This window comes from Pinus tabuliformis, chromosome 7 (assembly GCF_031772625.1).
Source record: "Pinus tabuliformis cultivar Carrire ecotype Pingquan chromosome 7, CPIR1, whole genome shotgun sequence".
In the NCBI taxonomy this organism is placed as follows: domain Eukaryota; kingdom Viridiplantae; phylum Streptophyta; class Pinopsida; order Pinales; family Pinaceae; genus Pinus; species Pinus tabuliformis.
The window spans coordinates 1,357,552,349-1,357,687,633 of record NC_142293.1 but is presented as its reverse complement, the minus strand read 5'-3'; the positions used below and the strand labels follow the sequence as shown (position 1 = coordinate 1,357,687,633).

The 135,285-nt window shown below is 36.6% G+C and overlaps 3 protein-coding genes across 5 annotated transcripts; 2 read left to right on the top strand and 1 right to left on the bottom strand.

The window, feature by feature from the left end:
• Positions 1-33,674: 33,674 nt before the first annotated feature.
• LOC149252605 (metal tolerance protein 4-like) lies at positions 33,675-102,607 on the bottom strand. 3 transcript variants are annotated; one of them, XM_089459748.1, is made up of 8 exons: positions 102,404-102,607; positions 101,544-102,142; positions 39,086-39,279; positions 37,214-37,412; positions 36,446-36,624; positions 36,182-36,332; positions 35,603-35,736; positions 33,675-34,113 (listed from the first exon to the last, which is right to left on the bottom strand). In XM_089459748.1, the coding sequence occupies exons 2-8, from the start codon at positions 101,722-101,724 to the stop codon at positions 33,934-33,936; spliced, it is 1,218 nt and encodes a 405-aa protein (XP_089315874.1). In that variant the 5' UTR covers positions 101,725-102,142; positions 102,404-102,607; the 3' UTR covers positions 33,675-33,933. The 3 variants fall into 3 exon arrangements, with proteins under 3 accessions (XP_089315874.1, XP_089315875.1, XP_089315876.1); XM_089459749.1 differs by having other exon boundaries at positions 102,423-102,607; XM_089459750.1 differs by lacking the exons at positions 101,544-102,142; positions 102,404-102,607 and adding an exon at positions 41,338-41,769.
• Positions 102,608-132,607: 30,000 nt separating this feature from the next.
• LOC149252604 (uncharacterized) lies at positions 132,608-133,321 on the top strand. Its single transcript, XM_089454205.1, has 2 exons — positions 132,608-132,747; positions 132,922-133,321. The coding sequence occupies exons 1-2, from the start codon at positions 132,677-132,679 to the stop codon at positions 133,319-133,321; spliced, it is 471 nt and encodes a 156-aa protein (XP_089310331.1). The 5' UTR covers positions 132,608-132,676.
• Positions 133,322-133,554: 233 nt separating this feature from the next.
• On the top strand, positions 133,555-135,141 carry LOC149252603 (protein DETOXIFICATION 41-like). The gene is made up of 5 exons (XM_089454204.1): positions 133,555-134,000; positions 134,117-134,203; positions 134,341-134,397; positions 134,663-134,901; positions 135,011-135,141. Exons 1-5 carry the CDS (start codon positions 133,555-133,557, stop codon positions 135,139-135,141), a joined length of 960 nt encoding a protein of 319 aa, XP_089310330.1.
• Positions 135,142-135,285: the final 144 nt, after the last annotated feature.

Sequence of the window (135,285 nt, the reverse complement as noted above, 5' to 3'; positions counted from 1 at the left end):
AGAGGAGACTATAGAGCATCTTCTCAACAACTGTATTTTCACCGACAGGATATGGGATTTTTTTACAAACATCTTCAAATAGTCTGATAGAGACAAAGAAAGTATTGCCAACACTCTAAACAATTGGAGGAATAATTTTTCTGATAATGAAGTTCTCAACTCTGCTTGGAATCTCCTGTCGAGTTTCATTATATGGAATGTGTGGAAAGAAAGGAACAAAAGAATATTCAAAGAGGTAAAGACTGCCTCACTTAGCCTGGTGGAGCTAATCGGTAAACAACTTAAGGAGACAGTGGGCACCATAGTTAGGAATCTCCCCAAAAATCCTCCCTCAGTAGAAGAGTTAAGAATCCTCCAGCTGTTAGACATACAAGGGCTTACTCCTCAAGGTCTAGACAGGAAAGCCAGCATGAGAGATAAGGTGGAGGAATTTTGACATCCTCCCCCTGAAGGTTTTTTAAAGTACAACATTGATGGAGCTTCCAAAGGCAACCCGGGGGAGGCTAGTTTTGGGGGAGTTCTAAGGGATGATACAGGTAGCATAATCTCCCTCTTCCATGGTCACTTAGGAAAAGCCACTAACAACATGGCAGAACTAATGGCTTTGGAACAATGCTTAGAATTTTTTATACAGAGCACTTGCCAAAATGTCATAATAGAAGCGGATTCAGAGTTAGTCATAAACGCATCCAAGAGAATTAGTAATGGAACAGGGCTGGAAAAGGTCACAAAACACTAGAGGTTAACTCGGGTTCTTCATAGAATTCAAGTGCATCTACAGGAACTTCGTACTCTCAGATTTATTCATGTGAGGAGAAAGGCCAACAAATTGGCAGACATTCTAGCCAACCAAGGTGTCAGCTGCAAGGACAGTGCAATCTTAAGGAGGTGGAATACAATGGCGCAGAGCAACCTGAAAATACTCTGCCATAACCAGGCGGAGGACAAAGAAGAGTATAGAAGCAAAATGATAGAACCCAACTAGTTTTGGTCAGTAATCAGAGGGCTACACCAGGTGGGACAAAAAGGTACATAATGGAAGGTAATCCAAGGTTAGCAGTAATGTGGACCAAGATCAGGACTATTCTCAGTGTCGGGTGACAGAGTTTCCCGGACTAAAGAAAGCAGCAACTAAAACTTCCGCATCATCCTAATTTTTTCAGTGACGGAAGTCAAAACCGCCTCTGGGCGGTTTCGAAGCGATCGCACCACTTTCATGTTAAAAGTGGTTTCAATTTTTTGGCAGCGATGCCATAGAGAGCATGACATGTGGTGGAGGGCCCGATCCAAAAACCACTCTCCCCGTGCCTTAAAGGTCGATAACTTCGAGCGAACGATTTTCTGTTCAGCCGTCCGATGGCGCAAGGTAAATCAACGCTCAAGATTCATCGAGAAGTTTGGTGGGGCCCGAGGGTTTATCGGCTTACCTCTCTTTGGTACGAAAGTTAGCTCGTCTGTTAGATCAAAGAATGATCGAAAGGCAGTGTTTGATTGGTGAGCAGGGTTTTGTTTTTGAGGTGGTGCATGGGGAGGGCTCTTAGCACCTGAGATGCTCGATGCTTTTTAGTGGTTGGATGCAAAAAAGGGTTGGGAAGGTAATTTAGTGAATCGGAGGGTTAGGCCTTAGATTTGCACTTTTCTTTGGCCTGTGCCCATTAAAGTGGAGGAGTTTGTTCATATTGTAAATTTTATTTGATTAATGATAAGAAGACACGTCTCTTGCTTTAGCAAAAAAAAAGAAAGCCTCGTGGTGACAAATGTGTCTGGTGGATCCATCTAGGATTCACAAGTGTGCTTCAATGTCTTAGATTGGTCATTGATGAGTAGTCATACATGTCGGTGTGCTTCAATGTCTTATATTGGTCATTGATGAGTAGTCATACATGTCATCAGTAGGGCTTCAGTATGACTTGTATGGGCATGTATCTTTGTTTTCAATTATTAATATAAATATAAGGCTTCATTTTCATATCCCTTTTGTGTTTGGTGTTTTTGATTGCAAACATTTTAATTACAACACTAAAGTTTGCCAGATGTATTAAATAAATTTATGTTTGGGATCTTACAGTGGTGTCAAAGTTGGTTTCCTTGCCAGCTTGAGGGTTTATTACAGATCAACTTTGGGAAAGATCGAGGGTCTAAAAGAAACTAGTATTCAATGATCATCCATAATCACCCTATCAAGAATCTCAATAGTTTTGGTGGCTCTTTGGAGCTACTCTAATTGACTTATCATTGTTAAATTTCCAGTTGTCTTTAGTGCCATTTTTTGGAATCTTTTCTGGTGGATTTTTCGAATCAAATTTCTCTAAAATCTGGTTGGAATTCATTAAAATCACAAATTTGATGGTTAATCCCTACACAATAGAAGTGCCCTAAGGGTTTTTTAGGGTGTTGAATCCATATATACACTCAAAAAACTAGTTTAAATGACACAAATCAATATTTCACCACAATTTTTCCGCCAGATTCTTTCACAAGAAACTCCAAAAAGTGACACTAAAGACAACTCTATTAAATTTTATTCTCGAGTTCAAGACGCCATTGTGATTACCATTTTTGCAAGTAATTTTGAAGATCATGTTATAGTCACTTCACTCTAAGCCCAACTGACCTTCACTCGATGAGTTTCAAGCTGAGTTCTCTTCCTATAGTTTATAAATAGAAAAGAATATTTTTTGGGTGCTCTCCTCGTGTCCTGGCTACTCTCAAATTCTCTATGTGCCATAATTGCATCTCAATATCTATGTGTGCTTGATCACTCTTCTCAATCCCGCAATGGGGTTGCTATGTTCCTTTTTGAATTTCAGTACTCAATCCATTATGTAACCCCTTACCAGAAGCAAGGTTTTGATGGGTGTCATTTTTCTACCCTAGTTCTTAAGACATGGATGACACCAAAATAATTGAAATCCAAGAGAACATGTTGATGGTCAAGGGTTGGATTCTCACCTAGGATATGATTAACCCATTGATCCATGTGTTAAAGTACTTATGATAACAGGTTCGAGTCATGTTCGAGTAGAGTAGCTACCAACCCTAACACATAATTTTTGTGTTTCCTTATGTTGATAACATGCATCAGGGTAATGAATTCTAACCTATCTTCTAAGTGTGGAAGTGGTTACAACCGAGTGGCTATATATTAGTGAGAGCTCTAAGAAATAGGACTAAGCTTCATGCTTTTAAGATGTACTCAGAAAGATTTACCTATATTTATCAATCTGAAATGACATAATCATGAAATGGTGAAAAAATGTTATATCATTTCTTATGATATTGAAAGTTGTTTCCAATGCTGAATATAGTCTATACTTGAAGTGTTAGGGATAACCAAGTTGTTTGAAACAGAACGCATAGAAAGAATCTGATGCAATCAAACTTAAGTATCGATATAACTTGAAAATCTAGCCAAATAACTTGTGAGATTATATGTTTTTGTTCAAGAAAAAAGCAAAGATCAATGTTATTACAGAGATATTTCTCAACTCAAATCTTATTGAATATGAATTCTCTCATTTTTATAATTGACATGGTGTGGACTGGAAACTTGAGAACTATCTTGAATAATTCAATAATATTAAGAGAACATTGATTTTCAATTATCTATGGGGATGGCATTTCTAAAGGAGATCCCATTGGAGAAGCTAAGGATGAGTCAGGCTCAGAGGTGAAATAGAAGATGAGAGTATTACTAGTAAGCCTACATCTACCAAAGAATTTTTCATTTGGAAGAATAAAGACAAGAAAGCATATTTTCTCATTATAGTTTACGGTTCTTTAAAGAAGCTGAAATATTTGTATGTCTCATATAAAACTTAGATTCATACAACTACTAGTAAAATCTTCAAACTCAAGTTGAATGATGAATATCCCATGGCTTTAGCATCAGAGATCAAATCCATCATGTATGACATAGATTCCACTAGAGTAAAGATATATCTTCCTCTCACAACCTTCATGAGGGCTCTTTGCCCTATATACTCTCACTATCTTGAGTTGTTGCAAGCTAGTGCTTAGATGAAGTTCATTACATTTGACTCTTTGGTGTAGAAAGTTGCAAATTGTGAGAAAGCATTTGAAAGAGGAAGACAAAAGCTCCACCCCCTAAAGAAACCATATCTTATGCTTAGAATTAGAAATAAAATAATTAACTACGTGATTCTTCTAGAGGAGAAAGCAGTAAAAGAGGATGTGGAGAAAAGAACTTCAAATGCATGAGAGCTAAACACAACTGAAGCAACAGACCAAATCTCCATTTTGTTTGTTGTGGTGTAAATGGACATGATTCAAGCACATGCAAATTCCCATGGGAGATGATCAAAGAAAAATAACAATAGAAAGAAGATGAAGGCAAAAATTCAAATCTCGCAAAAAGTAATGCATCTAAATCTGTTAATTGTGTTGTTGCTCACTGCAATATTGGAGTAAATGAAGATTTATTTAATTTTTCATGTGCTTCTTGGAGAGATGCTTGGCTTCTTGACACAAGTGCAACATGCCACATGACTTTTCCATAGATAATTCTTTGAAATATTCAATGAAAATATAGATGGCATACTGTATTTTACAAACAAATCTAGTCCCAAACCTTTGAGAATTGGCACAATCAAACTCAAGTTGCCTCAATTCCTATATTTTCTTCTGCATGATGTTCTCTATCTTCCTGAGTTCTAGAGGAACTTGTTGTCTCTTGTGCACATTTTATAGGAAGGTCATTTCATTCACATCTTTGACGGAAAACTTGAACTAAGGAGGGAGGGTAGAAATGTGAATTTGGGTTACACTTTTGTGAGAATTGGCAACAGAAATTTTGTCATTGAACTTTTTCGACCGAAATATTCCATTTTCAACCGAATTAGGCAATTTTTTTGGTCGAAGTATTTTTTTTTTGATCAAGCAATTAAACATAACTTTCGACTGAAAATATGAACGTTCAAGTTAATGGCAACCTACAATGGATTTTTCGTCGGTTGGGGGGGAATCCAACCACTCGATTTTTCCGACTAGAAAAAGTTTTATATATATCTGGGTTGTGAGTGCATTGAAAATTTGTGCTCTGTTTTTTCTATTGAACGTTGTTTGTGCACTATGATGTGGTAAAGGGAGAAGATTGGATCCTACATTTCAAGTCACTTTGATGTTTATTAGGTCGGGTTGATGTTAATTTGTTGGAATTGTTTTGTTGGCAGATTGGTTAGATTGTTTTGGTTTTGTAGGTCTCTTGAGCTAGAGAAGTTCGACGCTCGAGGATAATAGTGCTAGAGGAGTTCATCTCTAGACGAGTTCAACGCTAGTTGGAGGAATTTTTTGGGCGCTAGAGGAATTCAGTAAGTGTAGTTTCAACCTGTTGTTTTGGAATTTGCAAATAAGCATAGACATCACTCTCTTATGAGAGATAAATTATTACCACTCTGGCAATTTTGTATTGGACCATATTTTATAACTGGATTCATCATTTTCATAATAAGGACTTTGGACTTTAATAGTAACAGAGAAAACTAAGAAAGGACTTTAATAATAACAGAGAAGATCGAGAAAAAAACCATGTTTTATAATTGTATTCATCAAGAATTCATTTATTCCTATGTCATTTGATAATACTAAATAGTGGACCCAAGAAGGACCAAGAGCACACTTATGCACTTTATAGAGGACAAAAAGAATTTTAAATACTTATTATTGCATGTTGTGATCCTTTCATAATAATGAAATTTTGTAATTATAACAACAAAGTACATCCTTTGGACATTATTATTTTCTGATCTAGGAGGAATTTGATATGATTTTGGATGATAGTGCGTAATAAGCACAAAAGACGTAGATGAAATTCCTTTATATAAAGCTCAACGCTGACTTGTTTTTTGGTTTTTATTTTTTATATTATGGAAACATTGCATGTCCATTTATCTCAAACACCCTGTGGTTGCCTTGAGTTCTTTTATGATGTTACCACCTTCATTAAATTTTAGACTCGCTCCATTCCAAAAGACTTCACAAATTTTGGGAATATTTTTTAACACCTCACAGATAATCTCTGGTTAATGCAAGCAAATGAGCTTTTGAGGTGGTTTTCGTTACACTTCAAAGTCATGCTCGGTTATTCAGAGCCTCGGGAAAAACAATAAAATTGAAAAAAATATATTTATAAAAAAAAGTCTTACTATTTTTTTTTTAAATTATTACTATATTTTTTAGTGAATGTTTTTCTCTATTATTTTTCTTATAATTGATTTTAAAATGTTTTTTATGTCAAGTTTATTTCATTCTTATAATTAAATGATAAAACATTGTATCTTTTATTTTTTCCTTCTTTTCTTGCCATAATTTTATGTTGTTTAACATTTTATATCTTTGGCTTATCATTTTTAAAGAAATGGAATTGTTCTTTTTTTTAGTAATGCTTTAAATCTGAATTTTTATTTTCTACTATCAATATAACTTTTTTATTCATTGGAATTGTAGTCTTCACTTTTTTTATTTTAAATATTACATGTAAACTGGGGTTACAATGAATTACACATCATATACTATTAATAATATTATTCTTACATGTCATTTGTTAATTTCATATGAAATAGTGAAAGAATTACATGTCTCCCGCATATTAAAAAGTGAATTAAAATTATTTTATTTTCAATATGTTATCTCTTTCTATAAAATTTTGATATACAATTAAAGTACAAATTGAAAAACTTGATCTATAATTACATTGATTATTTTGTTATTAGTATTTTTTAAAATTTTAATGTAAATATTGTTTTATTAATTTTAAATGTAACATTATATAATAGCATCTTCATCATACTTAGACAAATTTACCTTACCACATGCTCTCGTGACTACCGAGAGAGTGAGAATCTTGGAATACTTTCCCATCTTATACCATTTGATGGCATTAGGCTACAATGAACTCATTCTATCTCTAGTTACAACAAGCAAATGAGCTTCTAAGGTGGCCTGCCTTACTTTCCCATCTTATACCATTTGATGGCATTAGGCTACAATCATTCTATCTCTGGTTACAGGAAGTAAATGAGCTTCTAAGGTGGCCTACCTTACAATTCAAAGTGATATTGTGGTTATTCAGAGCCTTGAGAAAAACATTCAAATTGAAAAAATTTATTTATAAAAAGAAAAAATATTATTAATTTTTCTTGTTAATTTTTTAAATATCTATTACTATATCTTTTTAATGAATGTTTTTCCCTCTCATTTTTCTTATAATTGATTTTAAAACGTTTTTTCATGTCAAGTTTATTTCATTCTTATAGTTAAATGATAAAGTGTTTTATCTTTCAATTTTGTTCTTTTCTTGCAATAGCTTTCTATTGTTTAATATTTTATACTTTTGGCCTATCTCTTCTAAAGAGATGGAATTGTTCCTTTTTACAGTAATGCTTTATCTGAATTTTCATTTTCTATTATCAATGTAACTTTTTATCCAATGGAATTGTAGTCTCCACCAATTCTTCAATAAGTGTAAGAATATAATGTTTGTTTACATAGAGTTTGATATACATTTTCCTAGTCAATTTTACATTCAATTTCTAATCTATGGATTTTTTTTTTTCAGAGGGAAAATCAACATATGGCCGAGGCCAGCCAGCAGATTTTTTACAACATATGGCCGAAGCCAGCAGATTTTTACAACATATGGCCGAAGCCAGCAGAATTTCAGAATTTTTACGGCATAGCCGATACAAATCGTTCATAAGGCAAGCCAGCACCAAAGCGCGGGGTCCAAACATCGCTGCAGGATTCGATCCCGGCTGGGGGGTGCGAACAATGAAAAATACTCATCTATAAACAAATTGTTGCAAGTTAAGCGTAGCACAATGAATGGTTAGTTTTTCTCCATAGCAAGTGAAATGTTGCTTATTGAATTGTTAGTTCTATTTGGTGGAATAGGGAAACATTTGTAGATTTTATTATGCAAATGTCTCTCAATTATGATATACCCTGATTTTCCAAATAGAAACCTTCACTCGCTTTATAATTGTTTTGGCAAAGGATACATCTAATATAACTAAAGATCATTGACTAGTGAGGCAAAGGCCATGTTAGATGTTATTTTGGAAAATTGTTATTTATATGGTTGGAATAATGAAATATTTGTTGATTTTATTTTGTAACTGTCTTTTCATTCCGGTATAACTTGATTGTTTAAATAGAAAATTTACACTTGTTTTATGACTATTTAGGAGAGTAATTATTTATGGGAAGAAATATATTATTATAAATAAGAGCATTTATAAGTAAGAAGAATGTTTTATTTTTGTTTGTTTGTTTCATTTTCTTTTTCTTTTGAAAGATTAGACATATTATATGATTGCAAAAAGCGCATTTACAATATTGATAATTTGTGAAAATGGATAATTTGAAATCAATTTAGATAACTCAATTCAAATTACACATTTTCTCAATAAATTTCCCAAGTCCAAGGAGTGTGGGGAGCATTGGTGTTGGGGACATGTCTTTCTGGAAAACTATCCAATAAATTAGGACTAGCAATAATACTTAATCACTATTTTCCCAACATAATTATAGGACTATGATATGAGCTTTAGCATATTTAGTTAACATTAAATTCATCAAGATTCACATAAACCTTAAGACCAGTTCCTCTTAATCAAGGATTTATTGACTTTGTCTTAAATCTTCAGTTAAGTTTAATCCAATTCTTAGCAAGTGCTTCCTTTGATCAGAAGCCAAATACTTACAAATTCAACAAGGGAGAGGCTAGACATACAGTCAACAATACCATCTTTAAGCTTGAAACACTTCTTCCCTTGACAACCTCAAATGTGTTAAATACTTTCCTACGGTCTACCTTTGATACACAAGCCTAGGGAAAATGATGGATATATACAAAGGTGAAATGTTGCAGTATCTAAGATGCTAAAATTTTGTAACAGAATTAGGGGTGATCACAGAAACACTTAAGATGAGATGCCAACAAAACTAGCTACTCAGTTAGTACTTATTTTAAAAAGGAGATGAGTAAGTAGTGTTAAATCTACCAAAACTTATAATACTTATAACAATTATAATCTTATAATACTTATTTACAACTTTGAACTCAGTGAACCAAATAAAAACCACGTATAAACTAGTTGATGGGAACCAAAAACTACCAATTTCAAGTGCTATATTGCTTTTCCCTTGGCCATTTATTTTGCATATTCAAACACCTAAGTAATCCAATTTGAATAATAGATATGATTCCAACTATAATTAAAAATAAAATGAGAAATATTCCAACAGGAAGACTAGCAACTACCTTTTGTTGTCATCTTTACCTAACCATGCTCTGAGATTGATGCAAAACCAATTTTCAACTTCACCTAGGAATCATCTTGGACTTGAATTACTTGCATTAACTATAATGGAATGAATATTCTAAAATACTGGGAAAGAAGTTCGTACTTTGCATGGTTATAAAAAACAAAACAAAATAAAATTTGAACTTTACAATACTAAAAAATGATAAGACTGATCTCTCCACTTGAAACAAACAATCGGCAATAATGTTGCCAAAAAGAAGTAAAATTGGAATCCTCCCCACTTGTCATGTTAACCATCAGCACAGTACTTAGAATGTATTCCATGATAGAATTTGATTTTAGATATTTTTCATCATTATGCCTTAAAGTTATTGGTCAAACTTTTTATGGCCAAGGCATTTGCGAAAAAGAAATATATTATTCATTTTATTGAATTTGTTTTTTACAGGGATTAGAAAACCCATTAAACATGGTTGAAAAATGGACATTATGCATTGAAGTTTCTTATTATCTCAACCCATGACAAGCAATGATTGCATATGTACTATACAATATTGTGACGAAAAAAATCCTCCAAAGGAAAATGGATGTACGTGGAAGGACAACAATCAATGAAGCATATTATATTACATTGATAGAAGTCTTAGGAAGAACTAGGGAGTATTGATCCAATGGAATTAGTTTTCACCAATTCTGAACTTGTGTGCAACCATATGGTGTGTACCAAGTCAAAAAGGAGAAGTTAAAACAATTGCATAGAGAAGCACAAACTATTGCTAGTCAATTTCAATCACTTAGCATAATTCATTGTGCAAATGTTAATGGGATGTCTAATGATCTATTATATGGGACACTGTCATTTCAAGATTTATGTGTGAAAGATAAATTGGTGTCAATAACCACTCCATCAAAATTTATTGGTGGACATTTTAATATATCTCTGATATTTGTGTTTTTTTAGTTATAAATGTGGTGTCTTTAATGGCCATGTGTTTCTTTCAATACTACACTAAGTGTTCCCCCATTGTGTAATCACATCTTGGTGAATTATCGAGGTGACAAGTTTCATAAAATTTTGTATTTAACTCTCAAGATGTGCACTTTAGCATTTGTGTTTTTAGTCTTGAGTATATTTGGAATGAAAAATTTACACCAAATAATTTTGAAAAAACTTTTAGATAGTTACATTTATTTGTCTTATTAATTTTTTGAATTCTTGATCTTCTTAAATTGTGATTTTAAAGATTTCATGCATGAGGTAAATTGGGTTATTTTATATATATATATATATATATATATATGGATTGAGGGTCTAGATCATCACATGAGAAGTCACCACCTAATTGTTCGAGGCATAAACAAGATAGAGCATCAATTGAGTCTTGAGCATCGACTAGAGGTGATTTTCTATGCATGCCGCTGAGATTTGTCGTGGATTGAGGGGAGTATCAGATGAATCAGGGGATGGTCAACATTTGTTACATCATCATCGTGGCATATATATTTTTATGTGCAAACTTAAATGATATTCGTAGAATCATACGTACATACATATTGAATTTATTTTTTCCAATTTAGATTTATTAATCTATAATAAATTCCATCCTTTTTAGGAGCATCTCTCACTAGGTCAATGAGAGTATCAGCTCAATCAATGGAGGACCATTAATGTTGACATCATCGTGGTATGAAATATGTGTGTGTGTGTGTGTGCATTTACTTAAATGATAAATTGTTAGAATCATATGTATATACATATTGAATATCTTTTTTTCAATTTAATTTAATCAATTTATAATTTCTATTTTTTTTAGAAGGATCTCTCACTAGGTCGTCGCATGAGGGTTCTCTACATTCTCCCTGAGTTCAAAAAGGTCAATAAACTCATGTACTTGGGCCTGATAGTAGTCAACCATATTCGCGTGGTTGTGAATCTCAATTGGATCATGATCCTCAATTTGGTAAATTATATAATTTTAATTTTTTATGTTAAAACAAATTTGACTGTAAATAAATTGTATGTACATATACATGTATGTTTATTTTGCATGCATATAAATACATAGAAAAATTTTAATGTTTATGTAATTATATTGAAGCGGGGGGTGAAAAAGTTGACCAAAGTCAACGTAGGCGAAGGAGGGTGATTCAAGAAGAAAACCATACGCCAATTACCACCTATCCGTCTAAAATTCCTGATCAGCTTCCTTGGGAAAGAAATATCCAATAGTGTACGTTACAGAGGTGCATAGTTCATTATTCAAAATTGAAGAATAATCTTGGGAGGTTGGATCTCCCTACAAAGAGTCGGCAAAGCTTAGAACTAGTTTTGCACTCTCTAAGTACATTTCTTGATATTTACAGGAACCTCGGGCCAACAATTGATGGCTTTATAGATATGATGAGGCATAGAAAGGAAACAGTGATGGGTCCCGATAAATGGCTCGAGGTAAATAGGAGGGTTACAAAAGCACATGCCAAATCTATGTTTAGTTTCAAAGAAGGGTTGAAAAGAAAGATGTTAAAGGTGAAATATTTCAAGCACCTTGAAATAGTCCACCATTTGTATGATAGGTTCCTTGCAATGTATGGAAAGCTACCATGGAATGACGAGGTTCCAAATTATTTTCCTTGATTATTTTATGAAGTCTTTTTTGGGTATGAAACCTGATTATACTGACCTTCATTCAAATTTTATGGTACTAGGAAAGGTTGAACATATGAACGTAAGGGTGCATTAAGGGATAATGAATTGCCTCATCCTCTTCCCTCTTCGGTACCTCAACCTCCACGTCTGGTAACTTTGTGGTTGAAGATGGATGCCACTTCTTAGATTGGTCAAGAATCAAGGGATGTCATTATAGACAACATATAGCCTACAATGACTAGAATTGATGTTGGTCTAAATCGAAAAAGAGCACAAGCTGATGCACGTGCTAATTTTGTATTTAAATCAGATGTGGAAATAGATAATATGAATATTGAAGAGGTTAGAGAATATCCAAAGGCTTGTCATGATGGTAGGCAAGGCCAAATTGGCCATGAGGAAGAAGGCATGGAATCGGTATGTGTTAATATTTAGGGTTTATATTTTAATGTAATGTAATGTATGTGTTAATGTTGCTTCACACACATTTTATAATTTTTTTCAAATAGAAGTTAACACGAATGTAACATATGTTCGCCATTTGCAGTTAAGTCATTTGTTAAACGAAAATTTTGATAATATATGTTTCCAGGTTCGGATTCAAATGAAAATATGTTGTGAGATGTCAGTTTTTTCTAAGAACATGTTCATACTATTAATTTACTTTTATCATATCGGTATTGTGAAGACATTTTTGTAAAAGAAATGATTACATAATTAAATGTTAACAGATCTCCATTCCATTCAGAATTTTCAACAGATCCCGACTCTCTTCCTCCCTATTAGAAGATGTGTCAGATATTGGCTTGTCACAAATATTGAATATTTCAATTTTATTTTGTTATAAATTGAAGCAAGTTTCGTTAAAAAATGAGATTTATCTTACAATTTTAAAGTTTTCAAATTCTATGTTTGTGGAGACAGTTTCCCTTCTCCAGGGACGTTGGCGATGGAGTCATCTATGGGGATAGGATCATCTAGACAATTTGAAAAAGTTGTTAAAAAAATTATATTACGAGTCCATGCATTTTCGTGTGCTAATATATTTTTTTAATATATACATGTACATTTGTTGTACAGTGCATCCATGAGAGTGAAATTCCAATGGAACACCATGAGGTATTGCATGGAATTTGAAACCTGAGTTAGCTATGGGGATTGGATAGTCTAGACAATTTGAAAAAGTTGTTACAATTTTTTTAATATTTCGAGTTCATGCATTTTTATGTGCAATTTTGAATTTTTAATATATACATGTACATGTGTTGTACAAGGCTTCCACGAGAGCATAATGGAGGGGGAACACCACGAGGTATTGCATGGAATTTGAAACCTTTTATAATTTTGTTTTGATGGTAAAATTTTCATTTAAATTTTAATACATTAAAATTTAATTTAAAAGTACGCAATCTTATGTATATATGCATATTACACATGTTATGCAGCGCACCCATGAGGATGAGGATGATGATAGGACGAGGATGATTATAGATCGTAGATTGTAGTGAGATTCTCTTTTATGCATATGTTTATTTGATAGTCTTTTCATTTTATTTACTTTTATTATGATATAAATTTTCGACATAGTTTAAGTAAATCTCTTTATTATGAATTGATCTCTTTGATGCATATTTTTATTTGGCAGTGTTTTTATTATATTCACTTTTATCATGATATAAATTTTGGACATATTTTAAATAGAAATTTTTATTATGAATTGATCTTTAATATGAAAATTTTGAAGCTTATACATTTTTCATGATGATTCTTATAATGTTAGTAGAAGATAATATGGATTTGGGTTGATTCTTAGGTTTTGTGAAGTTGTTTTTTCAAGTTGTTTAATTAATAGTACAATTGCAAATTATAAAACATGTTACATTTTGCATTCATGAATCTTATCATGGTGTAGATGTCTAAAACAATCATAACTTAAAATTTCATTATAAAACATAGTATATATTTTGCATTCACGAATAGACCATCATCTTGTATAGAAGTGCTACTATGAATGTGGGTTAATACTTAACTTTTAATATAAAATTGTTCAAAGCAAACATACTATAAAATTGCATTATAAAACATGGTATGTTTTGCATGATGCATGGTTTGATGCTTAAAAGTTTTACATTTAAGTTCATGAACATAAAGCTATGAAAGTAAATTTGCATTTAGTTTGTACTTTGTATGGCTCACATATGTAGAGTTTTAGAACCCAACTTTTCACACACTTTGTCATAGTTATAGTTTCCCCATACCAACTTTTCAAGTGATGTATGTTTCAAGTTAAATGATAAGTAGAACGCATCAAGTTAAAATGTGGATAAGTAGAATGCATCAAAATTGTGAACAAATATAGTCACACATAAGTCACATTTTGGATGCCATTAGTACCCACTAAAGTTCTCATGGATCAACCTTTTCTTGGTTGTTCTAGTTAACTTCCAACTCTTTGTTTGTTGTAAGGTTTCAAGTTATTGTTTGTGAGTTTAATCAACAATCAGCATTATAAAACATGGTACATTTTGCATGATGCATGGTTTGATGCTTAAAGGTTTTACAAGTTCATGAATATGAAGCAATGAAAGTGAATTTGCATTTTGTTGGTACTTCGTATGGCTCACATATGTAGAGTTTTAGAACCCAACTTTTGATACCCTTTGCAATAGCTACAGTTTCCCCATACCAATTTTTCAAGTGATGTGTGTTTCAAGTTAAATGATAAGTAGAATGCATCAAGTTAAAATGTGGATAAGTAGAATGCATCAAAATTGTGAACAACTGTAGTCACATTTTGGATGTCATTATTACCCACCAAAGTTCTCATGGTTCAAGCTTTGCTTGGTTGTTCTAGTTAAATTCCAACTCTTTGTTTGATGTAAGGTTTCAAGTTATAGTTTGTGATTTTAATCAACAATTATCATTATAAAATATGGTACATTTTTCATGATACATAGTTTGATGTTTAAAGGTTTTACATGTAAGTTCATGAATGAAACAATGAAAGTAAATTTGCATTTAATTGGTACTTTTTATGGCTCACATATTGATCCAAATTTAAAAATGAACGCAAAAAATTACAGATATAACCATAAATACAAATATGCAGCAGAAATAACACTTCATTTCATTAATATCGAATACTGAAATATGATTGCAAACATAATGGAAATAAGACTAGCTTGAGCGATGGTAGCTTATCTTTGAGAAGAGATGTGGCAGCTACATTCCTCTGCATTGTTTACATTGAGGCTCCAAGGCCTATTTATTATTGAGAAATAACAGAAAACCCTAAACATCCAGAAATCTAACCCTAGGAGATGAAGCGTAAAAATTGTGGGCCCCGTTTGGGTAAATTGGTACATCAATTTCCCGGGGTCGTAACTTTGGCATAAGATCTATGTTTGGCTATCATAATACCTCGTTTTGAAGATCTCAAAGAGTAGGACGAAAATAAATAAATAAATAGTGACTTCTTTGGGACTATTTTTATCTTTCCATTTTCCCTAAAAAAAAACATTTAGGGCCTCAAAAAGGCTCCGAAAGTTCCGGACCCGAAAAACAGCCAAAAATAGTAAATTGTGCTACAATTAAGGAAACTGAAAAATTGAAAGAGACAGTGTTGGGGGTCTAAGCGGAATAAGAGGGTGGCCACCAAAATCCACCTGGATCAGACCTCCCCCTTTAGGAAGAAATGGTCCCCATTGCCTTGAGTGCCTCCATTAGATGGGGAAACTTCTGCTGAACTTGGTCCTTGGTGAGCCATTTGCATTGGTGCAAGAGTTGACCAGCTTTGACAACCCGATATAGTTCGATCTTTTGTTGGTGAGTGTTCTTGATGTATGTGTCCATAATACAGTCAATTGTGGCATGTTCCATGCAGTTTGGGTTTAACTCTGTTCGTGTGAGATGTTCTGCAATGTCTGATGTGTCCAATAATGGTGGGAAGTATGGTCGAAGGTGGTCCACATTGAACACTACGTGTAGGCCAAGGAATGGGGTAATGTTGAGCTCAAAATAATTGTCTCCCACAGCCTTGGTAATGGTGTAAGGACCATATCGGAGTGGTATGAGATTTCAATGGGCTCTGGTAAGGCGTTCTTTCTGCAAATGCAACCAGACTTTGTCGGCCACCTGAAACTTGTGTGGCACCCGATGTTGATCATGTCGCTACTTTTACTTGGCATTTGACTTCTCCAGGATGTCATGAACCTGCTAGCGGATGTGTTGGATGCGTTCAATAAATATGGTCACTTTATCAGCCTCGGATAGTACACATGTGTATTTTGTTTGCATAGTAGCATGAGGCATGGCAACATCAATTAGACAGAAAGGTTGAAATCCTAGACCCACTTGAAAGGGACTATGACCAGACGAGCTATGGAGAGCTCTATTATAATTGTGTTGCACATATGGAAGACTCTCATCCCAGGTTCAAGGATGCTTGGAGTTGTACATGCGGAATATGCGCACTATCATCTTATTGACAAACTTTTTCTGGTCATCAATCTAGGGATGGAAGGCAGTTAATTTGGTGAGCTTGGTGTCCAATAGTTTCCAGAAGCTTGAAAATAATGTGCTCAGGAACCTATTATCCCAATCTGATATAATGGTCTATGGGATCCCAAAATGTACCCATGCTCGTTCAAAGAATAGTTTGGTAGTGTCCTCTGTTGTGATACTCTTCTTGCAGGCCACCAATATAGCCATCTTAGAAAAAATTTCCACAACCACAACTACACAGTCATTACCATGCTTGGTAGAATGGAAGCCAGACATAGAGTCCATGGATATGGATTCCCACGGCTAGCTGGGAGTAGGTAGAAGAGTGTACAGGCCTTGCTTCTTGCTGGTTGGCTTGGCGATGGCAAAGGTAGTGCAAGATTTGATATATTTCCCATCATCCAGTCAGAGTTTGGGCCAATAAAAGTACTTTTGTAGTACAGCCACATTTTTCTCCACACCAAAGTGTCATGCGACCCGATTGTAGTGCGCCTCCCAAATCATCTTGGCATGCTCGCTTGAAGGAACACAAAGGTGGCCCAGGTAGCATAATAATGCGTCCTGGAGGTGAAAATAAGTAACTTGCTTTCCAGCTACTAGCATCTTGTATGTTGAGGCGAACTCTGGATCATTTTTGTATAGTTGTGGCCATCTAGAGATCTCGTGACCATAAGAGTTGAGAACAGTAGTCATTGTTGCAACTGGGTGCCGGCTGAGACATTCTACAACATGGTTGGTGCTACCCTTTTTGTACTTAATGTTCAAGTGGAATTGTTGCAGATATGTAGACCACTTATGATGGTGATCGTTCTGCAACTTCCCTTGTGTCCATATAAACTGAAGAGATCAATGATTGGTGTTGATGACTGTCACCTTCCCCAGAATGTAGTGCTTCCATTGTCGGAAAGCCTGCACAATGGAATACATTTCTTTATCATAGGTGGGGTACTTCTGAATTGTATCAGAAAGTGTCTCACTATGATAGGCCACTAGATGTCCGTGTTGGGTGAGGACTGCACCAATAGCATAGTTTGAGGCATTTGTCTCGATTTCAAATGGCTGCTACAAGTATGGCAGTGTGAGTACCGGTGTAGAGAAGAGGTGATGCTTCAACTCAACGAATACCTTCTGTTGGGACTCGGACCAAGAAAACTTTGCTTTCACCCCACCCTTACTAATCTGACTCAAAGGCCAAGTGACATGGGAGAATCCCATCATGAACCTTCGATAGAAATTTGCAAGGCCCAAAAAGTTATGAAGCTCCATTAAAGTGGTTGAGGCTGGCCAATCCCGAATGACTTGGATCTTGGTCGGGTCCACATGTATGCCACGCTCATCTATGATGTAACCCAAGTATTGGACCTACCTCAGGCCAAAGGTGTATTTCTCCAAGTTGGCACACAGTTTGTGTTGCCAAAGTGTTTGAAGGACCTGTCGAATGTGTTGCAAGTGTTCTTCCCAACTCTTGCTGAAGAAGAGGATGTCATCCAGATAAACCACCATGAACGAATTTGTGAAGGGCCGCAAGATGTCATTCATTAGCCTCATAAAAGTAGCAGGGGAATTTGTCAACCCGAAGGGCATAACCAACCATTCAAAAAGGCCTTCCTTGTATTTAAAGGCAGCCTTCCATAGATTTATGGCCTCTAGTGGAACCTGGTGATAACTAGACTTCATATCGATCTTACTGAAATACTTGTTTCCCTTGAGTTGGTCCAGTAGGTCATCAATATGTGGGATTGGATACCTATTCCTGACAGTGATTTTTTTTAGTGCCTGATAATCAATAAAGAGCCTCCAAGTCCCATCCTTCTTATTTACAAGTACAATTGGGCTCCCACAAGGCGAGGAACTTGGTCAGATGTTCCCTTTTTTCAGTAACTCCTAGATTTGTTTCTTTATCTCTTCATTTTCCATAATGGAGCAGAAATATATCGGCCCATTGGGTAGAGGTGCTCTGGGAGTCAGATTGATTGAATGTTTTACCTGACAATGAAAGGGTACCCCTGTGGGTGAGGATAAGATATCCCTGTATTCTTCCATGACTGTATCCACCTACTTATGATGCTTGTAGGAACCTTTCTCAAGGGCCATGGATGTGGCTACAACCTTCCCCTTACTTTGAGATCGAATCAAAAAAAAAAATCCCAGTCTGGGAGATGACCTTACTGCATTGTTTAGCAGAGATCAAAGAGATGGCGATAGGTGGGGCTACCTATGATATCCAATATAACTTAGTACCCAAAGAAATAATAACAGAGTGAGGTCTAGACTCATATACAACATGTCTCTTCCATAAGTATGCTTTTCCTAATAACACATCACAAAATTCGAGAGGAGCAACATCACATAGTACCTCATTTGTGAAGGTCTTGATGTTGTAGGGAAGGCGGCACTGCTAGCTGACGTGGAGATCTCGTCCTTGGTGAAGCCACCCGATGGTATATGGTTACGGATGTGTTGTAGTCGGTAGGCCCAACTACTTCACAACCTCTACTGAAATGAGGTTATTTTGGCTCCCATTGTCGACAATGAACTGCAGCGGAGAACACTTCACTCACATCTGTGAGTGAAATAGGCGCTTCCTCTCTTCTGGATCTTGGTGGTGGCCACAGTGGCACTGGGCTCTGCATCAATAATTTTCTTCCCTTTTTCATTCCCCTGGTCGGGTTCTGACTCACAGTCAAAACATGCGTCGGACTCAAAATCCTTCACCTCGGCCACTAGTGACTGCTTGGCCCGACACTCACATGTGTTGTGAGTGGAGCTCTTATGGAAATCACACCATTTTCCCATGTCCTTCTTTGTCTTTGTTGTGTTGTTCTTTGCTTGTGGCTTCGGCAAGTTCTCCTGGGTCACCCTCCCTTGGCCTTGCCCTTTGCTCTACGGTTTGGGGACACCTTTCCCTTGCTTCAGACTTGCAAATCCAAAGTCTCGCTTTTCCTATTTAATCTTCTGCTTGATCTTGACAACGTATCAGTGCGTTGTTTTGAGCGAGGAGATGTCCAAGAACTCCATATCATCCTAAATGTACCTTTGTAGGCAACCACGGTACTTTAGTACCAAGTGCTTCTCAGAATCCTTGATACCCAACTTCATCTGAAGGGTATGAAAAACATTGGGGCATGTCTTGGTCCCTTCCTGTCGTAGTGTGGTCCACTTTATGTATTTATCCTCATAGCTCCCGACCAGGTATCATTGTTCCTTGATGGCATCCCGAAACGAATCCCAAGTGTGTGCGACCGAAAATAGTGAGGGTGTACTTTCATCCTTCTACTCATAGTAGGTTTCCCACCAGTCCTTGACGTGGGAGTGTTATGTGGAATTTTGCATCTATGGATAAACACAATTTCCCTAGGTGGGTAGCTACACCTAGAACAACAGATTTAAAGAGTTTAACCTTTTCCTATAGAAGATAAATAAGACAAGGGACCTACTTGTTATCTTTCACTTTCCCTTTGTCTCCTTTGTATGGCTCCCGTCACTCCTTCTCGAACTTAATCCACTTGACAAGTACCTGTAATCATAAACAGAGGACAAAAGACCAATCAAAGCAAGAGATATATCGACTATAAGTAAATGGAATCGAAAGCATTTACACATATAATCATCGTACATAAAGACAAGAATATGGGAAAAGGTGTAAACATCTTTATTAAGTAGAAGGAAGAGTTACAACCATGAAGTTTGATCCAATGTCACTCCTCCAGCTTGAGTTCCATCCAACATCACATCAAAAGCGCAACACTCTGGCAGCATAACAATACTTGCTATAATCTCAAACCTCAAACCAATAGTATCTCCTTACAATTCATCAAAATCCAGCCCCTCCAGCCCTTGATCACTATGATGAGTGCTCAATTTACAGGGAAATGGAGGTGGTTCTGTCATAAATTGGGCATTGAATGGCTTTCCAATTTGGGAGTTAGTTTCCATGGAGGAAGGGATGAGAGGATAGGAGGTTATTTGATTCATTCCCTATCCAATTTCGAGCTCATAGCAGAGGATAAGAGGTGGGAATCTTCTAGAATGATCTATAATGAAAGAATATTCCCATAAACCTATGAAGATTTCGCTCAATCTCGCTCAGTGTAGGTCAAAGTGGGCTTAGGTGCTCTGCAAAGTAGGCTTGAATGGGCCTAAGTGCTCTGCAGTGCAGTTACCCCTGACCAAGGTTGCGTTGGTCCCTCAAGGAGTCATTTCAGGATGTCTTCAGGCCAGGAAACTCTTAGGAATGATGGCATTCAATGTGATGACTTGTCTAGGGAATTTAGCCACTGAATTAGGGTTTAATGAGCCCTAATAGTACTAATCTGAATGTTGGGAGTGATGTGCCCAAATAGACCTGTAGTAGGGGGTTACTTTGAGAAAAGAAAAAGTATTATTTTCTCGACTAGAAAAATCATGAACATAAAAAATATCCTTCTAGAAGATTTAACCATTTATCTACAGCGTCTACATCTATATGACCCTCAAATATGGGAATGTCAAAGTTAACTTGTACCTTAAAGGGTGTGGCGCTTCTAGAGTAGTTGTTTGGAAGTAGATGTGTCGCCCTTGGGTAGTCGTTGAAGGATATGGGCATACTTGTCCATAATCGCATTCCTCTGTCACTCGAGGAATTCTTCGAGCAAGATTTTGAAAGGATCTCCTGCCTCCTCTTCTTTCTTTTCTCCCCCCATGGGAGGCCGTCGGGATTTGTGAGGTTGATCTTGCAAAGGTTCGACCAGTTCAAGCCCTAACTCCTTATATCCTGACCTTGTTGGGGACATGCAAAGAAAAAAAGAGAAAGAGCAGAATGCTCTGATACCACTGATCTGAATTTAAATAGGAACACAAAAAATTATATATATAACCATAAATACAAAGATGCAATGGAAATAACACTTCATTTCATTATCAAATATTGAAATATGCTCACAAACAGAATGGAAATAAGACTAGCTCGAGTGATGGTAGCTTATCTCTGAGAAGAGAAGTGGCGGCTACATGCCTCTAAACTATGTTACAATGGGGCTCCAAGGCCTGTTTATTATGAGAAACAATGGAAAACCCTAAAATCTAGAAACCTAACCCTAGGAGATGAAGCACCAAAATTGTGGCCCTTGTTTGGGTAAATTGGTACATCAATTTCCTGGGGTCGTAAATTTGGCATATGATATCCATTTAGCTATCATAATACCTTGTTTCTAATATCTCTAAAAGTAGGTCAAAAATAAACAAGAGACATTAATAGGGACTTTTTTTATCTCTCTATTTTCCCTAAAAACATCATGTAGGCCCTCAAGACGGCTCTGGAAGTTCAGGACCCGAAAAACTGCCAAAAATAGTAAATTATGCTACAATTAAGGAAACTGGAAAACTGAAATAGATAGTGTTAGGGGTCCAAGTGAAATAGGAGGGTGGCCACCAATATCCACTTGGATCACATGTGTAGAGTTTTAGAACCCAACTTTTGATACCCTTTGTAATAGTTATAATTTCCCCATACCAACTTTTCAAGTGATATCTGTTTCAAGTTAAATGATAAGTAGAATGCATATAAGTAGACTACATTATTTATGGTACATATATATGATATATGTGTTTTGAACAAAAGGACATTCCATTAAGCTTGTTAAATACATACATTCTAAAGTTAAAGTACCTTCTTTGTCTTCTTTGCCTTAAAGTCTCTTACTATTATATTTTTCATGAAACTTGGGAAAACTTAGAGATTAAAAATTAAAAATTTCAATGTTGAATCAATTGAAGTTGCATTAATCTCAATGTGGGCCTAACTTTTGTCTTAATAAATAAAAATTTTGAATATTAAATACTATGTGTGGAGCATGCATTGCTAGTTTTAATAGGTTCATATAATGGATAGTATGTAATGCACATATTGACATTCTCTAGTTTTTAAATTTTGATTTTTTTCTTAATTGAACTTCTACTAACTTTATGTGTGTTGCACACACCAAGCGATTGTATTGACAACTTATGGCATTGGGTTGATAGTCTTGAAAGTAAACATGACTTTTGGTTTGATGAATATCTTGGAAAAAATATCCTTTAGATATAATAGACCTTCTTTCATATATAAAATTGTTGTCATCATAGTCCTCCAATAACTTCATATTTGAGTTTATAGAAATATTTTTGGAAAAATCACATCAGAAAATCTTTGTCAACGCGTTTTGAACCAATGAGTATCATTCAGCGTCAGGACAAGTTGAAAAAATCAGATCATGGCTACATGTTAAATAGGATGGCAGATCTTCCAATGGTTAGGTTTGACTGGAAAAACGGCTATATTATACTCGATTGGACCAAGGCCATAATTGATTAAGAAACAGCTAGATTTGGTTGGTTAAAATTATTTAATTATAATATTATTATCAATGTATTAGTGTAAAAATATTAATATTTTATAATGCCATTTAATACTTTTTTTGGTTTTTCTATTGAGTTGTATAAAAATTGAGTCATATGTTATATATTAAAAGTATGGATATAATATTATCCTTAAAATTAATAATACTAAATATTATTAAATTATTATCATAACATTTTAATAGTGGTAATATTTTTATCATTAAGGTTTTGGGAAACTTTTTAATATAAATTTATTAGCCAAAACCTACTGCTTAAATCTAAATAATAATCTTATAATGGGTAATATTAACCCATTTAGTTAGTTATAACAAGGGCAATCTTAATTATAATAATGTCATTAATGTATAATATTAATATTTTATAATGTTATTTAATATGAGTCAATATTAATAGTATTGCTTTAATATTATCCTTAAAAATAATAATACTAAATATTATTAAATTATTATAAACTTACTATTTTAAATCTAAATAATAATCTTATAATAGGCAATCTTAATTATAATAATATTATCAATGTATAGTATTAATATTTTATAATGTTATTTAATACGAGCCAATATTAATAGTATTGCTTTAATATTATCCTTAAAAATAATAAGACTAAATATTATTAAATTATTATAATATTATAATAATATGTGACATTTTCTATGTTGTTAATGGGTGCAACTACAGCAAAAACATCTCTTACACAATTAAAAAAAGTGTAAATTCATATCATAATTAACAAGAAAATAGTTATCAACGTGTACTTGATTTTATTAGATTTAGATCTATATTTTAACTATTATCTATACTTCTACACAATGATTTTAAAAACATAATATATATATCCTTTGAAAGCAATTGAAATGTTACCTTCTCTAACAAGATCATAAACTCTATCACCTTCAGATGACAGTATAGTCTCCTCTGATTCCATCTCTTCGAAGCTTGCAAGCAACATTTTCCCCTTTGTCTTAAGTTTTGTATGTTGCCAAGCTTTCACATACATATTGTTTTCACAAACATCATTGAATTGTGTGTCCTCTATGCAAACAGGACAAAAACAATATTCTTTTTTGTTATCAAATGCAAACATATTTTGGTACTCTTGTTTTAATTGAATGCAATTTTCGAGTCTTTTTTACTGTGCTAGCTTCATATGGAATCGATTTATCTACATATTGGACTCCAATATGCCAAAAGAACTTGTAGTAAATTCAAACAATAATTTAAAAATGTTATTTAAAATACAATTTATATATCAAAGATAATCATCTATCAGTTATTTAAACTATAATTTTTAAATTTTTAAAATCTAAAAAAAAATTAATAATAATAATAATAATCATATATTAAAAATATATACAAGTTACCTTCTCCAACGCACTTTTGAATAGCCATATCAACCTCAAAATGAGGACAACACTCAGTTGGTTGGTCACTTAATCGTCATCCACCAAAATTAGTGGTGCATCCTGGACCGACAGGCTACTTTTAGAAGGAACCAAAGGCTTCTTCAGGCCTGCATGGAAAGTTTTGAGACTCGCTCCCATAAAATGTTTCTAAAGTAGTAGAGGTCAATCTTGCTCCTCCTCTTTAGTTACACATATGATTACTGAATACTTATACTTTTTGGGTAAATTTTGCTCATGGAGGGCTATGGATGCAATGAGGCACTATTTTGTAAAGTTCCTCTCTTTTGTTTTGTTTGTACCTAAAGGACAACAAATTCGGTCGGAGTAAGGCTAATTTTTCATTCTCTCGGAACTCCTCACGATGTAATATTCTTATGATATAATGAAAAAAGGTTGACTTACAATATATATATATATATATATATATATATACATGTGTACCTCCCTTGATGGGTTAGTCTCATGGCTTAGTGCAACAATGCACCATTTAACAACTTGATCAGTTAAGACAAGTTAGATTGCAGAGTGGTCATTTTGATATCTTTGAAGAGCTTGTTTTATACATGCCCCTGCACTATCATGTTCTCATTTTCCATGACCGGTCTCAAAGAAATTCCAACAATGTTTAATGTTGGTTTTCATATGAAGGCGACACAACCAAAAAAATGATCATGAAAATTTGAATTGACTTGTGCATCCATCTGACCATATCCATTGTTCATTGAATTTTGTTCCACGACCTTTCAATGAATCATAAATCTTATCAAAGCAATGTTGTACCAAATGTGTATCATGTGTAAGATCATTAATAGTATAAAAATGATATCCGTTAATAACATGTTGATTCTCACCGGTGCTTTCTATATGATAAACATTCAATTCAATGTGTCTATATAGAACATGGACAAGCATAGAGACTTGGTCAGAATAATAATATTCACTTTGTATTTCATTTTGTGCAACAAATGTGTAATTTTATGCAAAATCAACTATCGACAAAATGGTCCCATGAAAAAAAAATAACAGGATTTTTTGAATTGCAAGTCTTTCCATCGAACTCTATGAGAATTCTTGGTGTATTTATAAATTTGTCTCAAACTTCTTCAAAAACTTTATCACAGAAATTTCTTCTTCTTGTAAATCAATCCTTCTAGCACTTGTACTACCACTTGCACCAACACTTGTACTACCACTTGCACCAATCAATGTATGGATATATTTATATCTCTTCCATTCCACTCTTATGTTGAACATTGATTGATCATTCATATTAATAGGATATATATTGTGAAACAAAGTCAAATTTCCACAATGATCAGATTTTTTTACCACCAACACATTTCTTTTGGTAAAATAATTCATGATTTTCTCTTTCACATAAAATTTGGGATATGAAATCATGGATAGTGGAAGGAGGAGGTCAATGTCTCAAAAATGTGTTACCAAAATTAAGGAAGGTGTCATAATATAATTGAAATTCCACATGATAATGACAACAAAAAGTTTACATATAGTGATAGGCTTAACAGGCCATGGTTTTTGTTGCACAAAAGTACTAATTGAGACATTAATTCCACGATTCTCTTTTTTGAACTTATTGAACAACTCTATCTAAGTGGTGTCCAATTATATATGTTTTGCATGTTCTTCATATTTATTTCTTGCTATTATTCGCCACGTCGCATCCCTTTCTTTTGGTGAAACACATTAATTTTTCACCCAATATTCATATATCCTTTTTTTAACATTTTCTCCAATTCTGTCAGGTTTGTATGGTTTCCTACAAATAATTGTCCAACAAGCAAGCTCATCATTTGCATCTATTTACAATCAAAATTTCCTATTCTTGTGCAATTTTTTTCGTGAGGTCCCTAATGCTTTTGTCATAGCTTTTATCAAACGATTTTCTTTAACGGTTGATGAAACCATTTTTGTTTGTATTGCTCTATGTGCATCTAGATCACTTTTCCTTCTAGATCTTCCAATTGATTTTAGAGCACTACTTATATTTTGAATCACATTTTCCTTCACCTTTTTATCTTTTGTTGATTTTCAAATGCCCAATAGTGTTATATCTTCTTTTAATTTCTTCGATGTTAAGAGACCTCTCAAAATTTGAGCTTGAATTGTCACATTTTAATCTTTGAATAACTTATCAATAATGAGCTTAACAAAATACCATATAACATAGTCAGCTTTTTCATCTCCATCTGTGTCAGTGCCGACATTTTCTAACACCTCATCATCGATATGTTGAGAAATCTAGGGCATCAATAGTTAGGTGATTTCTCTTTTATTAGTAACTTCTTATGAGTGATTTTCATTTCTTTAGATTATGATATTCTTCTTACTTAGGTTATTACTATTCTTTTTCATCAAACAACTACCAATGCATAAACAAGATAGACAAGAGACACAAAATGTAGGCTATGAGCCAGGGCCAAAACCTCTCACTCTTTGAGGGGAAAACCCGCACGAAATTATTCTTATAGATATTCCAATTGACGAATACTAAGACCAAGACCCTTGAATTTTTTTGCACTCCAAGACCAAGACACAAGTTCTCTTGAAATTCAACCTTCTTCTCGACTCCTCTTCCACCTCAAGCTTCTTAGCATCGAGACATTATCACCACCGTGAGCTTATCACTGTCTTCACATCAAGATATCCTTTACTGTGAGACCTCCTCGTTGTCATATTACTGAGACCTTACTTTTTTTATGGCACCGAATCCTTTTCCACATGATAACATTGATTCCTCTGTGGTGCACCGAGACTTCTTCTTGATCTAGCACTGAGACCTTTTTCCTGAGATAACACTGATATATTTCCTTTAAGATAGCACCAAGACCTTTACTGAGATTCCACCGAGATTGCATCACTGTGGTGAGACTTCATTATTGTGTGTACACTACAAACACTTGTTGTAGTAGCATTGAAGATAAGATCACCTATCCAAGTTCCCTTTCTGAAATGCTTGTCATTGTAACTGTGATCTGAATTACAAAGGTAAACTAAACTCCTTGACTCTTTATCGAACAGTAGTCTCCTTACCGAACCATGTTTCTCTTCTTCTCTGAAATAGTCATCTGAATCTTAGAGCTAATTCGAACTTTTGTCTCTGTGGAATAGGTCAAGGTGCTTATTTATAGTAGCCTCCTATGAATATAAGTTTCACGACCTTATGAAGGGATGTGTCTCTAATTAGGTGAGCCAACATGAGTCTTCTACTTCATTTTGAGGCCGAGTTTGAAGACAACTTGTACTTGTATTTGGAGGGCTTCTAGACAATTCTATAGACATATACATTTTTAATATGCCCAAGAAGGGTTCTTCATACATGAAATTGACTCTTTTGACATTAATGGAAAATCCTAAAGGCTCTCAATGGGAGCCATCTAAAACTTAAATATCTTGCCCATGAAACCCATGAAGCAAGCATTACAATAATAATTTTATTTTTCTCCAATCATAATTACATGTCATTATGAAGACTGAACCTAGTTACACTTTTCAACGTTCCATCTTAACTAGGGAGGTATTCATAATGGCACTTGTTCATTCTCAATCTTAAGAATTTATCATAAGAAGAATCAAATTGGTAACCCATTTGTATAGCATCATATCAACCAGCATTGTCACATAGCAAGGGCTTGACTAACAACTCTATCTCTCCACAAGATCTGAGCTCAATGCTGGCGAGACCAATGATTTATAGACACCCTTATCATTGTCTCTCCTAGAACATACTCCACCTAGGTTCTTAGGGTGTGTTCCACAAAGACTATTCCTATCTTGGATTCCCAGTCCTCAAACAATATGGTCCTCTATGACTACTCTTATCTTGGGTGCCCTATTTCATCCTCAAAGAGCATCGAATGCCATCTGTTTACCCAATCCTCCATTTTGTCTTCCCAAGTAAAGACCAGAATGATGTGTCTATCTTGTTAGAAAATTATATGTTACAGAGCAATGGAACACATAAATTATATCGCAGAAATATAAACACAGAAAAAACATAAAAACAAGAGAGACACAAATATACGTTGTTCACCCAATTTGGGTTACGTCCATGGAGAAGCAGCCAGTCCTTCCTTTTATATTATCCAGCAAAATGAAGAGATACAACCTACAGCAGATCCTTTGTAATTCCCTCTTCTCTCTCACACTATCTCCTCTCCCTTTCTCGCTCAGAACACAGATCTACATAGCCTCAATACAATTCCCTCATATATAGCGAGGGGTTTCCTTCTAGGGCAAAAAACCCTAAATTAAACATAACTTCTATCGTCAGATTTCTGCCTAATGAACAGACCAGATTGATTACAAATTACAACATTTTACAAGGCAATTTTACATCTATTTTTAGCTTCGGGGGCGTTGCCCCCGATCCCCCACCCTGGCGATGCACATTTACGAGCGGCGTTTCCGCCACATTATGAAATGGGGTCCAATGCAGTGATACCTCTTAATAAAGAAGATAATCAGTCTCCACACCCAAAAATCTACTGCTTCGAGACTGATTATGGCAACTCCACCGCCACTTCATTTGTTGGACAATGACTTCACTTTGGACCTAATTGTTTCTCATCTTCATCATCATACTTGAAGACCAATTGAAATTGAGCAGAATCTCAGTTTCTCCCTGGCTACAACTTTTGTTAATATATTTGTAGGATTCTTGGTAGTGTGTATCTTTTCCAGCTTCAACTATCCATCTTCCAACACTGACAGGGTTTATTTTAAAAGAAATGTTTTCCTACTATTCATATGAAACCGTTGCTAATTTGTTATGAAACCAAAGCTTGTGGTTATAATGTGACAATCCAATTCATTTTCCCTTATCTAATTAGAAGCACTCTCATGTGGCTACTAGGAAAGTTATCTTAAATGAATCCATTGAAAAAATGGTGATACCTAAATCCCCCACTCAATCCTTGTCCTAAAAAAATGCATTTTATTAAACCCTTGAAGATAACTTTTGGTAGTAATTCCATGCAAAGCTATTTTTTCTCACCACTGGGTGTTTTTTGTTAGACTAATTGAGAATTTGTTTTATGAGACTCGTGAAATAAGACCCATATTATTTTATCAAAAGTGACGGATTGAAACTCTAAATTTTCTTCTCAATTTCTAATTTAAATAAGTGGAAATTGTTGGTGGGATGAGAACTCTACAAAGAAAATATTCAACACTTAAAAACATGAGAAATCAACTACATGAATAAGCTAGAAGTTGATGTTTAATGGTCGCTAATTTGGTGAAATTCAACCTTATGATTATAATGTGAAAACCCAAAAAAAATTCCATCATCTACTTGGAACCCCCTCAAGCATGGTTGCTAGGAAAGTTATGCCAAAAGAAAACAATCCGAAAATTCTATTTATTTCCTTTCTAATATATAGATGATAGTGTGTCTTTATCTCAAACTTGCAGAGTTAAACTTGTTGGGTCTTAATAGCTTTGTTATTCTCAATTGTTAACAAATATAACTCACAAGTTCTTAATGGTCATTGGCCCAAGAAACAAATCAAGTGGAGGGCAACTCAAAATCCTAGTTCAAATTCATATCACAATGTTAAGTTTATATATTTTGTCATGAAAGCAAAGTCCACTATGATTATCTTGTTAGGATATTTAGACACTTAGGAGTTGGTGAAGCTCAACTCAGTGTAATGTGTCTATTAGGTAAAGTCTTTTTCTTTAGTGTGCATCAGTTGCATTGTAACATAACAATCACAATATGTCCTATACAGAGTAATATGACATCTCATATTCTCCTCCATACTAATAGCTATTGATGTATGGTTTAACACTTGATTGGTCCATGATCTCTATTTAAAGAACATGGAGGTTCATGGTTGATGATCAATTGTGAGAACCCTCTTATGTAATTATTTTTCATTAATAAAATTGTCTCAGGTGGCCGCATTGGCTAGGGTTGTGGATTGTTTCCTTCTTATAGAATATTAACCACCAAAAATTATTGGCTATAGGATCGTTGATCTAGTTGTGTGAGTGGTGATTGAAGGTGTTCAACCTATATGGAATATTCTATTTTCCTAAACTTGGTAGCATAGCCCATTTGAAGAGTTGTTTCTATTGTTGATCAAGATCTTGAACTGCATTTCAAGATATACTATTTCTATTCATTTTTGGCCTAAACAAATTATTCCATTATGTCTGGAGCATTTTTTCATTTAAAAATTCATTTCATTTCATCTGAAAATAAGTCCATATTTCCAAGATATAACACTTTTCATCAAATACAAAGGTATAAATTCTAAATACACCGTTTTCAAAAAATTACACAATTCATATTTCAGCTTTATGTTTTTATTCCTAGTTTGTCACCCATTTGAGTCTGCGTTTATTATTTACCCTATACTCCATGTGATCTCGAAAAATTAGAAACAAACAGGAAAGTTTTTTTTATCTACATAAGCTCTTTGTTGTGTGCCTTGTACCATCTTGGTAAATTAGAAACTAAGAGGAAACTTGCATTTTTGTGTAAGTTAAAGGAGATCTATGCTCAATTGTTGTTGATTTTTGAATTATTTTTTTCAAAATTTTGTTTATATTTGGATTAATATTTTTTTTTGTAAGCATGCACTTCTAGGGAAAGCTGCAACAACAACACCCCCACCCTCATTAACTATTATTGTTATTTGTTTGCATAAGTCACTTGGTTGAAAGTTATTTTATTTACTAAGAGGTCTTAAGTTCAAATCAAATATCTTTTTAAGCTACTTTTGGAAAATTTTCATGCAAACTTAAGTTACTTCATAATTTTATTGTGAAGTGTATTTCACTTGTATTATAAAAGTAAATCACCATAAAATAACTTTGATATTTTTATTTTTATTTTTGCATGTAATGTTCATTTATAAAATAACTTTATTGTAAAAGTGATTATTGTATGTAAAGTAACTTATTTGTAAAAGTGAGCTTATAGACAAACCTAGTGAGGGAAAATAACATTTATCTTCAATATATCCATCACCATGTTAGTTTATACATGTCACGTGGCTCTTTGTTGCCATAAATGTATTTTCTTTAAAAAGGGCATAACTTTCACCATGTTAGTTTATACATGCCACATCTGAAGTCCTTTTTCAGTGTCATTTTTTTAAAATCCTATTTTTTCAAGAGTCTTCCATCCAAATAGTGTTCTAGGTTTTGAAGCCATATTATATGCATCTTTTAATATGGTCACGCCAAGTGAACTTTTACTTACTAGTACCAACTACCTTTCATGGAAAACCCACATGGAGAATGTACTAAGAATGAAAATTATATTGGATCACCTTGCTAAAAAAAGGCCTAGTGATGTTGATAAGAGAGCCAAATTGTATAATAAGAATGACAAAGCACATGGACTCAATTTCTCCTTATTTGTATTTTCACATTCAAGGAATCGATGACTCCTTGAACCTAATGTGATTAGATATCATTGGCTTGAAAATAAGATCATGACTTTAAGTCCTAATGATTTCTCTTGCATTGAAAATTATTCATCTGAATTCAAGACACTTAAATATTGTCAAGTTTATCTTAATGATGAATGTTGCATAGATATCATTATTTCCAAACTTGGTGCTACATATTCCAATTTTGTATCTACACTTTATGCCCCTAGAGAAGCTCTATGGGATGCATATCAAAAACCTTTTCTTGATTCTTTTTTTGAATATCTAATTAAAGAGATTCATATAGGAGTGATCATCATTGCAGATACATCTAATAAGGGGTCATCTGGGGTCTAAACATTTTAAAAGACAGAGGCCTTGGATTGGAAGAAGTAATGAAGCACAACATTAATATATATTCTTATTATACCACTTCCTCTCATGGAAATGCATTGTCTTCTTCTAGTTTCTCCTTCAATGCAACGTCTACTTCTTCCAATGAGCAGCTTATTGATTTTAGAGCATCTTATCATATGACTAAGGATAAAGTCATTTCTTCTACTCTTAATGTTTGTAACACCAAAGAAATATTTGTTGGTGATAATAGATCTCTTAGTGTTATAGGGTCTGGAATGGTTCAAGTAGATAATGGTCAATTCAATGATGTGTTATGTGTTTCAACTCTTTCCTGCAACCTTATATTAATATATCAAATCACTCATTTAGGTGAAGGTAAAACATAAGAGTTTTCAATAACAAAGTTGTAATTAAGGATTTGAAAGATCATAAGCATGTCTTTGCCACTGGAATAGTTGATGATATTCCCAAGTTGTACAAGTTTGATTACTTTGGGTCATCACCTTTTCCCTCCATTTTATTGCCCACAATGATAACTTGGGCAAACTTTGACATGAGTGATTTGGTCATCTAAACTATTGTTCATTACATCAATTCTGTAATAAAAATATTGTGATTGGTCTTCCCTCATTTCTTGTAAAGATGGTGTTTGTGCTAATTGTCTTCTCAGTAAACATCATCAGGACAATTTTGGAAAACATGCCTCTTAGCCCCTTTGCAACTTTTTCATAATGATTTGTGTGGTTCTCTTTCTTCTACTTCTTTCTATGGGTTCAAGTACTTTTTAACTTTCATTGATGACTTCTACAAACACACTTATATTTACTTCTTAAAACTTAAGAGTGGAGTTTTTGACTTGTTCTTGACCTACAAGGCCCTTGTAGAAAAACAATATGAACATCAACTGCAAAGTTAAGAACATATAATATAAGTGAATATGTCAACAAATAATTAACAACTTACGACATGTACATTAGAGGGAATGGTTAATTTTATGGTTCAATCTAAGAGATTAAGTCTTCATTATTGGATGGGAGTAACTTATTTGTAAATGCCCAAACTTTGGGCCTCATATGGCAGATAACTAAAGCATATTTGGAACCTTGAAAAATAGTCCAAAATGACGAGTAATAGATGAAACCTATTTCATTTCACTTTCATAATTATCAAGCATTTTCGCTGGTTTTTCAAGTGTTGAAAATAATTGGAAATCAAAATGGACTCAACCAAATTTTCGATTATAAAGTTGGAATTGCAGTCTCTTTTTCTCAAAGAATTGCCACCTTGTCAACCATCTCTTTACTGTGAGTATGGCATGAAAAGTTTTAGCATTCTAAAAAATAGTTCAATTATTTAAGGCCAAGGAGAATGCTAGTTCATTAGCATTATATTTTTCTTACTGCCGAAGTCACACCTTGAAAATCTTGTCCCGGAAAATGTGTTTAATATCAAAGAAGGAAATTTTGAATTGCATTTGCAAGCAAGCATATAAACGATGAAATGTTTTAGGTCTGTACCAAGCTGTCAAGAAACTCCAAATATGAGATTTAAACACTGAAAAATGGAGGCTATTCAACAGGAAATGTTTAAGCCTGTGACAAAATTGATGGATTTGTTAGAAGGTACAGATCAGTGCATGGCCTTTAAAACCAAGGAATTTTGCATCAAGTGGATTGACAGTACATTCGAATAAAAAGTAATTTAGCTTCTAATATGATTATTTAGTACAAATAAATTAGTTACCAATTACAAACAATTAAGAGATATTCTTTAATCACATCGACCTGGAAACATGTAGATAATTTCTTTAATAAAGGCAGTAATCCATTACATGCTCATATAACATAAAGCCGTTGCCTGCTCATAGGACATGTTATACCTTTGGCCTGCAAAAGAATATCACTTCTGTGCCAGAGGACATGAAAGCAATACTCAACTCAATTATATATTTAAGGGTCACTGGGTGGTAACTTGGTCAGTACAGAGTGCTCTGGCTTATGATCACACTCGAAATCAAGATGAACAAATGCACGCTCAACTTCCGGAAGTTTCTCAATCTTAATTTGCAACGTCTCTCCTATTGTGTGAGCGACTTTCAAAGGCAAATCCTCTGGTAACTCTATATCAACCTGTTCCAAAAAAATATCATATCACATCATACATTGCAGACAATTCCTTTCAGAAAATACATTCAAACTTTCTGAGATGTCAGATGAGACCCGAACTGGTGCCAAAGATTTTCCTTCAGACATCTTTGAATTATTTTATTATGACAGCAAGCAGTCTCCATACAGAACTTGTTATGCGCAAGCAAGACATTACACTCGAAGCAAACGAGTTAAAAGAAAAACAAAAATATAAAGCGCTCTGAAGGTCAGCATCCCACGTAATTGCAGATGCAAAACAGTGGAATATGGTACAAAACTCAAGCATACTAGTACGAAATAGTACAGTTGACTTAAAACAGGGGATTTGACTCGCAATGTTTTAAAACTCCGACTCCGACTCCGACTCGGCCGAGGGTCGACTCCGACTCCGATTCCGACTCGGCCGGCTCGATTTCAATGACTCGGTCATTGTAAAAAATACATTAAATATTTATTTTTTATAAAAACACATAATTTTAAAGATTTTCATTCATGTTTCCAAACACACAACATTAGAATATAGATAGAAGACAACATATGATCAAAGTAGGCTCATGAATATATCCATTATATCAAAATGGCACCCAATGCATTGTCCAATACATACACGATGATGATATAGAGATCAAAACAAAAACACATAACCAAGGAGGCTATAAATGGCCTCTACAACAAAAGTCTGTGACCAGTACTACTGGCTACTGCTAGAGTTGCCAACATCATCTAGCTCAGTGTTACTCGGAAGTTGGGAGCAGGAGCGAAAGTGGGGAGCGAGAGAAAAAACGGGAGCGGGAAAGACATTTTCAGAAGCTCCTGGTTTGAGAGCGAATCCCAGAGGAGTTCGACAACCAATGTCACTAACATCAAGGTACATAGAGGGATTGGTGCTCTTGATTAAATACGAGTTCCATACCCTAATACATGACAAAATTCAATGGAAACATTGCAATCCTGAAATCCTGAAAAACTGATAAGTCTGCTGGATTTTGAATGAAATCTAAAATTCTACTTTCTCCATATGAAATCCAATGAGGCCGAAACCACTCTCAAACATCCTGAGTCATTTCATGGTAATGTTAAAAATTTAAGTAAACGGATGAAAATGAAGATTAAGGAGAATGTCACTTTTACTAATTCATAAAACACATTGGAGTTCAAACCAATCAGCAAACACTTCAAAATTTCATTAAAAAAATGTCAAATCGCTGTGTTGATGGGGTTATAGGCCGCTGGTTATGACTCGGCCGAGTCAATACAGAAACGGCCGAGTTGGCCGAGTCAGCCATGACTCGGCCAAGTCATATGACTCGGCCGAGTCATGGCTGACTCGGCCTACTGAACCGTTTCCTCCACCGAGTCACATTTCTGGGCAATGAAACGGATCAACTCGGCCGTTTCCGTTTCGAATCGGCCGAATTTTAAAACTATGGATTTGAGTATCAGCTTATCAGTGAAGAATTCCTGCGCATACCTCTACAAAGTATAAGACACCAAAAGTGTACGACCGGACTGTATCTACGCGCTGAATTAAAGGATCATGCTTTATAACCAAGTAAGTCAACTTTTGTAACATTTCAGGAGGTGCTGTTTGTCCAACCAGGGATGCTGCAAATAAAAACAGAACAAATTGAATTAATGGAGTAGCACTTTAATAGATTATCTCACAAAATAACTGCAATGTTAACATTATAAACGTACATGCATTTAGCATATAGAAATAAATATTTAAGTTGTCGTGTTCCTTACTTTTTAGAACACGTAAGGAAAACTGCAACTTTTAAGGTAGTAGGCTTTGATTTTTAAAATGCAAAATATCTCAACCTTTATTAAAGGCATAAAAGCTAACGATTGGCAATGCAATGTGGCATTATGACATTTTGTGAATTGATCCGGCCATGTGTAGGTCAGAAATGAATACACAGTTGAACTCTGAAAGTTAAAATAGAAATGAAATTCCACAATATCAAATGGTTCCGTCCTTAATATTGGAGCAGAAACACTTATTTTTGTACAAGAACATATTTCATCACTGCAAGTTTTTGGTGATCACCTGCATTTTCAAAAACAGTTGTAGACCAATTAATTATAGTATAAAGAGCCAGAGCAATTGCACCAGCCGGGTCAATCCACCAGAAGAATTTGTCGCCAAGAACAGCTGCAGCTAAACCAACTACATTGGTGACAACATCAAAATAGTGATCCTGCATAGCAAATGCCAGAAGGGAGCTTAATGTCGGCTTGCAACAAATAAGACTACAGAAAACAGTATTCCTATTAAAGAAATTACTATGCACAAGCAGGAAGAACCCAAAACCTTTGCATAAGCTCGGACTATCTCACTTCTAGAGGTTCTACAGTACAACCAAAGAGCTAATTTTACTCCAGTTGCGGACAACATAATGCTATATAGCCACTCTAACTGTAAGTTTGACATCTTGGTAGAACCTTTATCTTCAATCAACTGCCTAACAGCTACAATCAGCACCTGGAATCCTGTGCGTAAAATATTTATCCAAAGTCAGTCAAAAAGAAATGAAACGTAGAGGGAAACCCAACACACATGTAGCAAGAGATTTTTGAAGACCAACACAATACAAAATCTATAAGATTTAAAAGCATGCTGGTATTTTAAGACATTCCAATAGTTGACTAATCATGATTGACCGCCATAATTCAAAAGGATGTCACTCAAAGACCTTGTTAACGGTGCAAGAATCACACCCACATGAACACTATGAAGGTGGCTCTAGAAGGGTCAAAATTGTAACTCTAGTTAAGAGTTGAAGGAGTCAAAATAAACCCTAGTTGGCTATCACACGCTCTCATAACCAAGATATGTTATAATTGGGCCACCGGGAGGAAAAGGGGTTCCATTCTATTTGCTTGCATTTTGTTCCAAAGTAGAGAAAAGTAGTTGAGTGTGGATAGAGGGGGTTTTTGTTCTGTATCAATCACATCGCTTTGTCAGAGTTCATTATTCATTAATCTATCAGTCACATCGCTTTGTCAGAGTTCATTGATGAATTATTAAACTTTTCTACAGGAAATTACAGTCAAATCAAATGGTACACGGCAAACTCACCTAGAGTTGCCATTATGGCAGCAAATATAATAATGCCAACAGGCTGTACCCGTAGTTTCCCAATTGGATACTTGTAGATGTTTATATTCTTCATTGACAGGTGAGTGAACCAGAGAATCCCTCCTGCCATCAGATCTAACAAGGAGTCCAGTGTTGATGCTGCAATAGCTATGGATCCACTCTCAACCGTTGCATAGATCTGCAAAACATTGAAACGCTTTTGTAAGTCCTAGAATTAGCTTACACTTGAAAAACATTGCTCTCCAGTTTTCTGGGAATCAGCATAATTTTAGAAACTAGAAAAAGTTATATTACTAATCAAGATGCTTATCTTAGAAAGCACAGTCTATTAAATTGTTCAAAATCCAGGCTTCTGAATCCTACTTTCTTTCTAGGAATTGAACTAAGATGTGGTCTGCATTCTGATATACTAGATTTAAGGGCTTGTGTTTATGCTAATTTGATAACAACCCACTTGAAATCTACCAACATTTTCTCCCTCTGCACAAATATTGCATCCAATTGACAATTCATAAGTTATCTATTAGACATAGGTTATCTATAATGCACTGAACGCTATGGATAATATGCATATTTGTAACTTTGAATAAGGTAATAGCCTGGTGTTCCTTCCAAGTTCCAACATAGTATTCTTTCCGAATCTGTAAACAGGTGCTCCTAAACATCCAGAACGGAATTAGTTTGGAAGCCTTCCGACATTCAAGTAACTATGACCTCAGTGTAGATCTAAAGGGAAAACTAATGAAAATGGGATTATTCACTGCCTGCATCCCTTTACCGTTACAGTCCTGCCAATAAATGATTAGCTGCTTCACAGGAAATGTACTTTGGATCATAAAGAATGCATTGCTATGGTTTCAATTCGTGGCATATTCATCTGTCACCACAATTAACGTTACGGTGCAATAAGAGGGCTAACAGCAGCCAGAAAGGATGCAAAATGGCAGCCAAAGAATAGAAGATTAGAAAGGATTGAACATATATAAGGTTAGCTATGCAAGCCATATCAGAAAGAAGCAGTCAAAAGTGGCTATGGACGTTCAGCAATATTTCACATTTGCTTCAATGGTATTGACTTTATAATGTCAAATAAACACCCAATCAAATAAGGAAACTCAAGATACAATGGTAACAAATGGCAAATATCTGGTTACCAAAAGTCCCCAATTCATTTGATTTAAAGTTTAAAGTTTAAACATTCTCCAGCTGTGATGTATATGTCAATGCCTTTTAAGGACAAAATATGATGCAAAGAAGTGGCTGAGAACTGTATAAATCTGACAACAGTGATGAATGTTTCTATATACCTTACTTTTTAGACCAGAATTTCATGCCTCTTCGTATACGAAGTGCCTGCTAGAGCCCACCATGAAAGCAATTTAAGCAAAAGTTATGTTTTGTGTCCTAGTAGTTAAGAAAAGCTAATGCTTCGAAGGTTGCTACAATACAAAAGGATTCACTTAAATCCATTATAGAGGTCATTTTATGTTTGCTGATAACGAACCCCATCTAATGTTACATAAGGTAGGCATGTTCAAACTCCATGCGAGTAAGGGTCCCCTCTTCTCAATATTATGGTAGAATAAGAAAATGTTGAATAGAGAATTCATGAATTTCTTATCTAGTCCTAAACAAGGAATTAGAAAGTGCCTTTGTGTGCCTTTAGAAGCATCAAATGTATCAAACGTCATTTTCTGTTCATTAAAAATTGCACAGAACAACACTTGAATTTAATACAACACTTCCACATAGCCACAATTTTTTCAAAACAAAAGCCGTAATATAATTGCTAGGGGCAACCCAACACATTAGATTCATAACTTTATTAATGATAACGTTGTAATACATCACCTTCAAAGCCAACAAAAGTACATTGGAAAAATTGGATACATTCACTGCGATATTCACTGCAGATTCATGTTGTAATTCCTGATCATGTTGTTCCTCAAGCAATTCCTCAAGCGGGTCTTCATTATTACACAATTTATCAACCTCCTCAAACGATTCCAAAGTCGCAACCTGCTTCTCATAGTATTCTTTCTCCCCTACGCAAACAATCAAACAACAGTACAAAGCATTAAAAACCACAGTACAAAGCATGAAAATAAAAACAGTTCCTTAAGAGGCTTAAAAATTGAATACTAAAAAGTGGCAAGGTTGTAGGACAAAAATTTTGATCACCATAATATGCTTCAAGGCATTTAATTATGGTAAGTTCCTAAAGACTCTAATATGTAAATATCTTCTAAGTTCTAACATATGAAGGTTTTCCATATATGCAATGGTTATCAAGTAATTACCGCCATCACAATGGCAATCATATATACCATCCATAAAAGCCTCCCAAATCTAATATTTTTATATTTTTAGAAATATATTAATGCAAAGCCTAATTCACAAGCCCAACAAAAATATTTTGGTTACTTTGTAGCAATCAGGAGAATTTTCGTAACAAATTGCATCTAACAACAAAAATAGCATTAAATATGAAGCTACCAATCTACTTCTTAGCAAGTTAGCACACAAGAGAATGATAAAGAGAGTATCAATGAAGAGAACCATATATTCATACCTTCTTGAGAAAGCACATACAACAAAATGATTTTTAAAACAAAAGAAATGTGATAGTTAGCATCTAGCACACAGCAAAAATATTCTTAAAACTAAGCAAATGTGGTATTCATCATCTGCCACCAAGAAGGTAGAGTGGTCACTAGTTTTTATTAACACTTTCCACAAATTTTGGGCACTTCTCGAAACCAAGCAAGCAAAACATTCTACCCCATACACGTTGAAATAGTTGTAGAAGAATTATGATAGTTGTAGATGACCCTTTGCTAACATATAAGGCTTCTTCTGACATTATATATTTTCCTAGATTTGTGTCATAAGGGGCAACTCTAATAATCATTTATTTAGATCCTCGCTGACGTTCTATCTTTCTTTCCTTTCAACAATTTTATTTTCGCTTGTGCTACAGGACCTATAACACCTCTTCCCACCCCATTGCGATCAACTCCCATAGTCGAATCAACTCACTAATGAAAGACACAATGCTAAAGATTTAGTAAAAATATAACAATTTTATTATGTTTTTTTTCATAAAATCTGTCACAAAAGCAATATTCTAAAAAATGTATCAGAAAATACAACTTAAGTGGTAGTTATTAGCGGTCCAAGTGATTTCCAAGCACGTCAACACCCCGCTTCCTACTAATTCAGTCCATCGGCATGCAAGTAACTCAGCACTACTCTGACAACTATCAAAATTTATACAATTTTCTACATTACTTTTGTTGCAGCTACATTTCGTTTATCGCAATCAGTGGAATCGCTAGTTCTTTACACCTCTTCCACTTGCTCCGCTGGTTTTCTACCTATCCTGTTTGCTTTTCAGCCCAAAGATGCGAGTATGAGGATCATGTTCCAACCACTCGTGATCAAACAACAATAAACCCTACAACAAGCCCTTCAACAATACCCACTGCAAAAACAACACTGTCCACCTATAGCCATCCACATTGGCCAAAAGTGTTTCAAACCGAACAAAAACGCATACGGACCACTAAATTTCAGACTATAATCTAATCTCAATATCAACCTATGATGAATGGGCATAACCCAAAGGGCTTCCAAACACACTGGAATGTAAACCCAGCCTTATCGTGATATCCTATGACAAAGGAATGTGGCTAGCCTCCTCCTTTTTTTCAGAACGAAAAAAGCAACATTTGTATTCATAATACAATAAAAGCATACATAAATAGAACAATGTTCAAGCGGTACATTGCCAAAGTCATAAGGCAGCATCAGGCTATGTAATAGCATCCTCCTTTTTTACCAACACAGAATCTTTACCAAAAAAATCCAATATCCTAAATCGATAATAGCATAAGCCTAACTTTTCAGATCCAGACCACAAATCAGAGCGGCTAATGTGATTCTTTATTAAAGCATGATTAAATTCGCATTGTGATATTCTTTAAGATAAAATGGCGAAACACCACGTAAGACTCAAATAAGCATAAACGCAGTTTAACAGCAAATTCCAGTACCAAACCCAAAAATAAACACAGGCAGCCACTGAAAGAAATTGTAATTACCTCTGGTTAGTCGTTGGAACGGAGGCACATCGACTTCATCGTACTTCGATATGTAAAGTCCCGGCAATTGTTTCAAAAGATAATCACGCCTACTCCAGAAAGTGCTCTTATTGTCAGGACTACCTCCGGACTCTATGTCTATCACGTCTTCTATCAGAGGACGAGTAGTGGAGTCCTCCATTTCTCAGTTTCTTCACTCCACGAAACAACAATGGGCATGGAATCTTATATAGCAAGCACTTATCTACAATTCTGTAATGAAGATCCCGGCCACCTCTGGTTTTTGTGTTTGGCGGGATATTCGCTAAATTTTTCTGGAGTTCGATGATCATTCGGTTCCTGTGCCTCACAGATAAGGTGCGAAGACGTTGTTACCACAGGCGAAGGCCAGGTTACTTTTGATTTTCTATCCTCCATTTTTGTGTCTTCGGATAAGTTTTCGCATTTATATGATTGAACTTTGGAAGCCGACCGCACGTCATGATTTATCACATTACTTTGATTTGAAATTAAGTTAATGGTCATTGAGAACTTTATTGCTTTCGGACATCTATTTAAAACTAAATTATAATAAAATTGGAATATAAATTAAAATTAAAATTTCATTTATATATATATATATATATTTTCAGTTTCTTTATTTTAAATATAATATTTAAAATAAATTTTAAAACATAAAACTAAATTTCCCTTTACTTCGAAAATGATATCCAAAATAAACCCTATAATTTTCAAAACACAAAAGTAATCAATAACATAACATTAATCTTTTTTAACTTAAACACTACTTAAAAAATAAAAATATTAAAAAAATCTTAACACTCCACGACATAAATTCCCCTCATAAGTATAATCATCCGTATGATTATTAAATATGTTCCTTTGCTCCGATTAGTGTGGTTCAACTAAAAGGAGTATGTTTTGTTTTTTATATATTGGTTTTGGGTTTATGCCAAATATTTAGAGACAAGAAATCAAGTTTGAGCTTCGCATACAATCAATTTTTTTTAAGTTGTTTTGTATTAGTTCACATTAACATAACATATCAAGTACTACATAATTCTACCATACATCTAAACATAACATATCAAGTACATAATTCTACCATAGCGATGGAAAATTAGGTATTTTTTACCCCCCACTTATAGAATAATTTGTTTAAAATCTCAAAAATATTAATCACTAAAGTATTTATTGCACAATTTCAAAATACAAAAATACTAGCAATCATTACAAAATCTAAGTATCAGAAGATGTAACTAAAGTGGGATCCTAAGCACTAGATCCTGAAAGAGCTTACGAAACCATGATATATATGTCTTTCGATACAAGCTAGACGAGCATCCATTCTCTCAAGAGAGACTTGTTGATTTCTTCGAATCCGCTGCATGTCTGCAAGGCTTGCAAATACATTATAATTCTCAATGTAATTCACATTGAAAACCCTACTGGGACGAAGCGAGGACATTTTTTGGAAGCAACAAAAGCGTTTAATATATATATATAATCTAAAATACCAAATTAGTTGTAGAAGATATGAAAACATGCATATTTGTACATAAATCAAGATAGATATGACATCCATTGTACATCAATGATTAAATATTCGAGCATCAACCATCTAGAATTTAGATTCCTCTCCTCTTGTCTAGTCTTTACCTCTACTTCGGTTCTCTAGGGATATTAATCAACATTGCTCAATTTTGATCAAACAGCCTAATCCAAGCCTTATAGTATGGCAGAGAAAGCTTAACATGCTTGATCAATGATTTTGACTTGAGCGAAGGGTTGATTTTTTGTTAAGGCCATGACAAAGGAGTTCAACAATCAACACCACCAACATTGGGTACATATAGGGCTTGGTGTTCTTGTTTAAATGCCAATCACATACCCTCATACATGATATAATCTCATGAAATGCCACAATTCCATTGATCTTGAAACCCTGAAAGTTGTTAAGTCAGTGGAATTTTGAATGGGATATAAAATTCTTTTTTCTCCATATCAAGTTTGGTGAGGTTGGAACCACTCTCAAACATCGTAAGTCATTCCATGGTAATGTTAAAAATTTAAGTAAAAAGATGAAAATGAAAGATGGAGCATCTAGGAAGCATCAAGCATATTTTCCCTAACTCACTTAAACCCCACCTAAACCCAATTCAAGTCCAAAAAAGAAGCCAAGTCCACAAAATTATCTGCATCTCCCGAATCTAGTCGTGACCACGCAAGATCCGTGTCAGAACCACAAATCAAGCCAATGGAACCGTCATGCTTCTGTTTTTCCAAGAATTGCAAAAATTTAGCAGAACCGCTATTCTTCGAAAGAATCGATGGCATATCCCTTCGGGACACAAATTTGCCTCTTGATCTATGAGGGAGGCGGATCCTACAACACTAGCTGAAACCACTTTCAAATATCCTAAAATATTTAATAGTATATTAAAAATTTAAGTAAAATGTTGATATTCTCCTTTATCCTACCTTTTCTGTTGATAAAAAAAAAATAAAGGAGAATATCCACATTTTACTTTAAGAGTTCAATATTACCATTAGTTTCCATGGTTACAAAGCCCTCAAACCTTATCTCAGGGGGCGGATCCTACAACACTAGCTGAAATCACTTTCAAATATCTTAAAATATTTAATGGTAATATTAAAAATTTAAGTAAAATGTTGATATTCTCCTTTATCCTACCTTTTCTGTAGATAACAAAAAAAAGAGGAGAATATCCACATTTTACTTTAAGAATTCAATATTACCATTAGTTTACATGGTGACAAAGCCCTCAAACCTTTATCTCCCATCTTTATCCAATGTAAAGGAATATTGGACAAAAAAATGTTGCCAGGGGACAGGGGTGTAAGGACATGGGAAAACATTTCCCCATATACCCCCACTCTTGGAGCATGGAAACATGAGGTGCAGTAATAATAAGTATATATTTGAATTATATATATATATATAATTTTAGACTCGAGGTTCGAGGATAGTTTATCGAACACGTTTTTTTTCAAAAAAATAATAATATATATATATATATATATATATATAGACTCGAGGTTCGAGGATAGTTTATCGAACACGTTTTTTTTCAAAAAAAAATAATAATTATATATATATATATATAGAGGTTCAAAGATAGTCTATGGTCTCATATATAAAATTAAGGTTAGATGTTATTTGAAGATACATAACCCAATTGTTGTAGCTTTAGTGACAACTATACGAGATATTCGCCTTCTTGTGACTACTGTCTAAGTTAAAAACACCTCTTGGTCCTAAAGTATGACCTTAAAATGTTAAAATTCCATCTTCCTTAAACGTAACGAAACAAATTAAAGACGCAAAACTCAAATGCATCTCACACAAATGGAACTCTACCCTCTTATGAAACAACAACAAATTATTTCAAATAACCAAGTTTTTTCCATGTAACCAAGCATCCCACCCTCCAACCCATAGGCAAAGCGTAAAATATTCTTTAGGGTTGAAGGTTATTTTCAAATAACCAATTTTTTTCCATGTAACCAAGCATCCCACCCTCCAACCCATGGGAAAAGTGTAAAATATTCTTTAGGGTTGAAGGTTATTCAACAACAAGGCTTGAACCATTACAACAATATACTCAATATGAACTCAACTATCACTTACAAGAATTAAAGCTAAATGAAAAATATAATAATCACTTCTCTCCATTCCCCGAAATAAACTCATTTAACATGTAACCAAATGTTATCTATATATAATAACCAAAATTATTCAATGATAAAACTTGAACCTAGCAACAATATATATAAACTCAACCAATCACTTACAAAAATTAACCCTAAATAAAAAATAATAATAACTTCACCCCATTCCTCGAAATAAACGCAAGTAACCAAATATATTTATATCGAATGTTCTTTATCGCTCATTAGAATCAATAAAATTTAATCGTATTATGAAAACTTTATTCTGCCATACATTATAAATCGTATTATGAAAACTTCAATCTACCTTACATTATTAGAAATCACTTAAATTTTCAAGTCAAATTAAATCTTATCCCTACTTCTATTGACTTTATAGTATTGGAAGTCCTTGCATTTTTCAAAAAATGAAAAGGTTCTTAATTATGATAAAATACGTCATTTTTAAATAGCTATAATTATGTTTTTGAAATATAGTTTCTTGAGGACGAAAAAGCATGATTGTATTTATATAAGAAATATAAATAAAGCATATATGTAACATTCAGATGAGATAATATATGTCTCATATAGATCTAGCGAAGCAAAATCAAGGAGGAAAAACCAAAAAAGGCAAGATATTGCCGAGAAACCAGCACAAAAAAACCATACTGTCAACCAACATCAAAATCTTCAAAAGATATAGGATAGGCGTAGCTGGAGAATCCTGCAGCCACAGAAACGAAGAACAGCATCATATGAAAACACAGCAAACTGATAGGAAAATATGACCAAAATGGAAATCGGGAGACCAGAGTAACTGCAAAGAAGAGTTAAAAGTCGGGAGGAAAAAAATCCTGAATGGAGAAGATTTTCCCTTCATGAGCAACCTGCAAATACCAGAAACCTGGAACCGCCTGAAGGCCCTTTTTAGATAAAACATCTGCCTGCTGATTGAGTGCCCTATTGATATGATGAATAGAGTCTCCCTCCGTTCTATTCCACAAGAACCTGATCCTGTCTAACCAACCTACAAGCTGAGGTTTGAGAATGTTATTCTTTCCAAGGACATAATCCACCATAACCTTTGAATCTCCAAAAATGGAGACATCCTGAAGATTTAGAAAGAGACAGAAGTTTAGAAGGCCAGCTAGGGCCATCGCCTCAACTTTACTGTTGGAGCCCCTCCCCCCATTCCAGTGAATGAAAAAATGACTATTTTCATTTGCCAAAATGTGAACTCCACAGCCACATGACCCATTCTGTTCAGCTCCATCGAAGAATGCCCTTGGCAGAGATGAAAGCTTCTGTGGGAGCTCAATACAATCCTGATTCAACTGCTTGGTAGGTCTCTACGGGATTGTTTCATAGAGAGAAATAATGTTGGAGAAAATTTCCAGAAAAGGGGATAAATTTCCATTGAAAATAAAATTGTTGCGCCACTTCCAGATGCTCCAAAAAGTGATAATGAAAACTGATCTCCATGACTCCTTTTGATTACTGCACCATAGAAACGCTTCGATAATTGAAGCGTGGGACATATGCTGGATTCCATAGCAGTCCTCCAATGATTTCCAAAGTTGCTGAGATTTATTGCAATTTAGAAAAAGGTGATAGTTGTTTTCCTCTGCTGACCTGCAAATAGGACAAAGGCCAGGACCCTGCCATCCTCGCTTCCTTAAGTTCTCCCAAGAAAGATTTCTATTATGGAAAGACAACCATGAGAAAAAGATCATTTTTGAAGGGCAACCAGATTTCCAAAAGATGAGTGGGAATGAAGGGCTGAGAGGAGACTGCTTTAGGCCACTCAAATTCTGGTAAACGTCTTTTACACGAATGGAGGTCATCCCTTTCGAATTTCTCCACATGAGACAGTCATATTCCGCCGAGCGAAAGATGCCACAATTTCTGAGTCGAGTCCTGATATGGTCCCATTGAAGAGCAATATCAACCGGCATCCCCAGACTTCCCGCTTCCTTCCAGAGAGGGATCGGACCCTGCCAACCTGCGATTAGGCTGTCCCAATAGAAAATACCTTTCCTGTGAAGGAAAATCAATAAAGGTTCAGGTACATCGATCACCTCAGCGCCACTCATAAATTGATCTTTCCCAATGAGGATCTTTTTGCCGGATTGAAATCGCCAGATTAAGTTCTTCAGGAAATAGCTTTCGATCTTACGGAGGCTTAACCATATTGAAGAGCCGAAAGAGGATCCGATCCTTCCTTTTCTGAACCAGAATGATAGGTCCTTCATGCCCAAGTATTTCTTTCGTATTATGTTGCTCCAAGGCCCTTCTTCATAAATCCCTCTCCACAGGGTTTTACATAACAGAGCCTTTCCGAAATTCCTCAGATCTAAAAGACCCCAGCCTCCCCTGCTCTTCGGCAGAGAGATATTGGACAATTTTGAGAGGTGATATTTCCTTTTTCCCGCTTGTCCGCCCCAAATAAAATTTGCAGTAAGCTTATTCATTGACTGTATTATGCTCGCTGGAAGGAAATATAAATGAGCCCAATAAACTGCAAGTTGGTTTAACACAGATTGTGCCAGTATCACTCTTCCTGCTAGAGAAAGGCATCTATACTCCCAAACAGATATCCTCTTGTAGTATCTATCTGGAATCCACTGCCAGTCCGCCTTTGAATAACCAGTTGCTTTTAACTGAAAGCCCAAATATTTAATTCCAAGACTGATAGGTTGCGCCTTAATTCCAAAGAGAGCCGATAACCAATCAACCTCATCCTGGCAGATATCATTGTGATAGATGACTGACTTAGCACTGTTTATCTGAAGTCCTGTTGCCCTTTGAAAATTGTTAAGAATTTCATAGAAACATAACCATGTGAGTCTGCATAGAATTCCAAACATTATAATATCATCAACAAATAGATTATGAGAGATCGAAATGTTCCTGCAAATTTTTAGCGGATGACACCTATTTTCCTTTACGGCCTTGTTGATATGGAGACTGAGAGAATTCATAGCCAGTATGAATAAGAGCGGAGATAAGGGACAGCCTTGACGGAGTCCTCTGGAAGCAAGGAAAAAGGAAGATGGGATCCCGTTTATGATGATCGCATAATTCACCTTCTCTACGCAGGCCATGATCCAATTTGTCATGCTAGCTCTTAAGCCAACCTTTGCAAGTAAACACCTTATGAATCCCCAGTCAAGGCAGTCATATGCCTTGCGAAGGTCAATCTTGAGAATGATTGCATCCCTTTTTTTGGAATGAATAGCAAAAAGACCTTCCTGTGTACTTGCAACCGCGTCCAGGATGTTTCTCCCTTGTAAAAATCCGTGCTGATCTTTAGTTAAGAATTTAGACAGAGTTGCTTTAATTCTTTCTGCGATGATTTTCGCAATAATTTTGTAAGAAATATTACACAGTGAAATCGGTCGAAAGTCCATGAATGACTCTGCATTTTCTTTCTTCGGAATGAGCGCTATATTAGTGGAGGAGGTCTTCTGGTTGATACTGCCTGATATCCTGGATCCTTCTACCATTCTTAACAAATCAGCTTTGATGAGATCGAAAAAGTGAATGAAGAACTCTATTGTCCAGCCGTCCGGCCCTGGACATTTATCTCTTTTAAAATATTTCATAGTTCTTAGCAACTCCTCCTCAGAGACTGGCTAGAAAATTTGATCGTTTGTATCCTCATCGAACATCTGAGGAAATACTTCAATGCCCCACAGAATGTCCTAAAACCTGCATTCTTTAGATCTTTGGTACTTTTTTTCAAAAAAGTTAACTGCCTCATTTGATATTTCCTGTTGAGAATATAGGAAACCACCTCTTCCATCACTTATTTTCCATATGGAATTCTTTTCACGCCTGGAATTTGCAAAATTATGGAAAAATTTTGTATTCTTATCCCCTTCTTTTAGCCATATCGCCCTACTTTTCAACCTCCAAAAAGATTCCTCCTGTTCTAAGATTTTTATTTTCTTCTTTTGTAACTCCTTTATGTGACACCTCATTTTGAAGGATAGATGATGAGCAGCCATGGCTTCCGAAGCACTGTCCAATGCCTTCTGAATTTTCCTGAGATCATTTCTGTTGGATTGCCTTTTCTCATATTGCCACTCTTTTACCACCTTTCGCATGTGATCCATTTTGTCTCTGAATGTCATCAAAAGCGGAAAAGGATTAGAGGACGCCATCTCACTCCATGCTTTTTTTATAAGGTCGTTAAAAGCTGGATCCTCCAGGAATGATCTATTGAATTTGAAGGAGTATCCTTTTCTGAAACCCTTTTCCTTCCAGCCTAATAAAATCGGTCTATGATCTGAAATGAAGACATTCTCAATCGATGAGAAAGGCATGCCCAACTTGTCAATCAAACTAGCATGAAGAATAAATCTATCAAGTCTCTTGGCAATATAAGCTTTCTCGATTCTGCCATTATCCCATGTCGGGAGCATTTGGGGAGGGAGAATGTCGACAAAATTCCTCCTCAGCAGTTCATTTTTTATTCTTTCAGCAAGTGGGTCCTTCTTCTTGTTGCTGCCCCAGATTTCATCCATATTTAATGTGACATTTAAGTCTCTTGCAATCAATAAATTTTCAACATCAAGAATTTCAGAAGCAAAGAGATTCTCCCAGAATAGCAGTCTATTCTTGTAGGGAGCATATACATTCAAGATATTTATTGGAAATTTATGTCTTCTCATTTGTGCCGAGATCAGGATCCCTGCCAAACAACTATATGTTTTTGCCTTGATCCAGATTGGATCCCACAAGACCACTAACCCCCCCGAAAGGCCGATAGCTTCCAAAGCAGAGATGTGCTAGGAAGGAAACATCTTCCTGAAGTAAGAGATTGCAACAGAAGAGGCGTGCATAGTTTCCTGGACTAGAATAATTTTGGGGCTTGCTGAGTGAAAGAGATTCTTTAAGGCCAAAAATTTTGGATCTGCCCCCAGACCCCTTATGTTCATGGAAATAATGAAATTCATTTTGGAGGCTTTCCGGCCATGCTTGCTCTAAGAGGCCTATCTTCTATCATGTCAATGATGGGAACATCTATGAGGGATAAATTATGGACTCCTCTGCTCGCGCCATCCCCTCTCCCCCTGAAATGCCTGCTGCCCCTTTTGATTTTCCTCCTCACCGTAATATTACTAGCGGAATTTGGACTAATTTGAGGGGAATTTTGGACTCTAGGTTTATGGATTGTGAGAGCCCTGAGCGGCTCGACTGATAAGGACCCTTTAGGGGGCTCGACTGATAAGGACCTTTAGGTACTCGACCCCAAGGGAGAGGATGCGTAAGCAGGCTCGACTGTTAAGGACCTTTAGGTACTCGACCATAAGGGAGAGGACATGACCCTTTAGGGGGCTCGACTGATAAGGATGCGTAAGCAGGCTCGACTGTTAAGGATAGGACCCTTTAGGGGGCTCGACTGTTAAGGAGAGGACCCTTTAGGGGGCTCGACTGATAAGGAAGATTTCTTGCTTAATAAGAAATCCAAGTCACTGCCTATTGAATTTGTGGGCAAGGATGTAGGAGAGTTAATAGGGGTGGCTGTTATCAAAATCTCTTTTCCTCTTCCGAGTGTAGAACTGATTTTATTTGGCGACGGAGTTGAGGAATGGATGATGTGAATTTCCTTACTGAGATTTTTAAAGGGGTGCGGGATTGGGGGAGGATTTGGAACCTCGTGATTAGAGGCCGGCGCCAGAGGGGGCATAGATGGAGATATGGGCGGATTCGGAACCTCGCGGTCAGAGGCAGGCTCTAGAGGGGGCATAGAAGGGGATATAGGCTCCACGGGGATAGGGGTTTCAAGCAGTGGTGGAGAATGCTGATGGTCTTCAGAAAAAAACTTTCGCTGTTCCTCTGACCCTAAAGGAGACTGACTCTTTGAGGATGAGGACCGCACCGGATCCTGGTATGAAGATTTTACTTTGAAGGGCTTTGCCACAAAACGATGGGATCCATGATGCTTTCGGTTATTAATAAGGCGTTGTGAACAGTTCTTTATTAGATGCCCAATGCAATGACATGCTGAGCATCTAAAGGGAATCCCCCAGAAATCCAGCCTTTGCCTAATTTTTAATTCCCTCCAGTTTATATCAATATGATCCGGAAATCCTCCTCTGAAGGCTTTGTCTATCAAAATCCATGCTACTCATTTATCTTTCTCTCCTAAAACCCATGGATCCACATAAACGCATCTTCCAATGGCATTCCCGATTTCAGCTAAAGTTTCCTTTGACCATAACTCTAATGGCAGACCGGGAAGTTTGACCCAAATCAAATTGTTAGATGGAATATTCTTTAATGGATTATAGCCCATATACCATCTATGCAATGCCAGAAAACTTCTTTTATACACCCACTGTTGCTTCAAAATGATTTCCAGGTCACTGGAACTAAGGAAATGAAAGCAGTACCATTCTTTTAGTAATCTGGCAACAATTGGAACATATCCAATTAACGGCTTCCATTGCTGCTCGAGCCAACATCTCATCTTTGAGTCATCCAATTCCGGAAAATGCCACCTCCCGACCAGGGCATTTACCTGGAGACTTTCTATGCGTTCTGCCAGATGAATACTATCTATTTTAATAGCTGTGGGAGGGGGGACAGTCTTTACAGGTTTTTGGTTTTTCTAAGAATATCCTTCCTGCCAGGCCTTCCCTATTTGATCTTTTTCGGTTTGGTTGATAGTGCACATAGGTCTTTCCTTTGTTCGGACAAAACCTTCAACATCGTTCTGTGGGTCCGAGGGGTGAACCAGCATTTCCTCCAAAGTGGACTGCCATTCACTTGACAGCTTGGCATTTTCGTGGACAGATTCTGCCTGGATGGCCGCTTGTATCATAGCCTCCAAGTCAGATGTGTCAGACATTCTTAAAGCGGCCACTTGACTCTTAGCTCATAGGAATCATAAAAATCTAGGAAAGATATGAGTCGGACACTACGGTCAAAGGAAACAGTTGATTTCTGAACAAGATGCCCGGAGAAGGAAGGTTTAAAATTCTATTTTCCTGACCACAGTACTGTCAGAGGAGGCCTCGGGAAGAAGTTTACCCTTTTTCCAAGAGGAAAGGTATTAATTATGAGGCCATCTGTCCATCTAATTTAAATGGGATGACTATATCATGAGCTGGACTCTGACAGACACAAAGAAATTTGAAAAATGACGGCTTTACTTAATTCAGAAGTCCTGATCCCATCCCAAGGATAATTTAATATCTAAGATATTACCTTACTTGACTCTGCCCGAGAATGTCCTAGCCAGAAGTAGGAATTAAGGCTTGTACTTTTGATTAAAATCCTGCTCCCGGGAGAGAAAAAACCGGCCCGAAAAAACCAGGAGGATTCGAAAGGTGGCAACAATGAGCCAAGAGCTCCAGAGTGATTCAAGAAGCTTCACCAGACTAAACCTTCATGAAGATTCCTCAGGACAAACTATACAACAACAGAAGACCTCACAGACACACCACTAGGGACCTAACTTAAAGCGGAAATCCGAGCATGGCTTGGAAATGACAAAGTACTTCCGAATCTTGAAAACCGATATCCATGACCAGCTTAAAAAAAAATTTCCAGACATGTGAAAACCACAAGAATTCTACAAAAAACTTGAAGGGATAACGAAAACATCTATGATATATCAATATAACTTCAAGACCATTCCATCCTTTCTCATTTTATCAAAACTAGAATCAACTTCATGCTAGCATATATATTGCAATGTTTAATTAGAATTCAACTACTTCGAAACTACTGGAAACTTTCCCTTTAGAAACATCCTTATAACAAAAACAGCATAAAATTTTAAACCAAAAGATACTAACCTGGAGACGCAGGCGAGCTAAGGGCAGAGTGCAAGAGGAAAAAGAGAAATCAAGTCACGACCAAAGAAAAACGAGGCCAAGAACACAGAAATGAAAAACCAGAGTGGTCCTCCTTTGCAAAAAATAGAGTTCTCAAACAGCACAATCGTAGAAGTTCAGGGCGGGGAGAAAGCTTGCCAGAATGAAGTATTTTAATATTGGTACTTTGTCAATTATTCATGGATTGTGTTTCTTCCTACATGGGGAAAAAGGGTTAATTAGTAATTTCAATCATTTGCAAGGTAATTAGTAATTTCAAAAATTCAATAACATTTGATTTTCGATCAATTAAAACTTACATAAAATCATTGATTTTATTACTAATTGAAATTATATAAAATTTACAAAAATTAAAAGTTATTAGGAAAAAGGAAACATGAAAGATAAAAACAAGATAACAAATAACCAACTATCAACTTCATAGAAAAACAAGTTGAATAACCAACCAAATTCAAGGCACATGGGCTTGTAAAAAAAAACAACTGCATGACCATACATATCAAACATTAGTTGCAACCATGCATAGGGTTGAAGTTCATCAAACATGTTAAGCACTAAATACAAGACTTAACAAAGGCCAATTTTATGAGAAGTTAAAAATGGGCATATTATAGTTAAATATAGCACCCAGTGCAAAGTCATATTAGGTGATTTAGACAATGTGCAAAACATGAAAGTGTTACTCTTGTCATCTTAAAAACTACTCTCCTTTGTTTAGCAAAGTACTCAATCCAACGCAATGCGGGCCTCATTGGTAGGGCTTGAGGATCAAGTAACCTAAAGATTGTTATGAATAATATATATAACAATAACAATGATTAATTAGCTCATAATTAGTTAATCTTCTAAGACATAACGATTCAATGAAAGGGTATTTGCATAGGTATATATATGAGACCCTCAGTTGTAATCAAATCATCATCTCGCTTGTATTCAAATATTTTTATATAATATATTAATGTCCTATCATGGATATTTATTCAGATCTTCTTAAGTGGTTTGTTGTGTATACGAAATTTGTTCATTATATTGGTATCAGAGTTGTTCGATCCTCTGGCGGCTCAATTGCTACACAGAGTCGGTCTGGTCCAGCCTTCGTTGTTATCGTTGCAATTGAAACGTTTCGCTACATAGTTTGGAGATTCTCCATTTTCACCCTCAGGTCCTTGACCCTTAGTAAAAGAAAAATTATAAAAATAAAATAAAAATATTATTTAAAAAGAAAAAAAGAAAAGAAAGAGGGAAGTCAACATACCTATAACCATAGTGTCATCTGACAAACCTTCCACCACAGCACGTAGTTGCAATCTTCACTCTACCCCACCACAACTCACAGCCAACATCGTTGTTGAAATCTCTGCCTCGGCCTTTCACAATAACGCAATTGTCATCCATCCCTTCATCCAAACAACATTCACGCTTTGTCATTCTTCCCACTGGCAATGCCAATCCCTAGTCCCTTGTTGCATCATCCTTTCCTGTTGGCATTCATTTGACAATCACTGCAATCTGTGTCATCTCAACCGCCATAGAAACTTAGTTATTCCCGCCACCGTCGTCAGAAAATGCCTTTCTCATTGTCGCACAGTCGACACGCCCAAAGGAACCCCCATTGCAACCCACCTGAAACTAGTGGCTGATGCTGCAAATATGTTGTGATGCCATTTACTGTCGCGCTAAAACAATCCAACAGTCAGCTAAGTCGAGTCCCTCTGCAGCACGCACCATTTTATTTCCCTACCCTACTAGAGCTATGACTGCCAGCATACCTGCGGACCCCGTCGCCCGTCATCACTCACCCCAACAACTGTGTTTCATGCCCTGAACCATCACGTTGTGGGCCACATCCTACTCCCTTGTCAATTCGTTACATATAAAATTAAATCCAAAGTTTCCTCATTAAGAAAACAATAATATTTTACAAGTTAAAGTGTCATTAAAGCATTGAAACTTATTATTGCTTCGTGGATAGAGACATAAAAAGTATACTAATTGGTGCTTTAAAACAAAAGGAGATATTAAAAAGATCAAAATGTGTGTGCCAAAATTTTAATTTTAAAAGTTTCAAATATTTTTATCAAGTATTATATATATATATATATATATATATATAAGGTGAAAAAGGAAAAACAAAAATTACAACAACAAAAAAATTGTAAGAAATATTAAAAAGAGTATATATAAAAACAATATCTAAAGCTACAAGTACCAAGTTGGAAGCAAAATGGAATTAATCGCTGGCGAGAAAGGAATGGAGTCTAAGTCAAAAATGATGAAGGAAAAAAGAATGGAGATCGTGATAGAAGATTTCCTAAAACTTTTAGAATGTGTGTTAATGCACTATTTAAAATCAAAGGGATGTTATAATCTCTATCGATCCCACTCAAGATTAAAAAAAAATTGTTAGTACTAAATGTGGTAACCAACTAGTGATTCATGAATCAAACATAATTGAAATGATGGATTCGATGAATAATAAACAATATGACATAAACAATCTACAACTATGCATTGGAGACTATTTTTACCTTGCAATTCATCGTTAAAACCTTATTTTGCGACAATATTGATATAATTATGGGTTCGCCCTTAATGGAATCACTAGGGTCATTTATCCTAAATATGAAAAAGAAGTTTATGACATTTTTCCACAAAAAGAAAAAATTAACGCTACAAGGCGTTACTTTGAAGCCAGATTCAGTTTTGCAACAATAGTGATATAATTATGGGTTCGCCCTTAATGGAATCACTAGGGTCATTTATCCTAAATATGAAAAAGAAGTTTTTGACATTTTCCCACAAAAAGAAAAAAATAACGCTACAAGGCATTACTTTGAAGCCAGATTCAGTGACGCCAGAAGACATACAAGATATCTCAAAAGTAATTCTTCAAGAAAATTAAAAATCAATAAAAAATATGCAAATGGAAGTTGACAAAATCATCGCTAACAAAAATGAAGAAATTACTCGCCTTAAGGACCATAGAGAGAAATTACTCACTCAAATTAACAAAATTAAAAATGATAAACAATCATTGAAAAATAAATTAGAAGAACTCATCATGAAAAATGTATCGAAGTCGTCAGATGTAACCATCCAAATAGAAGAAAAAGGAACAAATAATGATCCAGTCAATATCAGAACTTAAGAAGAAAACAAACTAGTGGAAGAAAAAACACACTCAAATGTTGTAGTTCAAGCGATGAAAATTCCAAGTGGAGGTTCTGTAACCAACTCAACAACATAAGTACCTGAAGTAAGTCAAAATATTGCCACACACATGATAAGAGAAAAACAAATCAAAAGAACTCTTGATCTACACCTGAATCACAAGAGCAGACATCGCAATCAATCTACATATATATATCACTCAAAACAAAAATAATATACTTATGTTCTGAAGAATAAAGATGTCAGCATAGTCGAGTCTGACAATAACAATTTATCCCAGTCATCAAGTAATTTCAAAGTTCCATAAAAAAATTGATTTAGGATGGTCATATCCCTTCTCAATTCAATAGTTTTATTTATCGCTCCAAAGATCTTATCATCCCATGTCAACGAAAATGACAGATCGAAGAATTCCAAAAGGTGCAAATAGATTTCAAAGACAAAGAATGGATGATACGTCTTATCAGCAATCAACTTTGACGACAGTTTTTTCGAAGAGGAAGACAATGTTATGAATAATATAAAATTAAATTTAATATATATATAGATAGATAGATAACAGTAATAATGATTGATGATTAATTAACTAGTAATTAGTTAATGAAGAGGCATGTTCTAAAGGACATGACCATTCAATGAAAGGGTACCTGCCTAGGTATATATACAAGACCCTCAATTATAATCAAATCATCATCTTGCTTATATTCAAATATTTTTATATAATATATTATTGTCCTATCATGGATATTTATGTAGTAGTTTGTTACATGTACAAACAAAATTCCACTAGATAAAGGTATGACAAATTAGGTTTTACAATGGTTGAAGAAGTGAGTTCAAAGCTTGGGTTCAAAGGATCTACAGGTCAATCTAAAGAATAGATTTAGTCTAAGGAGTCTCAAATAGGTTACTCAAAAATACCAAATCAAGAAAATCTCAATGCTACTATAAACTAAAGTTTTAAATAACCAAATTGCAGCAAAACAATAGTTTATAACAACATCAAATTTAGCCACTAAAATTGTGTAAAAAATATATGAGATGAAAGTTAAATTTAAGAGTATACTAAAGACGGTTGAGACTTGGAGAGCGGGGAGCTCGACGGAAACGATTACATAGGGTTTCAGCACGGTGCAGGTATTCGTTGCTAATGGAGGGCGCAAGAGGAGGGAGCTCGGCTCCCTCCTACAAAGACGAGGCAGCTGGCAGAGGCAAAACACAGTTCACCAGCAGCAAAAGTTTTGCGGATAGCAGGAACAAAGAAAAGGAAAAGGAAATAGAAGGGAACAAGACCAAGGAAAACAGTAGCACAAAGGACTCGGAGGAAGAAGACAAAAGTTAGGGTGCAAGAGACAAAAAACAAAAGGGGCCCTACAAACCAAAAGCAGAAATCACTCCTAAAATAATATTAAATGATCCTGCTTTGCAGGCGCACAGGGAACACATGGGAACCTACGCCATTATTTGTAAATTCATGGGAATTTGGCCCACTGAAAAATCTTTACAGATGTGGATCAAGTATCACTGGAAACCTAAAGGAAGCATTGACCTACATCTTGGGTCAAAGGGATTCTTCACAGTGGTGTTCTCAAACATCAAAGACAAAGACAGAATATTTGAAGGAGGACCCTACTTTTATGCGGTAGCCGGTCTCTATATGAGGCCTTGGAAGATGAACTTTGTTCCAGAGCGGGAAACCTTCACTTCAGTCCCTGTTTGGGTAAGGCTTTATTCTCTGCCTCTGGATTATTGGCAAACAAGATCGCTTTCTACCATTGGCAATAAATTAGGACGTTTCATCAAAATTTCTGAAGCCACAAGAAGGGCAAAATATACCTCCTTTGCCAGAATATGTGTGGAAATGGATCTATCAGGTGCTCTGCCAGAGGAAGTAATCTTGGAAGTTTTTGATGAAGAATGGGTACAGGCTGTGGACTATGAGCATATCCCTTTCAGATGCCATAGATGCCATGAGCATGGACATTTGTTCAAAGATTGCCCTCTTAGTAAAACAAAGAATAAAGGGAAACCTAATACTATGAAGGAGACTGAAAGCTTTCATAAAGTGGCAAGTAAAGGGAAAGTGGGAAAAAAGGGGCCAAAGCAACAACACAATGAGGCACAGAAGAATAGTCAGAACAAGTTTCAAGTGCTGGAAGAGAATGAAGAAATCATAAGAGAACACCAGTCTCAGGAGAAAGGTCCTAATGAAGAAGAAAAGGAAGAAGACAACAAACATTCTCAAGACACTGGTTATCCAAAAGAGCCAACTGTTATCACTCAGGTTGTCCCCAGGTTGGAGTAAGGGATACGGCCGAGGTAACCACAAACCAACTTTGGATTGCAGGTTCTAGCCCACCTGCAATCAGAGAGGGCTCTCTCTTTCAGATTTAGCTATGTTTAAAAGAATTTTAGGCTAGGTATTGAGTTCAGAGGGTTTTTGTTTTGTTTTGGTGGGAAAATTGATGTTTCAGGTAGAGAGGCAGAGCACAGTCTGAGTGCTTCAAACCATTGGGCGTGGAGTCGAGGAGGAGGACTGCTGGTGCATTTCCTTGGTCACAATAAGGGGAGGTGGAGCAAGATAGTTGTGCATGAAACAATGTTTCAGGTTTAAATGATGGAAAGAATGCTAAGTAACGAGAGGCAATTAAGAATCTCTCAATCAGCTTAACAGATGGAGGTAACAGAGCGCTACCTAGGGGCAGTGAAGAATCCCTAGATAATTGGAAAACACAGGTGAATCGGGGTAAATATGAGCCAGGAGGAATTCACATTCATAACCAATTCATTCAGAGAAAACATAGAAAAACAACAGAAACTGAGCATAGAGTGTATTTAAACAAATTCTAAGCTATTCTTTCTTTCTGCTATCTAGATAGTGGTAAACAATAAAACAGAGGTAAGATGCACTTATTGGTTCGGGCTGCAGCACAAGAATTGCATCTTCATATCATCAAAACATTCATTTACAACAGGCAATTTCCTCTCCAAGCTTTCAGCAATCTTTGGTTATAGAAAAACTCAGGTATACAATGCGAGTCTCTAGTGAAAATTCTCAATTGACCAACCCTTGTAACAATGCTAAGGGCGGTATAAATAGGGAAAAACTCTCTACAACTGTTGTTATTACATCTTGACCTAAACAGGTCATAAAGAATGATTAATTTTACCTAATCCTATCTGCAATAAATACAAAAAATATCTCGGGCTGCGCTGAGGGCGGCCGTATCAAAACTGAATAAATTGTGTTTGTCCTCGGTGGCTTGGTGCAGTGTTTTCTGAAATAAATGTGCATGGGTTTCTGCTTCTTCGCTGTCCGGTGGCTTTGAATGCCTTAATTGTGATTTGAGGGCAAGGATGGGCTTACGCCTCCTAACTTGACTTCTCTGAGGGACTCATTAATGCACAGGTGCTTCGAGCCCCTAAAAAATCTTCGGCTGATACTCTTTGGCTCTTCTTCTTCCTCTGATACTCTTTGACAATAAATTGGGATGCTGTTCTGATGTGTTGTGCGTTAAATCAGCATTTAATGGCCGTTGTTCGGCTCTGTCTTCTTTAAAACTGTCTTCGGCTTCTTCCTGAATGCTTCGCGGAGAAAAATGGGTCATTCGGCGCCTTTCGGGCTTGCTGGGGGCTGCGTAATGAAAAGATTCCCTAAAGATTCCCCATTCAGGCCTATTAGGCGCAAATCGCTCATCAAAAACTGCCTCAGAAACTGATTCCGGGGCTCCGGAGTGTGATTTTCGCCCTTCGCGCCAAAAAACTGATGATGACATCAGCAGGTGGGACCTTGTACGGCGAGTGACGTCAGCGATGACGTCAGCATGATGACGTGGCAAGATGACGTCATCACGTACAGAGGTGACGTGGCAGTATGGCAGGTCTGATGATGTGGCAGGACATGTGGCAGGTGACTCGGCGGTACAGTGGCAGGAGGGCCACGCAGGCGGATGACGTGTCATGGTGACTGGGCAGGGGGGTGACGCAGGCAGGTGACGTCATTGCGCAGGAGTGGTAAATGGTTTTGGGCGCACCGCCTTAGCGCCTGGGCGGTTTTGGGGGGAGGGGCTCCGCCACAGCCCAGAAGGCGACGCGTGGCGGGAGTACGGCGACAATACCGCCCATCTCCTGGACGCTAACCTTCGGGCGCGTTGGGAGACGGGAAGGCCCGCCAGTCGTTGATCTGGGCGCAGGACGATCGGACGGCTGGCGGGAAGGACGGGGCGACGGCGGGTTAGTGGGCGGGGATATCCGCGGGAATATTCCGATTTAAATATAGCGCGGCGGGGGTTTTAGACTTAGGAAAAGTGGGTTATAGGGTTTAATGAGCGCGGGTTAATGTTTTTGCGCTCGGGACTTTAGTACAAGGGGTAAAACATGGGTTTTTTAAGGTTTTAGGGCTAGGGAAGAGGTTATTAATCTGGCCAGGTGTCAGATTAATCCCTGCTATGACTCGGATGGGCTAAAAATAGCCCCAGATGGACTATTTTTCCCCGGACTTAGAAGAGAAATGGCTATATTGCCAGGGAAGGGATATTTACATAGGGGAGTTTTATATACATAGTTTACTAGGGGAAGGGGGAAAACTGATAGGGAGTTATATACTAGAGTTAGTAGTTAATATGGAAATGATAAGCAAGCGCTAAGGTAAGGGACCTTAGGCTAATTTTGGGGAGAAGAACTTGTAAAGAAATGAAATCCTTGAGCGAAGCAGATCTCCACTAAGGCAAATGACATGGAAAATGATGAACTAAGAGGAACCAAGTAGATCTTGACCTCTTTGGGAAATTAGTAAGTGACTTGGGAAATGAGAAGAAGGGGAAGTTAGTTATGTCTAGCTCGAGCTCCTGTAGATGAAAAACTGGCTGCAACTGTGATCTGAAGAGATAAAACACTTTGTAACACAAAATTGATCATAAATCATCATTCTGCAACCACACAGCTACCTACCCAGCCTACTCACCTAACATTTTTTCTTCTTTTGATTTGGGTGCACTTAAACTTGCAGACCCAGCTTTACAATTTTTTCTTTTTGAATGATTTCCTATCTAAATCTATACTTATTTTTGCCAGGGCCCAGATTAAGCAGTTGGGTCCCTTTGATTCTCTACCTATCTACAAATCTGTCAAGATTAAACTGTTTGGACAGATATCATTCTCTACATTCTAAAATAGGAAATTGAAACCTAGGGAGACCAAGATTAAACTGTTTGGACCTCCCTTAAATGAAAACTCTTCAAAACTGGAACAACTCATCAAAATTGGAATCAGCAGTGGCATTTGGACTAGAACACTTTATGGCTTTTTTCCTTGGTCTCTCCTGGAAATATGGAACACTGCAGCTTGCAAAGTATGACATATTTGGCATGTAAAAATGTCAATCATGAAAGATGAAACCCTGTTGCAACAGGAGGCTAACAGTGGCTCCACTTGGGGATGGCTTTTCCTTGTGAAAAGCCAAGAACAGCAGGTCAGACTGCCTTGATCTTTTGTTTGTTGCTGTTGACTGGAAACACTTCTTCGTTCTGGCTGCTAAAAATGTAAAACTTTGAACTATGAACAACCTCCTCCTCAACTGAATTACTGTGAACTGTGCAGCATCGCCTGCTTTCTTCTGCGTGCTTGATAATTATGTACAATGCTTTGACTGTAAACAGTTCTTTTTCTACCATGAATTGCTTGTAATGTGACAGTTTTTCCTCTTGCTGTTGTGTTTGAAACTGGTGTAGAGACAGAGCTTTAAGAACTGGGCTACTTGCATCGGCTGTATCTTTACAAAACTTACTGTTGTTCCTTAAACAATCGGCCTGCTTATAAAAATGAAAAACAGAGTGCTGATATATACAAATAAGACTGCACAAAGATATATACAAAACTGCATTGTGTCCCTTAAAAGGGGTCATGGTAATGTTTCAGCATACGGCCATTGACAGGGCCTTCTTCAGCAGAACTATCCTCTACAGATTTGAGAAAATATGTGTTATTTCCCTGAACAGCAGAAACAACGAATGGACCTCTCCATAAAAAATCAAACTTTGCATGTTTTCCCTTGTCTTCTCTTCTTGAGTCCCACCTCAGAACTTTGTCACCAACATTGAAATCCTCAGCTTTAGCTCTTTTATCAAACATCTTTTTGAGCTTTTCTTGCAAAATTTGAGCTCTGTCATAAACTTGTTCTCTGGTTTGCTGAAGGTGAATTGTCTGATTGATTCTTCTTTGAATGTCATTTGGTTCAGCCTGAATCTCTTGTAACAGCTTGATAGTAGGAATGCCCAGGGATGAAGGAAATCTGGCCTCCATGCCATATACTAGCTCATAAGGGCTCATCCCAATGGATTTCTTGCTCGAGAGTCTGTCTGCCCATAGGGCGTTCACCAGCTTTTTGTGCCAGTTCTTCTTGTTTTCTTCCAGCACTTTTTTTATGATGTTGATGAGGCTTTTGTTAGATGATTCGGCCAAGCCATTACCTTGAGGGTAATAGGTTGTAGAGTGGCCCAAGGTAATATGAAATCTGTGGCAGAAATTGATCATCTTTTTGGACTTAAAGGCAACGGCATTGTCAGTGATGATTTTCTCAGGGCAGCCAAATCTAGACAGGATATTGCACTCAAGGAATTGGATAATAATGGTGTCATTGGCTTGTCTGCAGGGAATGGCTTCAACCCACTTGGTGAAATAGTCAGTGGCTGTTAGGATCCATTTGTGCTGGCCTGAGGAAGAGGGATGGATTTCTCCAATGAAGTCAAGACCCCATTGTTGAAAAGGTTGTTCGGTTGAGATGGGTTTCAGGGGCAGGGGTAACAACTTTCTCTTGCCCTCAAAGATTTGGCATTTGTGACATGACATGGCAAACTTCTTTACATCTGCAAAAAGAGAGGGCCAATAGAAACCAGCCCTTAGAATTTTATCAGCGGTGGACTTCCAATATAGATGTCCTCCACAGTCACCTGCATGGAATTCTTTCATGACACTGTTAGTTTCATTCATAATTAAACAATTAAGCAATATACCTTCATGATTTCTCCAAAATAATGCACCATCTATAACACAAAACTTTAAAGCCTTCATTTTCAAAAATCTTTTCTTGGTCCTGGACAATCCTGGGGGAGCACACAGGTTTAACAATACAAAGCAAATATCAGTGTACCAAGGGCATTGCAGAAATATTTCACTGATCTGTGCAGTCGCCAGCTCCGATTCTTTGTCCAGTTGGTTAATGTCTAAGGCTTGAAAATTTGTTTCGGACATCAGTTTGGCTAAACCTTGTCCCTTTATCAGCTTGGTTGGTTTTATTTCTATGTCATACTCAAGGATGCTTGCAATCCACTTGCCTCTTTTGCCTTCTAATCCCTCTTGGGTCAATATGTCTTTTACAGCAGCGTGTGGGACATAGGCAATCACATGTGAACATAAAATGTACACTCTGAAATCCTTGATGGCTTTAACCAGTGCGTAGGCCTGCTTTTCCATGATTGGGTACTTCAAAGGGGCGTCTCTTAAGGCTCGGCTGAAGAAAGCGATTGGCTTTTCAGCTCCTTGCTCATCTTTTTGCAAAAGGACAGCGGCTATTGTGTGATCAGACGCAAACGAAAATATGATAAAATCTTTGTCAAACTGCGGGCTGGTGAGTACAGGGGTTTGGGTTAATGCAGCTTTGATACTTTCAAATGCTTGCTTGGTTTCCACGGACCATCTTACCTTGGCATCCTTCTTTAACATGTTGCTTAACAATCGTATTAGTTTAGCTAGATTTGGAATAAATCTTCTTAGGAAGTTGATCTTTCCAAGGAATGCTTGCAGCTCTTTTATGTTTCTTGGATATGGAATTTGGAGGATGGCTTGGATTCTTTCAGGGTCAATTCTGATCCCATCTTTTGATATGATGTGGCCAAGTAACTTGCCTTCTTCTAGGCCAAATAGGGACTTCTTAGGATTCAAGGAAATGCCATATTTCCTACATGTCATGAAAATTTGCCTAAGATGCTTGAGGTGCTCTTCATCAGATTTGGAAAATGGGGTCAAGTCATCAAGATAGACAACTAGGAAGTCATGTATTTCTTTGGCAAATGCAATATCCATTGCTCGTTGAAAAGTTGCACCAGCGTTTTTAAGTCCGAATGGCATCTTTACATACTTAAATGTTCCCCACGGTGTGGTAAAAGCAGTTTTGTCCTGGTCATCCGGGTGAACAAGTATTTGGTTGAAACCTGAAAAACCATCTAGCAAAGAGATTCTAGATGACCCCACTACTCTCTGCAAGATGTGGTCCATTTTAGGCAAAGGGTAATGGTCTTTTAGGGAGACTTGGTTTAAATTTCTGAGATCTACACAAAGTCTGATTTCACCTGTCTTTTTTCTTGTAGGAACAAGATTGGATACCCATTCAGAAAATCTGATGGGTGCTATGATGCCTGCTTCAAACATCCTCTTTACTTCCTTCTCAATTGGGGGAAGAAGCATAGGGTTAATTCTTCTAAGTTTCTGCTTGAAGGGTTTCTGGTTCGGCTTTAAGGGAATTGTGTGTTGGATCACCGAGGTGTCATAGGATTTCAAATCCTCATAGCTCCAAGCAAATACATCTTGGAACTCTTTGAACAAGTCAATGTATTTGGGCTTTTGATCGGGTGGCAAGTTTTTGGATAGTTGGATCATTTTTGGGTTTTCTGCCGTCCCAATATTGTGTTCTTCTATATCAGTGTTAATGGGTTGCAATTTTGGCTTTCTAGGAACGTCATTGGCATCAAACATGTCTTCTAATGGGGTTAGGCCAGCAGGCAGAAAGTTATCTTTTAAGTCAATGATCTCTGCCTCTGCTTTGGCAATGTCTTCCAAATGCATTTGTTTCAGCTGTTCTATATTTTCTTCGTCAAAAATAGTTGGTTTCAGGATCTGTTTGGCTGTTGCAGCTGTTACATCTTGCTGATCTTCATTTGTTTGTTGTTCCGAATCTGTCATGGCATCCATGTCGATGTTAATATTTGAAAACTCATGCTCAAGAGCAAGGAAATTATTAATCTGGGCATCATTTTCGAATACTTGCCAATCTTTGATGTTATTTGGGACAGCGGGCCTATGTTTTATTTCAGCTGTGAAGTGATGGTTTGGGTCAAAAGGAAGCTTGCATGTGCTAGCAAAGGTGGCTAGGCTGTGTGCATGAATATTGTGATTTCTGGAAATCTTGTCAAGCTTGAATTCAGTGAATGCCTTGAGTATATTAGTTGCAGCAGTCCTATAGGCTCTCATTCTATTGTCATTGGTAACAAAATTACCTTTCATCTGTTGTATGATTAAATCAGAGTCTCCTAAAATAGACACCTTTGCAGCTCCTAGAGCTTTGAGCAGTTTAAGGCCTAAAAGCAGAGCCTCATACTCTGCCATGTTGTTTGTGCATTTAAAATTCAGCCTGTAGGCATGACCTTCTGCATGGTTGTTATATGTGTTGTGAATCCAGACACCTGCCCCTGCTCCTAACTTGTTGACAGAGCCATCAAACTCTAAATACCAAGTGATTTCTTGCTTGTGGTTTGTACTAAGAGTTTCAGCTAATTTAGGATTGGGCAGATTTACAATTTCTATTTGGGGATGTTCTTCTAACATGCTGGTTGTGTTAACTGTTGTGACAGTTTCACTAGTGTGTGCAACTGATACTTCATTGATGTGTGCTTGTTGTTCTAGAGCCAAGGGCTCATTATCAATTGGAGAATTTGTATCATCATTGAACAAAATAAAGGAATCCATATCAGAATGGATTGAATAAATGGGAAAATTTTCAGGCTTGCTCTCGCTACTCACCACATATTTCATCAGCGTTTCTCTATACAGTCTCTTTGGTTGCCCAAAGACTGAAATGGTGGCATAGGAAAGGTCTAATTGAAGGGATCCTTGAAGCTTTGCTCCCCATGATCTTGACAGGAGCATACCGTACTTTGGTGGAATGTCAGCAACTACTACATCCATGAGGATGGTCTTGTTTGGATATTGAACTAGGGAGACACACAAGTCTTTGATGAGGCCTAGACATTTCACTTGACTTGAGTCAAATGAGTACAAATCTTTGTAAGGTCTTGTAACGTCAAGGTTCAGTTTTTCCATAACTGCTTTGGGCATTAGATTGTGTGATGCCCCTGAGTCAAACATAGCATTGTGCAAAACTTTGTCATGTATATGCAAACTGACATAAAAGGGTGGGACAGGTCCATGTGTTGGCTTTCCATTGACTTCTGGGCCAAACAGCAGTTCAGGGGAATCATCCAAAACATTTACATCGTCCTTGTTTTCTGGAATTTGAAGTGACCTTTGAATTTGTTGCCTATATACATCGTGTTTGGCAAGTTTTGAGAGGGGGATGGATATTTTCAACTTAGCTATTTCTGCCTCTAAATTAAATGGTTTTTCCAATGGAGTCTTGTTGTTGATAAAGGCAGTTTTTTCCTTTTCATTTAAATTATCTGCGATTTGCTCTTGTTTATCAGCGTTATGAGGATTGATAGCTTGCAGTTTTTTAGTTTCAGGAAAGTTTTTTGGAACACTGTTCGAGCTTTCTTTCGAGGGAGAAGGTGGCAAAAGCTGATCTTTGGAAGGCTGTATTTCTGTTATGTCTTCTACAGTCACTTGATGCGGGTTTGGAACATTTGTCTCAGTTGTTTCTGTTATGACAGCCTTGCCTTTGATCTTGTTGGGCTGTTTGCCATCCTTTGTTTTACTAGGTTCTGAAATGTCAATGGTCCTAGTTTCAGCTTATATTGTTTGTGTACTTCATACACAGCAGTATTATATCCTTGTTTAAAATCAAAAGACTCACCAGATTTAGTTTGAAACTGATTGTAATCGAGTTCATTTTGGTCTTCTTGGGACAGGACAGTTTGGTGCTCACCCTTTAGATCCATCAGGTTCATGTGAGTGTCCTCTATGGGTTCACTAGAAGTGGATCCTTCAACATAGTTATCCTGAAAAGGGGGTCTTATGTCATGGTCTTGGTTAGACCTACCAGCATTTGTATTCTGCGTTTTCCTAAAATTTGGATTCCTTATGGTATTGGACTGTTGTCCTTCCCATGATGCTTTTCTCTCAACATTTTCTACTCTTTCTCCTAGCCTTTGTAGGCCATTGATAATAGCATCAAGCTTTTGATCAAAGGCTGAGGGTTCTTCCTTAAAGGTGGTTCTTCTTTCCATTCTAGCTCTATTTCTCTTGGCAATTAAATTAGCCTCAACACTGACAGCAACGTTTTGCATGTCTGCAAGGGTCTGAGGAGCTCTTTCTTTTAACTGGTATGCCATATCAGGGTCAAAACCATCCGGAAATTTGTACAAGGCCAGATCAGGGGGAGGCCTTAGGTTCTGAGGTATTGCGTTATATACATTATTGAATCTTGCACAGTACTCCAAAACAGTCTCTTGAGGACCTCGTTTAATCGTATCATATTCAGCTAGTATGTGCAAGGGGTCTTTCTTTTTCTCCCATCTGTTGGTAAAGGATTGGTAAAGCTCATCTGGGGTGGTTATGGAATTTGCAGCAAGTGATCTGAACCAGGTTCTTACATCACCTGTTAAGCTCTGAACAAAAATTCTCATTCTCACGCTATCATCATCTATTTCGTAGTTTTCAAAATAGTCTTGCATCTTTTTGGTATGCTGAATGGCAGTAAAAGGGCCAGTACTATCAAAGTATGTGATTTTAGATTGGTACTCTTGAGGTAAAGCCCCAGCATTAGCAGGTAATTGCAGGGGTGCATATCTATTAGCCATATTGGCAGGGATAAGTGGAACAACGGGGATTAATGGAACAACAGGGATAACTGGGATAATAGGAGCAACTGGAACGCTGGAAACAACAGTAGTGGTAGTATGTGCTGTGAATGAAGGTGTGGAAGGAGGAGTTCGAGGTGTGGATGATGAACTAGGGGAAACAGGGGCCGAACGAAACAAAACCTTGACAGGAGTCGGAATACAGCTAGGGTAAGCTATTTCAGGAGTTTTATCAGCGAAATTTTCCTGTCTTTCTTGCTTCCTAAGGATTTTCGAGATTATGTTAGGGTTTTCAAAAACAGTTGGAGGGTTTGGATCGGGATTTGACCTTGTATGTCGTGGATTCTTCTTGGGAGCCAGCTTCCAAATTGTTTTTTGGGTATTTTTATGGGAATATTTTTGTAATTGACAAGGGACAGATCAGATTTTGGAATGGCTGTGTATAGCTTAAAACTAGCATGAAGATTGACTGAAGCAGCTTTTATCTACTCCTGTAAATGTAAAACAGAAACAGTTTCAAAGGCTTCCTGGCTGACATTCAGGCTTCATCTGTAGTTTTAAGAAATATACAGTAATTAGAAAATCGACCTTTTTACAGGGGATCTTTCCAACCTTCTTTGTGAAATTAACTGAGGATGGTCCCCAGTGGAGTCGCCATTATGTTATCACTCAGGTTGTCCCCAGGTTGGAGTAAGGGATACGGCCGAGGTAACCACAAACCAACTTTGGATTGCAGGTTCTAGCCCACCTGCAATCAGAGAGGGCTCTCTCTTTCAGATTTAGATATGTTTAGAAGAATTTTAGGCTAGGTATTGAGTTCAGAGGGTTTTTGTTTTGTTTTGGTGGGAAAATTGATGTTTCAGGTAGAGAGGCAGAGCACAGTCTGAGTGATTCAAACCATTGGGCGTGGAGTCGAGGAGGAGGACTGTTGGTGCATTTCCTTGGTCACAATAAGGGGAGGTGGAGCAAGATAGCTGTGCATGAAACAATGTTTCAGGTTTAAATGATGGAAAGAATGCTAAGTAACGAGAGGCAATTAAGAATCTCTCAATCAGCTTAACAGATGGAGGTAACAGAGCTCTACCTAGGGGCAGTGAAGAATCCCTAGATAATTGGCAAACACAGGTGAATCGGGGTAAATATGAGCCAGGAGGAATTCATATTCATAACCAATTCATTCAGAGGAAAACATAGAAAAACAGCAGAAACTGAGCATAGAGTGTATTTAAACAAATTCTAAGCTATTCTTTCTTTCTGCTATCTAGATAGTGGTAAACAATAAAACAGAGGTAAGATGCACTTATTGTTTCGGGCTGCAGCACAAGAATTCCATCTTCATATCATCAAAACATTCATTTACAACAGGCAGTTTCCTCTCCAAGCTTTCAACAATCTTTGGTTATAGAAAAACTCAGGTATACAATGCGAGTCTCTAGTGAAAATTCTCAATTGACCAACCCTTGTAACAATGCTGAGGGCGGTATAAATAGGGAAAAACTCTCTACAACTGTTGTTATTACATCTTGACCTAAACAGGTCATAAAGAATAATTAATTTTACCTAATCCTATCTGCAATAAATACAAAAAATATCTCGGGCTGCGCTGAGGGCGGCCGTATCAAAACTGAATAAATTGTGTTTGTCCTCGGTGGCTTGGTGCAGTGTTTTCTGAAATAAATGTGCATGGGTTTCTGCTTCTTCGCTGTCTGGTGGCTTTGAATGCCTTAATTGTGATTTGAGGGCAAGGATGGGCTTACGCCTCCTGACTTGACTTCTCTGAGGGACTCATTAATGCACAGGTGCTTCGAGCCCCTAAAAAATCTTCGGTTGATACTCTTTGGCTCTTCTTCTTCCTCTGATACTCTTTGACAATAAATTGGATGCTGTTCTGATGTGTTGTGTGTTAAATCAGCATTTAATGGCCGTTGTTCGGCTCTGTCTTCTTTAAAATTGTCTTCGGCTTCTTCCTGAATGCTTCACGGAGAAAAATGGGTCATTCGGCGCCTTTCGGGCTTGCTGGGGGCTGCGTAATGAAAAGATTCCCTATTCAGGCCTATTAGGCGCAAATCGCTCATCAAAAACTGCTTCAGAAACTGATTCCGGGGCTCTGGAGTGTGATTTTCGCCCTTCGCGCCAAAAAACTGATGATGACGTCAGCAGGTGGGACCTCGTACAGCGAGTGACGTCAGCGATGACGTCAGCATGATGATGTGGCGAAATGATGTCATCACGTACGGAGGTGACGTGGCAGTACGGCAGGTCTGATGATGTGGCAGGACACGTGGCAGGTGACTCGGCGGTACAGTGGCAGGAGGGCCACGCAGGCAGATGACGTGTCATGGTGATTGGGCAGGGGGGTGACGCAGACAGGTGACGTCATTGCACAGGAGTGGTAAATGGTTTTGGGCGCACCGCCTTAGCGCCTGGGCGGTTTTGGGGGGAGGGGCTCCGCCACAGCCCAGAAGGCGACGCGTGGCAGGAGTACGGCGGCAATACCGCCCATCTCCCGGACGCTAACCTTCGGGCGTGTTGGGAGACGGGAAGGCCCGCCAGTCGTTGATCTGGGCGCAGGACGATCGGACGACTGGCGGGAAGGACGGGGTGACAGCGGGTTAGTGGGCGGGGATATCCGCGGGAATATTTCGATTTAAATATAGCGCAGCGGGGGTTTTAGACTTAGGAAAAGTGTGTTATAGGGTTTAATGAGCGCGGGTTAATGTTTTTGCGCTCGGGACTTTAGTACAAGGGGTAAAACATGGGTTTTTTAAGGTTTTAGGTCTAGGAAAGAGGTTATTAATCTGGCCAGGTGTCAGATTAATCCCTGCTATGACTCGGATGGGCTAAAAATAGCCCCAGATGGACTATTTTTCCCCGGACTTAAAAGAGAAATGGCTATATTGCCAGGGAAGGGATATTTACATAGGGGAGTTTTATATACATAGTTTACTAGGGGAAGGTGGAAAACTGATAGGGAGTTATATACTAGAGTTAGTAGTTAATATGGAAATGATAAGCAAGCGCTAAGGTAAGGGACCTTAGGCTAATTTTGGGGAGAAGAACTTGTAAAGAAATGAAATCCTTGAGCGAAGCAGATCTCCACTAAGGCAAATGACATGGAAAATGATGAACTAAGAGGAACCAAGCAGATCTTGACCTCTTTGGGAAATTAGTAAGTGACTTGGGAAATGAGAAGAAGGGGAAGTTAGTTATGTCTAGCTCGAGCTCCTGCAGATGAAAAACTGTCTGCAACTGTGATCTGAAGAGATAAAACACTTTGTAACACAAAATTGATCATAAATCATCATTCTGCAACCACACAGCTACCTACCCAGCCTACTCACCTAACATTTTTTCTTCTTTTGATTTGGGTGCACTTAAACTTGCAGACCCAGCTTTACAATTTTTTCTTTTTGAATGATTTCCTATCTAAATCTATACTTATTTCTGCCAGGGCCCAGATTAAGCAGTTGGGTCCCTTTGATTCTCTACCTATCTACAAATCTGCCAAGATTAAATTGTTTGGACAGATATCATTCTCTACATTCTAAAACAGGAAATTGAAACCTAGGGAGACCAAGATTAAACTGTTTGGACCTCCCTTAAATGAAAACTCTTCAAAACTGGAACAACTCATCAAAATTGGAATCAACAGTGGCATTTGGACTAGAACACTTTATGGCTTTTTTCCTTGGTCTCTCCTGGAAATATGGAACACTGCAGCTTGCAAAGTATGACATATTTGGCATGTAAAAATGTCAATCATGAAAGATGAAACCCTGTTGCAACAGGGGCTAACACCAACGATGATTGAAACAGAAATGGATATGGACCAGGAAATGACCCAAAGTGAAATAGATCTGGAAGATCAGGAACTACTGGAAATACTTGATAAGGAGAACCTGGATCTAGAAGGATTCTTGATGCAGGGAACCAAGGGAGGAATAGACTCTCTACCTCAAGAAGAATGCAACAGAATACAGCAGTTGTTTTTATGGAAAGCTCAGGAAAGAGGGTTGGAGAAAGGTAAAAACATTCACAAGCAAGAGAACCGAGGTGTGAAAACTATGAAAGCAACTCCAGGATTAGTGACTAGAAATCCAGGAAAGAAGAAGGGCAGAAAAAAGCAAAAAGAGCTCCTAATGGAGTGTGGAAAACTAATGATAGATTCGGGTAAGATGAAAGACCTAACCAGTTACTCCTTTACAAATCTTTAATTATGAAGTTCATATCTTGGAACATCAGAGGTCTAGGTAGCAAAAGAAAACAAAGAATGCTAAGTAATAGAATGAAACTAGCAAGGCCGGACATTATCTTCATTCAGGAAACAAAATGCTCTATTCAGAAATTAAAACAGATTCACAGTAAATGGCTTAACAAATTTGAGTTTCTAGAAGTTAAAGCAGAAAACACAGTGGGAGGTATCCTAACTCTATGGGACCCACTAAAAATCAACATAATAAATGCGGAGGCATCTAGAAATTACTTATCAATAATTTTTCAACGAGTTGGGGTGTCAGATACCTTCCTGGCCACTAATGTTTATGGGCCTCAAAGGATAGATGAGAAACTCAGGTTTCTTGAATCCCTGGTTGATCTTAGAAGTAGACATGAAGAAATTCCTTGGGTCATGGGAGGAGATTTTAACATGATTAAATCCCTTTCGGCAAAAAAAAAAAAAAAAAATTGGTACTAGACTGCTAAGTAAAGATTCAATAGCATTCCAAACCTTCACAGATGAAATGAAACTAGTGGACTCTGAAACGCACAATGGTCATTTCACTTGGAATAATAAAAGAGGAGGGGAGGCACAGGTCGCCTCCAAATTAGACAGATTTTTGTTATCAGAGGAGCTTATGCTCACAAATAGAGAAATTACTGCTAGTGTTCTCCCCTTTGGTGGCTCGGATCACTGGCCGATTCAATTAGAAATCAAGGGGATTGATTCTCCCAGGAATAGACCCTTCAGATTCGAGAATATTTGGCTCTCCCACCCAAATTTCATCAGCAATATAAAAAAATGGTGGTCCAAAGATTTGCAGACACAAGGCACTATAATGTTCCTCCTACATAAAAGACTCAAGCACATAAAACTCAGGCTCAAAGAATGGAACAAGAAGGAGTTTGGCAACATTTTTGTGGATAAAAAATCAGTGGAAATCAAACTCCAAGAACTCAATCAAGCATTGATCATGGATGGTTTTGATAAAGTCAAAAGTGAACAAGATGATAAATACCATCATGAATGGGAGACATTATGCAAACAAAAGGAAATATTTTGGAAACAAAAGTCTCGAATTCAGTGGCTCAAAGAAGGTAAACGTAATACCAGATTTTTCCATAGATCCACCATGGCCAACAGAGCTCACAATGGAATCTCTTCAATACTGAATGAAAATGGAGAGCTTCAAACCTCTCATAAGGGGATCGAAACAGTGTTGGTACACATTTCAGAGGCATCACTAAGGAAAATAATCTAAACAGAGAGCAAGGCATCAAGGAAATTTAAAAAAAAATCCCTAAGTTGGTGTCTAGAGAGGACAATTTTAACCTGAATAAAGCAGTAATTGAAGAGGAGGTCAATGAAGTTATTAAAGACATGCAGAATAGCAAAGCTCTAGGACCTGATGGTTTCAATGTAGAATTTTTTAAGGCATGCTGGAACATTGTCAAACAGGATATTCTGAATGTGGTGGAGGACTCCAGAAGGAACAGGACTATTCTGAAGGCCCTCAACACCTCCTTCATCTCCCTGATTCCCAAACAGGATTCAGCCCTGACTGCTGATAAGTTCAGACCCATTGCTTTATGCAATGTGGTTTATAAAATTATATCCAAGGTGCTGGCTAGTAGACTCAAACCTGTACTTCCTTCCTTAATTTCAGGGGAACAATCTGGTTATGTGGAAGGCAGACAGATCCTAAACAACATTATTCAAGCTCATGAAGTAGTTCACACGCTAACTAGCAAGAAACAGGCTGGTATGATCATGCAATTAGACATTGCCAAAGCGTATGACAAGGTGAACTGGATCTATGTCAAGAAGGTCCTTTCTGCTTTTGGGTTCGATCACAACTGGATCAGATGGGTTATGGCTCTGGTTACTTCTTCCAGCTTTTCGATTTTAGTGAATGGTTCGCCCTTAGAAAAATTCACTCCTTCTAGAGATCTCAGGCAAGGAGACCCCCTCTCTCCCTTTCTCTTCATCATCATGATGGAAGGACTGGGCAGGTCCATTAAACAGGCCAAAGCTGTGGGAATAATTAAGGGCCTTCAGTTAACGGAGAATGGTCAGGCAATGACTCACCAACAATTTGTGGATGACATTATGCTGCAAGGAATTCCTACTGTCAAAGAAGCCTTGGCTTACAAAAAAATCCTAATTGACTTTGCCTTGGCGTCAGGTATGGAAGTCAATCTCTCCAAATCTAAAATATTTTTCTTTAATACTAACATTGCCATTCAGAGAAATATCTCCAGAATTCTGGGTTTCCAAAGGGATTCTCTACCTTCAAAATATTTGGGAATTCCCCTCACAGCTAAACCACTGCACAAAAGTATTTGGGAACCGGTGCTCAACAAGATGCAAGACAAAGTTAAAAAATGGACTATCAGATCGTTGAACCTTGCTGGCAGATTGATTCTGGTCAAGGCCGTTCTGCAATCTATCCCTGTGTTCTTTTTATCAGCCCTCCCAGCCCCCAAAGGAGTGTTACAGCAATTCAGCAATATCCAGAGAGATTTCCTTTGGGGAAAAGAGGAAACAAGGAAGAAATGGGCTCTGGTTTCTTGGGAAAAAATCTGCAAACCCAAGAGTCATGGGGGCCTAGGCTTAGATGATCAAGAGATTCTAAGCAAAGTTTTGGGAGGCAAGCTCTAGTGGAGATGGGTTAAAGAACCTAAAGCTCAATGGGCCATGACTTGGAAGGAAAAATATGCAAGCTCATGGCAAAAAAAAGATCTTATAAGAATGTCGGGGAACATAAAAGGCTCCTACATCTGGAATAAAGCCTGGGAAAACAGAAGCCTAGTTCAAAACAACAGTTTCTGGGAGATTAGAGAAGGAGACCTGGCTCTCTTCTGGGAAGATAAATGGCAACAAGAACCAATGCTGTTAAAAGAGGATTTTATGAGCCTCAAACAAGAAACTGACTCCCAAGGATTAATCAAAGTTAAAGATTTCTGGAATCTTCCTCATGACACTGGAAAATGGAGAAACTGGAGAATCATAAACTGCAGAGATGAGAGTCCTATTAAAACAAAATCAGAGGCACTTATGGATATTTTAAAACAAAGAAAAATCTTGGTATCAGAGGGACAGGATCAGTTAAGATGGGGCCTTCATAAAGAAGGAACCTTTAATCTTAGGGAAGCTAAGAGGATTATCCTGAACCTTGATTCCAGCATTCCGGACAAATCCTGGCATCAACTTTGGAGCCATCAAGGGTGGATGAAGATCAAGCTATTTATGTGGTTAGTCCATCACAAGAAAATCTTAACTTGGGACAATATTAGAAAAAGGGGAGTTATTGGGCCCTCTAGATGTCAGCTATGTGAAACCCAAGAGGAAACAATGGAACACATTCTCAACAGCTGCACATTCACCACCTAGTTGTGGGATTCCTTTGCCACAATTTTCCATCAGACAGACAGAGATAAAGAAAGTATTATTAACACCCTAAACAAGTGGAGAAGGAACTTTTCAGAAAATGAGCTCCTTAATTTGGCCTGGGCCTTCACGCCAAGCTTCATTATCTGGAATGTTTGGAAAGAAAGGAATAAAAGAATTTTCAAGGGTGAACAAACTAGCCCTCTTCACCTGTTGGACCTGATACTGAAGCAAATAAAGGAGACAGTTAGCACCACTATCCGCAATTATCCCAAGAATCCTCCTACTAATTATGAGTTGAAAACTCTCGTGCAACTGGGTTTGCATAAGCTCATTCCCCTTGAACAATGCAGAAAGGCAAAAGATATGGATACAGAGAAGAATTTATGGCATCCTCCACCGAAAGGTTATCTAAAATGCAATATTGATGGTGCTTCAAAAGGCAACCCTGGAACAGCTGGTTATGGAGGTGTTTTAAGAGATGAAAAAGGAAACATCATATTTGTTTTCCACTACCATTTAGGGTTAGCCACCAACAATATGGCTGAATTAATGGCTTTGGAACATTGTTTAGAGCTTCTGAATCTGAGACAGAGCTACAATGTCATTGTTGAAGCAGATTCAGAGATCTCCATCAATGCGGTCAAGAGAATCAGTTGTGGAACAGCGCCAGAGAAGGTCTTGAAACACTAGAGACTAATTCAGGTGTATCAGAGAATTCAAAATCATCTTCTGAGTCTTCAAACTGTTAGTTTTAACCATGTTCGAAGAAAAGCCAATAAGTTAGCGGATACTCTGGCCAATCAAGGTGTGATAAATTCAGAGTGCAGAACTGAGCTAAATTGGTAGGAGACACCTCAGAGCAGATTTAAAGCTCTCTGCAATGAACAAGTGGCAGAGGACAAAGAGATTTTCGATTACTGGGCCAAAGTAAATTGTTTGGAATGAAGGTTTCTAAGCACGTTCCTTCTTAGTACTTCAGTTGTGTCCTGGATGAAGGGCATGCTCAAACCGGTCACTCTACACTGGGTGTGAGTAGTCCTTTCTCCTTACTTCTTCGATTCGAAGCTCTGAGGCTTTTTCTCAGTCCAAGACAGTCTCGGAAACCAATTCTGAGGTGGACTCGCGCAAGCAGGGTGGTTGGTTCTTTCGAATGGCAGTTATTTCCTTACATTTCGCTCTCGGAGGAGAAAACCAGACACATAGTGGTTTCCGGGTGATCGCTAGGCTTCGGCGTGGTAAGTGGTATCGAGATTATGGGAGCGATTCCACTGGGCTCTTGACACGTGGCGAGGGGTGGTCAAAAATACCACCTTCCATCGCGCCTTATCTTTCGATTAGCGAGGCGTTGTGATATTGTTCAGTGTCGTCCGATTTCGCTGTTGGAATCAACGGTCAAGTTTGGGAGTGCAGCTTTGTGGGGTGTACAGTACTTTCACACCTTTCAAAATCTTGTAATTGAAGTTTGTGGTGTTATATTTTCGGTCAAACTTCCTTTTTTCGAACCTTGGGAATTATTTGTATGGTTAGCTTTGCTCTTGTTTGAGAAGGTGGTCTTTCCAGATCAGAAGGATCGGTTTTCCTGTGTCCTAGAAGCGTAATTGCTTTTTGTAAATGTTGTAACTTTATTTTTTGGGTAATGAAATAGAAGGATGGTATCTTGCTTTAGCAAAAAAAAAGAGGATACTAAAGACAAAAACACAACAAATTTTTATGGTTAATAAAACATGTAACAACAAATAAAGTTTGATGTTAACCCTAAAATATAACTGAAAAATGCATGAAATGCTTTAAGTTAGCTTTTCTAATGCGTTGTTAAACAAGACCTAACTCTAGGGCATGCAACAACAAATCATTAAATGCCTAAAATACAATATTTTGCTGTGATTTAACCCTAACTTACAATAAAACAAACAAAAAAATGATTTTAAATTTTTTCAAAAGAATATCACAAATGAGATAGACTTGTGCCTTTTCAACATAGGGCAAATGGAGGATACAAAAAATTCTAAGGCTTCTTTAGAGTGATTCTAAATCCAAACAAAACTAGGGAAAATAAACTAACTGACCTTGCAATTTAGGTTCACAATTCCTCAAATACGTGGAGGAATGGTTTAGCTCAACAAGGGAAGATGAAACAAATACTAAATAAACCAACTTAGCACAAGCACTTTAATCCCATGAAACACAATACCACAAAGAAACTAACTTACTTCACGATGCAACATCCAAGATCCACCATAAGCATTCCTGAAAAAGATCACATCACATCACAAAATCCACCCAAGAAAGTTGCTCTACTAATCCTCCAATGCACTAAAGAGAGAGAGATCACTAATGAAGAGTTATTATGTTCCAACTGTAACAATGAATCTGTTGAGGCGGCTATAACCATCCTCCAAAATTTTGCCTTAGCTTTGTTTTGGAGCCTCCCTACCAACCATCCTTAGCAACATGTCTTGCACTGCCCAGCTACTTATGCTTTCAGTTGAGTTTCTTTGGTTTAGCAGCTTGTGTTCGCTAACTTGTTTTCCTTTCACCCGCAAGTTGACTTCCCATGACTTGGTCTTCAACCGATTCTTGTGTTGACTTGGAGAATTGCGCAGAATTGGAGGGCAACCAGCCTTGCTCTCCAGAATTGCGCAATGCATCATGGCAACCAGCTGCTCTCCAAAACTGTGCAAAGCATGTAGGTTGTCTTCCCCAAGAAAATTGAGCAGAGCAACCCATCACTAGGCTTGCTCTCAGAATTTGCACAGTTTTGGTTGGTAGCCTTCGCTTTAGTCTAGAAATTGCACAGAGCTTGAGGGGTCGCCAGAGCCACTCAGCCCAAAAACTACGCAGAAGTCATCCCAAGGCTTGTTATCCATTGCATGTGCTCACAAGTTGACCAGTTCCCTCTAGGACTATGCAATCTTTCCTTGCATACATGGCAGCTTTTTCCCGAAAAAGAAAAAAGCAAAAAGCATCCCTAAATTTTAGGGATCTATTTTTAGCAGATGGGGGTTACATGCAAAATTCATTTTAGAAACCTCCCGCCAAGTATCACATTTTCCTAGATTTGTGACATGTGTGCCATAAGCCTCGGTCTTGTCAAAACTATTTATTTGATGCTTCAAAGCTCATTCTTCATTTCGATATTGGAGCTCTAGCATTCCCAACTCATTTAGGAACCTTCAATACACGCATCTAAACTTTTTCCTAGGTAAGCCCAATTTTCATGTCTTGTGCTACTTTTCTATCGCTTTTTGTATTTCGGTTTGTGTGAATGTTGTTTGTTTGGTTTTGTTGAACGCTAGTTGTCATTTCAATGCATGTTAGCTTGTAGAAGCATTGTTTCGAGTTTTGCATTGCATTTCCTTGTTGTCGCATACATGACATTGTTTCTGCACTAACAGTCTTCGTTGCGATGACTCGCTTCACACACTTAGTTGTTTTCCCATCTTACTGAATCCTGCACTTGTCAGTTGCATGCATGTTCATTCACTCATGTTTGCACCCAGCTTCGCACATGCATTGAGTCCTTACTATTTTTAGTCGCTCGTCTGCAGGTCTGAGCTGCCTTAGCCCAAACCTTGCATTGCCCAGCTTGCACTGCACATTTCCCTTCTGAAAGCCTAATAACATATTTTCACAAGGGGGTTTGGTCTACTTTGGTTTTTTTTCCATCATCATCTCCACTCTCATTTTTCTCCTCCTCTTCTTCTTGGTACTCCTATTCTCTAGGGTTTCCTAATCCACCACTACCCACTTCTTCATCATCTTCATCACTACTCCTCATGCTCCCCCCACACCATCATAACCAAACCAACAAAGGGAATGCCAAGCCACATACCCATCATGTTTAAAGTTTTGAACTCTGGTGGAGTTATAGTTTCTTGCCTGCAATAGAATGGAGGAACAAGAATGGGAATGGGAAAGAGAGAAGAGAACATCTTTCATTTAACAATGAACATATAAAAAACACAAATGCTAGATTAGAGTCTAGAGCCTACCTCTTTGGCTCTCCAATTGTGGCTTTAATCCCAACCTCCAATCTCCCTTGCAATCCTCAAGCAACCCTCTCAATCTTCCTCTCACTTGCCTCAAGCTCCAAACTTCCTCTCACTCACCAAATGATGCAAATGATGGATTGTGGAAGGGCAGGAAGGCTTTTAATTCTTTTGGTCGCTCCCCTCCCTCCAACTAAAAAACCCACGCACATTTTTTTACCACGGGGGGGCGCTTTTTGGCGTGCAGGAGTGGCCAGGATCAATCGCTCCCTGACTTCGAAAAATCGCTCCGAGAGAGATCGCTCCTGCATTTGCTCCCAGAAAGGTAGGGAGCACATTTTTTTGAAGGGAGCTCACTCTCAAAATTTGTAGGGAACAAGCGAATTCTAAGAACGTGAAAAGGTCACTCCAAATCCGCTCCCGAGCGGAGCATGCTTTAGGAGCAAATTCAAGGGGGGTGGGGGGGCGCTCCCCCGCAACCCTGGTAGAGCTCAAGCTATAATTGGTTGTTGCTTGCTTACATCCCTTGTCATTCTTCTACAATTTGATATCTTTCTTATCTTAAGTATTTTCAATCCCTTCTTCTCATAGGCCAAGGCCAACAAGGAATGAGTATGAACGATTGACAATAAAAAATCAAAAGTTGGGATAACAAACATCGAAGAATGATGACAAGTGAAAATTATGAGATACATGGAGTGTTGCCATCATCAAACCCTTCTATTTGTGCCCCTCCTAGACAGTGAAAGAAAGACCCCAAGGAAGGCCACACTGGCCTAAAAAGACATAAACACGAAGTTGAAGTAAAGGAACAAGTACACAATCAATCGCGATCTATAATCCAATTTCAACTTGTGATCCATACTAAAATGCCTTAAACATTAAATGAAAGCACTTGAATGCAAAAATGTAGTGTTCCATGGGGACATGTCCCCTAGGGTGAGGGACACACTCCCCATGTTTCCCATGCTCCCAGGACAAGGGGCACCTAAGGAAACAATCCCCCACATCCCCCTTTTGGAGTAACTTTGGGAGAGGCAAATGGAAAGGTTTCCCTAATGTGTGGGGTGTGTTTCCCCACAAGGGGTGCTTGTAGGCATCCCCCACTCAAAAAAGGAAAGGCAACCCCCTTGAATCTTGCTTGAAAATAATATTTTTTTGAGTGGGGAAACCTAATATTCAACCCTGGGATCCTACTAATGTTATATAGTTAATAGTAATGTTAAATTCTTAGATGAAAAGTGACATTCTCCTTTATCTTTCAAATAAATGAGAATGTTACCTTAAATTTTTAACATTACCACTAATCGACTTAGTATGTTTGAGAGTGAATTGGACCTCATTGGATTTCATATGGAGAAAGTAGAATTTTAGATCCCACTTGAAATCCAATAGACTTAATAGTGTTTAGGATTTAAAGGTCGGGGGATCCTATCATGTATGAGGGTAAGGAACTAGCATTTAATCAAGAGAACCAAACCCTCTAGGTACATCGATGTTGGTGGTATTATTTATTGAACTACTCTGTCATGACCTAGTAAAATTGACCTATCACTCAAACAAAATCTCAACTTGACATGTTAAGATTTTTCTATCTTATTTTAATGCTTTGAGGGTGATATTGATGATGAGGATCTCAATATATGCAATGATTTTAATGATATGTAGGTATTTATTGTAGCGTGATTTTTTTTACTATATAGGCCATCTAGAGCCTCTTTGTTCATGTATTTTTGGTTCAAATATGGATTGTACTCGGTGTTTTTTTGGTTATATACACCCTTGCTATATATATGAGAAAAATTACATATTTGTGGATACTGGTTTGGATTCATATAGTTGCACATAAATATTTACGTAATTTTTTTCAAAATTTAAATATTTATGTATTTTTTCGTCAACCAATTTTTTGGTCCGTTTTTTTCTCTAGTTCGGAGTTTTGGAGTTGACTGTTTCAATCATTGGTTAATTGTCTATTGTCCATTTTTAGTTTTACCTTTTGAGTCTTGACTCTAGATATTAATAACCTTAGACCAACTATTTGACTCATCGCTTTTTACTATTTTTGAGTTTGAGTAATTTCAATTTACTATTCCATTCTTCAAACTTAAGTATCTAATATTTTTCTTAGTACTAATCAGATTCTAAATAATGCATGATGAATTTAAATCAATGAATACAATATTTTACTATTTCTATTTCATTGAAACATTTATAATGCATGAATCAATGAATTTCAATACTGAATTTGAATTTGAATCATGTTCACAATATATATACACACCCTGACAACCCCCACCCCCCTGAATTCCCTAAAATTTGGGGGTGCTCCTACATGGCATGTGTCTCTCCCCCATCTAGTGCCCTCCCGTCATGAAAACTTGGTGGAACATTGCAAAAATGGTTAAGGTGTCTCACAATAGATGACCCACCTTCATGGAATGAGCATGTTAGATCAATGAATACATTGTTTGAAAAAGTGGATGAGAGGCATCTGATGTTGGCTATATGTGGATCATAATAAGGTTCTAGCTACCAAGCTATGTCATAAGAGAAAAAAAATTCTCCTAGGCTTATCCATGTATATGAATGGATAGCAAGGCACAATAACTTCTGCTTGTATAATGGTGGTACAATACCGGTTATCATAGAGCTACATAAATGATGCCATATGACTTTTCATATGGTCAAAAACCCTTGTCAATGACTCCATATTTACCAGGCACCTCCAAGGTCAATGTAGTAGATAATGCACTTAACACCAGAGAAGTCATTTTTGCACACTTAAGGACAATCTCGTCATGGCTCAAAATTCAATGAAACAACAAGCTCAACATCATTGAAATTAATCTTTAGCGAAAGGGATCTTGTGTTTCTTCACCTCCAACCTTATGAACAAGCATCACTCAAAGATAAAATCCCAAGAAATTAGCATTAAAGTTCTTTAGACCCTATAAGATCATCCAGTGCATTGGACTAATGTTATTAGAACTAAATTGGTCATCGAACCTACCAACCCTCAAAATGTGCACCAGACCAAAACTAAGAAAATCAAAGCCGACCAAAAATACATTTGAGTGATGGGTACATTTTTACTAGGGTCATGACAAAGGAGTAAATCAATCGATGCCACCAACATCAAGGTACATAAAGGAATTCATGCTCTTGATTAAGCACTAATGTTCAGCAGAGAGAAAATCCAATGGAAGCTTTGCAATTCTACCAATCTTGAAATCCTAAATTCTATTAATTCTACTAAATTTTGAATGGGATTTTAAATTATACTTTCTCCATATTAAATCCAATAAGATCGGAACCAATGTTATCAAAATTGGACCTGAACTGGTTGATCCCACTGATTTGAGGGCTAAACCGATCCAATTTGAGGTTTGGAACAAGAAATGGCTGGTTCAGTGCGAAACAGGCTGGTTTTGTGATGGAAACAACCAATTTGGGTCGAACTAGCTGGTTCCATACAATTCCACCAAAGATGTTCCAAATGCAATTTTTTTTAAGAGAAAACAAAAAAATTTGAGTAGAGCAACCTAATATTCAAGCATATGGCCTTGGTATTGCTATGCAATTCATGGTAATGTTTAATTCTTAAAGTAAAAGTGACATTCTCCTTTTTACTTAAATTTTTAACATTACCATGAAATGACTCTGGATGTTTGAGAGTAGTTCTAACCTCACTCAAAATCCAATAGACTTAAAAGTTTTTAGGACTGGGGAGATTGCAATGTTTCCATTGGATTGTGTCATGTACAAGGGTATGGGACTAGTATTTAATCAAGAGCACCAAATCCTATATGCACCTTGATGTTAGTGGCATTGGTTGTCGAACTCCTTTATCATGGACCTACTAAAAACATACCCATCAATCTAAAAAAATCTTAACTTGACATGCTACGCTTTTTCTATCTTATTTTAATGCTTAGAGGGAGATATTGATGACAAGGATCCCAATATAGGCAATGATTTTGGCGATGGGTAGGTATTTGTTGTAACATGATTTTCTTGGATGCTAGAGGCCATCTAGAGCCCGTTTGTTGATGTATTTTTGGTTCAGAGATGGATTGTAATTGATGCTATTTTGGTTATGTGCACCCTTACATGTTATATAAATGAGAATTTTTGCTTGTTTGTGCATAAATTGTTTGGATTCATATGGATGCACATAAATATATATGTTTTTCATTAAAATTTGAATATTTTATGTGTTTTAAGTTCACTGATTTTTTGGTCTTTTTTTATCAGTTCCAATCCAATTTTGACCGTTCCTATTTCAAAGGGTTTTCCGGTTCAGTGACAGGTTTGGTTCTGATAACATTGATTGGAACCACTCTCAAACATTCTAAGACAATTAATGGTAATATTAAAAATTTAAATGTGTTTACTTTAAAATTTTAACATTACTAGTAGTTACTAGGGTGAGTGAATTAGAGGGGAGGGGGTCTCTTTGAATAGCATTAATAGGGCCCTAAGGTTAGGTATTGTACTTGTAATTTATTATATATTTTTTTTTAAATCGAGTTTCGGTGGTCCTAGCTACACCATAGGACACTTCACGAAACTTGCTAATTCTCTAATGTCAATTCAATACCGAATTGGCCAAAAACAGTTCAAAGGCACCCAGTTGGACCAATTTTCCCTCCAAATTGATTTCATTGGTTCCATTAACATTGCATTGGAAAGTGACCTACAAGCAGAGTCTTCTATCCCACTCTAAGATTCACTGAATCTTTGACGTTACTTGTCTAAAGAAGGATGCGGGATTGAATGGCAAGGTGCAAACCAACTTACTAGAACTTTATGAAGAAGGATCCATTTGGCTCCCACTCAACGCAGTATTGGATTTTTTTACCAGTGAACCCACTCTAAGATCCATCCAATCTTTCATATGTCTTGTTTGAAGAAGGTCATGGGATTGAATAGGAAGGCACAAACCAAGGTACTAGAACGTGATGAAGAAGGCTTCATATGGCTCCAATTGGAAGTAATATTGGATATATGTGAGCATCAATTGCACCTACACATAGTCCAAGAAGTATTGATTCAATGGAAATACATGTAGAGTGAAAATGTTGGGTGTGGAGCCTAAGTATCTTCTTTATTTAGAGGCATCGCCACATTGGACCCCAGTTCGTGCTGCCCGTAAAATGTACGTTGCTAGGGGAGTCCAGGTGAGGCGACCATAAATTGCCTTGTAAAATGTTGTAATTTCATAGTCAATCTGGGTCATTCATTAGGCAGAGATCTGACAGTAGAAGTTATGTTTAATTTAGGTTTTTTTATCCTAGAAGAAAACCCCTCTCTATATATGAGAGAATTGTATTTCATCTATGTAGATCTGTATTTTGAGTGAGAAAGAGATAGGATATTATGTGAGAGAGAAGAGGGAATTACAGGGGATCTGCTGTAGGTTGTCTCTCTTCAGTTTGTTGCATAATATAAAAGGAAGGACTAGTTGTTTCTCTTTGGACGTAGCCCAAATTGGGTGAACCACGTATATCTATGTCTCTCTTGTTTTATGTGTTTATATTTCTACAATATTTTATGTGTTCCATTGCTCTGTAATATATAATTTTCTAACAACTGGTATCAGAGCCGAAGGTCTATTTCGCTGATAAACTCGCAAGAGAGAAGGGTTCCTGGTTCGAGTGGGAGCAATGGCAGAAGATGGTAGGTTTAAGGTCGAAAAATTTAACGGCCAAAACTACCAGCTGTGGAAGATGCAAATGGAAGATTATCTATATCAGAAAGATTTGTACTTACCATTGAGTGGAAAGATAAAGAAGCCAACAAGTATGACAGACACAGAATGGGATATTCTCGACAGAAAGGCATTTGGAACAATACGACTGTGTTTAGCAGCGTCGGTAGCCTTTAATATTTCAAAGGAAACGACAACGGAGGGTTTAATGTTGGTATTGGCCAAACTATATGAAAAACCCTCAGCCTCAAATAAGGTATTTCTTATGAAGCGTTTATTTAATATGAATATGTCAGAAGGTGGATCTGTTGCTAATCATTTAAATGAATTTAATACAGTTACCAATCAGTTAAGTTCTCTAGGGGTAACTTTTGATGATGAAGTTAGGACCTTGTTATTTATGTGCTCATTGCCAGAAAGTTGGAATGGTTTAGTTATGGCCATTAGTAACTTTGTCTCTGGATCTAGTATTTTAAAGTTTGATGATGTTGTTGGTGCAATCCTTAGCGAGGAAATGTGACGAAAAAGCTCCAGTGAGACATCAAGTAATGGTTTGACTGCAAAGACAAGGGGAAGAAAAATGGAAAGAGAAAAGAGCCCAAGATACCACAGTAAGTCAAGGAAAGGCAGATCCAAGTCCAAATCAGGGATAGTGTGCTAGAAAAGCGGGAAGAAGGGACATCTGAAGAAAGATTGCAAGTCTCGGAAGGGAAAAGAAGGAGACGCGCAACAAGAAAACAATCATGAAGCAAATGTGACAGGTGATGTGTTGCAAGCTGATTTGATTCTTTCAATAGAAAATATTATTGATGCCTGGGTGGTAGATTCAGGGGCCAAATTCCATGCCACACTTGATAGGAAACATTTTCATGATTATGTTCAAAGAGATTTTGGACAGGTTTGATTGGGGGATGATAAACCTTGTAAAATCATTGGAATGAGTACAATTTTCATAAAACAACAGAAAAGAAATCAATGGCTATTGAAGGAGGTAAGGCATGTTCCAGATATGAAGAAAAATTTGATTTCAACAAGGCAGTTGGGAGGTGAAGGTTGTGTAACTACTTTTAGAGATAAAACCTGGAAGGTCACTAAAGGAGTCTTGGTAATAACAAAAGGAGAAAAGGTTGGTACTTCTAATTCTTTTAATGCTTTAACCTCTACAGGAGAAGATACGGTATTGTGGCATCATAGGCTTGGGTACATGAGTGAGAAGGGGATGCAGATTCTTCACTCAAGAAATTTGTTGCCAGGGTTGAAGCATGTTGATTCAAAATTTTGTGAGAATTGTGTTTATGGTATTTCTAATTTTGTTAATGCTTTAACCTCTACAGGAGAAGATACGGTATTGTGGCATCATAGGCTTGGGCACATGAGTGAGAAGGGGATGCAGATTCTTCACTCAATAAATTTGTTGCCAGGGTTGAAGCATGTTGATTCAAAATTCTGTGAGAATTTTGTTTATGGAAAACAAAAGAGAGTCAGATTCTTGAGTTAGGAAAGAAAAGAAGAGAGAAAAATTAGAACTTGTGCATACAAATGTATGGGGACCTGCTCAGGGATCATTTCTCGGTGGCTCTCGTTATTATGTTACTTTTATTGATGATGCAACCAGAAAAACCTGGATTTATTGTATTCGAACTAAATTTGATGTATTTGATACTTTCAAGAAATGGAAAGCTTTGGTTGAAAATGAGACAGGAAAAAGGTTGAAGTGTCTCGGATCAACAATGGAGGTGAATATTGCAACAAAGAGTTTGATAGCTACTGTTCAGAGAATGGAATTCGCAGAGAGAAGATAGTTCCAGGAACACCACAAGACAATGGTGTGTCAGAAAGGATGAGCATGACAATCATGGAGCATGCAAGGTGCATGAAATTGCATGCATGGTTGCCTTTACAATTTTCAGCAGATGTTGTAGATACTGTTGTTTATCTAATAAACAGAGAGCCTTCAAGTTCCTTGGATGGTGGTATTCTAGAGGAGGCATGGACACATAAAAAGGTAAACTACTCATTTTTAAAAACTTTTGGTTCTGAAACCTTTGTCCACATTAATAAAGAAAATAGAACAAAGCTTAAGGCAAAATCAAATAAATGTGCCTTTACTGGATATGGTGTTAATGATATTAGTTATTGCTTTTATGACTATGAAATACACAAAATCATTAGGAGCAGAGATGTCATATTCAATGAAAAAGTTTTGTATAAGGATCAGATGCAGGAAAAGAAATAGGAAAAAGAAAACAAAGAATACGCAGTGCTTGATGAGACCACAGGAAAAGTGAAGGTGCTTGAAAATCATAATGATCAACAGGGATAACAACAACAACAACAAGCACCTCAAACACCTGAAAGTGGTGTTAGAAGATCTACCAGGATAAGTAGACCCCCTGAACAATACTCTCCTTCATTATATTATGTATTGTTGACTGATTCTAGTGAACCAAAATGTTATGAAGAAGCAGTGCGGGTAGAAACCAGGAAAAAGTGGGAGCAAGCCATGAAAGAAGAGATGGACTCCTTAGCACATAACTAGACTTGGGACTTAGTCAGGTTGCCTATAGGTAAAACAAAATTGCAGAATAAATGGGTTTACAGGTTGAAGGAAGAAGATAGAGGTAGAAAAAGGTATAAAGCTAGACTTGTGGTGAAGGGATTTGCACAGAAAAAGGGTATAGAGTTTGATGAGATATTTTCTCATGTTGTTAAAATGACTTCAATCATAACTATTTTAAGTTTAGTAGCAGCTGAAGATTTGCATCTTGAGCAGTTAGATGTGAAGACAACCTTTCTCCATGGGGATTTGGAGGAAGAGATATATATGCAGCAACCACAAGGATATGAGGTAAAAGGGAAGGAGAAACTAGTGTGCAGGTTGAAGAAGAGCTTGTATGGCTTAAAACAGACTCCAAGGCAGTGGTATCTAAAATTTGATAGGTTTATGTCTGAACAAGGTTATACTAGATGTCACTTTGATCATTGTGTTTATCTCAAAAGGAAAAATGATGGCAGCTATATTATATTGTTATTGTATGTAGATGACATGCTTGTTGCAGGTTCTAACATGCAGGAAATAAATGTGCTCAAAAGAAAATTGGCAAACTCATTTGCAATGAAGGATTTGGGTGTTGCAAAACAAATCCTTGGTATCAGAATAACTAGAGACAAGAAGAATAAAAAAATTAACATTGTCTCGGGGTGAGTACATAGAAAAGGTGTTCAAAAGATTTAATATGCAAAATGAAAAACCAATTAGTATACCTTTAGCTAGCCATTTCAAACTAAATAAGGAAGTGTGTCCCAAGACTTAGGAAGAAATGGCTTATATGCCTAAAGTTCCATATGCATCAGCAGTTGGAAGCTTAATGTATGCAATGGTCTGTACAAGGCCTGATATTGCACATGTAATAGGCGTTGTAAGCAGGTACATAAACAATCCAGGAAAAGAACATTGGATAGCGGTGAAGTGGATTCTCAGGTATTTGAGAGGTACCACAAATCAAGCATTATGCTTTGGTAGTTCAAACATTGCTCTACAAAGATATGTTGATGCAGATATGGCAGGTGATAGAGATAACAGGAGGAGCACAACAGGGTATGTGTTTACTATAGGTGAAACAACTGTCAATTGGGTTTCAAAATTGCAAAGTGTTGTTGCACTCTCAACAACGGAAGTAGAGTATGTTGCTGCTACAGAGGCTAGTAAAGAAATGATTTGGTTACAAAGGTTTCTGGATGAATTGGGTAAGGAGTTGGGCAGGTTATACAGTGACGGCCAAAGTGTCATACATCTTGCAAAGAACTCTGCATTTCATTCCAAGACTAAACATATACAGCTCAAGTACCATTTCATACGGTCAATGTTGGAAGATGGACAGTTGAAGTTGGAAAAGATACACACTAACCAGAATCCTGCAGATATGTTAACAAAAGTTGTAATCGGGGAGAAACTGAAGTTATGCTCAGTTTCAATTGGTCTTCAAGTATGATGAAGAATATGAGAAACAGCCAGGTCCAAAGTGGAGTCATTGTCTAGCAAATGAAGCAGCGGTGGAGTTGTTATAATCAGTCTCCAAGTGGGAAATTGTTGGGTGTCGAGCCTAATTATCTTTTTTATTTAGAGGCATCACCACATTGGACCCCAGTTCGTAATGTGGCGTAATGTGGCGGCAAAGCCACCCATAAAACGTACGCCGCCAGGGGGGTCCAGGGGGGGCGACGATGATTATTTGGAGCCCCCCCCCCTTGGTGGGGGATTGGGAGCAGGGCCCCCGAAGCTAAAAACAGATGTAAAATTGCCTTGTAAAATGTTGTAATTTCGTAGTCAGTCTGGGCCGTTCATTAGGCGGATCTCCGATGGTAGAAGTTATGTTTAATTTAGTGTTTTTTTCCTTAGAAGACAACCCCTCGCTATATATGAGGGAATTGTATTGCGTCTATGTAGATTTGTATTCTAAGTGAGAAAGAGAGAGGAGATTGTGTGAGAGAGAAGAGAGAATTACAGCGGATCTGCTATAGGTTGTATCTCTTCAGTTTGTTGGATAATATAAAAGGAAGGACTGGCTGTTTCTCCATGGACGTAGCCCAAATTGGGTGAACCACGTATATCTGTGTCTCTCTTGTTTTATGTGTTTTCTATGTTTATATTTCTACAATATTTTATGTGTTCCATTGCTCTGTAATATATAATTTTCTAACAGAAAAATCCTTATGGGAACCAATGGTGACTTTGCAACAATTTTCACACAATCCAAGAAGTATTGATTCAATGGAAATATATGTAGAGAGAAAAATCCATATGGGAACCAACGGTGACTTTGCAACAATTTTCTCACCTCCAACCTTGAGGAAAACATTACTTTTGAAGGGGGGCGCATATTGGGGTCCTACCCTAGCGTTCCTACTTTAGACTACCTACGAGTCATTCAATTGATGCATGTAACAATCCTATTTGAATAAGGACTATTGCATAGTAGTGGATAGTTATTTAATGTAAAAAGTTCCACCTTACCCACTAGGTAATTGGTACTCATTAATGATGGGAGCACAAGTAGTTAAGGTTTTCCTATTGAGAATCTACTTGAAGAGACAAGAGGCTATGAAATGTCTTATTGAGTATCATTTATTTGGATTTTTTCTTAGTGAAAGTTTGCCCGACATTAAGAGGCAAGTGAACATTGTTTTATTTCAATTAAAAAGTTAAGCAACATTACATAATACATACTATGATTTAATATTTGTAACAATTATTGAGCATAAAAACACATTTCTAATTTCTAGAATAAGATTAAATTGCATTCCTATTGTATTAGATAAATAAGGTCATCGACATTCCAAGAAGTAAAAGCACAAGTTTGCATCTACGACAAGCACCATACAAACCATAGTTTTGAAAAGCAATGCAGGTCAACTTGGCCAAGTTCACTGGGGATTGCTTCGAATGAGCCTTCAAAACAATTTTGCGGGCCAATTTGGTAGTTTCGAACAACAATATAAGTCAACTTGGTTGAGTTGACTAGGGACCAATTTGACTTAGCCTTCACCTCAATTCTATGGTTCAATTCAGTAGTTCGAAAAGCAATCCAAGTCAACCTCATTGAGTTGACTAGGGACCTCTTCAACTTAACCTTCAACTCAGTTCTGTAGGCCAATTTAGTAGTTTTGAAAAGCGATCCAAGTCAATTTGGTCGAGTTGATTGCTTGGATTTAGCCTTGAGCTCAATTCTGTGGGCCAATATGGTACTAAACTAACTGAGTCAAAGCATGACTCAGCCTATTTGGTATCAAGCCAACCCTACTTGGCCGAGTAGATCCAAGAACCTCCCATGCCACCTCCACCTTGAAATTTTCAATTTTTTTGTTAAATACATAAAGCCTAATCTCTAAACCCTAAAAAGTTTTTATAAAGAGACCTACTAATTTTGTAGTTTTTGTTAATAATCCCTTTCCTATCAATGGTGATGAATTTGATGATTGATCATGTTGATCAATTATTTGTACTATGTAGTAGGTTAGTAACTCGTCACATGTTTTTTCTAGACTCGAGACTATTTAGAGCTTCATTGATTATGTATTTTGTTGTTATATATTGTACTTAGTGTTATTTTGATATATTCACCCTTATATGGCATATATGAGTAGACTTTGCGTACTTAATCTCTAATAATTTGAAATCCTTAAAATATTTTTTTCCATTAAAATTTTAACTAGTTTATATATTTTAAGTAAACCGAGTCATTGAAATCAGATCAATGCTAATCAAAATCTGTGTTGACCCCTGAAATTAGATCAATGCAAATCAAATCAAAATCTGTGTTGACCCACTCAAACAATTCCAAATCCAAATCCTAACTTAAAAACTATGGTACAAACTAGGTATCATGTACAATACATGTGAAGAAGTCAACATCGCAATGAAAGATGCAAGTAAGGCGCAATAGTTATAGATGACGGGAAAAGATATCGAGTTTCATTGATTATGTATTTTGTTGTTGTTATATATTGTAGTTAGTACTATTTTGATATATTCACCCTTATATGACATATATGAGTAGACTTCTTTATCTCTAATAATTTGAAATCCTTATAATATTTTTTTCATTAAAATTTTAACTATTTTATATATTTTTAATAAACCAAGTCATTGAAATCAGATCAATGCTAATCAAATCTGTGTTGACCCCTGCAAACAGATCAATGCTAATCAAATCAGAATGGGTGTTGACCCACTCAAACAATTCCAAATCCAAATCCTAACTTAAAAACTATGGTACAAACTAGCTATCATGTACGATACATATGAAGAAGTCAACACAGCAATGCAAGATGAAGTAAGGAGCAAAAGTTAGATGACGGGAAAAGATATTGAAAACATAGATCTATTACAATCCAAAAGAAATTTCAAATAAACAAATGGGCAGTATGACGAATAAGAGGAGTCCCAATTAATTACACAAAGCAAGCCCATAATCTTAAAAAGGCAAGATTTGTAATCTTGTCAGAGACAAGATATTCAACACACACGGCCTACCTTTGGAAAGTGAATACGTCTCGATCTTTATTTATCAGACGTTGGAGAGAGTTCAGCAGAATTTTGTTTTGGAAACCGTTTAGCAGTTTTTTTATTGGAAATGTGATACAACTTAAAATGATTTCTTTAAAACTGCAGTTTAGCAGTTTTTTATTTGGAAATGTGATTCAACTTAAATTGATTTCTTTAAAATTGTCGGCGTGCATGTTTAGTTCGCAAAATTTTTGAAAAATCCACAAATCCTAATCCCAATGAATCTGGACATATCTGTCCCGTGTCCAGGAAACAGTTTGGAACATGCCGAAAAAGCTAGATCTTAAAATCTATTATAAGGAGGGAATCCCTGCCTAAAATAATAGTAGCTTGTAAAATCACTTTCTGAAATTTCTATGCACAGTTCTAAAAGCTATAAAATAATTTGCTGAGTGTCCCCACTATCTCAAAGCTCTGTAAAGATTTTGTTTTATTTGAAGAGTGTCCCCACTCATCACCCTCAAGGCATGCAATGACAGGTTTAAAAATCTATTATAAGGAGGGAATCCCTGCCTAAAATAATAGTAGCTTGTAAAATCACTTTCTGAAATTTCTATGCACAGTTCTAAAAGCTATAAAATAATTTGCAGAGTGTCCCCACTATCTCAAAGCTCTGTAAAGATTTTATTTTATTTGAAAAGTGTCCCCACTCATCACCCTTAAGGCATGCAATTACAGGTTTAAAAATATATTATAAAGAGGGAATCCCTGATTAAAATAATAGTAGCTTGTAAAATCACTTTCTGAAATTTCTATGCACAGTTCTAAAAGCTATAAAATAATTTGCAGAGTGTCCCCACTATCTCAAAGCTCTGTAAAGATTTTATTTTATTTAAAGAGTGTCCCCACTCATCACCCTTAAAGCATGCAATGACAGGTTTAGAAATCTCTTCAATAATTGATTGAAGAGTTTCTAGAAACAACTGCACTGAAAGGTAGAAACTCTGATCTGACACCAATGTATCTGCCCAGCGTAAATTGCATAAACAACTCTTTCAGTTATGCATGTAAGGAAGCAAAGTATGACATTTTGTGCAAAAATACAATCGAATCAAACATATTCAGCTAATAAAAATAAGGTCACACCGCAGTTATAAAATTACTATTTTTGCCTTATAGCTAATTGTGGTTCACTTCTATACAAAGAACGAGTATCCCAAATGGATAAACAACTGCTTCACCCACATACCCATGACTACAGGGTAAAATAGTATCATTGCTCCGACCTTGAATTCCCTCACATAAAACTTTAAAACCAGTGTTGCGGGGGAGCGCCCCCCCCCCCCCCCCTTCGAACCCGCTCCCGAAGCGCGCTCCGGGCGGGAGCGGCTCGGGAGCGGGTCGGGAGCGCGCTCCCGTAAAAAAATTTGCGCTCCCTGGTCTGTTAGGGAGCGATCGCTCCCGCGCTCCCGGAGCGTTTTTTAATGCCCGGGAGCGATTAAAAAACGCTCCGGGAGCGATTTTAGACGGGCCGGGAGCGGTTCGGCGGAAAAAAAATCCGCCGGACCCGAAATTTCCAAAAATTTTAGAAATTTTTTTTTATTTTATAAGCCCAATGGGCCAAAAAAATTTCATTTCAACTTCATTGAGCAAGAGATTGAGAGCTGGAGCAAGGAGCAAGAGCTGAGGAGCAAGGAGCGAGAGCTGAGGAGCAAGGAGTAAGTGCCAAGGAGCGAGAAGCAAGCCTGCAGAGGTAAGTAACTTAATCATTTAGTTAGTTTAGCTGGTTAGGTAGTTAATTTGGTTAGTTTAATTTAGCTGTTTGAGTTTAAAGATCATGTATTTAAATTAAATTAATAAATTAAATGAATTAATCCCAATAAACTAAATTAATTTGCAGATTCAAGACTCAAACCCTACAAACATCAAACACCATGGACCTGGGGATATTTATTGGCATTTTCCTCTTCCTGGTCCCTTTTATGGTTATTATGGTGGTGGAGAGTAGGAAACGGAGGGGGCCTGAAACTGAAGAGGTGGATGAAGAAGCCGGAGGAAGTCAAATGGGTGAAAACCCCAGTGAGGAGGAGATGGAGGAGGGTGAACATGACCCTCAAAAAACTAAACAAGACCAAACTCCATTGTGGAAATATGTTCAAAGGGCTGAAACAGGGAGAGGGGGTGGAACCACTAAATTTCATTGCCCCCATTGCAACACTGATTACACAGGCTCATACACCCGTGCTAGAAGACACCTCTGCGGGAAAAGGCCATGGGATGGAGAGAAACAAATAGGAATCAAAACTTGTGCAGCGGTGTCAACAGCAGATAGAGCCAAATACATAAAGGAAGAGGAGGACGCCCAATACAGAACAAAAAGATCAAGGGGTTTCTTTGAACCAATCTCACCATCACAAAGAACTCCTTCAGCATCCTCCCAAGGCAGTGGATATGGACATGGAGGCTCAGGGTCATCATCTTTAAGGCGTAGAACCATATCAGATTTCCTTGATGAGGGGTGTAGGAATGATGTGGATTCAAAAGTTTACAGGTTCCTCTATGCATGTGGGATACCATTCAATGTTCTACGCTCACCTTATTGGCACGAAATGGTTTCTGCCATAAATGATGCCCCTAAAGGATACAAGAGCCCTGGGTATGACAAGGCAAGAACTGTTGGCCTTGATCATGAAAAAGCAAAAATATCACATTCTTTGAATAAAATGACAAGTTCTTGGACTGACAATGGGGTGTCCATTGTATCTGATGGATGGAAAAATGTAAAAGGCAAGCCATTGATAAGTGTTCTTGCTGTGTCCCGAAGTGGTCCCATCTTTCTAGCTGCACATGATTACTCAGACAAGTTCAAGACCGCTATCAACATTGCAGAAGCATTGCTTGAAACAATTGAGCGCATTGGCCCATACAATGTCATCCAAGTCATCACTGATAATGCTCCTAATTGTAAGGCAGCGGGAGCAATTATTGAGGATAAATACCCGAACATATTTTGGTCTGGATGTTTGGTTCACACATTGAACCTTCTGTTGCATGATATTGTCAAAAACAAAAATGAACAATACCAATGGATTGGTGATTTGTACAAGAAAGGAAAAAAAATGATAAAATTTATTACAAATCATAGCAATACCCATGGCCTTTTCCGCAGTCACTCGAGATTGGAGTTGCTGAAGATTGCGAGGACTAGATTTGGTAGCTATTACCTCACCTTCAGGCGCCTTTTGAAGGTAAGAGAGGCATTAGCTAGCATGGTATCAAGTCCACATTGGCAGGTGTTAAAGGAAAGGGCTACAAATGTAGCTGACATGGCAGGTTTTGAAACGGTGGAGGAGGCCGCTCTTGATGGGCAGTTTTGGACAACTGTGAGACAGGTATTGGATTTCACCAAGCCAATTTATAACATGATTCGGTTTGCAGATACAGACAAACCAGTGATTGGCGAGGTGTATGAGCAAATGGATACCATGTTGGGGGAAATAAAAGACATTGTTCATAATAAAGATCCCAACTTGTACAAACTGATTCATGATTGTGTGTGTGAACGGTGGAATAGGCTTAACCTTCCACTACATTGCTTGGCGTATATCCTTATGCCAAAATACTACTCAGAATCTTGGTTGGGCAAACCTGCAGCAGGGGGTGGTGTTAGGACCAAACCCCATTTAGATCAAGAGGTAACTAGAGGATATCTGGAAGCATTAGAAAAGTTGGTGCCTGACAGGGAGGAATGTGCAGCTGTGCGCCTTGAAATAGGCAGATACTTCAGTGGCAGTGGTTTGTATGGTAACTTCCATGCAATGGACGACAAAGATAAATTTGATTCTCTCACATGGTGGGAAACATATGGCGGCCACGGACTTTTGCCAAAATTGGCAAAAAAAGTTCTTTCACAGGTTGTAAATTCTTCTTCTGCAGAGAGGTGTTGGAGCACCTACAGTTATATACATAATGTGAAAAGAAACAGGCTCAACGAAAACCGAGCAGAAAGCTTGGTTTATGTGCACTACAACTTGAGGTTGTTGAGCCATTACTGTGATCGGGCTAATGAAGATCCCACATATAAAATTTGGGACAATCACCCTGAGGACGACAATTTGGAGGATGGCATTGTACATATGGAAGAACTAGAAGAGGAGCTTGTACGGGATGAAAATGAAGCAGCTGCAGCAGCCATGCCACCTCCACCTCCACCATCCAGTAGCAGTTCTCGGGGCCCGAGTCTTGTTCCATTGCTGTCGCCACCTCCATCGACACCCTCGCGTGGAGGCTCTAGTTCTGGTCGTCGGTCTGTGCGAGAGACTCCTAGAAGACCACCACGACCTGCTTATACTCCTGGAGACTCTCGTGGCAAGGGCCACTTGTAGATTTACAGTTTACTTGTCTTTTTTAGTTTCTATTAGACTTTAGTTTTCATAACTGTTGAGTTTTGAGTCCTTGACTCTTGACTCTTGACTCTTTCATATCATTATGACATTATGATATTTTTTGTAAACATTATATCACTGTGACAATGAAAATTTGAAGTTTGAAGTTGGGCCTTGGCAATTATAACTCATTGGTAATGATTGTGAATTATGAATATGATGCTTTGTGAAAGACTAAAGTTGTTTCATTTCATCTCATTATTCATGTTTCATTTTATAAATTTTTAACATTTCATATCATGTTAACAGTTAGAAGTTAGGACTTAGAAATATCTTCGATATTACTTCTTGTAATGGTTAAACTTGGCTTACAAGTACAACTTGTTACTTTGGTGATCAATGATGATAAATGTTATTGAATTTTCAATTCTGAAAGCTTGAAGTTGAAACTTTAATATTGAATTTGATGAATCATGATTTATAAGACTCAATATGTTGCAGTTGTAATATGTATTTTACTAACTTGTGGACATGGTTGATGACGATTATAATTTCTAGATGATTGATGTGATATGGTTCAATGATCAATTTATGTTTTTTTATGTTTTTTATGTCTATTTCATCATTCTACATGTTTTTGTTGACATATATGTATCAAAAATTAAAAAATATAAAAATATATATATATTTTTAAAAAATCGCTCCCCGATTCGCTCCCAAACCGGGAGCTTCTGAAAATGGTCGCTCCCGCTCCCAAGTAACATTGTTTAAAACTAAACTTAGGATTAATATTTATGAAAGGGGCAATTCATGGCAAATGAATGAGATGACGTTCTCTAATACACTCGGGGAACATGCCTTCCTACGAGTATTTATCAACAACATAAGACCAAAAGAATGAAGATAAGATGGACTTCTTCTACTGCAATGTAGCCGGATATTTGACGACCATATGACTAATTGTCTCAATGTACTTTTATTTTATTTTCCCACAGATTAAGCCCATGCTGATAATGTTGCTTGTTGCCTGAGGCAACAATTTTTGGCAGTTCTGATGATGGTATTCCCCATCACCGGTGGCAGAAAGCTTGGGTGCCTCACTCTCCAATACTCAGTCATGTACTGGAGAACACTCTGTTGTTCGGTCACAGAAAGTGTATTTTGGAAGGTACCTTTTGTCTAATGGTGTAAGAGCAAAATAACAAAAAAGCTGCCAAAGGGAATTAAATGACATCACTATCTTTTCTAACTTTGAAAGCACTTTGGCACTTTATTCTCCAGCTTTTATATGTTTATTAAGAAATTAACAGACAGTTACTTCATAAGAGAATACTGTTGTCATTGAAATACTTGAATTGTTTTACTTTTTAGACCTATTTTGACAATATGGAAATAGTTTAATTGCTTTACTTCTTCGACCTATTTTGACTGTATATTACTGATTTTTGTCGTGATTTTAGTAGTATATGGATCCAAAATATTGTGATTGGACTGATTTTGATCTCATTTATGGATCCAAAAAGTAAAACAGTGAGATTACTCTTCAAAGCACCAACCTGAAATATGGGTTACATTTTGTGATTTGGAAAATGTGCCAATTTAAGGCAACCTTAAAGTTCCCAAGATGTGAATTTCTCACACCCAATCAATTCAACATTTGAGGAACCTTATAAAATACTGGTTATCAGACCAATTAAAAATGTTAAAGTTGCTACAACAATAAAAAATTCCACATGACATCCTGTCATTGCCAGCCAATAACTTGAAGGCTAACACAAACAGTAAAACACCAAATGACTTGTACCCTATGTCACAAGGTTCGTTGAACTTTAACCTTGAGATTCGAATTTTGGCGAACCTTAAAAAAAATTGAGGTTTGGCGAACCTTAAAAAAAAATTGAGGTTTGGCGAACCTCATCGAACTTCAGAGCCATTGACCGAGTCCAAAGATCAAAACTCATAACTTCATGTCATAACTCAAGCTTGTAATTTATCCTTGCAATTTCCATGTCTATGATAAAATTTTTGATGTTTACTAAAACCTCATCAAAAAATTCGAACTCAAACTGACCCTAATCATTACTGAACCCGAACTCGAACCCGAACCTTGTGAATTGCTTGTACCCATATAGAATTCAAAACACACTTCAAAATTTCTTCCATCATGAATCAATAACAGCATAAGTATAAATAGTATGTCATGATTAACATGAAAGAGACAAGTAAATCAAATATTGATGAGGCAGTAGCATATATTCTACTTGAAAGCTTGAAGGAAACTTCAAAACAGAAGGGTAACACTGTTTAGTAGTGTGACAAGTACAGCAACCAGAAAACAGAAACATAACAAATCTGATACAGGACTCTTTTTGATGATATGTTACGTTTCAGGGAGATTCCAACCAGGCCAATATTCCAGAATATGTTCAAAATGAAAGTAATGCACAATACTTAAACTGCCAATGGATTTATCAAAATGCTCTTCATTAGGATTCAGGAACCCCACCATTCCCAACCGTTATAAGTAGATGATTTAGATCGGTCATTTTCATAGCACATGTAATCTCATATCACCTTTAATTCACAATACAATGGATAATATTTTTTGTTAGAAGGGATTCAAGGTACACTTTCTTTGGATTAGATGCCAAGCTTGAGGATAACTATTAGAATTTCCGACAAAATTGCCCAAGGCTTTGCACCCTGCCTGATCCTTTTGGATCTCATATCATTTGGGTGTGAGAAAAACCTTAGCGGATGGCTTAATGATCTATCAACCCTAGAAAACCACTGATCAGTAGACTACAATGGATGATATCGCTAAACAATCAAAAATTCATAAAATTCAGCTCTGAAAGTGATCTGATTAAAATTACGCCCCTAGTCAAAGGTGGGTTGCAGGGTAAGCAAAAGCTGGTAGCTGATGTTGTACCCACCCGCATTCAAGTGTCTTCAATGGCAAAATTGTGTTTGTGCTAATGTTTATGGATTTGCCAGCACAAACAACAACAGTTGAGCAGTTTGAGCCAGATGCAAATCAGGGGATTCTTTTTTGGAATACATAAACCACATGCGGCCTCTTAGCCAAAGAATTCGGAAATGATGATGTTAGTTGCACTTTCTCCCAGGTAGGGGTAGGGTGAGTGGAATTTGGATGCTTTGACAGTGATATGACCCGTTCAAGTGTCTCCAACGACAAACTTGTGTTTGTGCCGATGCTCATGGATGCACCACAGCACACGACAACAGCTGGGGACAGGTGCAAACCCTGTGAGCCTTCAAAAAATAGATAAACAACACGCAGGCCCCTTATCCAAAGGATTCCGAATTGTGCAAGTTACACTTTCTATTAGGTAGGGATAAAGTCAGTGAAAGCTGGGTGTGAGAAAAACCTTAGCGGATGGCTTAATGATCTATCAACCCTAGAAAACCACTGATCAGTAGACTACAATGGATGATATCGCTAAACAATCAAAAATTCATAAAATTCAGCTCTGAAAGTGATCTGATTAAAATTACGCCCCTAGTCAAAGGTGGGTTGCAGGGTAAGCAAAAGCTGGTAGCTGATGTTGTACCCACCCGCATTCAAGTGTCTTCAATGGCAAAATTGTGTTTGTGCTAATGTTTATGGATTTGCCAGCACAAACAACAACAGTTGAGCAGTTTGAGCCAGATGCAAATCAGGGGATTCTTTTTTGGAATACATAAACCACATGCGGCCTCTTAGCCAAAGAATTCGGAAATGATGATGTTAGTTGCACTTTCTCCCAGGTAGGGGTAGGGTGAGTGGAATTTGGATGCTTTGACAGTGATATGACCCGTTCAAGTGTCTCCAACGACAAACTTGTGTTTGTGCCGATGCTCATGGATGCACCACAGCACACGACAACAGCTGGGGACAGGTGCAAACCCTGTGAGCCTTCAAAAAATAGATAAACAACACGCAGGCCCCTTATCCAAAGGATTCCGAATTGTGCAAGTTACACTTTCTATTAGGTAGGGATAAAGTCAGTGAAAGCTGGGCAATGACATTTTCCCCGCTAGCATTCCAATCCATCCAATGATAAGTTCATGTTTGTGATCATGCTCTGGATGTACCAGTGCAAACAACAGCAGATGGGACCAGGTGAAAGTCCTGGGTGTCTTTGAAGAAAGAGATACCACGTCCAGCCTCTTCACCAAGGATTCAATTCAGGATTCCGAATTGAATGGTGTCAGTTGCAGTTTCTCCCGGATAGGGATAACGCCAACCTTCTCCCAAGTAGGGATAACATCAGTGAAAACTGGGCGCTGATATTGCCCCTACTAGCATTCAAGTCTCTTTAATGACAAATTTCTGTTTGTGCTTATCCTCGTGGAGGCAGCAGCCTACACAACAGCAGTTAGGACCGGGGACAAGTCCTGGGTGTCCTTGGAGGAATATATAATCCACATGGCGGTCTTTTAACCAAAAGGATTTCGAATCGATTTGAATGGTGTTAGATGGAAGTTCTGGCAAGTAGGGGATAGGAAGAAGACGGTGCTTAAAAAAAAAAGACACCCAGGGAAAAGCTGCCGAGAAGCTCAAACAGACCACCGAATTTCAGATTATAATCTGATCTCAACATCAATCTATGGTGCATAGGCACATTGCCAAGAAGCTCAGAGAGAACACCAAATTTTAGACTATAATCTCATCTCAACATCAATCTATGATGCGTGAACACATCCTCGCAAAGGTTTCTGAACACAAACTTAAATGTGCAAACCCAACATTTAGATATCCTGTGAAACACGATGGACTAGCTTCCTCCATTTCTCCCAAAACAGAATCTTTACCAAAAATGAACCCATTATCCCAAATCAAGAATCTCTTAAGCCAAACTTTTCAGATCCGGACCACGCATCAGAGAGGCCATTACAATTCTTTATTAAAGCGAGATTAAATTTGCTCTCTGATTCGTAGACAAAATGTCGTATAGATCATGTAGGCCTCAAATAAACATAAATGCAATTTAACAGGCAAATTTCAAGTACCAAATTCAAAAATAAACACAGGCAGACAACGAAAGAGAATATTACCTCTGGTCAGTCGTTGGCTTCGAGGTGCATCAAGTTCATCGTATCTCGACACGTAAAGTCCCGGCAATTTCTCCAAAAGATTATCACGCTTACTGCATAAGGACCTCTTACTGTCAGGACAATCTGCCGACTCTATGTCTATCCCGTCTTCTATCAGAGGACGAGTATTGGAGTCTCCCATTTCTCAATTTCTTCACAAATCCAACAAAGAAGGGTGTCTGGAGTCTTCTATAGCAGGGGCTTGTCGCTATTTCTGGGACGAGGATCCCAGCTTTCTATGGTTGCTGCCTGTGGCGAGATATTTCTTAGATTTAATCGACTCCTTGGCTTCACAGTTTAAGCTGGTGATCACAGGCGAAGGGCCTGGACAGAGCGACCAGAGGGGTATAGATTCCCTTTTGGCCTCTGCAGCCCTTTCTCTTGCATTTTGTCTTGGTGGAAGAAACTAATCCGTTGAAAAGGAGGTTGTATGCCCGGATAGCCACGTCGACAGGTCAGTCTAAGATCCAGAGTTTATAGCATCGAATCAGATTCAGTCAGATTCAATTTTGGTTTAGGCTCTGCTTAACGGTCTGAACGATTTTATCGCCATTAACCATCTGTGCAAAAACGAATTTAGCCCATAATCAGTTTTATTATGAAAACTGTGATCATGGAATGAATAACTTCATCAAATAAGAAAATTTAAAAACCTTTTAAACAATACTATTCCTGACAGGATCAAACAAAAAATTTCCACCGTTTAAGCCAAATTCTCCACTTTCACCGACTCATTACTATTTTCTAAAGCTAATACCATTCATAAATAAATTATTACAAAGTAATAAAATCTTGAAACTTCCTTTCATCAGTATACCGACCCTGACTTGGAGGTCCGACCTTGACTTGAAGCTCCTTATTGACCCTCGGAATTTAATCAACAGATCTGAGGATGAGCTCTCCAGTCTATGTCAGCAACCGGAGGAATTGCAATTCTGTTTTGGTCAAAGTAAATCCCGTCCTTCCTCAGTCCTATCGAGTTTGCTGTCCCTCCTTCAATGAAACTGGCATCAGGGTGATACTGCCTTTCAATGTACAAAATAGTATGTATTTGTTAAATGAATTCAGCATCTTTAAAAACCCTTGAAACACTTGTGAAAATCACAAAGCTCAAATGTACATCTCACTGTGAAACTAAATGTTTGGAAAGTGTTTACTTCTAGTTATGCCTGTGAGATGGTTATAGTTCATGATGATACTGCCTTTCAATGTGCAAAATAGTATGTGTTTGTCCTTAAAAACCCTAATTTTGATGGTGAAAGCTCAAACCCTAAAACATTCTGATTGTGAAAATCACAAAGCTCAAATTTACAGTATCAAGAAAATCTCCGTGCACAAATTTCACCAGAAAATATTATCGGAAAAATAAAAAACATCTCAGTTAACTGCATGTTTTGGAAAGTGTTTACTTCCAGTTATAATGTTAATTTTGACCTAATAATACGCTGGCATTTTGGGGACACTGGCAGTTTTGAAAAGCCTTTTGTTTTAGTCCTACCAGCGATTCTTTGCAACATATTGATACATCTTAATGTTTCACAGATTTTCATTTAATAGTTCAAAAAATGTATACCAACTTTTGCATTACATTCCATTCCATGAACTTGTGCATGAACTGTAAAAATCATTCCATGAACTTGTGCATGAATTCTAAAAATCATTCCATGAAGTTGTGCATGAACTGTAAATTTTCCTTTTCTGCAAACAAATTTAAATTTAAATTTAAAAGAAAAAAACCTTTAATTTGTAGTTCCGCTAAAGCGGTCTGTTTTTTCGTTAATTTCCTACCAGTCGACACAGGGTATGATTTTAGCAGAGAGTGAAGTATGAAGAATGAGGGCTGAAGTATGTATCTGCTTATCTTCACTTCATATTCCTGATTATGTATCTGCTCATCTACAGGGAAAGCTCTCCTTTATGTATCTGATTACATGTTTTATCTGCATCCTTCTTCGAGGACCCACATCCTCGAGTTGATTCCTCAATATAATTATGTAATTATATAATTATGTGTTCTGTTATATATTCTATTATACTGCTTTTTCTTTCTGAAAAAAAATGATGTCTGCATTTGATTAGAGTCTCTGATTAATTTAAAGATCAAGATTTGACAAAATCCGACATGATCCATCACTCCAATAATTCAATTTCAAAATAGACAAACATTGTAAGGATTAATTTCATTAAATAATTTAGAATAGACAAACATTGCATTAAATCATTCAGAAATTTGTATCATATTCATTGTTACGCATACTCATCTGAATCGAATAAAATACACCATGGTCCATCCCTCCCTTGAATCGAACAAAATCCACTATGGTCCATCCATCCCTTTAATGGAATCTTATAGGATAAAATAATTTAATTGGGCATGAATCATACAAAAGATTAGATTGATTGATAAAAACAGTTGTGAAATGTTAATTTATGGAATCTTTAATGGTACTCTGGCGAATCCGTAATAGCCGTACACCTATTAAATATTTTAATAGGATTCAATTTACGTACATATTTCACTTTTTGCAATTACACCAATCTGGATATTATTGTGTGTTTATATATGAAGTGTATTAAAAATATATATTATTTAATTTTTATATAATAGGAAAATTTATTATAATTTAGTGGTTGAGGGATTAAATTATTAATAAATAATTATTATTAGTTATTATCAGCATTGTTGTTAAAAGAAACCTCATTTATTTCGATTTGTTAGGTTTTTATCTGCCACATATATATAAGTTTCTTTACATTGAAGGAAGAAGAATTATTAGCCAAAAAAATATATTATTTATATAAGAATTTTAAAATATATTAAAATGCATATTATTTATTTATTTTTTCAAAAAAAAATTATATATACTTAAAAATAAAATATATACATAAATTGTTCACTTATTGATATTCATAATATCAAATCAGAATTTTTCCAAGTTTATATATAATATTAAGACTAGTACTTCCTATAGGAAGCATCTAGTTTTGATAAATTTTAAAAACATTGTAAAATTTATAATTCACTCATTAAAAAAATCAAAAGAGAGGAAAATATGAAAGATGCTAGAAAGGGAGGTTGGATTCCATGGAATCGGTCTCAACACCATCTTCAAATTAATAAAGCCTAACTGATCCAACCATGAACACAAGGGCATCTTTTGAGAGATTTTATGTTTCCATGTTTAATTTGTAGAGGATGTGACTAAAAAATACTTGTTCAAAGGAGCTCGCAGCCGCACGAATGTCAAGAAGCGATGAATTAAGACCGTTGTTGGAAACCTCTGCCTTTTGGTTTGCCCAATTGGTGACTCATTTGGAATCCCCAAATACCTGTAATGTGGGAACACCTCTTTTCCTTGCCAATTCCAATAGGCACCGCAGAGTTGCAAATCAACGTCACCTTTTTTCCTTGCCAATTCCAATAGGCACTGTAGAGTTGCAAATTCAACATTTGTTTTTTGATCCCTATGCAGTGCATAGCGATAGTGAATGAAGTGAGAGTGACTAAAGTAGAGGATGATCCCACACCGCAGCAAAGAGGGTGTCCCTGACTGGCGCCATCAAAATATCCTAAGGGGTGATCACAATCTGGCACTAACATAATCGAATTCCTATGTTTGGTTGGCTTTGGATTTGTCTTGAATTCGCTCGTCAATGTTGCCACCTTGGTTGCACATAACTCATAGGCATGAAATAATTTGAAAACAATAAAATTTCTAGCTCTCCAAATGCATGAGATTAAAATGCATTGCAAACCATTAAAAGATATCATGTTTTTGTGAAACCACAAGGGGCGATATGCATTACAAAGGGATAAACCAGTGCAAAGAGCTTTTGGGTTGAAAGAGCTCCACAAAGACTCATAAACCTTTGTGAAATTTTTGCACTACATACTATTTATATGAGATAGTTATATAACTAGGGAAATTTTTTCTTATTTTTAATAATAATAAATTTATAAAATGTTATAGTTTTTAATTGATGAGAATTTTAATTAAAATAAGTTTATTTTAAAATATTTAAATTACTAAAATTTAAAAACAATGAGAGAATAATAATAAGTAAATAATTAAATTAGTTTATGAAAATTAATATTTTAATAATGATAGTATTCCTATAATGATTAATATAACGGCTAGTTTAAAAATAATATATTGTAATTTATAATAATATTTTAATAATGATTATTAAGATCAAATACTATTCCTATAACGGCTACCTAATTTAAGACTAATAATATTATAATTTATAATAATAGTAATAATAAATAATAATAATTAAGAAAGATTGAAAAATGTAAACATTAATAAGAAAGCAAAAAAATAAATAAATAAATAACATAATATAAAATAAATAAATAAGATTTGATTAATGAGTCAAGATCCTATAACAAAAATAATAATTAAAGGAGACTAAAATTAAAACAAAGAAATCAAAAAGGAAGATAAAATTATTATTATTATTATTATTTATTTATAACGACTAGTTTATGAAAATAATATTTTAATAATAATTATTAAGATAAAATAATATTCCTATAACCAATAGTTTAAGAATAATATTATTATAATTTATAATAATTAAAAAAATTAATTAATTAATTATATATATATATAAAGAAAGAACGAAAAACATAAACAATAATAAGAAACAAACAATCCAAGTCAACCAAAGATAGGGAACAAATTCATATATATATATATATATATATATATATAGAGAGAGAGAGAGAGAGAGAGAGAGAGAGAGAGAGAGAGAGACACTTGATTAATGAGTGAAGATCTTATAACAAAAATAAAAATTAAATGAGACTAAAATTAAAACAAAACGATCAAAAGGGAGGGATTTATTTATTTTTTTAAGGTGAGAAAACGGATCAAACAAACATTAACATTAAATGCAAATATCTATATAGAAACAAAAATAAAATAATAAATAGAAACGTCAAACCTAAAAAACAAAATAATCCGCAAACAAAAACAAAATAGGAGGACAGGACAGGAACCAGCTTCTGCTAATATTCCAACCATCGTCTCTATTTAAATTATTAGGCCTTTTTTTCAATTTCCAAGGCCTCCCTGAATTTACGATGATGGAAATGACTAACCTTGGCAATGACATGGGCTCCCTCAATGCAAATGTGATGCCTAGATTTTTCTGCATGTGCTACCAACGCTGAGGAGCGGGTCCTGCCATGCTTCATGTCAGTTGCATGCTCACGAATCCTTTGCTTAATCGAGCGACCCATCTCACCAATGTAGGGTGTCCCACAAGAGCAAGGGATAACATAAACACCTTTCATATTTTTGGGGTCCACAGGGCCTTTAATGGATCTCAGGGAGTTTTGGATGGTATTTAGAGGCCTAAAGGTTGAAGGAACCTTATGCTTCTTTCGGATCTTGTTTGTACTTCCTTAGATAAAAGGGAGATGAACCCCAGAAAAACGATCCTTGGTTTCTTTCTTAACCTTGGGACCTTTTTCAGTTTTGAGGAAAGCCTTAGTACACTGGTGTCTACTATATCCATTATTAAAGAAAACACTTAAGAGGTGTGCATTCTCCTCCTTGAGATGGTTATCATAAGAAACTCTTAAAGCTCTAGTCGCTAAAGTATTGAAAACCCCAAGCTTTTTGAGCTGGGAAATGATGAGAATTAGCATGAAGGTATTGCTCTGTGTGAGTTTTCTTTCGAAAGACTCGATGAGAAAAATATCCATCTTCATTCCTTGAGAGGAGGACGTCAAGGAAGGGTAGACTATTATTACTTTCAAATTCCATGGTGAACTTTATGGAATTAGACTGATTATTAAGATGAAGGAAAAAAAGGTCCAACTCTTCCTTGCCATGGGACCAAATGACACAAGTGTCATCCACAAACCTCTTCCACATCCTAGGCAGAAGATGAGAAGAGGCCAAGGCCCTTGATTCAAAATCCTCCATGAATAGATTAGCCACCACAGGGGAGAGGGGGGAACCCATGGCGACACCACAAGTTTGTTCATAGAATTCCCCATCGAAGGAAAAGAAAGTAGAGGTAAGACAGATATCAACTAACTTAGCAGTATCAGGATCTGTAATACGCTTGATGACCTCGATGGCCTTGATGATAGGGATATTAGTGTAGAGGGAGACCACATCAAAACTCACAAGCTTGTCATCGGGATCAAGCACGAAATCCTTCAACTCATTGACAAACGAAGCAGAGTTCTTAACAAAGGAATTTGTATTGCTTACAAGGGGCTTAATCTTCATTGCTAAATATTTAACAAGAAGATAAGTCAACCCTCTTATCGTGTTGACAATGGGTCTCAAAGGAGCCCCTTCCTTATGGATCTTAGGATGGGCTACTCTCAATGAGCTTATGACTGAATGAGTTGACCGAGCTACTGGTCTTTATAGCAAGAGCCACACTTTTGGAGATCTTCTTCAAAGGGTCCTTACTAAGTTCCCTGTAGCTCCTACTATTCAGGAGATGATCCAACATCTTCCTCTTTTAATCCTCTTTATCAAGAATAACTACAGCACCACCCTTGTCGGCTTTTAGAACATCAATATCCTTGTTATTGTTTAAGGACTTGAGAGCGTCAATTTCAAGCTTACTGATGTTGTTCTTGGGGGGCCTTGCCTTTCTAAGGAAAACCACACAGTCTTGTCTGATGATATCCTTAGTGACTTTCGGTAAGTCTCTAATACCATATTCGATGTCATAGATGATATCCTCGACCGGGACCTTTCTAGGAGCAACGGAAAAATTCAAACCTTTCTCTAAAAGACTAAAGACTAGGGGGTCAAAAGAAAAACTAGACAGATTAACAACCTTATTGCTAGAGGAAAGAAGAAAATTAGAACTAACAATTTTATTCAAATCTAAAGTTCTAAAACTATTCCTAATATTATTGTTATTAGATTAAAAAGATAATCATTAACTCCCTTATTATTATTATTATTAACTCTATTATTATTATTATTATCAACAGATGTAGCTTCATCACCGTCAATAGCGGAAGGGGGATAGATACAGTCAACCCAAGATCTAAGCGGAGAGATCTGAATAGGATTGATTCTACTCAAGGAAGAATCACGAAAATGATAAGAGTCAATACCTTACGAGAAAGACTTCTCTGAGAGCTTGAGTAACTTTTTAGATTGCTTGACTTTCCATATCTCTTCTATTCGAATTGATTTCAGCGCAGAGCATGCCTCGATGCGGGACCAAAGAGGAGCAAAAATCATGTTTGAAAGCTCCAAATGAAGAGAAATCAAATCACGAGAAACAAAATCAGGGCTCTTTCTGACCTTGCCAATCTCCAAATGAACTAAATCCAAACTCACATTAAGAAAAATGCAAAGGTAACCAGAATTATTAAGCGGATGCTTAATCTGAGTGAATGAAGGAACAAGGGATGAATCTATATATCATTTAAGAAAAGCCAGATCTATCTTCAACTTGGAAACCCTTATGTGAGGCCGTTCAAACTGATGAACTTTAATAGCAATGGCCTTTCTGTATAGGGTAGTAATTTCTGAATTGAGACTTCTGTGAGCCATATTACATTAAGAAGAGTATTTTCAATAGAAATCACATAGGATTCATGAGCATGTAGTTGACATCAAGCGTGGCAGGACCTACTCGTCTGCTTTGGAAAAACATGCAAAAAATCTAGGCATCACATTTGCATTGAGGAAGCCCATGTTGTTGAAAATAACAACAAGAAATGATAAAGATAGAATCTAGAAATTCCAATTTTAATTTGTCCTTGAATTAAAATTGTGAATTAAAATCGAATTTAGTCTTACCAGCTATTTGGAAATAATTAATGAATTCATTATGGATTAATTAGTTGGAGAAATTCAGGTTAAAAGTCTTTTTGACGTCATGCAACGATTATCCCTTAAATTAAGGAGATTACCCCTTAATTAAGGAGATAAGATTGAGTTATATTTGAGTTGTAATTAGTTAACTCAGTTTACTGAGTTAATTCTAGTTAAATTAGTTCCAAACTGTTTGAGGAACTAATTGTGAGTTATCAGTCAGTTGATGCATGCATGCACTCAACCAGTGTACTCCAGATAACTAAAGATTCCCTCATCAGAAACTCGTGCATGTCTATTCTGAGAAAGATCCAGTTGAGCTAAATGTCAAGGACAATGTACTGTCAATTGCATGTGTTTTCCTATAAAGGAAAATCATGCATGCATTCAAGGTAAGGTTCCTTGAGAATTGCACAGTTCTGATAGTGTGTTAGAGCAGTGTGTGAGAGCAGTGTTCCACTGGGTGAAGGAGATCATCCCAGAGGAACTGCACAAGGAAATAGGAGCTTGGAGGGTAGAGAGGAAGGCTTGTGAGAAGCTTTGATTGCCTGTGAGCATCCAGGAGGATTGTACTGAGAGTTGGCTAGTTGTGAGAGCTAAGGCTTTGTATAATTCTGATGTATTTCCACCTTGTATGATAATACAGATAGTGGAGTTTTTAGTTGAGGCTTTCCCCTGAGTATTTTCTGTGTTTCATGTGCATTGATTCTTCTTCTTCTGGTTATATGTGTTTAGCTCTAATTCATCTCGTTCTTTCTCAATCTTTAAGCTTCCGCAAATTAATAGCAGGAGTAGATTATAGTATTTTACTTTGGTTATATTGCACTATTGAGTTAATCTACAGTCAGATTTTCTACATGATCTTAGTGTGAGATTTGTAGAGAATTTGCATAATTTCTACATGGTATCGGAGCTAGCTGATCTATAGAGAAATTTCTACATGGTATTGGAGCCAAGTTTATTAGAGCCAAGTTTATCGGAGTTGTGAACAGTATACAGAGAAGAGAATTCGAAGTTTGAAGTTCGAGGTTGCGGGTGCAAATCGAATTCATATCATACTTCAATTGAGATGGGACATTATGCGACCAATTTCCCATCGAAGAATTCCATGAAGGGATCTTCAGAGGGATCGGAAGGTGAGGCATTAGCCTCTCAGTTCGAAATGGACTTTACCCTCATTGCATGCATGGTGTCATCGATGATGGGTTGTGTTTGGTATATTAACAATGGAGCCTCATTCCACATGACCAACGATAAAAGTTTATTCAGTACCTTGGAGGAGAAAGACCTCAAGATGCGCATAGAGATGGGTGACGATGGAAGGTATAGTGTTTCAGGAGTGGGCATGGTTGTTTTTCAGAGGGAGCATGGAGCTCCTATCACCTTGACAGATGTGAAGTATGTGCCTAGACTAAATAAGAACTTGGTATCGGTTGCAATGTTGGAGGACAAAGGCTATGATGTTGTCTTTAGTAAGGGAAAGGCATTCCTTAGACACATCACCACGAGACAAGTGAAACAGATCGGTTCACGAGTCAAGAACCTGTATGCTCTTGAGGTTCAAGATGCATGCAAAGCCTTGAGGAGCAAGGCAAATGTTAGAGACTTGGTGGTTAAGAGGGAGAGTAAATTACCTCTCAACATGCAGCCCCAGAAGAAGTCTTAGATAATTGTGGAAGAGCCACAATTGGAGAAGTGGGCAGAGGGATCACATGCAGCCATACCTCCAGGTGTGAGGTGGGGCAATGTGAAGTGATAGTCTCAAGAAGGTTGAAATTGGGCAGGGTCCATTGAGAGGTTTTATCTCATGGATCGTACCTTGCTACAGGAGCCCAAGTACATAGTAGCGGGAGGAATTAGTGGGATTGATGCAGTCAGAGATTAAAGTGACAGAGGCTAGAACAGTCAGATACTAAAGAGTGCATAGAAGGATTGGCAACAGTGCAGAAAGACAGAGTTAGCCGAAGCGCAAATTTTCCAGTTGACAGAGCTAATAACAGTCAGAGACTTTGATGACAGATGCATCATACTAATTCAGGTTGGATGTTTTTTTTTGTTTGTTTCCAAAGTTGTTGGGGCAACAACACTAGAGAGAAGTGTTGCATGCAGAACATTCCAAAGGTTCAGGATCGGGATCGAGTTGAATTCCTTTCTTGTTGAGAGGGAGTGTTGAAAATAGCAACAAGAAATGATAAAAATAGAATCCAGAAATTCCAATTTTAATTTGTCCTTGAATTAAAACTATGAATTAAAATCGAATTTAGTCTACCAGCTACTTGGAAATAATTAATTAATTCATTATGGATTAATTAGATGGAGAAATTCAAGTTAGAAGTCTTTCTGAAGTCATGTAATAGTTATCCCTTAAATTAAGGAGATTATCCCTTAATTAAGGAGATAAGATTGAGTTATATTTGAGTTGTAATTAGTTAACTCGGTTTACTGAGTTAAGTCCAGTTAAATTAGTTCCAAACTGTTTGAGGAACTAATTGTGAGTTATTAGTCAGTTGATGCATGCATGCACTCAACCAGTGTACTCCAGATAACTGGAGATTCTCTCATCAGAAACTCATGCATGTCTATTCTAAGACCTAGTTGAGTTAAATGTCAAGGACAATGTACTATCAGTTGCACGTGTTTTCCTGTAAAGGAAAATCATGCATGCAGTCAAGGTAAGGTTCCTTGAGGATTGCATAGTTCTGACAGTGTGTTAGAGTAATGTTCCACTGGGTGAAGGAGATCATCCCAGAGGAACTGCACAAGGAAATAGGAGCTTGGAGGGCAGAGAGGAAGGCTTGTGAGAAGCTTTGATTGCCTGTGAGCATCCGGAAGGATTGTACTGAAAGCTAGTTAGTTGTGAGAGCTAACGCTTTGTATAATTTTGCTGTATTTCCACCTTGTAAGATAATACATATAGTGGGGTTTTTAGCTGAGGCTTTCCCCTGAGTATTTTCTGTGTTTCATGTGCATTGATTCTTCTTCTTTTGGTTATATGTGTTTAGCTCTGATTAAGCTCGATCTTGCTCAATCGTTAACCTTCTGCAAATTGATAGTAGAAGTAGATTATAGTATTTTTCTTTGGTTATATTGCATTATCAGATTAATCTACAATCACATTTTCTAAATGATCTTAGTGTGAGATTTGTAGAGAATCTGCAGAATTTCTACATGGTATTAGAGCTAGCTAATCTATAGAGAAATTTCTACACATGTCATTGCGAAGGTTAGTCATTTCGAACATCATAAATTCAGGGAGGTCTTGGAAATCGAAAAAAGGCTCAATAATTTAAATAGAGACGATGGTTGGAATATTAGCAGAAGTTGGGTCCCTGTCCTGTCCTCCTAGTTTGTTTCTGTTTGCAAATTATTTTGTTTTTTAGGTTTGACGTTTTTATTTATGATTTTTTTTTTTTGTTTCTATATAGGTATTTGCATTTAATGTTAATATTCGTTTGATCCGTTTTCTCACCTTAAAATAATAATAATAATAATAAATCCCTCCCTTTTGATTGTTTTGTTTTAATTTTAGTCTCATTTAATTATTATTTTTGTTATAGGATCTTGACTCCTATATATAGAGAGAGAGAGAGAGAGACTTTGTTCCCTATCTTTGGTTGACTTGGATTCTCTCTCTCTCTCTCTCTCTCTCTCTCTCTCTCTATATATATATATATATATATATATATATATATTATAAATTATAATATTATTATTCTTAAACTATCCGTTATAATAATATTATTTTATCTTAATAATCATTATTAAAATATTATTTTTCATAAACTAGACGTTATAAATAAATAAATAAATAATAGTTAAAAATAATAATTACCTTCCCTTTTGATTTCTTTCTTTTTTTTTTTTTTGTAAGCTGAGGCGAGATTCTATGTTTCTATTACTGGAAAAAAAGAACAGTACATACATAAGCAGGTCTCAACCCGCCCTTAAGGGAAACCGGGTTTCTTGACCACCTGAAATTTTTAACTGCCATCCAAAAAAAGTATATAACCAGTCGATCTATCCATGCTAAATACCCCTCTAATCTTACTATATTTAAACTGATTTTTATCTGAGACATGAGCAAACTAATATACCAAAACAAAATTGAAAGTTAAAAAACCTCCTTGCAGCAGCTCCATCTTCTACTGATTCCTTGTATCCGGGTTTGCCTCTTTCTCTGTCTTGACTCCCATGCCGCTTGCTTGGAATAACTTCATAATCTCGTCCATCTTTCTATCTTGCATAAGCAAAGTAACTTGGATATTCTTCAGCTCCTTTTTCAGGACAGGGATACCTTGAGCCAACTCAACCATTTCCATGGCCACCTGCTCCATTGCTTTGGCTAATAATCTCTTCATTCCCCAATAAACATGTAAAGATTGTTTATACAAGGACATTCTTCCTCTTGTATGCCCCGGGTCATGCAGATACTGCTCCCAATCTTCCATTTCTGGATCTGAAATCTCCTGCATGGCTTCTTCCTCTAATTGCTCAATGATTCTTCTAATATTCGGGTTCGTATCCTGATAATAGGCCTCTTCTGCCTCCTGCAGTTTTTTCCTCATATCTTTTTTGCCTCTTTTTCTTCCCCTGACCTCACTAGCAGTTCCTTCTTCATACTCTGATCTTTCACCCCTACTCCCTCGTCCTCCTCGTCCGCCAGATCCCCCTCTGCCTCTCTGGTTAACACATTCCTTCTTCTGTCCTCGCATTCCTATTCTCCTTCCTCGTCTGCCACCCGTCGCTTGTTCATCATCTTCCTTATACTCGTCCTCTGCTTCCCGGTCTTCTGCTTCATTCTTATGCTCCTTCCCCTTACCGTCTTTACCCGCCTGAGCTCGTCGGGGTTCCTCCTCCAAAATATAATCCCGTATATCAAACTCGTCCTCTGATTCATCTGGGATATTCATGAAAATCTTCTGCATGGTCTCCTCAACTTGGCTCTTTCCTTTCGTCTCTCGACTAGCCTCCTTGCTTCTCGTCCATCTTCCTATGTCTCTGTCTTGACCCTCTGCCATTTCTTCTACCCTCGTCTGCTTCAAATTCGTAACTCTCCCCCTCACCTTGCTCTGATTCACAACTGGTTTCCTCCTTCGATTTGTTCGACTGCATGCATATCTTAACTTATTCCTGCTCGGCCACCTTTGCTTCTTGAAACTTCCTTGCTTCCTGTCCTCGTCATTAATCCGCATTCCATTTGTGCTATCATAATTGGAAACGATCGCTATCACTCTGACAATTCCATCTCCCGTCCTCGGTACCTTGTCCCCTTTCCTTCTTGGGATGAGCATTCTTCCCTTGGTTTGATTAATCTTACACTCCTTAACATTTAATTCATATGCGCGAGCCTGCAGACACTCTGAGCCATCATGATTTACTGTACTATTATTCCTCCTTACCATAATCAGGAGGCGATTATTCATTCCCTTCCTGTGCGGTCGCCTCATTAAAATCCTGGGTTAATACATTATTTAGCTCATTCCACCTTGGATCATCCTGTAATGACATCCAACTACCGTCCACTCTCCTATCCGATCCTCCACTTCCCCAATTAGCCAATAAATCTGCTGCGCGATTGCCATTTCTCAATACATGATTAATAATAGTATATTCGATCCTACTCAGCAGTCCTTCGAGATCTTGTATTATCCCTGCTGTCCGCCAACTCTTCGCTACATGGTCCCATCTCTTACCGTCCCTTAATTTTCTCAACATATCTATCGTGATGCGGGAGTCTCCTTCGATTTCAAGATTCATATAACCGTTTCTAACTGCAATTCGAAGTCCCTGGTGTACTGCCCACAATTCCGCTTCATTGTTCGTCATTTCTCCTCCGAATTCAGCATACATCCACCGTATAGTACCGCTGCTATCTCTGAATATGCCTCCCAGACCTGCTTGTCCGGGGTTACCCTTCGAGGCCCCATCGAAATTTAATTTGATCCGTCGATCCCCGGGCAATCTAAAATGATTGGGGCTCTGCACTCCTTTTATGGATCTCCTCTTTGTATTAGGGTAAATCATTGTTAAATCCATATTCAATTTTGAAACTATTCGTTGTTCCTCCGGGTTCAGCTTCCAATCCTCTTCCTCCCAAACTTCAGACAGCACCGTTTCTTTGATCGACCTACATATTACATCCCAAATTCTCGATTCTTGACTCCTTTTATCTTGAAAGATTCTTCGATTTCGCTCTTTCCAAATCTCCCAGATTATGAACCCCACTGCCAGAGTCCATATTCTTCTTACAACTTTGCTTTGGAAATTCCCCTTTCCCCATTGAAGCAAAGTATTCCTGAGGTTATCTGGATCCCTGTTTGTTTTACCAAATAGTATCCTAATCTCTTCCCACAGACTCCGAGTAAATAAACATTTGTTCAATAAGTGCTCCTGAGTTTCTATTTCCTTACTACAAAGATAACATCTTGACGGTCCATACATTCCTCTTTTCTGAATATTATCCCATGTCAGGATCCTCCCTCTACACACCAGCCAGACAAAATATGTTACTTTTGGCCACCATTTGCCTTCCCAAATCTTTTTCCATTCCACTGGTTCCTCCTCTCTTTCCTCCCTCGTTGCCCAGTAATATGCTTCTTTGACTGTAAACAGACCCTTCATCGCTTTGCCCCATCTAAGGATATCCTTCCCTTCTCTAATCTTGATTTTCCTCGATTCTAATTCTCTGGTATACACCTGCCCAACCTCTTGACTTATAGTGTCATCCAATTCCTCTGGTCTTTTCCAGACTCTCCATATGTCATTCACTGTTTCTCTCTTCCAATAATCCCGCACATATTCCATTCCTGCTCTTTGCGCTCTTTGTTGAACTGCCTGAAGAGTTTGGATTCGATTCATATTATCCCGCTGTTGCCAGCCTTCCTCCCAAAACCTTGCTGAGCTTCCATCCCGGATTTCCCAAAAGGCGAGATTCCGAACTATATCCCGATTGTTACTTGCTAACTCCCAAATTTGTGATCCCCTTGGAGTTTCCCCAATTCTTAAACGCCCTTCAGGTGTATCAGGCATTCCCTATCTTTGGTTGACTTGGATTCTCTCTCTCTCTCTCTCTCTCTCTTTATATATATATATATATATATATATATATATATATATATATATATATTATAAATTATAATATTATTATTCTTAAACTATCCGTTATAATAATATTATTTTATCTTAAAAATCATTATTAAAATATTATTTTTCATAAACTAGACGTTATAAATAAATAATAGTTAAAAATAATAATTACCTTCCCTTTTGATTTCTTTCTTTTAATTTTAGTCTCCTTTAGTTATTATTTTTGTTATAGGATCTTGATTTATTAATGAGGTCTTGACTCTTATTTATTTATTTTATTTTATGTTATTTATTTATTTTTGTATTTTTGACTATGTTCCATGTATTTGGTTGGTTGTTTGTTTCTTATTAATTTTCGGTATTTATTAATTATTATTATTATTATTATTATTATTTCATTATATTAGTCGTTATAGGGATAGTATTTGATCTTAATAATCATTATTAAAATATTATTATAAATTATAATATTATTATTCTTAAACTAGTCATTATATTAATCATTATATGAATATTATCATTATTAAAATATTAATTTTCATAAACTAGCCGTTATTTGATCTTTTGGTCTCTACATCGCCCTCTACTTAAGTTTGTGCCATGATCTCCATCTTCATTTAGTCCTGATGATGAACCACACTAGCTGATTTGAAACGCATCGGCAAAAGTTTCTCCTATGTGATTTCTACCGAAAAGAATCTTCTTAATGTAATATTGATCACAAAAACTTGAATACAAAAATTTTCAGATTTTTACAAATTTTCACAATCTTGTTTAGCATAGATGTATTTTAACTCTTTATTTACAAATGGTTGGGAGAGATTCATTCTCTTGATATTCAAACCTCTTTTTGAATATAAAATTTGAGAAAATGTTTGAACCTTGTGAAATTTGATTCCTCTGGATGCTTAATAGATCACTCGCTAAGATAAATTTTATGTTGATTCTTAATAATATTATTTATATTTATATAAATTTCACACCTTTATATATATTAACTAAATCATGTAGTTCATGTTATTGTTCGAATTTGACAACTTAAAAAAATAAATAAAAAAATAGACAATAAAAAAATTAATGATAGAATTTGACCCCATATATAATATACCATTCATAACATGATAAATTTTTTAATAATTTTAATACTAGTTATATATTAGGATTATGATTCAAAGTATTAGCATTTATCAGTTAATTTTATAAATATATTAAAATTTATATATTATCATATATAATGATGAATAAATAAATTATATAAATTTTAATTATCATTATACAAAGCCTTAAATTAGTATGTAAATGAACTTTTTTATGATATAAATATATTAAAATTTATATATTATTATATAATTATAGTGATAAATAAATAAGTTATTTTAATTTAAAATATTATTATAAAAAATAAATAATTTGTGTTTATACATTTAGGATTTTAATTTCAGCGACACATAATGAGGTTTTCAAAAAGTCACGTCTCTATTAAAAAAAAATAGGACTAAACCTTAGTTGAAATCCATTCAAATATTATTTGTAGGTTAGCATTGTCTTCAATTTGAATTTTGTGAATAAATTTAACCAAAAAAATTAAATAGGACAAAACCCTTATTAAAATTATTGGAATATTATTTTTTGGTTTTCGTTTGTATTTTATTTGAATTTCAATTTGGTTTTAGGTTCGATGAATTTCGGTGGCTCAGTATAGAAATTTTTTTTTTTTTAAATTTTATTAAAGCCTTTTTGATATGTGATGATGATGATTAACCTTCACTAAGATCAATATAGTCTATTCGACGTTAAGAAAGTAAAAGATTAGTTGAGATTCTTTAATATTTTATTTCTATAATCGAAAAGAAGGGAGAGAAGTGTTCCTAGATGGCCATAGTTTTGTTGACTTAACAAGTTAAGAAGGTTGGTAGTGTGGCAAAAGATTTTGAAAATTACAACGGATGTGAATAAGAGTTGGGTAGTCCAAGAGAAAGTGTTTTTCATCTTCAACCCTCTTAGTATCGGAAAGGTGACAAACTCTTTCATCCTAGGGTGTTTTGGGAATTTCAACACTCGGTTTCACTTTGAAGCCCATGAGAATTAGTTTATGTTGGCAATGGTTCATTTTCTTCTTAGCATTGTTCAAGACAAAAAGATGGTTCTGGTTATCAAGATTGGGGTTAATCACCTCCTTATAATATCTTAGCTTCATTTTTCCCTCTAACTCCTTATCCTCCCACAACTTATCCTTAAATTTGGAAGTAATAATATTTTTAATACCTATTTTACCCCCCAATAGTCTAGCCAAGACAAAGTTTCCTTACGCCAGCCTCACTTCAGCTGGAGATGGGGGTTTTGGCTAGATTTGGAAGCAATTTTGGGGAACCATTTGGCTTCTATGTTGTAGAGCTTATTCTTATACATGAAATAGCTAATCATAGCCATGCTTTCAATGGGGCAAAGGCTAGCTTCAATTAAGAGGATGGGGTAGGGAGTATTTCCTTTAATCTTGAGGTTGTAGGTTATAAATTGATTTTGTATCAACTCAATCTTCTTCCATGATTCTCTAGATATACTGCAACCCCAAACCTCACATCTGTATAAAATAACAAGGGTGACAAGAGTCTCAAAGAGGAACTTTCTTTTACTCAATACCCAAAGATCAATCGACTTACAATTGTTTTCAAGCCCATAATAAGTTTTCCAACCTCCAATTATCCTTTTCTCAATGCTATAATTTTAGTTGAGTTGTCGATAAATGTCAATTCTCGAATATTTGTAGGAGGAAACTTTCTCCAAGTAGTTATTATCATAAATGAAGTTATCATAGTTGATCTTTTTGGATTTAATTATCATGACTTTAGTCTTGTCTGTATTAATAATCATACCCATCTTCGAAGCAGTAATCTTGGAGGATTCTAAGATGTTTGTAGAGATCGTCATGGCTCTTGGATAGGAGAATGATATCATCAACATATATGAGAAGCATAATGGTCGGTCTAGTGAGCTTAGGGCCATCATATCCTACAACTTCCAAACACTCTTCTAGCTTATCAATGTAAATGCCAAAAAGGGCGGGGTATAGGAGACACCCTTGCTTAACTTTGATATTGCATTTAATTTCTTCTGACCAACCCTCAGTGGTCTTAAGATTGGAAATAACATTCTCATATAGCCTAGTCACAAAAACCCTTGACTTAAGAGGAACCATGATCTCTTCTAACCTCTTCCATAGCTTATCCCGAGGAACCGTGTCGAAATATTTTCTAAAGTCAACAAAACAACATAAGAGATCATTTTTATTATTGTGACATTTCTCTGCAAAGATCCTAAGAGTAACAAGATGGTCTAGAGTTGAATGATGTCTGCTAATTCCATCTTACCCTTTAATCCTTTTTCATTGGTTTTCAAGCCAAAGGCTAAATTTCTTCTTTTCCAAAATAAGCCCATATAATTTGGCTAAAATATGGCTAATCATAATGGTCTTGTAGTTAGAGGAAATGTTTTTATCCCCACTTTTAAAGACAGACACAATAAGGCTTTGTGTCCAAGGCTTAAGGAAGTCTTGTTTCACTGCCAAACTAAGAAGTTTGTATATATGAGGGATGAGGACGAGCCTTGCCATTTTGAAAATTTTGGCTTGGTAGCCTTCAATATCCCTAGTTGTCCCATTGGCGAGCTTCTTAATCTTGAACTCCACGTCTTCCAAACAAAAGATATCCTCCTCCATAGGAGTATTCTAGAGATGGTACTCATGGTGTCAAGGGAATAATAAAGATTCCTAAGATAGATATCCCAGTTCTTTAAGGGGATTGAATTGTAACAACCCTGAAATTTAAATATACAACTAATTAGATCAATTATACGATTTATAATCAACACATAACTATTGAACTAATTAGTATAGAATTTCAAAAAATATGAGCCAAGACAACTTACATGTAGTGATGATATTCCTTATTTGTAATTTTGGAGTTGAATGCTATTTGAATCCTGCTAACCGCAACAAAGTTTTGAGGTCAACTATCCACCCAACCATAGGCTCAGCTACACATAATCTTTCTATAGTTGGCCACTCTAGAACCCTCAATCAACGTACTACTGCCAGGGAATCTTTTGTCTCACGACACTTTTCTCCCAAGAGAATAGATGAATTTCATCATCCTCATCGTCCATTAAATAGACCAAAAAATGGAAAGCGGTTTGCATGCACACATTCCACGTGTCAACATGCAACTTTTATTTATTTATTTTAAATTTTACTTAATTTAATATTTCTCTTAATTTAACTCTTTCTTATTTTATTAATTTTTACTTTTTGTTAACTTTACTTATTTTTATTATTTTTATAGTTTACTTTTATATATATTTATTTAAAACTCTAGTTTATTATTTACTATTTTATTTATTTATTATTATTACATTCTTTTCATTATTTATTATTTATTTACTATTATTATCTTTTATTTATTTATTTACTACTTATTTACCATTATTATCTTTTCTTTATTATTTATTATTCATTTACCGATATTTTATTATTATTATTATTATTATTATGGGACATTACACACTCCCCTATTTAAGGAATTTCACCCTGAAGTTAAGTTGAATCGTTTAACATTTTATTTTATTTAGTTATTTATTACTTCATGTTTGCCCCACACCCTCTGTCGAACTAGTATAACCAGTAGGCATCAAAAGTTTCCACAACACCCGGGAAATCCCAAGAAATCTCTGTCCTTTTTCCCACTTTCAGAACCAAGCATAAGCCTCATTGATTTGTACCATAGTCCAAGGTTGGCCCCAAGGCTCGCACCCGGCTCAAACATCATCTAACCCAAGGCAGGCATCCGCTCCTAGTACTCAATGACTCTCCTCCTGGTTCATCGGATTCTGAGCCTCCTTCACCGCATATCATCACCATGTCTAGACCCATAGCTGGTGCAGGAACCCAACTTGGTGTTGGCTCCGGTTCTATCCTGGTGGTGTTTTCTTCTCAAAGATATACGAAAAGAACCCACTTAAGATTGTGGATGACAAACAATCTCAACAATATAAATGACTACTAAAGATTGTAGATTTGCAGCATCTAATAGAAACAAAACCTGCCAAAATCTGGATCTATGCCACAATCATAGTTAAACAACAAAAAGAAAGAGTAATAACTCCAATCATCCAATGGAAACCAGATATGTAAAGAATAATTTTATTATAACACCATGAAGGGAACAAATAGATGTTACCAGTCCCCCTCTATGGGATGGATTCTTGGCTATCCTCAAACGTCTTCAGCTTGTGTAGAGTCTCTCTCCTCTATAATGTGTAAACCCAACAAAAATATGGTGTGTGACAATAAAAATAATCAGAGTTACAATAGTGTGTGCAACAATGAAAATAATCAAAGGTGAATAATGAATGGAAAACCCTTCTATTTGTAACAAAATATTGAGTTATCCTCAAATAATGAGCAATAATAAAATATTATTGATCCCATTCTTGGAATAACCAACTAGAATATTTTATTATATTTGGTTAGGAGGGAATAATATTTAAACTTTTATTTAGAAATAATAAATAAATAAATGATTTATTTATCATCTCAAGGAATTAGTTAAGGAACAATAAACAAATAAGGATTTATTTAATTATTCATAAGGGATTTAGTCAAATTTAACAAAGAATAATAATTAATTAGTGATTAATTAATTATTCTTAGAGAAAAATAAGATAAATAATGATTTATCTATTTATTTTTCATGATTGGGTCAAATTTGACAAAGAATAATAATAAAACAATGGTTTAATTAATTATTCCTAGAAGACAATCAAATAAATAGTGATTTATTTAATTATCCTTCATGAGTTTAACTATAAATTACTTAACAAAGGTGGTTTATTAGGTAATTTCTCACAGTGAAAGCAATTTTACTATGGTAAAATTGGCTTTACATGGTGTACTTCGATCCATCTAGTAAATTAGGCTAGATGATCAATTTTTTGGTGATAACAATATCTTCCCTCCAAAGGGTTGTGAATCAGATGGATTCTTCATGATATCTTGATCTTTGGTCTTCTATTGTAATCCAATATTGCTTCATCTTCTTGTCTGATGATCGTCTTATCTCCTTAGCTCCTTAGGTGTCTTCTAGCATGGTCTCCTTCTCCATCTCCTTCATCATCATCCTGTCATGACATAATAGAATACCTGCGACTGCAACCCACCCATGATAAGATGACATCAGCATGATAAACCCCTAGCCTAAGATGCTTCATGAAATCACTTCTTACGGCTAGAACTAGTGACTCGTTGAGTGACTAACTCAAGGATTGTGTGGTTCCAGAGGCCAAGGTCAAAGGATTTTGTAGTTGAAGGACTCAATAGCTTAGGCTGGAGGCTTGAGCCTTGAGACTGCACAATACACAGTTTTAGAGGACTGGGTAGAGAGACTACATAGTTGAGGGACTTAAGGGCTCAAGCTAGAAGCTTTAGACTTGATACTATGCGGTGCACATTTCTGATGATTCAGGTGGATATTGGTGGCCACCGACCTATTTCACCTAGACTCCCCAGTCAGTTTCATCTGTTTCCTTGTTCATTTCAACATTTACTATTTTTAGTAGTTTTTCGAGTCCTGAACTTTCGAAGCAATTTTGACCCCCTAAACAATGTTTTTTGGGGTCCGCAGCAAGCCCAATGCCATAAGCAAGACTTTTGGTAAAACCTATAGTACTCGGCAAGACCTTTCCAATAAGGTATCATATGTGCCAAACAGAGATAATTTGACCAAGTTACGGCCTTGGGAAGTTGGTTGCCCAACTAACCCCAACGGGGCTTACAAACTCTTAGTGTTACATCTCCTGGAGTTAGGGTTTTGGTTGTTGAGGTTTTTCTCATGTTTTCTAATAATAAATAGGGCCTTGACCTTCATTGTAACACAATTAAAAGGCATGTAGCCACCACATCTCTTCTTAGAGATAAGTTACCATCGCCCGAGCTATCTTATTTCCATTCTATTTGTAAGCATAGTTCAATATTTTTCTATTAATGAAATGAATTGTTTTTCTACTGCATCTTTGTGTTTATGATTATATCTGTAAGTTGTTGTGTTCCTCTTTAAGTTCAGACCATCTGAAGGCTTAGGCTGAGTGACTGCGCAATTGAGGAATCCAAGAGGTCAAGCTTGAGGCTTGAAGTTGCCCAATACGTAGTTTAGTCAAGAGAATCGACTGGGAGATTGCATAGTTGAGGGGTTCAAGGCCTCAAGCTTGAGGCTTGAAATTTGCCAATGTGCAGTTCTATACGGAGAGAGGCCAAGTGATTGGGTAGTTGCGCAGTTCAAGAGATCAAGGCCGAGGCTTGATGCTTGAGACTGCACAATGCACAGAGAAGGCCAACTAGAGGTAAGGATTACATAATTCTGGAGATCAAGGACTAGGACTAATCACTGAGACTGTGTATGTGTAGTTCCAAGTGGCAAGATCAGGGTTTGAGGGTTGAGACTACACAATGCACAGTTCAGGAAGGCTGAGTGAAGTTAAGTTTCCCGGGAATGAAATTTTATAGATAAGGCTATGTGTGGGATCAGTGAGGCTGAAGTGGGAACAATAGTGAAAACAACACATGCTAGAGCCAAGATAACATGAAGACGACACTAATTAATATGAAAGAAAGTGAAGGTGACAATCAAAAACATGAAAGTGACACTTGTGAAAGTGAAGGCGTGCAAAAATGACAGTTTGGAAAACTCACTGAAACAAAAGTACAATCACAGCCAAAAGTGAGATACTGTCAATGAAAGCGCACTGACTGTCGACATGGGTTGATCATTACATAGGCACAATCTTGATGGACTATGATATGCTTGTACAAGCTTGCGTAAAAGAATGCGCTCATGACCTTGTTGCATACTAAGCATGTGCGAGTAGGTGACTTCGACACTTATAATCCAAGAGGGAGGTCAAAGACTTAACAAGGCATTAGTCGACCAATAAGTGACTATAGAACAACCGATCATAAGATCCTTAGTAGGCTCCAAAATTAAAGTGTAGGAAAATTTTTGGAGGGTGTTTGTCATAGTGACAACATATTCATAGAATCAGATGTACGTACATATTGAATTTATTTTTGTTAATTTAACTTCATTAATTTATAAATTTCATATTTGTTAGAAGCATCTCTCACTATGTCGAGGAGAGTATCAGATGAATCAATGGAATACCATCATTCGTTACATCACCATCGTGGTACATATATGTTTATGTGTAAACTTGCTTAAATGATAAATTGGTAGAATCATACATGTACATACATATTGAATTGATTTTTGTTAATTTAACCTTATTAATTTATAATTTTCATCATTTTTAGAAGCATATCTCACTAGGTTGACACCTGAGGGTGTTCAACCTTCTCCTAGTGGTCAACAAGCTCAATCAACTCATGTACTTGCATGTGATGGTGCTCAACCATCTCCAAGTGATCGTGAATTTCAATTAGCTCTACATGTACCTCCATTTGGTAAATTATATAATTTAAATTTATTTATGTTAAAACAAATTTGCACGTACATATACATGCATGCTTATATTGCATGTATATAAATACATTGAAATCCTTTAATATTTATGTAATTATATTGAAGTAGAGGGTGAAAATGTCGAAGAAAGTCAAGGTAGGCGAAGGATGGTGTTTCAAGAAGAAGCCTATATGTCAATAACCATCTATCTGTCAGATGTTCTTGATGAGCTTTCTTAGGAGACAAATGTCCAACAATGTACGTTATATAGGTGTACATCTCATTATTCAAAATTGAAGGACAATCTTCAGAAGTTAGATCTCCCTGCAAAGAGTCGACAAAGCTTAGAAATAGTTTTACACTCTCTAAATACATTTATTGATATTTATAAGTTGGGTCAATAATTGATGGCTTTATGGATATGATGAGGCGCTGTAAGGAAATAGTGATGGGTCCTAACAAATGGGTTGAGGTAAATAGGGGGGTCGTAAAAGGACAAGCCAAATCTATGTTTAATTTTAAAGAAGGGCTGAAAAGAAAGATGTTAAAGGTGCAATATTTCAAGCACCCTGGAATAGCCCACCATTTGTATGACAAGTTACGTACAATGTATGACAAGCTTCCATGGAATGACGAGATTCCACATTATTTTGTTTGATTCTTTTATGTGGAGTTTTTCGAGGGTATGAAGCCTGATTATACCGACCTTTCATCCAAATATTATGGTATTAGAAAAGGCTAGACAGAAAATCGAAAGGGTGCATTTAGGGATACTGCATTGCCTTGTCCTCTACCTCCTTAGGTACCTCAACCACCACGTATGGTAACTTTGCGATCAGAGATGGATGCCACTTATTAGATTGGTCGAGAAGAAAGGGATGTTATTCTAGACAACATACAGACTGCATTGACTAGAATTGATGTCAGTTTAAATCGACAAAGAGCATGAGCTGATGGACGTGTTAATTTTGTATTTAAATCAGATGTGGAAATAGATAACAGGAATATTGAAGAGGTTAGAATGTATGCAAAGGCTTGTTGTGATGGATGGCATGACCTAATTGGTCATGAGGAAGAGGGCATGGGATCAGTATGTGTTATGTTTAGAAAAGAGGTTTTAATGTAATGTAAATTATGAGGATCTAATTTTATGTTATAGACCGAGAGAGTTTTGAGGCCAGATGGAGGCTTATTTGAGCATGGAAAAAGCCTAGATAGAGGTTTTGCAGCCTTCCAGTTACATCTGTAGCAGTGGTTACTTCAATAGAGTAGTTATTTTCAGTCTTTTCTTAGTGTGTTTATGGGAAAATCCATTTTGAAGTATTCGTTGTGAAGTAGTTGTATGTTTATGCTTTTTTATTTTAGGTGGAGTACAAGGACCTATTGTGAGAGAGTCTTTTTTTTGTTGACATAATCATGACTTGCTGTAGGGAGTCATCTTTTTTTACTGAGAAATATATGTAGAAGAATGTGTCTTTGTAGGAGAAACAATGCCACTCCAGAGTCAACAACTTGTAATGTGCTCATTTGTTGTTGACATCAATAAAGCGACCTAGCGATTGGAGCAAAGCCTGAAGACGTAGGCCAAGAGGGGTGAACTCCGTTATCACTTGCTGGTTTATTCTCTTCATGCTTATCATATTAAGTTGCATATGAATTTGTTTCATTTTTAAGTTCATGTGAAATCTTAACCGCTCATCTCTGAAGAAGCTTCAAAACTAATTTTACATTTAAAGACCCAAGTTTATCACGCTTGCAGAGTGTCAAAGGAAGATCAAAGTTTCATTTTCAGATCACCTGTCTAAGATATAAGATATAGTCTCTATCCAGAAAATTAAATATCAGTAAACATTAAATGCCAAAGAATTAATGCTAGCATTACACTAGTCTTACAACAATGATCTTAAATTATGATATAGTCTTACTACAACGACCATGAATTTACTGAATATATCAGTATCGCCTTGATATGAGGCCAAAAAAGATGGCAAATTGTTTTATTGGATAGAAAGGAATATTCATTTGAATCTTATTTTTTGTTGTTGTTGCTTAAAACGTAAAATGGCTTATTCCGTTTCCATATTAACTAATAACACTAAAGAAAATTATTACAATAGTCCCTGTAGCCCCAAAGGGGCAGGGACTAAAAAATGTACTTGAAGTAATTTAACAACATTTTAAAATAATAAAATCCTTAAAAAATTTAAAAGAAAGGAGAATGGGAATGATAACTTTTTTTTTTTTTTGAGAATTCAATCACACCTAAGAATTCTAAGAACTCTTAGGTTTGTGCATGTTCGCAGGGAAGCCAACAAAGTAGTGGACTGGCTTGCCAACGAAGGGGTCAGATGCACACGAACCAACATGTGTTGCAAGTGGGAGGAGGTAACAGACAGACAAATACGAGAAGGATAATCATCTCGAGCCCTCATAGATAGGGAGCAATATCAGAATAGACAGGGAAATGGAATATCACCTTTCGTCAATGAAGAATAAGAGTACATTAGAAAGTTACATAGAGTATGGGAACTTAAGGATCTCAAAGGAAATTAGCATCGTTTGCATTAGCACAAATGCTACTGGAAGCCTGGCCAGAGGAAGTCCTCATACCATTGGCTGTTTGCTCATGAGGAAAAAGATCAGAGGCGATAGGCTACTGAGATGGATGGTGAATTCACATGATTTGGCCATGGGCCGTTGGATCAAAAGGGAGCAGATCGACGGTTATAAGCAGTCTAGCGAGTTTGGGGGTCCGGGGAAAAGGAAACAGGAGTCAAAACAGCTTTTGCTAAACCACCCTTATCGGGTGCCCTCAAATCCTAAAGTGGTTTTCATGAAATGCAAGCGATACCACTCAGCTGTCTACACGTGGCTGGGGGAGGAGAGGTAATACCGCTCTCATTGCGCAGGTATTCCTTGGGCCTCTGTGCCGCGCGATATTGATTTTGGTCGTCGGATCAGGAGGGAGAAGATTGACAACTATAGACTGTCGAGCAGGTTAGTGGGTCCAAGTGGTAGTCAGCGAAGGTCAAATCAGCTTTCGATTTACCACCCTTATCGGGCGCCCTCAAATCCTTAAGTGGTTTTTTTTGTTTTGCATGCGATGCCACTCAAACGTCTACACGTGGCGATGAGAGGAGAGAGAATACCGCCTCATCGGGCAGGTATTCCTCGGGCTATTACTCCACGCAATATGGATACTGTCTGTTTGATCAGGAGGAGGTAAATCAACGGCTACTGAGAGTCGAGCAGATTTGTGAGTAGATGTGATAGTTGGCGGATCCAAAACCTTTTGTACTTTGCTTTTATTTCTCCCTTTCGTATTTTGGTTTTTTCACTGGTATTAAGTGCTGATTTATTTCTTCCATTTGTTGGAGAATGAGTCATCTTAATTCCTATTGTAACTTATGCAACTTATTTTCATTTCCAAGTCAATAGAAGGTTCGACTCTTGCTTTAGCAAAAAAAGATAACTATATTTTTTTAACTTATCACATTCTTAATAATAAGGTAACATTTTATTTAATGATATAATTCAATTATATTAATAGATTTAATAATTTTGATATTGTTATTTATTTTATTTTTAAATATGAAAGTGATAGTTTTAAAATTACCATAGTGGTTTGTTTGTTTCTTTAGTTTTATTTTTTTATTTTTTTCTATGTGGTTTATGGTCCTCGGAGATTGGTGACTACTATGTTCATGGAATAACTGTAACATGCATATCTACCTGAAATAAATAATATATTTCACCACAAAAGTTTGTGGTGTGATACACCACACCCTTAAGATTTAAATGATGCAACATATCATGTTATAAATTTTACGACACAATAGATCACAAAATAGAAAATTAAGAAGTCACAGTACTGAAGGCGTAAGGAAATGCTAAGGGAAGTACTAAGATAGTTTTTATTTTTATTTTTAGTTGAAAGAAAGATTGGATGAGGTGCGGTGTATTGCACCAAAGTAATTTTGGTGCAATACACTACACCTAAAAAGTTTTAGGCATGACATGACTTTCAAGGAGAAGGAAGAAGAAGAAGCGAAAGGAGGAAGAAAGTTGAGCATTGCATAAAAATAAATTTGGTGTAATGTGTTGTATCACACTACTAAAATTATGGTGCAATATATTGCAAGAAAGGAAACTTTCATGTGATGTGGTAAAGGCAATGAGCCTCTTTTTTTGTAGGAAAAGTAAGTTTTCGGTGACATCATAAAGGGAGATAGGTTTTCGTATTGCATGGAGGAAAACTTTATTAGGTGCAATGCATCACACCATAAAAATTTACTATGTGACAAATTACATAGTAGAAAATATTTGGGATATGGTATATCTCAACATGCAATTCTTTGGCAGAATGAGATAAATTTTGAGGATGCAATATGTCGCATGGGTTAAAATTTCTAGAATTGCCTAAAATATTGTGAAATGGAAAATTTTCGTACACTAATTGATGTGTCACCATATAATGCTACACATGATCATGTGCCACGTAGGCATGATTACATCATCAAGTAAATCAGAAAATGCCTAAGGAGCTTTAGAAGGCCTAACTCCTTGCTTGAAGTTCATAATTAAGGAGGAATACATTCATAAAAAAGCTCTTGATGACTAGAATAAATTAATGATCCTAAGAGTGGCTATAGAATCATGCTAAGAAATACATTTAAGAGGAAAGTTTGATTACCCCGCCTTCTTAATAAGTTTTAGCAGTTTGGGTATGTAAAAACATTTTCCAAGGAAACCCCTTACCTACTCCTCATTTTGAGGATGGTACCTATGGTATCCTAAATTAGTTATGACTCAAGGCTAGGTTAATAGTCAACAATTGGCTCATGAAAAGAGCAAGCATGTCACAAAGTGGAATTAAACTTGGATAGGGGGAATATCAAATATCATCTTAATGACTTGAGCTACACCTAACTGATTATGTTTATTAATATATTTCTTAGTTTTTTGTTTATATGTGTGTGTGCAATACTTTTATGATAGTTTTAAAATGTTGTATTATTTTAATTTACGTATTCGTTGATTTATATATTATATTAATTCTTTCTATCTTGTATCTTATCTTGGGAGAAGAAAACCAATCAATTGATGAAGTTTTTATTATGATTGGATGACCACCTTGTGAATATGTCATCTTAAAATATAGAGTTTATAACATCTAATAAGATTGAATTTGAGCCTAGGCTCAACTTAACAATTATGATGATAATTGAATTTAGGCATTTGTGGTCCATATCATATGTGTTAAGAAATCTTTCGGTAATAATCCCATCAGAGATAATTTGTCGATGTATTTCGAACCATCCAGTGTGGTTCATCGTCGAGACAAGATGAGGAATCAGATCATGGCATGAGATTAAATAAGTAGGGCGATGTAGAGATAATTACTTTTAACGACTAATTTTGAACAAAGAAAATTTATTTATTAATAAAGATCATAAAACAAAAAATAACTAAAAATATGTTTAAATAGAAGTTATACAAATTAAAAAATATATATAAGGAAAGAAAAGGAACCAACCTATTATAGGTCAAACAACAATTGGTCAAAATTAATAAATAAAGAGTCAAAGGGATCAAGGAGGTATGAATTAATTTTGACCAACTGTTGTTTGACCCGTTGATCTCTTCTCTTTTCTTTTATTTACATTTAATCTGTATAACTTCTATTTAAATACATTTTTAATCCTTTTTTGTTTTAAAATCTTTATTAGTAAATATTTTTTCGTTGGTTAAAATTAGCCGTAAGATTCTAGTTGTTAGAAATAATTATCTGATCGCCCTACTTATTTAATCCGATGTCATGATTTGATTTCGAAACGCGTCGAAAAATTATCTCTGATGTGATTATCACCAAAATGTTTCTTAACAATTATGATGATTTTATTGTCTTTGACCACTTTTACAAAAATGAATATATCATGGTATGGGATAAGGACAAGTGATAACACTCTCATTATTTAATAATTTTTTTGATATTAACCACTTGCGTAGGTCCATATTAACTCTGGAGCTACCAAGCATACAAAGGAATCAAATCTCTTGAGATACAAACCTCTTTTAAAGTGAAGAGAATTGATCCCTTTTGGCCCTAGGTAGATCCAAAGTTAGATGGATCTATGCAGGTCTTATTATTAATTATAAATATTAATTTTTTTTGTGATTTGATTTTGTAGAATTGTTTTAGTGATAATTATAATTATTAGTTATTTTATTTTATTTTATTTTGACCTTGTGAAATTGTTCAACATCTCTACCATAATAATTGCTCTAAATTTTTTGACCCATTTTAAAATGATCTAAATCCTCATATACTAAAAAAATAAAAATAAAACTTTATTTCATCAAAAATACTTTTTTTCTTGAATATCGATTGATTTGTTCACCTTGTCTTGATGATGAACCACATTAGTTGGTTCATCCTAATGATGTGATTAATGCGAAAGACATTAATTTACAAAAATACATATTATACAAAACCTTTCACCATAAAAGTTATGAATTGCTTTTAGTTAGACTTTTTGGAAGCTTTTCTGGTGGGTTTTTTGGTCTAATTTCTCTAAAATTAAGCAGGAATTTATTGAAATCACAAGTTTGATGGGTAACCCCTGCACAATCTAAATGCCCTGGTGTTTTTCAGGCGTTAAATCCATATACCAGTCAAAAAAATAGTTTAAATAACACAAATCAAAATTTCACTTCAATTTTTTTCACTTAATTCTAACACCAAAAAAATCCAAAAATTAACACTAAAAACAACTCTTAAAAATTATAAAATTAACCAAAAAAAACCAAAAAAAAATTTCTATTTTTAAATCTATTTTCCACCCAATTCTACCCTTTCACCGACCTATTATTCTTCCCTGAGTTTAACTTTATTTAATAAATAAAAAAATTTAAAAAAAAACCCTAAAAATTCAGAACATAAATTCCTTTCCTAACCATAATCACCGAAGGATAGTAAAGTAAGCCCTAAGAATTCAAAATATAAATTCCTCTCATAACTATAATCACCTAAAAGTAGTAAAGTTAAAGTAAATCATTGCGTGCACGAACTGCTAATTTTCCTTTCTAGAAAGAAATTAAAAAAGAAATTGCATTTCAGTTATTTTTTTGTGTGGACTAAACCACGTAGGTTTTGTCGTGGAGTGTTTGATTTTAAGAGAAAGTGAACTTTGAAATTGACGTGCATTCCACTATCTGATTAAATTAAAGATAAATTCAAGATCCTCACAAAATTCAACATCATCCATCCTGCAATCATTCAATTTTATTAGGCCGATAGGCCTTCCTTTGAAAGGGACCTTTCGTCGTCCTTCTCCTTCTCACGCTGACACCTGTCATTAACAGCGAAATTGACATTTGGGTATTTTGCATCTTGCAGTTGGTGCGGTGCGGTGCGATGAACGTGCCTTTCTCCGTGGCGGTCTCGAATCTTCACCCATGAAGCCGGCAGAAATATCTGCAAATTTGTTACAGACACTCTTCTCTTCTCTACGCCATTTTCCCGGACTTCGCATTACTAGACTCGATGTCAGCCCAAGAAACCGAGTCGCGATTGAAAGAACTCCAGGTACAATGTCTAGACACATTTCCTTGGCATTTCCCACTGCCTACACTTTCTGTTTTGTCTCTCCATTTTCTTCAGAGATTCATTGTCTTGTGTCCCATTTTCATCATGGCGAGGCGGTTTCTATCTGTGAGCACATTATCTTCTCTGCTCTCTGACATCAGAATTTCTCATGCTCGGTATGCACTTTTCCATATTCTTTCCGGGAGTAACCAAAATGAAGTCTATATTGCATTATTTTTTCCATTAAAATTTTGTTGGGTGAAATTAGGGCCAGTAGCACTAGGGTTTTGTATTCTACACCGCCACAGAAAAATGAGCCTTAGATGTTGTTTGTTCTTTGTGTTTTGCAGGCAATACACGGCAGCGGCGGCCGAAGCGATGAGATCGAGCGGAGCGGCGGGGCGGGAATTTCCAGAGGTTAGCAAGGCAGGCAGAGGTGGAGGAAATAACAAGGGAACGGTGTTCTGGATGAGGGATCCGGCCACGGGGAACTGGATTCCGGAGGATCACTTCGGTGAGACCGACACTGCAGAGCTGAGGCAGAAGCTGCTCTCCTCCAGAAAATCCCAATTCAGTGCGGATAGACCGCTTCAATTTTCTGTCCGAGTGCAAAGATCTGCGGGCCCTGAGCCTCTCAATTCCAATCTCCGGGACTCGAACCCGCGGGCTTCCGTTCCATTTGTCGGTGAAACCCTCAGTATGGGACTCCTTGCGGGCTCTCACGGGTGGTTTTGTGCAAACCAGAGCTAGCGATGTTGTTCAGAACGCTCTAAACAGTCGTATTAAAGGTCATCCGGATAAAGCTAGGGTTAACATGCATAGGGTCAGGGTTCGAGTTTCTCTAAGCATGGCTCAGGTTTTGAAGCACGATGAGCACTTGATTTCTAAGGCGGTGGAGGCCTTTTATGAACGGGACGTGGATTCCATGAGGGCGACGTCTCGGATGGAGAAGTTTAGTCATCTGCTAGAGGTCCATGATAATAATGACTGGAACTGCAATACTCCTGGGCATCCTCTACTATTTTGCAGATCCAGTATTGATTGCCATAGGGCAGAGTAAAGAAATCTCTGTTGCAGGAGGTATTTTTGCCAAAGGTCTTATTCCTCAGTTGTTTGCTTTTGCCCTCAATTGCCCCATGCAGAGGTTTTTGCAGGCTCAGAACATAGTGGCCCCTATTGCCTATATTGTTGTTGGGACATGTCTATTCCATACATTGATCACCTGGGTGGCAGTAGACAAGCTAGGATTTGGCCTGCTAGGGATAGCCCTAATAGTGAGTTTGACTTGGTGGGTTCTGGTCATTACTACTGCCTTGTATATATTCTATATCCCATACTGCAGGCATACATGGACGGGCTTCACCTTGAAGGCCTTCACAGGACTCTGGTCATACTTCAAGTTAACTCTGGCATCGGCTGTTATGCTAACGTATGCCTTAATACTCTTTGGAAGATACACAAACTATCTAAATTATATCTGGGTGTTTACATAATAGCTTAGCCTGTTTTGACAAGTTTTGTTTTGTTCCACACCTGATTTTGCAGTTTGGAAATATGGTACATTGAAGTATTGGTGCTTGTATCGGGTTGGCTGCCAAATGCAGAGGTCGCTCTGGATTCCATTTCTGTTTGGTATGAGACTTTCCCATTTAAAGCTAACTAATTTAAAGCCAAATACAAGCTCCATGCCTATGCATTGTCCCAACTTTGTTAGATAGCTATGCCAGTTAATATATCTCTAACGTGCCAGGTTTTGAACATATATGCAGCATGAATTATTACAACTGGGAGTTGATGGCAATGTTGGGTCTCAGTACAGCTGCAAGGTATACATTTGTGATTTATAGTAATATATTGTTTTATTGGGGCATTTTTATGCCTATTGCAGATTTTGGGAATATCTTTAAATCTGACCATCGCCAGAGGGGTCAAACAATTGACCCCTCTCCTGGAGGTAGGATTCTCCAATATTGGGCAAAACTGCAATTCACATAAATTCAGCGGTTTTATATAGCATGGTATACCTTTTTTTTCCCATTTGCTGTATCTAGAAATTGGTTTTCTTTATTGTGGTATTTATATTATTTGCAGTATAAGAGTGGGTAATGAGCTGGGAGCCAGGAGACCTAAAACTACAAGATTTTCAGTTATAGTTGTGGTGGTCACTTGCTTCATAATAAGTGTCATACTTACCATTGGGATTCTGATACTGAAGAAAGAACTCGCCATGGCATTCACAAGCACCACTGTGGTTATACGCGCAGTCTATGCATTGATACCTCTACTTGCAATATCTGTTCTCTTGAATGGCACCCAACCTATTCTCTCAGGTTGGAATTTTCAGTATCAACAATTTATTTGCAGCAGAAAGTTGGTAGTTGATGTTTGCTATATTTAGGTTATATTTTCGTTGACATCATAAAGGTATTGTGATTGCAGGGGTGGCAATTGGATGTGGATGGCAAGCTGTGGTGGCATATGTGAATTTAGTGACATACTATCTTGTTGGCTTACTAGTTGGAATTGCTTTAGGATTGAAGATCAGTCTTGGAATCGATGTAATTATTTGAAATACATAGCTAGCTTTTTCTACTTTTATTTGTTTTTTTCAATATAATTAGATTGTCCATGCTCAAAGATGCAAAATTAAAAGATAACAGAGGAATAACCTTATCCTTATATCTGGGTGTTTACATAATAGCTTAGCCTGTTTT

Excerpts from the sequence above, each read along its gene's own strand:
- LOC149252605 (XM_089459748.1), bottom strand. The coding sequence starts at position 101,724 with ATGGGAGACTCCAATACTCGTCCTCTGATAGAAGACGGGATAGACATA. Across the intron at positions 36,625-37,213 it reads TGCCATAATGGCAACTCTAG|GATTCCAGGTGCTGATTGTA; the intron begins GTGAGTTTGCCG and ends TTTTACGCACAG. Across the intron at positions 36,333-36,445 it reads TAGTCCGAGCTTATGCAAAG|GATCACTATTTTGATGTTGT; the intron begins GTTTTGGGTTCT and ends TTTGCTATGCAG.
- LOC149252603 (XM_089454204.1), top strand. The coding sequence starts at position 133,555 with ATGACTGGAACTGCAATACTCCTGGGCATCCTCTACTATTTTGCAGAT. Across the intron at positions 134,001-134,116 it reads GCATCGGCTGTTATGCTAAC|TTTGGAAATATGGTACATTG; the intron begins GTATGCCTTAAT and ends CTGATTTTGCAG. Across the intron at positions 134,902-135,010 it reads CACCCAACCTATTCTCTCAG|GGGTGGCAATTGGATGTGGA; the intron begins GTTGGAATTTTC and ends TTGTGATTGCAG.
- LOC149252604 (XM_089454205.1), top strand. The coding sequence starts at position 132,677 with ATGGCGAGGCGGTTTCTATCTGTGAGCACATTATCTTCTCTGCTCTCT. Across the intron at positions 132,748-132,921 it reads ATCAGAATTTCTCATGCTCG|GCAATACACGGCAGCGGCGG; the intron begins GTATGCACTTTT and ends TGTGTTTTGCAG.